Here is a 101204-nt window from a genome sequence, read left to right as displayed (position 1 = left end):
TCAGCATTCCAAGAACTCGGACAAAGAACGTCACCGGTCACTACAGTGGGTTCATTGTACCATACTCTTTGTGGGTGCACGGCAATAATGAAATGAACTCGTGGATAACTGTTGAGTTGTGGAGGCTGGTGCTGTGCGATGTGCCACGCCTTGCACGTCTTTTTCAGTACTGTGACAACTTATATTAATATTGCTTATTATTTTACATTAAGTTCTACATGAAAATCTTTTAAGGTTGTTTAAAAATCTTAATGACTTAACCAAGACGTTTCATATTTAAAAGGATATTTTAAAGGATATTAATTGAAAATGTAATAGAGCAAGCATGTGGTCATTGTCCGGGCATCAACTTGCTTTGTATAAGCATGTGGTCCTGGTCATGTGGTCTTGTTTCTGTTTTGTCCTTTTGCAGGTTTTTCAGGTTTTGAAATAAAGCCAAAGTTTGAATGACATGTGATATCCGCATGCTTGCAACAATCTATTTACACTTTACACATGATTTTTAGGTGTTGGGTTTTTTTTCCCAAGGTGCTTCTTTCTGGAGGTCAAGCTCATTCTTCTCCTTGGAGGGGATTTGAAGGCTTTTTACAGAGTCTAGTGTCGCCTAGTTGCTCAGAGATGACTAGAAGGTAGTGCTTTGGGATGGTTTGCTTTTTGTCTGCTTTAAAATCCCTTTCCCACATTGAAAGGAAGGAAGCAACATTAAGCACGAAATATGTGATTGTTGTCATATTCTCTCAAAAAGGCCAAATAGGGATAGATATAGTTTGTTGTAGTATGTGGCTAAAAAAAAAAAAAAAAGGACAAATGTCGTCGTTTCGCTCTGTTCCACTTAGGAGTGTACTCGCAATACGGTTCAATGATATATTTTGAAATTCAATACATGAGGGTTAATATAAATACCCTTTTATATAACCCTAATTTTGATATAGTGAAAGTTTTTTTCCTTCTTTTCATGAATGCAGGTATTCCGTCGAACCATATTAAATCTGTGTATTTTCTTTTATTTTTTTCAAATTTTTTCATTAAAAATTATTGTATGAATCACAACATAGTTTCTTCCCATTAGACTATAAACAAATATTACACTTTTATCATCTATATATAAATTATATTTAACTTGTCATTTGATTAGCATTTATTCACAAAACCTCTACAAATAAGGGTAAGGATGATCATTTGAATGGATCAGTTCTACAATTTTAAATTAATTTATTAATAATCAAAATTAATTATCAATTACTTCACCCTTAAGCCTATGCCTTCTTACTTTGGTCCTCTTTCCTTCAAATTATGACACATAAAAAAATGTAAGTAACAATCTAAAAAGTTGGAAAAAATGAAATTGAAACCATGGTAATTTTCATTTTATGCTTTTAATAGTTTATTAATTATTAGAGGATATTCATATTTAATTGGAGATACTAATTATTGGGACTTGTGAAAAGACATAAAGCCTAGGCAGACCCACTCTGCCCCGTGCCAAATGATGCCTAATTCACTTTTTATAATTTTTATTGATATACACACAATTGGCATGTGATCTTTACGCACATGTTGAATTAATTCACTTTCTTAAAACCTTGCTTGACTCCCACTTTAAGACGACACCTTTTATTTTGCTCATATCATAGCTTTTTCCCAAATGACAACAACGCCCTCATTAAAAGGTACTAAGATTAGAAAGTATTATTGTAATTTGACAGAAAACTAAGGGCATTTTAGAACCGAATCCTCTATATAACCCAGATGCCTCCCACCTCACCTCTCCACCAAGCCCACTTCAATTAACACTCGCAAAGCTTTTACCTTTACACTTACAAAGCTTCCGCATCGAAAACCTTTCAATCTTCTGTGAAACTATGGATGGTGCAGGAGGATCCATGATCAACCGTGGAAGCTTCTCACAGAGGCTCTCTGGCCGTCCGATCCCCAAGAGAGGTCAGGTGAAGATGGGGATCGTGGTGGGGTTCGCCCAATCTGTGGCGTCCATCTTCACACTCAGTGGCCGGCGGTCACATCCCAATCGGAGAACTCAATTTTGAGGCTTTCTTTTTTCCTTAGAGATTGAGAGGTTTTGCAGCGCTTGCAATGATCGCAGCCGCTTCATCTTTCAAGTTTCTAGTGACCACCAGATTGTAAAGAGAATAGACCCCCCTTTGTGTTTGTAACGTTTCAGGAATTTTGAATGAATTGATTTTGTTTTTGCTGTTGCAAATGTTTTCAATCATGGAAACGACGTCGTTTCATATTTCAATTTTGCCTTATCTCGCTGTGGCAAATCATTAGAATGAACGGCCATGATTCATTCCCAAAACAGTGCATTCCACACGTGTCTTATGAATGTCCGGTGATACATGCGAGAGGAAAATGCATTCCACGCGTTTGAAAGACAAACCCGCACGCGGTAGGGACGATGATGTCACTATGACGGAACCTAACTTTACTCGGCGGCCGCACACCATAAATAAACACGTGGGTAATTGCTCGGTTGCGGTGCTTTTACGCTGACTGTTTAAAAAAAAAAATTGACTTAAAGTGTGACCAATTGGAGTAATGAATTTATTCAATTGGAGTGACTTGGTTCAAAGTAACCAGAACAAAAAAACATAAAAATAAAAAAATAAAGTGGTTTGTACATAAAGGCAGCTGTGATAATGGCAATTTATTTTTCCTAGGGTATGGTTTCACCTTGCAGGCCAATAATAATTAATGTGTACCGACGACCCATATTTGTAGGACAAGAAGGCAAAGTCAAGGTTGAATTGGAATGCCTTCACTGAATCTAGAAAATGGGTGATGCGAGAGGCGTGTAACACATTAGGCTTAGGCCATAGGGTTCATGACAGTTCAACCGATGCGCGAGTTGTCTCTACCAAAGACCAGCGTGGTAGCCCAGTTGACAGCCACGTAAAAGCGGTTCCTCCAACTCACGACACGAGTCAAGTAGGCTGAGCGCCAGACGAGCCAGCTGATGAACCCTGCATGTGAAATGCCCCTGGCATCCTGCCAAACATAAGTCACAGAGTCAGAAATCATGACTCGTGAGTCATCCCATGTTCCCCCAAACGATTACAAAACGTGATGGAGTTGAATTGAATTGCAAGTGTGAACATAAGAACATGGAGTCAGCAACCAGCGTACCTTGGACTGTCGGAGATCAACCAGCGCCTTGTAACGCCCCACCGATGCCATGCTGCCAAGGTGCTTGTACACGAAAGGCTCTCCCATTGGGATGTCTTTCCCACTCAAAGCCTTGCCTCCATTTTCCTTACCTATCCTATTAAACAACTCTACCAGAAACTTTCCTTGCCTTTCTGCAACCTGTTCCCACAATGTCGTTTAACCTATTAGTTTCAAAATCAATGACAAAAATAAAATATGCTAGTGGAATAACATATCTGACCTGAGCCAGGGCTGGAAGCACTTGCTTTCCTGTCTGCTCAAGAAAACCTGCACAATCTCCCAGTGCAAACACATCTTCCACTGAAGGAATCCTGAACCATTCATCCACACCGATCCTATATACATCCATATGTTAAGTTAATATAGAGGAGAAGAACAAATACGAAAATAAAAAATATAGTGTAAATAACCATACCTTCCACCAGGGGACTTGGAAACGTTCAGTGATTTCACAAACTCTGAAGGACCCACGCCTGTAGACCATACCAAGAGGCCATATGGAACATCAGTTCCGTCGCTGAGGACTATCTTTTTTGCATGCACCTCTTTCACAACACCTCGCTTAAAGTGAACACCAGACTGATACAAAAGTTCAAGTGTCATACACAATACAAGAAACCGAGCAAGAGACTCTCCTCAAAAGATACAGGAATGCATCTCAATTACCTTAGTTAGGTGGTTTGTTGCATATTGCCTCAGCCCAACTTCGAATGATGACAAAATCTCATTTGCCTGTTCAAGGACAAAATTGGAACTTAGGGTTGGTATTAACATATTTGTACAAGATTTGGAAGAAGATATAGCAAAGAATTGTAGGGATACCTCGATTAGGGTGACTTGGATGTAATCCTTAACATGAGTACTGTACCTCTCACGGACATCTCTCATGATAAAATCACTCAGTTCGCCACTAAACTCCACCCCAGTAGGGCCTCCTCCAATAACAACACAGTGTAATAGGCGCTTCTTTTCTTCTTCTGATATACCTGCAACAATGGATTCAATCCCAACATTAAAACTCCATTTAGGAGCTTAAAATCCTGGCTTTAGTGAGGTGTTGATGATGGAAAAAGCTAAAGCAGTCAAGGGCGAAAACTTCAAACATTGCACTCCATATTCTGAAAATTTTGGATGGAATATGGCTCAGGATGAGAAAATGGATTGCAATGGACAAATTAAACTTAATGTCAAAACAGAGCAACTCCCATTAAAAGCTTCTCCGAAGTCCAAACTTGAGTAGAGTGGCTACTATGTTAACTATGGCAACTATCACAAGGACTGATTTGAATAATCAGTCAGTATGTTGAACACAACATTGACCTATTTAAGGGATTGATACTGAAATTTGGATAAAGACACACAGCTGCGTGTGTCCTTCTGTAGGATTATATCATGTAATATTTTGTAAAGCCTTTTATATACAAGAAGATAGCGAAGATTGAAGACAAGAAATCCACAGTTCAGGGCAAACAGGAACTCTACAAGTTTTCGCAAATTTTGTCAATCTGATATATAAAATCACAATGAATACAGGGGATTCTTCCTTTCCCCTTCCCCTGCTTTATGTCCTCCTTTCCCCATCTGTAGTCCATCATGTCCATCTATTGGTTCCATTAATTTTAATTCAAAATGATGTTTGCAGGTTTTGTAAGAGGTTAATGTACTTAACTCTTTACAACTAGGGAACCTAATGAAAGAAAAAACATCAGTTACCTGGACTTTCAGAGAGCATGAGGTTCAAGAGAAGCTTCTTCCTTATTTCTTGAGCATGGTTTACTTCACGAAGGAAAAATGCATGTTCGTTCACTCCCTTGATGCCAAAGGTCAATGGCTCTGCGCCAGAAGCAATAACAAGCTTGTCATATGCAACTCTAAACCGGTAAGGCTCATGGGGTAGTCCAACATTGCCAACCGTCTCACAGTATACCTGATCATGAAGAAATGATTTTAGGTTTTTAATTGACATGGTCTTCAACACAACATAGACTTTCATAAGTGGCACTCACGAAGCATAGTACAATAAAGATGTTCACTCACTTCGTGTTTGTTTGTGTCGATGCTTGTGCATGAGGCCAGATAGAAGTAGGAATTGGGCTCCGTTGCCAATGCAGACTGTATTCTACCAACAGGTTCAGTCACAGAGCGAAATTCCAGGGTTCCGACACAAGTGGAAGCAAGCAAGGGAGTGAAAACCATGTGGTTCCTAGGTGCTATGCAAACAACATCATAAATTTTGGTGTCAAGTCCTTTGAGGAATCGACAAGCAGCCCACCCAGTACCAAGGACAACAACCCTTGGCTTCTCCCCTGGCTTAGTTGCCTCCAGTCCTGGATAACTTGGGCTATCATTCTCTAAATCAGATTCCTCTGTGACCCTCTCTGCATAAGGAGATTGATATTGGGGGGTTGCCCTTATTCCCCGGCTCCCGAAACTTGTGATATCAACCTTCCTAACGCTGGAAAGTTGCGACAAATTGCCTCCTGATGTAATATTTTCAAAGGAAGGTAAAAACTTCTGCGTGTGCCCCGCATCAAAGAACACATCTTTCCCACAACTGTAACTGGGAATGGCGCCTCTTGACCTAAAGAAGCCACTCCTTGCAGCCCTTGCCAGTGCCATTGTAGACTGCTTCTTAATGCAAGACCAGTCTATATGCTTAGAAAGTTCTTATTCAGAACCCAATCCCACAAATGGACCTATTCAAATTTGCTGCAAGATGGAGAAGAGAGAGTCAGCCACACAAATTGCAAATATATGAAACAAGAACACCTTAAAGCAGTATTAAATAGAGGAAGCCTAATTAATTACTCTCTCAAAACATGTGTGGAAGAAAAGAAATAACTATTTGAGGTTGGAGCTCTCGTCCAAAAGGCATGGACAAGTTCACTAATGCATCAGAAACGATGCTTTCCAAGATTACTCCATGCCCACAAAACAAAAACCAACTTAGCTTTGCTCATCAGTTGATGACAGCAACAAAGACCAAACACTTGCACTATTATAGAAGATCCAAACGCATAGAAAATCTCTCACTCCTTCATTGCCAAACACATTTTTGTATACCAACTGGCACAATCAAATCCTGGAACAGCACAACATGGTGACCACTGACCAGTTCTTGAATATATCCAAGTTTACTTGACTTGATTCCCAAGTTTCCTAGATCTACTACCAGCCACCTTAACCTTACCTTTTACTACCAAACCTGAAGCAGCCTAAACTCAAAATGAATGAGCAAACCAAACCAAACCAATCAGAAGAAAAACTTAATATGCTAAACCCCTGTTCTATCTGAGTCTTGGGTTTCCCACAAGATACCATCTCAAACCAGAAGTACCAGAAAAACAAGATTTCACAACAAAGCAGCATCATTCAAAAAATCAAGGACTTCATCATTAATTCCACAAGTAATGCATAAAAATCTAAGAAAACAGAAGACAAGCCATATGAAATTGGAGTGTTAATATCAGAGCAATGAAGAATGGGGGAGAAACTCCATGAAAATTACTTTTCAGTTTTGAAGAATTCAGCTTTCTGGGTCAAGCTCAAAGGTTGGGCACGTCCAGAATCTCAGGAGAAGTTGTAGAAAAGAGTTACTGACTCTTCTTCGTAACCACATAACACAACAAAGCCCATATATATGGCCAGTTTTAACCTAGAATCATGTAAGTATAGAACATTGAAAATTCAAAAAAGGCGACTTGCAAAGCAAGAAACTCATTGGAGAATGGAAAGTTTCCATCTAAAGTCTTAGACATTAAAAAAACAGTTTCCATGTTCCTGAATTATGGGCTGGCGGTGGGAGAAAAATGTGAAAAGGAAACTACTAGGAAATTGGCAGTTTTCGTTTCCACAACTAAAACGACGTCGTTAGAGGAGTTCATTGAACCGACGTTGGAAATCGAGGTGAAAAGGACGATGCTGACTGGGATCGCTTCTCAGCTGATCTAGGAAAGGGTAATTTGGGGTTTTTGTCACGATCGGCCGCCAGCTGTACAGCAGCAGAAATCCGACGGTGAGTTTTTATGGGGGGTTTTGATCTCAAGTGGTGCAGCTCATATTACTGCGTGGCCCAACTCAGTTCTCCATGCTCATTGGTCGTTCTGAGTGGGACCCAAGCGGCCCGGTGAATGTTGCGAGAATCGTGGAAGTAAAGCAACGGTTGAGAGAGGTAGAGATTTCGTGTCAAATTCATTTGGAAGTCTTGTCTGTCGTGTTTCAAATGTAGAGGGTTGAAAGCTGAGTCTCCCAGGATCTTGGAGCCGTCTGTCGTCGAAGATTATTAAATTTTCGTTGTCTGTCATTCCCATAGATTGGACATTACATGAATAGTTCATCTGTCACTCTTCCAACTACCCCGCATTGAATTAAAACAAGAACAGATCTCGCTTCGTGAAGGTTCGTACATCCTATTTTTGACCATACCGTCTCTTTTGTTTCTCACCAACTAGAAGAAGTGACGATGAAATAGTAATTCATATTATATACGTATGGAAAATGAGGGGTTAAGATTTTTCGTGTGGCATGTTGTTGAATGGATGTAGTGCAAAACAACTTCTCTTTCTTTTGCCTTTTTTAGAGTATGTTTGATGAAAAATACTCAAGTATAAAAAATGTTTTTGAAGGAAAATGAAATATTTGATCAAATTTAGAAATTATTTTTAAAAATTAAAAAAAAAACTTTGTAGCATTTCTTGGAGAAACATTTAATAGGCAATTCTTCCAAACAATGTTTCTATAAGAAATATTTTAGCTAAAGACACTTTCAGATGTATTCTTATTAATGTTTCTTTTTCATTCATCTTCTCATTGCACTCTTTGCTGGAATTCTTACCCCTAAGATTTGTCCTCATACAAAGTTTTGTTAGCTCCGTCATCATCCAAAGCAAGCTATATTTATTGATCACCATGATGTGACAACAATATTCAATTTATGTTATAGTGATTTAAAAGGATAAAGAAAAAAAAAATCAAGAACCCTCTTTTGCAAAAGAGTGAGATAAGAGAGATTGAAAGAGCTAACGGACTATCATAATTTGTTGTACCCACATTTATAGATTGTTTTCGTGGACCCATAATTAAGAAATATAATTGGAGTTTTACAATTGTGTCAATGGAAACTCTGATATCATTTATTATATAAACGAAAAATTTAACACAAACACATTAATTAATAGAAAAATATAAAAATAAAATAATCCAAATGCAAAGATTTACAAAGTTTTAATATGGTTCGACCAATCATATTTATACCAACGGATGAGAGATATTATTTCACTATAACATAGGGTAAAAACAGATACAATTATTAGGTTCCATAATATCATATATTCCCCTCACTTTTTATATCTACACCATCTTTACTCCATGAGTGTTTGAGCCCTCTTACTTGTCTCTACTTTTTTTCACATCTTTATCTATCATATATAGTTTTCACAATTTTATCTTCATTTTATCTCATAATTGTTTCCCCTTATAAATAAAAATGTTTGTAGAGATATTTATACTAATTTTCCTTATTCTATAAGCACTTAATTATAATAATACATGAATTTAAGAAATATTTTATACAATATTTTTTTTTATATAGAAAGAAATTCATATTAATTAGGAACTTGAAATACTTCCTAATAATCTCCATGGTAGATCAAGTTTCATTAGGTTAATCTTCCATCTTTGTATGATACGGTCTTTTAAAAAATTTGTATAAACCAAATCCTTATTCCACACTTCGAGTTCATTGTGCATCATACTCTTCTTTGCTTCACGTTAACATTTTGATGAAAGAACAATTGACTTCATTTAAATTAAAATTCATTTTGTAATCCTCTTTTATTTTCTATTATTTTCTCTTCAAAAAATCTTCAACCGAAGGTTCTTGTACCACTTATTAGGATGAAGGATTTGGCCATCTTATCTAAAATCTAATTAGCTATTTCTTCTTAGGGCTTAACCATCCAAAGGTGTACAGTGATTACCCATTCCACACAACGCACCCATCTCAAGGCTTATAAAAATGGTTTAATGTTACAATCATCTACACTCATCTCACTCACAATTTAACCATTTGGAGGTACACAGTAGCTTTGATTTATCTCACACAACACACCCATATAGGGGCCTTGACTCATACTAAGGCTTATAATAGTGGTAACTAACCATCTCGGGTATTACATGCTCATCATTTTTCAATAACCATTTTTCTTAAGGAACAATATTATTGTATATCTAACAATTTATCCCTAACATGTAATTCAAACCCATGATTTAGCTATGATATAAATAGATTTGAACCCATTACATTCATAGTTTTATACCCTTGTTTTTGGGATTTTCTTTGAAGATAGGGTAGTAAGGATGATAATCGAGTGACTTTATTTTGATCTCGTCCTTATTATTTAAATATATTCTCATTTTTGTATTATATTAAAAAATATATAATTTATAAATAAATAAATATTACAAATTTTTATAATTTATTTTTTGGAGAAGTCAATTTTTGTAATAAAAAAATTTATTTTATTTTGTTGTATATAATAAGGGCAAATCGGATACCCGAGGTTTGGAAAAGAAAAAAAAAAATCTCAAATCCCCTCTTAACCCGGTTGTCCCACTTATACTCGAATGCCATCCTATATGGGCTAATTTGGGTCTGGGTCCAATTGGCTGGAGGTGCTCATCATGTCCCCAGACTCATAATGCACATGGCCGAAGGCTCAAGGCCCAAGGTTTGTTCATGTTAGGCCAGCTCAGCCCTTGCTTCATTGGTCCATGTCATGGCAGCCCCCCCTCAGGCTTTACCTGTCTTTAAAGTTAAAAATTGAGTTTTATATCTCACATTAAATTAGGATTAATAAAACTTAATGTTAAAATTAAACAATACAATTATCTTAGTAGAACCAAAGAATATTCTCTAGATTCCTATTTGAGGCTGAGGATATGCTTTATGCTCTATAAAACATATATATGTTTTTTTAAAACACTTGGTTTATTTAACCATTAAAATGTTAAGACATTGCACTTAATTACATTGACTATAGTTTCAGTCAAAATTAAGAAAATTTTACTTAAAAATGCAAATAAAAAAATCCCAAAAGAAAATGTCTAATATCTAACCACTATATAAGCAATTTGTTAATACCTAACCTAAACTCAATCCATTTATATGCCTAATTTTGGGCATAGAAATTATATGCCTAATTTTAGGCATAAGGGTATTCAGTGAACTTATTCAGCCAACCTTCTCAACATAAATTTGAGTCATACAGTACTTGCATCCTTTGTATGAATTAAGCATTCAAGAGAAGTTCAGGAAACTGTACATTCTTATATGGTTTTTTAAAGTCAAGTTAGATTATTTAATAAAACTTAATTTTGAAGTTAAAAAAGTATTATGATATTGGTAGAACCAAGAGAATATGCTTTACTTGTGATTGGGGTTGGGGATTGTATAATTTAATTTTGAGATGAAACAATTATGATAGTCTTGCAAGAATAAGCGAGCATGCCCTCTAATTCCATACTTTGTAGTTGGAGCAAGAGAATATACTTCAAATTGGTTGGATCATAGCCAAAAGTTGCTGACCCCCTTGTATGGCTATTCATACAAGAAAGGCAGCTGCTTGACTTGCAGACGTCTTGTTTGCTTCTAGCATGATTAAAAGTTAAATTGAAGGAACAGAAGAATGAGGACACCACAGAAGCCAATCCTCTTCTCCTTAAGACATGACCACCATCCCAATTTGGCAGGCCAAAATCTCCCTCTCACTTTGTGGCCAATTCCCCACTCATATTCCATTTGCTTCTGTTGTTTGTCAAGGTCCTCTATTTTAGCCATTTTTCTTTTGTTGCAAGTGAAAGTGACCTCTGGCTTAGTATTTTTCATTGGGGAGAAGCTTAACATAGAGCACATTTTATTAATTGAAGTCCATACATCAATTAAAGATGGTATACATTTGTGGGTGTTCTTGGACAGAACTGAAATGAATGAGCTTTTCTGATATGGTCAAGCTAATACATGAGAGGTGGTTAACTAAAGAATACAAGCAAACTTCCAGGATTTTGCATTGTTATGTGATTAAGTTGCTGCTGACATTTTTCCATGGGTGTGACCGAAGACCCGGTTCAAAATCATGGACAATCGAACTCCACCCTGAGCGATTCGTTTCATGGCTATTGGCATCCTTGAATTGAAGTACTCATCTGTTAAACACACAATTCTCAAAATAGTTACTAAACATCATCCTACAGTTAACAAGCTAATGAATGGTCTTTGGATTATAATAATGAACTGAAAAAATAGGTTCTCTTAGAACTCCATCTATGTGGAGAGCTGGATTGACTTACCTGCAAGAGTTGAACCAGGCTTAGCACCCTTATACCCCCATTTACAAGCTATGCTTATACTCTCAGAAGCATACCTGTGTATGTATAGAAAGAAGCATAGATGAGAACCAGAAGTAAGTAGCTAGGAGGAAACACATAGAGAATACAGAAAGGTGTTTCTTGGGGAGAGAAAATACTTGTTTGGACAAGTGAGGAGATCATTGCACTCTTTCCAGGATGAAACATCATCTGCCCAAACTCCCTGTGTTGTATAATAACCAAGAACATGAAACAAAAATTGATTATTTTTTCTTTGTTTTGGTGAATTTATCTTTCTGATAATTCAAAGAAAATAATTTCATATTTAGATGCAGGAAGGGTGTTTAGTTGGTCTTACATCAGTGAAGTTCCCTTTTATATCTTCCAGGAGGAGGTCCATGTCCTTTGTGTAGAAATCTGCAGCAGCTGTAAGAATGATCTCCCTATCCCATACCTATACACAGCAAAGAGTTGCTGATTATTTCTTTCAGGATATTAAGAAATGGGGCTATGCCCAATCATTTGCTTTCAAAATGTGTCCTTTCCAGTCTTGAAGCTGAAAAAAGAAGCCATAGTTGTTGTTGCTCACATGGTGCAGATTAGATTTGTGCCTAAACCAGTGTAATTCTATGGTGTTTCCACCTTCATCGCTTGTGAACCCAACATGCAATGGCTGAAAGAACAAGAAAGAAGTAAAATCTGATCAAGAAAAAGACGTGAAAACGCTGGATAAAATGGACATTCAAATTACATCACATACCTGATGGATGTCTCCCATGAAGTGTGATAAGAACAACAAGGCCTCAGTCAGATTATCTGCAAGGCAAAGAAACCAGGAAATTGAAGCAAACACCCACCACACCTAACATGTTTGAGATGAATGAAAAAACTCATAGAAGTTGGTATCCTTACATCTGCGATCAGAGGATCCTTCTCCATAATGAGAAAGCTGAGAGGTGAAATTTTTTATGGCACCAGCAACACACATGTCCTGCAATCCATGGGGATCATGACAGTCCCCTGTGCGACAAGAACAAGTTCACGTTACTAATGCATTGCCTTTGATAGCATCTCAGAGAATTTCCAAGAATTAAGCTTACTTGAATAATCAAAGGTGCAGGCTTCATCGGGTGTATCAATGAAGTGAAGTGAACTCGTCCACCGGTATTTGTACCAATGCCGGATTTGATCAGGCCATGTGCAGAGCGCCGACAAGTCTCCATTGACATAGTCAGGTAACAAATTTCTAACAGCTTCTGCCGCCTCTGGCTCCAGAAGAGCCTATTATTTGAATTTATAGCAATTGTTAATCACCATAATCTAATCTATGAATACTATGGAGGACAGTAGCGCCTGTTTTAGGCTCCAGATTCTATAAAATATTGGACAAATATTATGTATAAGTTGGCCAAGAAAACTGCTAAATAATAGCAAAAACGAAAGAAAAAAAAACCGATATTTCGAATACACAATTTTCCTCCCTGAGTCAGAGGGATATAAGAATCCAATAGTGAACTTTCACTCTTAATTATTCTAGGTTAAAATAGTCAACTTTCTTGATCTTGAAACCTAAAAATGAGATTATCTAATGCTCTTCAGCCAAGGCCTCCATGAGAGGAAGACCCACAACCTACAGGAACGAAATTGATGTTACCTGCGCGATTTGGCATGTCATGATATGACCCTCTTTGCTCCAGGCCAGAGCGCCAGGCGCCATAACAAAAGTGAATACCACCAACAAACCAAAGCCAGACCGAGACAACCGAAACAAACCTCCAAACTTCCCCATTCTCTCAAAAGATTTGTCTACTTAGGTCACCAGACAATTTAGTTATGTAAGATGAGAAAGCATGACCAATGAGTGGTTATATATATATACAATGCTCACATAAGGTCCTTTTTGAGTGCAAGTTTCACATTCCGCATTTTTGGGTGCCCCAAACCCCCAACGTCTAATACAAGCAAGAGAAGATGATGGGCAAAGCAACTGATAAAAAAGGAATAGTGTGACATAGTAAACACAATATACACTTGTTGGCTTGCCTTAAAGTTAACTAAATGGTAGATGAAGATTGCAGTATGACGAAGTTCAAGTTATGAAAATTGTTGCAGTGGGCTCCACTCTATATAATCCACTGGAGTTGTTTTCTCTACCCTTTTATCTTCATGCTTGAGAGAGATTTTTGGTTGAGAAGCAAAGATACGGTTAAGGGTGGCAGCCAGGCGGATCCCACCTTGGGCTAGCCTCTTCTCCACAATTGGTAGCCGAGACAGGAAGTAATCATCTATAGCACAACAGAACATGAAAACATAAGTAGGCTGCAGAAAAAGATATGCTCCAAGCAATAAATTCAACTAGCATATTGAATGCTTATAAGAAACATAGTTTGTCATTTATGGAAACATGATAAATTTTTTTCTGGCACATTTTCCATGCCTTATCCACAATTGTATTGTGTTCTGTAAATTCCCGGACTGAGTTGGCCATGTGCAGCATGTGTTAGACAATCCTACCATATCTGAACTCAACCTACATTATGATTATTAATTTTGCATAACCCAACTCCCCAACCAATCTTAAACTGATCCAGAACATGAGCTTAGGCTTAGCCAAGTTGGGCCAGGCTAGGAGTAGGGTGGGTTCCATGGTAATATATTTGGGCTTATGTTGACTCGTAACCCGTCCCGACCCGCCCAAGTTGCAGTGATGCTTCATGTGACAAGCTCTTAATGACATTATAAAAATTAGTTCTGTATATGAATTTAAATATTACTTAAGACAGGAAAAGTAAATCATATGACGGGCACCCATCCCTACCCACCCAAGATGTAGTGATGCTTCATGTGACAAGCTCTTAATGACATTATAAAAATCAGTTCTGTATATGAATTTCAATATTACTTAAGACAGGAAAAGTAAATCATATGACGGGCTCCATTCCCCTGCTTAGACATTTGAATTTGAACAAGGAAAAAGAAATTGCCATAGATCCCTTACTATCATATGAGCAAGGGAGATGACCATTATCTTTATCTTCTTAAACCACGTAGATTTTATTTACATACTGAATTTCAATAATCAGATTCCTCAGTTAATTTTAGCTATTAGATGATGCATAGATCACATTTATGCGTTAATGATCTGTAAAGCTAGAGTTGGTAGTTCAAATTAATGTGCCATCCCTATGGAAGTTCCATATGTGATATATTTTTTATGAGAAGCAATGTAACATGCATTGAAGAGACCAATATTTTATTTGAAAAGAGCACAAATAAATAAAATTAAAAATTAAAAATTAAAAAGTCATTTACCTCCTAGAGTGCTTCCTGGTGTGGCATTTCTGTAAGCAAACTTGCAAGCTAAACTAATGCTTTCAGAAGCATACCTGCAAAAGAAGAAGCACTCAAATCATGTCTAGCTACATCTTGTTCTCTATAACATGACAGACAATGAAGTGAAATCTTTTCCATCATATGTTTCCAAAACTTGTTAGTTTGTGAGAAAAAACAGTTTTTCCATATCAACCAAGTGCCAAAGGCACATGGGAATTTTTATGTTGTGAGAATCTACTGAATTTTTTCAGGAAACATCGATATGCATATTTCATCCAATTGTTTTAGTGAAGGTGAAACTTAGTAACAGAGTAAGCAATTCCCTAGCATTAAGCTATGCAAATGCCTGAGCATGCGCATCAACATTGGAAAAGGATGCTTAATAGTAAATATTTTCAGTACTCTAGTTCCCATGTTCAGTCTTCATTCAAATTATACCTCGTTGGTATCTGTTAATAAATCCACATAAAGGAATGGAATGAGAGTTGAGTTATCAAACATCAGGAATGGATCAAATCAAGCACAACAAAACCAATTTTCGAGATCACAACTTATCAATTCTCATTTTTCTTATCTTGTCTTAGTACTATATATTTTGGGAATGCATGTGCCAGGTATTTAATTAAACCAATCACCTAAAAACTATAGTGGCAGAAACCAAAATTCAAAGGATGCCAAATCAGCACATCCAAAAGGCACAAGAAGGAAGATGAACTTACAGGTTTGGACAAGCCGTATCATCAGATGCACAATTTTTCCATGATGAGATATCAAAGGACCAATCACCCTATTTACATTAAAAGGGAACCGAAAAGAAAAAAAAGGTAAATACTGTATATTTAACTCCAAAACAAGGTAAGGAAACAGCACTAAAAAAATGAATTTATCTTGGAGCACTTGATTTTCATTGTCAATTGAATAATACACTTGAAAAGGTTATTAGATGTAATAAAAGAAGCAGGGACTACCAAGGGAAAAAAATCAGGAATTCAGTCCCTAAATTAATAGAATTTTGTAAAATTCCTTTCTAGCTCTCATTAAATGAAAAACAAATGGAAAAACCAGAATATATACTACTTTGCCACTCAAATTATCAAAATTGTTCAGCTAGAATAAGAATCTTTGGTTCTGTTATGAGCCCCTGGGAAATCTTTCACCATTACTTGACATCTAAACACTTATCAACTTTGTGGGAGAACCAACCAAGAGTTTGAAGTGCCCCTCCAGTATATGCAACTGCTCGACCCAGAAACATAAATAGAAGGAAAAAGGAAAAGCGTACCGTAATATTTCTTTGAATGGCTTGTATCATGATTGCAAGATCTGAATTGTAATATGTCTTCAGGGCGGAATCAATGATCATGTTATCCCATATCTGGAACAAAACCAGTTTAATTGAATCTGATCACATAACAATAAGCATGATTGACACTTGCAACACCACAGATGAACATGAATTCCAGAATTAGCAACATTTGATTAACATCTTTTATGTTAGATCAACTAGTCTGGCCAGAAAGAGGAAGAAGAGCACTAAATCATTTTTCTTTATTCTAGCATTAGGTTGTTGATCATAAGTAGTTTCATAGATGCAAAGGTTTGTGATATGGATCATAGGGATAGGTTTTCTAGATTCAAAGTCAGTCCATTTCTTAATACCCGTCACACGGGTTGGAAGTCCTTGATTTCATATAGGATAGAACATTCAATGAAAAGCATAAATGTTTGTTCAATGGGAGTTCAATGCCACTGAAAAATAGTGAGCTATATCTTCTATGTAATTTTTAACTGAAAGACATTTACAAATATCTCATAACTCATGGTAACCACATTATTCAACCTGCTCCCAGGAAACCCTGCTTTTTCTTGTTAAATAATGGCTGAAATACCCTGCTCTTTCTTGTTAAATAAATGGCTGAAATGCCAAAACTTGTCAGATAAAAATCCACCTAACTCAAATTATTTGTCTGCAAATCAACCTTGAATAGCTTGAAATAGTTAAATCATTAATAATGTCAATAGGCAATGAAAAAAGAAACATAGTCTTCGATGGTGTTTGGTAAATCAACTTAATAACTTAATTTAAGTCATTAACTTATTCTTAATCCCAAATCTCTTTTGCCTTATTTGTCCATTTTTAGTGAGTATATTTTACAAACATGACTTCACATTCAAATCTCATCTTTTATAATAAATATTTTTGTAGTTATCTTATGCATTTACAATACTTTAAATATAGATGTTTAACAAATAAATTCACTGCTAAAGATAAGTGAAAGCATAAATATAAGTTAAAAATTACTTTAGGGTAAATATGCCAATTTGATGATTAGGAATAATTTTTAAGTTAACTTTACCAAATAACCTTAATACTTAAAGTAAAAATTAAGTAATAAGTTTTAAGTTAACTACTTAAGAATAATTTAACATGAAGTTAGGTATAAGTTTTATGAAAGACCCTCTTAGTCTCACGTAGAAATCCTCAAATTCCCTGTTTTTTGTTTTCCATCTCACAGGAGAAAAAAATGCCAAAGATAACAAAAAGAGAGTCAGCAACAGAGAAAGAAGAGATTTTCTGAAATCCTGCCAGCTCCAGTGTATATGCACACATGACATGTGCCTGCTTACAATCCAGCATTCCTATAATGCATCCCCATTTTTTTTTATACACATTACTATATTGCACCTTATCAGCACTCAAAATAACTTGTGTACTGTTTATGACATGTTACCCCAATTAATGAAGGGGGAAAAGAAAACAGAGAATGCGAGAGAACAAGGAGGGAAATTTCATATATTAAAAAGAACTATCCAACACTTACATGATGCAAATTAGTCTTCCTCCGGTACCAACGGACTATTATTGTGTTCCCACCTTCATCTCCAGTAAAACCAACATGTAGGGGCTATCATCAAGAAACAAGATGAAGTCTTTAATTAGTTTTGTTTTTCAATTTTTCCCCCTGGAATCTTTTGTATCAATTTAGTTTTGTGGGTAGACAAGCAAAAGTAGACTGATACAAAGTTAACCTTTGAATTAGGTAAATGATTAGTAAAGTAAATGGGTGATTATGGTGATCACCATGGCTCTGCAGCCATTCTTCTGATTCCTGGGTATTAATCACAACTATATTGATATGGTGTGTTATATGATATATATCATTGTACAGAACCAGGAGAAAAAACTAGAATTTCTATAAATATTAAATATAGTTGCAAGGAATTGTGTCCCATATAGACTACCCACTTTGCTACACTAAACAGGTGGCTCTCTACAAATGAATCCATCCTATGGAATATTGAATGGTATCTAAAGCAAAAGGCATGCAATCCTGGTAAATTTGTGATACATATTCTTTCAAACTGGATTTCATTCTATGAATGATCCTTTCCACATGAGGCTGCCACCCACTTATACATTCCAAAGAAATCTATGGTAAGATATATTTAGCAGGACCTTATAATTGAAAGAGAAAAAAGAAAAAAGAAAAGACTTATAAACAATCTGAGGTGCCAAAACGAGCAAACCTGATGGACATCCCCAATAAAATGTGATAAGAACATGAGTGCCTCTGTCAAATTGTCTGTATGTAACAGAGGAAGAGTCCTTATAATTAGAGCCATTAAAGTTACAGAAAAAAATCAGATTGAAGACCATGCAAGTATTAAATCGAGTAAAACATTGGTGCTTACATCTTATTTCTGAACCTGAATTGTGATAACCAGAAGTGAGTTGCTTTGTGTAATTGTAAATTGCTCCAGTTACACATATATCTTTGTGTCCTCTGAAGTCATGGCAGTCTCCTATAACAAAGTACATTATTTGAGAATAATGTTAAAGGAAACAAAAATTTCTTAGCTAGCCTGTCAAAAGGGGATGTAAATTTGAAAATAAAACCAAGAGGGCAGAATCAGCTAGTGATCAAATGCAACATAACTTCACCAGATTTAAGGTACATATTATGAATCGGATTTCAGTCCATTGAAAAAAAAAAAGACGCATGACGAAATGAAAACTGTAAACTAGAGTATTCCAACAAAAGTATGACATAGACTGACATTCTCCAATATAAAAGAAAAGGCAATGATTTTGCTTAATTTTGCAAGTTGCTTTTCTAGGTTAAGTTTTACTGCTAACTATACACACATTAATTAGCTTACTTTATGCACGATTTGAACTAGTAAGCCATCATTACCTGCATATCCCCAGATGCCTTTTCTAAAAAAATTGATACACTCCTAATGATTTGTTTTAGAAACAAATGAAACCAAAGAGAACTTAAACATGGTACTGCATGCTTGAAAAATAGAGGAATATCTGCAGATCCAAAAGAGCATGCCCTACAGCCTCCCTAGATCAGAGCATGTAATCTATCCTAGGCAACCTGCCCCAACACTGACAACAGTATTGAAGAAGTAGGAAGCAGCCCACTCAATTCAGACCTTAAAACTCTAGTTTCATCCATGAAGAAGTCAGACAAAATAGAACACGAGCTCAATCGTTTTGATCATCCAGCTTGCCCCCCAGATGTTATGGATGAGCAACAGTTACTTAACAGAGTAGCATAAAGGTTAATGCTTTTCTTTGTAACTCCAAAGTCCTTGGGAATAACTCAACATAGAAACAGCAGTAGAAGTGATTCAAAATGCAAAGAACACAATAGCAGAACCTGGGAAAATAACCACCACACCAAACTTACTGCAGTATTCATAGTTACACCTGTAATCTGGCGTATCTACATAATGTAAAGGGCCACTCCATCGCCAATGGAAGTTGTGACGAATCTCATCAGCCCAGGAGCAAACCGCAGCCAGATCACCTTCAGCATAATCTGGAAGCAATGCTTTCACTGCTCCTAATGCATCTTCAGAAAGGAACCCCTGAAATATCCAAAAAATTTCACATTATCCTTCCTGGTGAGGGGATGCATTGGGCTGAGTGCTAGCCTTTTTGGGACATACTGTAGCAGGATCAATGAATAGTACCTTGCTTCAGTGCAATAGTAGTGCACATAAAGGCCATTGAGACTGATTAACCCAACTTATAAATTGGACTTTTCCCAGATCCAGAAACTTATATGAGAGTTAATTAGAGTCAGATGATCGTAATTATGGTTGTCTAATCTGGTTTATTTTATCATCTGAGGCTCCCCTGAGTGAGATGCATTTAAATGATGAGTTCCAAAAACTGTTGCATGTGAGCTATGCAAAAAGCAGAACGGGATAAAAACTTCTTCCATTACTCCCTTTTGCTCAACTTGAACATGCTCATCCGGTTGTTTTTTCTTTTCCTCTTATTCATTCGATAGAATACTTGTTTACCATGAGAAGCGATTCTCTAACTCAACAGAGCACTTAGTCCTAGATAGAGTTGAATTGCAGACAAGTATCCATTTACAGTCACGCTTTTAATGTAAGCAATACCTTGAGATTGCAACATATATCATTTCCCTACTTAGATGTCATCTGATTCATAGAATGTACTCCAAAATTGAGTTTTCACTTTCAACAAGTAAATGAATACTAGTAGCAACCAAGGCTACAATTTAAGGCTCCATTTGGATTTAGACCAAGGAAATGTCAAGAGGACAAAAGAATTTTCTGAAAAATTAATTTAAAATGGATTTTTTTTTTCCTCAAGCCTTTTCGAGATCCAAAAGGAAGTTAGGCTTGGGCACATTTCTGGCATTGGTTCAGTAGAATGTTATTCCAAGATATTCATGTAAAATTTGAACTGTTGGAACTATAATAGAAAAAAGAATCACCTAATTCCCGAAACTCAATATCTGAAATTATGAAACTTTACCTCAGCTATTTTACAAACTGCATAGTGTCCTTCCTTTCCCCAACTCAGAATTCCAGGAATCAATTGCAGAAGAACAAGTGCCCTCACAATCAACAAGACCCCAGACCAAGCCATATCTGATAGATAGAAAGAGCTAATTTAGACACTGAACAAGGTCTTCAATCCAATTGCAATTGACAAATAATCCGTTGTATGGTGTTCGGTCGCAGAGAAAAAGGAGAAAAATAAAACAAAATCTCGAATCTTGCGTTTTAGATCTCTCCCTCCGATCCCAAAATAACCCAAAAGAAATCTTAATTGAAACTTAATTTCTACATTTCCTCAGCAACCAGCGGGATCATGTACTAATCAGGATCAACAGAGCACAAAACCTAGATGCCAGGATGAGTAGCTGCCGATAAACCTCTACTTGGGACAAAATTTTCTCACCAACCAAACCGAGAATCAGTTCGTCGTTTTCTTGAAACCGTGTGTCAACGCTAAAAGGAACCCAACTGATTATCAGCTGGTTCAGAAGTAAAACGTGAAGGGTAAATTAGTAATTTAATAGTAGAAGGTAGTGGCCAATCCGGTACCAGAAAAACACTTACCAATACCATCACTCGATATCCCCGTGGGTCCCGTTTTGTTACCCATTGGATTTCTGCATTTTAAATATGAGAAGTTTTTTTTCTACAATTTTGGAACAAACATTTTTTTTTAAATAATTTAAAATTACATAAAATTTTATTTTTTTTATATATTATTCATAATATAATCAAATATAAAAAATTACTTTGTGAACATTTTTTTTTCTTTTTAAAGCATTATTTTATAATAAACTCATATCATTGAATCAATGGTTTATTGACTTTGCTTCAAACTTACAACCAAATAAAAGGTATGCATCTTACACGTAGAAAGACCATTTTCTTGGAGTGGAAAACCAACATCAGTAGAGAAGGACCACCACAAGCCTTTCTAAATCCTTATTTCACACAGCAGTTTTACTGTCATAATCACCTTAAACGGAAATTCTTAAAAGCTATTTCAAACGAACATCACACAAAGGAAGAACCACATTTAGTCCTTCATTTCCTGCACACTATTCCATTGCCGCTCCCAACCCCACTGGTGCAGTCAAGTGCGGCATATTCCATAGATAGCAAGCCCTCTCCTGTCACATTGTTGCTGGGAGAGAACAGGCACGACTTGCAGTCTGCCGAGAGAAGGGAACTAGTCCTGTACTTCTCCGCCCCACCCACAATAGGCATTGCAACACCTGCCTTTGCTGTATTGTGGAAGTTAGGTTGGTAAGTCTGTCCAAGAACGCCCTCAACTTGAGCTGACAGATTAAAGAACCTGAATTGTACTTCCAAGTGGGCGAAACTGTCGTTGGAAGGTATCTGGTAATTGTGGATTCTGTTATCTTCCTCCGTCACTGGAATCACATTAACTGATATCTCTACAGCTTCTGAGAGGGTGACTGTGGCGCTGTTCTTGCTTGCAATCCTCTCCACTTTGAGATTGTTCTCTGGAGAGGTCCATTCCGAGTAAAGGCCTTCTGGAATGGATAAAGCTTCTCCATCGTAAGAGAACTGCAAGTGATCCTCCTCGTTGTCCCATTTTTCTGTTCTTGTGGCTTCAAGGGTAAAGGTGTGAGAGCCAAACATGAGACCCAAGGCCTGGATCCATGTATAGTCCCGGGTTCTTCCAGCAGGGCGGAGACCAATGAATCGGGAATTGATTTGGAGATTGATATCAGAGACTAGGCTGAAATGCTCATTGCCCTTGCCATGGAAGTAGAACACAATGCCATCTCCACCTATGAAGCGAGGGTCAAAGCAGGCAGCTCCCACGCCATTGCAATTTGGTTTACGTCCTGTTTCATCAATAATAATACAGATTACTTCCGTTTTCTTGATAATTCAAGGCAGTCATTGTAAACAGTTACTAAAATTTGCAAGCATAATTCATACCTCTGCAAACAGCCTCACATTTGGGGGAGTAACAATCAAGAAAGCATCCCTTAGATTTCCCATCTTTAGGTTGGACCTGGGGACACTGAGCTGGGCATGTTACATATTTCAAAAAGCATTTGCTACCATGGTTGTAGCATGTCACACGCTGTGGTTTGACAGGCCGTGTTGGATTGGCTCCCGGAGGTGTTTTGCCAGTACCTGCCCGTGTTTCCGTCACCCCCAATGAGACACATAATAGCAGAAGGATCACCATGGATTGAATGCTTGATGCCTTCATTTTTTTTTCCCTCTAATGGCAAAAAAGAAGACTCAAAGCAGTTAATAAGAGAAATGAAACTGATACTAAGTCGATCCATACTCTTGCTGTTTATATAGGTTTAGAAAGTGGATTAATGCTAAATTTTGAGGATTGGTTTTCCTTGAATCTACAGGAAAAATGAGTGGGAAATTAACAAACAAATTATAATTAAGATGGATTGAGTTTGGTTTTTGAAGACTTTATCTTGCCATGTGGTGGTGGTAAGTGGCCAAACAATTGCCTGAAATTGAATGAAGCAAAATTTGAGCACACCCTTTTGAAGTCAATGATGTCTAGTCGGAGAGATGAGAGACCCACAGTTGGGTATGGACTAATATGAATTAATATTCTAACATGTCTGCGGTGGGACATATACTTCTTTAAGCTTTTCAACCTTTGATAGAATTACAGTGTATATCCTAATCCTCAGGTCCAATACAATAATAAGAAACCCACATTTCCAGTGGACGTCGTCTTTGCTTTTTGACGTGGAACAACGTGATCTCCCAATGAAATATTGACTTTGAAGTATGTATTCAGTGAACGCCTCTGGTTTGGTTTGACAACTTGCTATGGTGCGAGTACGACTACCAAATTATTGTCAAATGATCAAATTAACCTCTTGCTACCATTAAAAAGACATACACTGTGAACCCCATGAGTTTTAATTAGTAATATTAATTTTGTGGGAGACCTCTCAGGCTCTCACTTGTGTGTTAATACATTAGGAGGTCCTTTCTTTTCTTGTTTTTCTTTTTCACATGTATGTTGGCTTTTGAAAATTTTTAGAAGTTTTAAAGCTAATTTTGGATAAATTAAAAGTTCAATGTTAGGCTTTTATGATATTATACCCTTTTTTTTTTTGGGTCTACATGCATGCACTCGGGTGCCTATGTGTGCCTTACCAAGTCAAACTTTCTTTAGCATCAAGACCCTTCATCATGTGTTGTGGGTATCATGTCCTTGTCAACCCAAGGTTCATGCATACGAGCATATCCCATCGTTAACATGCACCCCATGCACCAAGTTACCAATATCCCTTATTTACTTAGCCACACAACTCATATCCTATATTTGTCATGCCTCTTATCTCTATGTATGCGTCTTGGTTGAGCTACTTATCACGGACTTAGATTTTTTTTTTTTTTTTTTTTTTTTTTAAGCTCATGCAATACTTAGACAAGTCAAGACCCTTAATCTTGCTAAGTAAGTCTTACTCCCGATGCTTAATTTGTTAGGGTAAGACGCACCTATTTAGAAGCTTTAAAGGGCATAGTATACAACACTTAAAAGAATAGAAGTTTTATTGCTTTCAAAGGAAGTTATACAATGCTTAAAAGCTCACTTGTTTGGTTAGGAAATTATTTTTGGTGGTTTTGGACGATGTCTTGACCAAATGAAGCTCTCACCTATTTATAGGCACTAATAGAACTCTTTGAAACCCACAAAGGTTCCCTACTATCTTAGAATTATTTAGAAGACTCTATACAAAAGTTATGTACAAGTATTTACAAGACATGTTTGGAAGTTTTTAGAATTTCTCATAGGCTTCCCTTGTCTTCCACCCTTGATGTAGAAAAGTGTGGGTGCCTCTAGACTTTTCTAGAACATTCCACACTCTTCCCACCAATAACTAAGTGTAGATGGTTCTAAGAGTTCCAAAAGTTCCAGAAGTTTCCTCCCCTCTATATAAGCCCATGGGGAGGGTCATTTGAAGCATCTTGTGATATATTGCACACTTAAGTGTATGCAAGCCCTAATAGTATGCCCATACTAGGCCATAGTCATTCCCTTAGGTTACACCAAGTGAGATTATCACCCTCTTTAAAGAGAATTCTAAATCATTTTCAATTTGTTAGTAGGAGACATCAAAGATGCTTCAACAGACAATGAATTTTCTTTAATTATAAAAAACTTGAAAAATACTCCATTTGGATAATTCCTTTAGGCTATGTTTAGTTCTCAGAAAATTTGAGGGAAAATGCAAGGGAAAGAAAATACAAAGGAAAAATAGAAGGAAAGAAAAAGTGAAAGAAAATAAAAAATGGATTAAAAATTGATAAGTTATTTTTATTTTTTACTTCAAATTCATTTTATTTATTTTAACTCATCAATATAAAGATTAAATAATTTTAAAATACATAAATTTTTAATTAGTTTTAATTATATTTTATTTTCTTTTATATTTTTTATAGGACAACCAAACATGAAAAAATCATTTTTCTTTACATTTTTTTTCTTTCCTTAATATTTTCCGGGAACCAAACATAACTTTTAGGTCTCCAACAACTCACGGAACTTATCAAAGCGACAACATGCACCCAACACTCACTGTGTTGAACCCAAATGAATGTGCCATCAGGAGTTGTCATCACCATCTACACTATGCTCACGAGTCATGCAACGTGTGTTGGCATTGTTGTATGCCCTTAAATGCAACACACTACCTGCTACCCACCATGCACACCCTTTCTTTGATCAAGCCACTTAGTCTGCTTTGCTTTGATCCTTCAAGATTGCCTTAAACCTAGTTCCCATTAATACATGTCATTGGAAACCGCAACTTCCACCATCAATGTGTTCTCCAAGCACAACACCTTGTTTGAGTACTTTAGATATACCATCACTAATTGCAAGCCTTCAGTCATGTGGATTCAGGGTGTCGTCACACATGTCTATCAGGATGACCATAAATAAGCTATACTTTCTCTAATGCTTTATCAGAATTTTTGAGACCTGGAAGTTTATCATGTCTTATACTTAAGTTCAGGATGACGATAAATAAGAGGCTAAGAAAAAGATAACAAAGTTAATATAAGAAAATTACAGAAAATGTCATTTTAGGTATGCTGCAATGGTTTTGCACTTACCATGGAAGGTAGTCATCCTTCAAAAGTTTCAATAATATTGTCTGGCATTTCACAGGATTGGCACAAACTGATACAGATCAGATAGGTTTTGCCCAATGTCTTTGATTGAATTTTCCAACCAGAGACTAGAAGATAAAACCATCTTGTAGTGGAAAAGCAACATTTTAACTACATGCCTGGACCAAACTTGGAATAGTCCAAGCTTATTCTCCAAGGAAAATTCGTTACGGTCATTTCTAAACACTTATCCGTCACGGCAGTTTTATTGTGATAATTAGCTTCTACAGAAATCCCTAAAAACTATTTCTAACAAACATCACATGAGACTGAGAGCAGCAGAGCAGTCATTCATTTCCTGCACACAATTCCATTGCCGCTGCCAACCCCACTGGTGCAATCAAGTGCGGCATATTGCATAGATAGTAAGCCCTCTAGCGCCACGTTTGCAGCTGGCAGAGAACAGGCAAGACCTACGGTCTGCGGACAGAAGAGAACCGGTCCTGTACTTGTCCGCCCCACCAACCTTTGTAACACCTGGTTTTGCTGGATTGTGGAAGTTAGATAGGTTGGTAAGTCTGCCCAAGAACGCCCTCAACTTGAGCTGACAAACTGAAGAACCTGAACTGTACTTCCAACTGGGTGAAACTGTCATTGGAAGGTATCTGGTAGTTGTGGATTCTGTTATCTTCTTCCGTCACTGGAATCACATTAACTGATAACTCCACAGCTTCTGAGAGTGTGACAGTGGCTCTGTTCTTGCTTGAAATTCTCTCCACTTTGAGATTATTTCCTGGAGAGGTCCATTCCGAGTAAAGGCCTTCTGGAATGGATAAAGCTTCTCCATCATAAGAGAACTGCAAGTGATCCTCCTCGCTGTCCCATTTTTCTGTTCTTGTGACTTCAAGTGTAAAGGTGTGAGAACCAAACATTAGACCCAAGGCCTGGATCCATGCGTAATCCCGGGTTCTTCCAGCAGGGCGGAGACCAATGAATCGGGAATTGATTTGGAGATTGATATCTGAGACCAGGCTGAAATGCTCATCGCTCTTGCCATGGAAGTAGAACACAATGCCGTCACCACCTATGAAACGAGGATCAAAGCAAGCAGACCCCACACCATTGCAATTTGTTTTACGCCCTGTTTCATCAATAACAATATATATTACTTCTATTTTCCTGATTATTCAAGACTTTGTCGTGGTTCATGATCTGGAAAATAATGTCACAGGATGCTTCAAATGACCCTCCCCAATGGCTTATATAGGAGGAGAGAAGCTTCTGGAGACTCCTAGAGCCATCTACACTAAGCCATTGGTGGGAAGAGTGTGGAAGGTTCTAGAAATGCCTAGAGATGTCCACACATCTCTACACTATGGTAGGAGGCATGAGAAGGGTCCAAAGCTTTCTAGAGAAATCTAGAAGTCTCTTGAATATTCTAGAATAGTGTAGGACATTCTAGAATATTCATGAATTGTAAGGAACCCTCCAAGGTTCTAGAGAGTTCCATTGGTGCCTATAAATAGGTGAGGGCCTCATTTGGCCAAGGCACCAAGCAAGTGAGCATCCAAGCACTTGTAAAGGTTTCCTTGAGTTAGTGAAAGCTTCCATTCTTTCAAGAGTTGCCTACCAAGCTTCTTAAGCTTTTGAGTCACGAGTGTCTTAGCCGAGCAAGCTAAGCATTGGGGAGCAAGGCTGACTTAGCAAGATCAAGCGTCTTGGCTTGTCTAAGTGCCGCACGAGCTTAGTGAACGACTAAGTCCGTGACAAGTGGTATCAGAGCGCGGTTACGAGGTGGGCATAGCAAAGGAAGCATGTCGGGCTCTAACGTGGAAGAGACTAGTGAGCAAACCCGCGGAAGGGAGACCGAGCCTACTGCACGGGGCAGGGGTAGGAAGGATAAGTCTCGTGATGCCGTTGCCAACATGGAGGCAAGGTTAGCCAAGGTGGAGCTAGCCATGGCGGACACTCGGGAGGGGTTGGACTTGATCGAGCAAGGCATGGAGAAGAGCTTAGAAGATCTAAGGGAACAGATCCAAGACCTTCGCGAGGGGGTGCTAGTCTCACAGGTTCAACCAGTGTCGCACGAGGAGTTTGTGTCCTTCCAAGGAAAGGTCTTGAGCATGCTTGCTAGCATGGAGTCAAGGATAGAGGCCTTGGCTACTCGAATGGAGTCCCGAGACTAGGAAGTTAGGCAGGAGTTGGCCATCTACAAGGCTGTTGTGTCGGCACGGGTCATGGCCACACAGGAGGCATCTAGGGTGGAGGTGCCGAAGCCACATAGGTTTAGTGGCAATCGGGATGCCAAGGAGTTGGATAACTTCTTATGGCATATGGAGCGATACTTTGAGGCTATCGCATTGACGGATGAGGCGGCTAAGGTGAGAACTGCGACCCTCTACCTTACTGACACAGCTACTCTATGGTGGCGTCGAAGGTTTGCCGATATGGAGAAAGGCATTTGCACCATAGAGACGTGGGAGGACTTCAAGAGGGAGATCAAGAGGCAGTTCTACCCCGAGGACATGGCTTACCTGGCTAGGAAAAACATGAGGCGTCTCAAGCACACAGGTCCGATACGTGACTATGTCAAGGAATTCTCTTCGCTCATGCTTGAGATTCCTAACATGACTCAGGAGGAGTTGCTATTCAACTTCATGGATAACCTGCAAGGGTGGGCCGAGCAGGAATTAAGGCGCCGAGGCGTTCAAGACTTAGCCACTGTTATGGCAATAGCAGAATCTTTAACAGATTATAAAAGGGGAGACTCCTTCAAGGATGAGTCTTTGGAGGATAGCCACGCCATGGGTGGGGGAGACGAGGTTCCAAGGGACCACAATGCTCCTAAAAAGGGATCAGGCAAGACGTATACCGTCCGAGAAGGAAGGGATAAGGCGGAAAGGAAGGAGTTTACGCCTAAAATCAAATGCTTCCTATGTGACGGTCCACATTGGGCACGGGATTGTCCAAAGAGGAAGGCGCTCAGTGCCATGATCGAGGAGATGGAGCAGGAGGACGAAGCACATATGGGCTCAATGCAGCTACTAGGTGCCTTCCAATTCAACCCGAAAGCTAGTACGCCTGAGACCTCCTTACTAGCAGGGGTGCAAGTAAAGGAGGAAAAAGGGAAGCGAGCTGAGGTAGCCCGCACACACATGGAAGAGGTCACCAAGGGAAAGGTGAACTCAATGGGTAAGAGGAAGCAGCACTCTAAGCATCGAAAGCGCACGGGTCTGCATCCATCTGGAGCCTCACGGGAGAAGGAGGTGAAGAATATCCTGGCTGAACGGGTCACCAGGAGACAAGGGGTCCCTCCTGTGATAGAGTATCTAGTCCGATGGAAAGGACTACCTAAGAGGCAGGTAAGTTGGGAACATGCGGATGCCTTAAGAAAATTCTGGAAACACATCGAGAGGTTTCAGAATGAGGCAACGACGAGGACGTCGACGGCATCGGTGGGGGAGAGTGTCACAGGATGCTTCAAATGACCCTCCCCAAGGGCTTATATAGGAGGAGAGAAGCTTCTGGAGACTCCTAGAGACATCTACACTAAGCCATTGGTGGGAAGAGTGTGGAAGGTTCTAAAAATGCCTAGAGATGTCCACACATCTCTACACTATGGTAGAAGGCATGAGAAGGGTCCAAAGCTTTCTAGAGAAATCTAGAAGTCTCTTGAATATTCTAGAATAGTGTAGGACATTCTAGAATATTCATGAATTGTAAGGAACCCTCCAAGGTTCTAGAGAGTTCCATTGGTGCCTATAAATAGGTGAGGGCCTCATTTGGCCAAGGCACCAAGCAAGTGAGCATCCAAGCACTTGTAAAGGTTTCCTTGAGTTAGTGAAAGCTTCCATTCTTTCAAGAGTTGCCTACCAAGCTTCTTAAGCTTTTGAGTCGCGAGTGTCTTAGCCGAGCAAGCTAAGCATTGGGGAGCAAGGCTGACTTAGCAAGATCAAGCGTCTTGGCTTGTCTAAGTGCCGCACGAGCTTAGTGAACGACTAAGTTCGTGACAATAAGCTGTAGATCTACTAAAATAACAGTGACATTTATGAACTAATTAAACGTCAGTTATGAATTCATACCTCTGCAAACAGCCTCACATGTGAGGGAGTAACAATCAAGAAAGCATCCTTTGGATTTCCCATCTGCAGGTTGGACCTTAGGACACTCCACCGGGCATGTCGCATACTTCAAAAAGCATTTGCTACAGCGGTTGGAGCATGTCACACGCTCTGGTTTGACAGGTCATGTTGGCTTGGCATGCGGTGGTGGTTTGACAGGTGCCATGTTGGCACGGCATGCAATGGTAGTTTGACAGGTGCTGTTGGTTTGTGGATTTTTGGTAAATGTATGGACTTTTTAAAAATTATTTTCTAAAATAATGTAGATTGGAAAATAATTCCAAGCACTTTTGCCGGGAGAAGTGAAAAGAAAATATATTATATTTTAACTTTTATATCGGAACCTACTTCCATTTTTTTTTAATTTGATTTTATATTAAATGTGTTTTTTCAAGAGATATTTTCATAATTTTTAAATATACAATATACACTTAAAAGAATTAAATTTAAATTAAAGGGATCTTTTTAAGAGACAATTTCTATAATTTAAAAAATTGAATTTATAATAAAAGGTGTCTCTTGAAAAGATAATTTGCATAATTCCATAAAATTTAATATATATTTAAGGTGTCTCTTGAAAGGATATCTTTCACAATTTTATAAATTTTAATTTATACTATAAGTGTCTTCCGAATTTGATTTTATATAAAAAGTGTCTCTTTGAAGGTACACCTTTCATAATTTCAAAAAAATCTAATATATACTAAAGGTGTCTCTACACCTTCCACAATTTCATAAATTTTAATTTATATTATAATTGTTTCTTAATTTTGATTTTATATTGAAGGTAAACACTTTTTACAATTCCAAAAAAAATTGAATTTATACTAAAAGGTGTCTCTTAAAGAGACACCTTCTACAATTCCACAAAATCTAATATATATTAAAGGTATTTCTTCAAAAGACATCTTCTATATAAAATCAAATTTAAGAAACACTTGTAGTATAAATTAAAATTTATGAAATTATAGAAGGTGTCTCTTGAAGGGACACTTTTAGTATATATTGGATTTTACGAAATTATGAAAAATGTCTTTTCAAAAGATATTTTTAATATAAATCCAATATTTTGGAATTATAGAAAATGCCTACTAAATAGACATTTTTAGTTTAAATTCAATTCTTCTAAGCGAATATCATATATTTAAAAATGATGAAAGATGTTTCTTCAAAAACATTTTTCATGTGGTGAAAATTACGTAAATCTATCAATAATTTTTCAATTGCCATTTTTAAAGAATTATTTTATAAAGTTGTCGTATAAGTTTAAAAACCCCCCCTTGGTTTGTCACTAGCCGCAAGTGTTTCCATCACCACAATGACACACATAAAAGCAGAATGATGACCATAGATTGAAAGCATGATGCCCTCATTCCCCCCCTAATTGGCGAAAAAGAAAACTCAGAACAGTTAAGAAAGAAATGCAATTGATATGAATTTGATCCATACTCTTGATGCTTATACAGGATTTAGAAAATGGATTAATGCTAAATGTGGAGAACCGACTTTCTTTGAATCCGCCGGAAAAGGAGTGGGAAACTGGCAAACATATTAACCAAGATGGGCTGCGTTTGGTTTTTAAAACACTCTCTTGACCCGGTGGTAAGTAGCCAAACATTTGCCTGAAATTAAAGCAAAACTTGAGGGCTTCCTGTGAAGTCTTTGTTGCCTGGTCGTAGGCCCGCAGTCGGCGGTGACTATTAATGAACTATGCCTCTCGCTTTTCAACCTTTGTTAGAATAATTTGTATATATATCCTAATTTATGTGTAATTATCATATTTAGACACATTCCCACTACATATTGTCTTTGCTTTTGACATTGAATAATGTGGTCTCACAATCAAACATCGACTCGGAAGTAAGCGTTCAGCCGTTCAGTGAAGGGGTAGGGCATGGTTTGACAAAATTTCTAAATGCCCATTAATCTTTGGTCAATTGGTCAAATCAATTAACCTCGTACTGCACCCACTACTAAAAGACATATAGGTTTGCATTCAGTCAAATAAGAAAATGTAAATTAGTAAAGTATATTTCTCTTTAATTAATCTTAACCAAGAAGTTAAAAGCCTCCAAAACTTAATAAAAAGAAAATTAATTATCCTATAATCAAGGCCCATGGCTACTTACATGTCAAAAGCAAATTATTTTGGTTAAAGATTTAAAGATTGTGTTGCCTATAATATATATATTTTTTTCATATTTAGATCGGTCATAATTGATAAACAAACTAAATTTTCCAAATAATGAAAATTTTTATTTAATTATTTCTTATCTCTATAATCAATAATAAAGTATACACTAACTACACTACTATCATCGATGTGCTTCCGTTCATATCATATCATTTCAATAGAAATAAGTTAACATGGAAGAAATCCAAACAGCTTTGGCTTTAACAACATCAAGGGGATGATATTAGGATTAAGGGGAGAAAATGAATAAGGTGTCTCTTTTAACAAATCTTTATAACCCATGATACTCAACGGATGATATGTTAGGCCATCTTATATTAATTCACACCATTAAATTTTTTTTAGATGATATTTCATATTTTGTTTATGGGTTCCTATAGACATGGAGGAGATAACAAAGGTAAATAAGTCGTCCCATGTGTTTGATCGAATCTTGGAATGAGATGCTGCAAGAGGATTTTACTATCTTTCACCTAGAAATACAATTGATTCTGGTAGGAAAATCAACTACCCACATGCCTGGACTAAACTTCGAATAATCCAAGCTTATTGTCTCTAAAGAGAGACCATCACAAACCTTACTAAACCCTTATTTGACACAGCAGTTTTACTGTGAAAAATTTACCTTCAAAAGGACTCCATAAATACTATAGTACGTACTTCAAACAAACATCACATAAGAGAAGAACCGAAGGCATGCAGGTGTTCATTTCCTGCACACTATTCCATTGCCGCTGCCAACCCCACCAGTGCAGTCAAGTGTGGCATATTCCATTGATAGTAAGCCCTCTCCTGTCACGTTGTTGCTGGGAGAGAACAGGCATGACTTACAGTCTGCCGAGAGAATAGAACTAGTCCTGTACTTGTCCGCCCCACCAACAATAGGCATTGCAACACCCGCTTTTGCTGTATTGTGGAAGTTAGGTTGGTAAGTCTGCCCAAGAACTCCCTCTACTTGAGCTGACAGATTAAAGAACCTGAATTGTGCTTCCAAGTGGGCGAAACTGTCGTTGGAAGGTATCTGGTAATTGTGGATTCTGTTATCTTCCTCCGTCACTGGAATCACATTAACTAATATCTCTACAGCTTCTGAGAGGGTGACTGTGGCGCTGTTCTTGCTTGCAATTCTCTCCACTTTGAGATTATTTTCTGGAGATGTCCATTCCGAGTAGAGCCCTTCTGGAATGGACAAAGCTTCTCCATCATAAGAGAACTGCAAGTGATCTTCCTTGCCGTCCCATTTTTCAGTTCTTGTGGCTTCAAGTGTAAAGGTGTGAGAGCCAAACATGAGACCCAAGGCCTGGATCCATGTATAGTCTCGGGTTCGTCCAGCAGGGCGGAGACCAATGAATCGGGAATTGATTTGGAGGTTGATATCAGAGACCAAGCTGAAATGCTCATTGCTCCTGCCATGGAAGTAGAACATGATCCCGTCTCCACCTATGAAACGAGGATCAAAGCAGGCAGCTCCCACGCCATTGCAATTTGGTTTACGCCCTGTTTCATCAATAATAATACAGATTACTTCCATTTTCCTGATAATTCAAGACAGTCATTGTAAACAGTTACTAAAATTTGCAAGCATAATTCATACCTCTGCAAACAGCCTCACATTTGGGGGAGTAACAATCAAGAAAGCATCCCTTAGATTTCCCATCTTTCGGTTGGACCTTGGGACACTCAACTGGACAGGTTACATATTTCAAAAAGCATTTGCTACCACGGTTGTAGCATGTCACACGCTGTGGCTTGACAGGCGGTTGTGGTTTGCCTCCAGGACCTCTTGGTTTGCCTCCAGGACCTCTTGGTTTGCCTCCAGGACCTCTTGGTTTGCCTCCTGGACCTGATGGTTTTCCTCCTGGACCTGTTGGTTTGCCTCCTGGACCTGTTGGTTTGCCTCCTGGACCTGTTGGTTTGCCTCCTGGACCTGTTGGTTTGCCTCCTGGACCTGTTTTGGCAGTACCTGCCCCTGCTTCCATCACCCCCAATGAGACACATAATAGGAGAACTATCACCACGGATTGAATGCTTGATGCCTTCATTTTTTCCCCCCTCTAATAGCAAAAAAGTAGACTCAAAACATGCAGTTCATACGAGAAATGGAATTTGATATGAAGTTAATCCATAGTCTTGCTGCTTATATAGGATATAGAAAGTGGAATGATGCTAAATTTTGAGAATTGGTTTGCTTAGAATCCACAGAAAAAGGAGTGGGAAACTAACGAACATATTAATTAAGATGGGCTGAGTTTGGTTTCTGAAGACTTGCACAGTTCCACTCGGACTGTGGTAGTGGTGGTGGTGGTAAGCGGCCAAACAATTGGCTGAAAATAAAGTTGAATCAAAACTTGAAGGCATGTATTGAAGTCTGTGTTGTCTGGTCACTGATCCGCAGCTGGGTGTGGACTAGTGACTGCTGAGTAGTATTGTTCTATTAAACAAGAATTTAGATCTAAATTTCTACCATCATGAGAATAAACCATGACTTCAACCAACCAAACAATGACTTCGATAATAGATATATTTATTGTCTCTTAAAACACAATCAAAGATTAGTTCTTTTTAACATTTTTTTTTCTGTTATAATAAGCTAGTATGTTAAAATATATTAAAAAACAAAATATAAAAATAATCTTAATAAATAAATTATTTAAATTTTAGTAAACTAGCAAAAAAAACAAGTAACCAAATAAATCAATTATTTAAAAAATTTTGTGAAAAGAGTAATATATATATATTAAATAATAAAAAGAAATATGGAAGATTATTTTAAACAAAATTTGAGCACGCCGAGATGCATCCAGAGTCGGGGTATGGACTAATATGAATTAACATTCTAATATGTCTGCGGTGGGCCATATACTTCTTTAAGCTTTTCGATCAACCTTTGATAGAATTACAGTGTATATCCGAACTCGACGTCGGCTTCGCTTTTGACGTGGGATAACGTGATCTTCCAATGAAATATTGACTTTGAGGTTGGTATGCTTGGTTTGACGTACAACTTGCTATGGTGCGAGTGCAACTACCAAATTCTTGTCAGATGATCAAATTAATTAAGCTCGTGTTACCATTAAAAAGACATTACCATGTGAAGCCAATAATGACTCTGGAGTACCAAATGTTAGGTGTTTCAACAAGAAGTTAAAACTCAAAAGCATCCACATGGGCATGATCCAATGGTTGAACTATTTATTGGAACGCACCATAACATTAAGGTTATGTTTGGTTCTCGGAAAATACTAAGGAAAGAAAAAAAAATGTAAAGGAAAATGATTTTTTCATATTTGGTTGTCATATGAAAAATATAAAATAAAATCAAATATAATTAAAACTAATTAAAAGCTTATATATTTTTAAATTATTTAATATTTATATTAATGAGTTAAAATAAATAAAATGAGTTTGAAGTAACAAAAAAAATAATTTATCAATTTTTAATCTATTTTTTTATTTTCCTTCACTTTTTTTTTTCCTTCTACTTTTCCTTTATATTTTCTTTCCCTTGCATTTTCCTTCAAATTTTCTGGGAACCAAACATAGCCTAAGGATTTAGGGATTTACGGTTAAAAACAATATGTAAGTACGAATCCGAGTTACTTGGGAAATGTTTTTAGTTCAAAACTTGTTTTTGAAAAAAAAAAATGGAGCCAATTTGGTAACTATTGTCGAAAATAATTTTTTGTTCTCCACAAAAAATTGTATACTCTTTTAGTTTTTTTATTTTATTTTTACTTGTTTTCTAAAAGTTATTTTAAAAAATAATTATATAAACATGTAGAATGATTAAAAATAAAATACTAAATATAAAAATTATTTTTAAAACATATTTAAAAATTTTACAAACAAGTTAAAAAAAATTAAACTTCCAAACAAATTTTTATTCTATAAAACATCACATAACAATTTTTCAAAAACTGTTTTTCAAAATTATTTTAAAAAATAGTTACCAAACGTCTTTAGATGTTTGATAAAATTTAAAAAAAACTTCAAAATATATGAAAAATCACTTATGGTATTGAAGAATCAATTATAATATTTATAAAAGAAATATTTTAATGGATGATTTTCTAAAAAACATTTTTATTAAAAACGAATAAAAATATTACCAAAAGCATTTTAGTTCATTATTCTTAAAGTTCATTGCAATCTTAAAGAGTCTAGCTACAATAGCAGGATTTTCTCCTCCGCCACTTAATTTTTTTCACAATTGATTTATTTTAAAATTTATTAGGAAACCTTCCAAACCTTTTTTATAGTATGTATTTCGCCTTTCAAAAAATTTTAGAAGTTTTAGAGCTAATTTGGGATAAATTAAAAGTCCAATGGTAGACTTTTATAATATTATACACTGTCTTGGGTCTACATGCATGCATGCACCCTTGTGTGCCTTACCAAATCAATCCTTCTTTAGCATCAAGACCTTTCATCATATGTTACAGGGTTTCGTGACCTTCTCAACCAAGGTTCATGCATATCCCAATGCCAACATGCAGCTCATGCACCAAGTTACCAATATCCCTTATTGTCTTCGCCACACAACTCACATCCAATATTTGTCATGCTCCGCTCCTAGCTCCGTGCATGCACTCCTAGGTCTGACCCAAGCTATTGCACACTTAAGTGTGTGTAAACCCTAATGGTGTACCTACCCATACTAGGCCATAGTCATTGCAGCAACTCTGATACCATGTTTGATTGATGAACCATGATAAAAATTGTAGAGGGTTTTCTATGTATGAGTTTCAACAATTCTATTGACTTCTAATCTACTCGATTTTTATACATAGATAGATATGGATGAAACTAGAGAATTCTGAAAGCATAGAGAACTTTTCATAATAGAAAGTTGTTAGCTCTACTAACTAATTACAGAGTTTGCTAAAACTAATTAACAACTTGTTTTAAGTTTGACAGTAGCCGCAAGTGTTTCCATCAACCCTATGAGACACATAATAGCATAACGATGACCATAGATTGAAAGCAAGATGCCTTCATTTCCCCCCTAATTGGCGAAAAAGAAAACTCAGAACAGTTAATAAAGAAATGCAATTGATATGAATTTGATCCATACTCTTGATGCTTATACAGGATTTAGAAAGTGGATTAATGCTAAAAGTGGAGAACCGGCTTTCTTTGAGTCCGCCGGAAAAGGAGTGGGAAACTAACAAACATATAAACTAAGATGGGCTGAGTCTGGTTTTGAAGACACTCTCTTGACCTGGTGGTAAGTAGCCAACATTTGTTTGAGGGCTTCCTGTGGAGTCTTTGTTGCCTGGTCGTAGGTCCGCAGCCGGGCGATGACTATTAATGAACTACGACTCTCGCTTTTCAACCTTTGTTAGAATAATTTGTATGTATATCCTAATTTATGTGTAATTATCATATTTAGACACATTCCCACTACATATTTAGACACATGCCCACTACTTATTGCCTTTGCTTTTGACATGGATTAATAATGTGATCTCATCCATAATCAAACAGGGACTTGAAAGTAAACAAGCGTTCAGAGAAGAGGTAGGGCTTAGTTTGACAAAATTTCTAAATGCCTAATAATCTTTGTCGACTGATCAAATTAACCTCGCACTGCAGCCACTACTAAAAGAAATATAGGTGTGGATTTAGTCAAACAACTAAATGAAAATTAATTTAGTATATTTCTCTTTAACTAATCCTTACCACTAAGTTAAAAGCCTCCAAAACTTAATAAATGGTGGCTACTTGTGGCCCCACTAGAAAAGGTTAAAAAGCAAATTATTTTCACAAAAAATTATTATTTGTTTGCAAGTTAGAATTTAAAAATAAATGATATAGTTAATTTTGGTTAAATATTTAAAGATTTTGTTGTCTCTTTTTTTTTTTTTTCATATCTAGATCAGTCATTATGGATAAATAAATAAAAATAATAGGCTTTCCAAATAACGAAAAAAAATTATTTAATGATATAATTTAAAAGGTTTATTATCTTTATAATCACCTAATCTAATGACAAAGTATACAATAACTTGACACACAGTAATGATGGTCCTCCATCCATATCATATCATTTCATCGAAATTTGTTAACATATCGGTTGACTTTATACAAGAATTTCTGAACAATCCTTACTTTTAATATCAATATATTGTCCATGTTTAATTCCTAAAAAGTTTGAAAAAAAATACAAGAAAAAGAAAATAAAGAGAAAAAATATGAGAGAAAAAGCTAAGGAAAATAAATAAATAAATTTAAAATCCATTTCAAACTCGTTTGTTTGAATTTTTCAATATAAAGATTAAATAACTTAAAACTTAATGAGTTTCTAATTAGTTTTAATTATATTTGATTTTCTTTTATTTTTTTCATAATACAACCAAACATAAAAAAAATTATTTTCTTTAATAAATTTTTTCTTTTCATAGTACTTTCCAAGAATCAAACATAACCCTTAGGATGACAAGGAGAACCGAAGAAGATATATTTTTTTAACAAATCTTTATATCCCATAATATGTTAGGCCACCTTTATCCTAATTCATGACTATAAAAAGAAAAAAAAATTCCTTTTTTACAACATTTATTGGTTATTTACATGGTACTCATATTTTGATCAGAGTTTCTATAAGCATGAAGGAGAAAACAAAGGTAAATAAATAAAATTTCTAATAAATTTGGCTATTAAAAATATGATAGAATATTTCTTAATTGATGACAACAAGACTTGAGAATAGTTGAAGGAAAAAAAATTATTAAGGACAAGTACAAGTTCTTATACTAAAGATTTTATAGTAAAATTTGTCAACTCGGTATAAATTATAGGCTACTTATGAAAGAGCTTAAACCTTTTTTTAGTTAAATTAGTGGTTGAAAATGTAAAAACCTTTTACTTTTTCTATTGAAAGGCAAGATTTTTTCCTCCCTTGAGGGGGTGGCTTTCCCCCTTTTTATAGTTATTTTTGTTATTGCTATGGGCTTTTTCTCTACCCTAGGCTTGCTCTTAGTTTTTTTGTCAATCATGCTACGTTGCTTTTGGGCCAAGTTATTAGATCAGGTAGGTTATATTGATTGGTGGGAGGGTGGTGCATCTGATTGCCCAAGGTGAAGGTCGTCTGATTTTATGCATCTCTAGCTAGTGGCGTATCATAATATTTCTATATGATGGTTTTTTTTCTCTCTAGGTACAAGTATGAGGCTTGATTAAGCCCTAATATTAATAGGAAAGGTTATGAGATGCGACCTCATGATGATGCTAAATATAATATAATTAATCATGTTAATTCTAGAATAAGAAATTAGTGGAGTACTTTCCATTTAAGGCACAAAAAGAGATAGCCATGTAGGTGAAATAAGTTGTCCCTTGTGTTTGATTGAATCTTGGAATGAGACGCTGCAAGAGGATTTTACAATTGATTCTGGTAGGAAAATTAACCGACCAGATACTTGGACTAAACTTCGAATAATCCAAGCTTATTGTCCTTAAAGAGAGACCATCACAAACCTCACTAAACCCTTATTTGACACAGCGGTTTTACTGTGAAAAATTTACCTTCAAAAGGGCTCCATAAATACTATATATATAGTACGTACTTCAAACAAACATCACATAAAGGAAGAACCGAAGGCATGCAGGTGTTCATTTCCTGCACACTATTCCATTGCCGCTGCCAACCCCACCGGTGCAGTCAAGTGTGGCATATTCCATTGATAGTAAGCCCTCTCCTGTCACGTTGTTGCTGGGAGAGAACAGGCATGACTTACAGTCTGCCGAGAGAAGAGAACTAGTCCTGTACTTGTCCGCCCCACCAACAATAGGCATTGCAACACCCGCTTTTGCTGTATTGTGGAAGTTAGGTTGGTAAGTCTGCCCAAGAACTCCCTCTACTTGAGCTGACAGATTAAAGAACCTGAATTGTACTTCCAAGTGGGCGAAACTGTCGTTGGAAGGTATCTGGTAATTGTGGATTCTGTTATCTTCCTCCGTCACTGGAATCACATTAACTGATATCTCTACAGCTTCGGAGAGGGTGACTATGGCGCTGTTCTTGCTTGCAATTCTCTCCACTTTGAGATTATTTTCTGGAGAGGTCCATTCCGAGTAGAGCCTTTCGGGAATGGACAAAGCTTCTCCATCATAAGAGAACTGCAAGTGATCCTCCTCGTTGTCCCATTTTTCAGTTCTTGTGGCTTCAAGGGTAAAGGTGTGAGAGCCAAACATGAGACCCAAGGCCTGGATCCATGTATAGTCCCGGGTTCTTACAGCAGGGCGGAGACCAGTGAACCGGGAATTGATTTGGAGATTGATATCAGAGACCAGGCTGAAATGCTCATTGCCCTTGCCATGGAAGTAGAACACAATGCCATCTCCACCTATGAAGCGAGGGTCAAAGCAGGCAGCTCCCACGCCATTGCAATTTGGTTTACGTCCTGTTTCATCAATAATAATACAGATTACTTCCATTTTCCTGATAATTCAAGGCAGTCACTGTAAACAGTTACTAAAATTTGCAAGCATAATTCATACTGTTAGGAAGTGTCCCAAATTCCTAATTAGTATAGATTCCTTTTTTTTTGTAAACAATATTATATAGAATATTTCTAGGTTGATATATTATTGTAATATTAGACTTCCTTATAGAATAAGAAAGGTTATTGGAAATATCTCTATAAATATTCTACGTCATGAGGGGAAAAAGTTATGAGATGGAGATGGGCCTATAGGGACTATACGAGGTGGATAGAGATGTGAGGAAGAACGGGAGGTACCTGGTGGAGTGAGAGGGCTCGTAGTAAGGTATGGATACAAGGAGTGGGGAAACATGGGATGTTTCGGGAATCCAATAATTATATCTGGTTCTGTCCTCTGTAATATTCTCTATTGTATAGTGGAATCATTCTCTCTCATCCGTGGACGTAGGCATGGTTGGCCGAACCACGTTAAAACCTCGTGTACCGTATGTGATATTGTTTTATCTTTGTGTTCTTGAACTAACATTGTTGGCATCAAAGCTTTCGTTGGCACAACAATTGGTATCAGAGCTTGGGTTGAAGATTTCTGGAAGAGTAAAAGATCACAAAGCACACAAGATGAAAATAAAAGGAATTTTCACTGAAGGTGGAGTCGATTGCTCTTTTGTGGTGATATGATACAAAAAGGTTTGTTTCATGGAGAGATTGAAGATTAACTTCATGTAATTTGGTCCAAGGTGGAGATTGTTAGGAAGTGTCCCAAATTCCTAATTAGTATAGATTCCTTTTTTTTTTGTAAACAATATTATATAGAATATTTCTAGGTTGATATATTATTGTAATATTAGACTTTCTTATAGAATAATGAAGGTTGTTGGAAATATCTCTATAAATATTCTAAGTCATGAGGGGAAAAAGTTATGAGATGGAGATGGGCCTATAAGGACTATACGAGGTGGATAGAGATGTGAGGAAGAACGGGAGGTACCTGGTGGAGCGAGAGGGCTCGTAGTAAGGTATGGATACAAGGAGTGGGGAAACATGGGATGTTTCGGGAATCCAATAATTGTATCTGGTTCTGTCCTCTGTAATATTCTCTATTGTATAGTGGAATCATTCTCTCTCATCCATGGACGTAGGCATGGTTGGTCGAACCACGTTAAAACCTCGTGTACCGTATGTGATATTGTTTTATCTTTGTGTTCTTGAACTAACATTGTTGGCATCAAAGCTTTCGTTGGCACAACAAAGTCATGGTCTATTCTCATAAAGATTGAAATTTAGATCTAAATTCTTATTTAATAAAGCAATAGCACTCAGTACTGCAATGCCTAGACAACACAAATTTTGATTCAATTTCATTTTCAGCCAATTGTTTGGTCGCCTCCCACCACCACCACAGGCCGAGTGGAACTCTTCAAGTCTTCAGAAACCAAACTCTGCACATCTTAATTAATATGTTTGTTAGTTTCCCACTCCTTTTTCTGTAGATTCCAATCAAACCAATTCTCAAAATTTAGCATCATTCCACTTTCTATATCCTATAAAAGCAGCAAGACTATGGATCAACTTCATATCAAATTCCATTTCTCTTATGAACTGCATGCTTTGAGTCTTCTTTTTTGCTACTACAGGGGGGAAAAATGAAGGCATCAAGCATTCAATCCGTGGTGATCGTTCTCCTATTATGTGTCTCATTGGGGGTGATGGAAGCAGGGGCAGGTACGACCACGGTCCAGGAGGCAAACCACGACCACCTATCAAGCCACAGCGTGTGACATGCTACAACCGTGGTAGCAAATGCTTTTTGAAATATGTAACATGCCCAGTTCAGTGTCCCCAGGTCCAACCTAAAGATGGGAAATCTAAGGGATGCTTTCTTGATTGTTACTCCCCCAAATGTGAGGCTGTTTGCAGAGGTATGTATTGAGGCCTGTTGGGCTCGTTCAGCCCATTGTGGAACCACCTTTTGTAATTAGGGTTTTTTAGTGTGGTGGGGTTGTCGTGTTATATATATAGAGAGAATATTGTAGCCGCTAGGTTGTACTCTGTATTCTTCCCTGATAATAGTGATATTCCTACAACTCCGTGGACGTAGGCAAATTGCCGAACCACGTAAATACTGTCTTGTGCGTGTGATTGTTTTTCTTTGGCCTGTGTTTTCTCTAATTTTTGTTTCTCACGGGTTGGGAATTCGGTTTAATTCCCTACAACTGGTATCAGAGCTAGGGTTAGGTTTGAGTGGGAGCAATGGCAGAGGAAGCAGGAAAGGCGTTTGGAATAGAAAAGTTTGATGGCACAGACTTTGTGTATTGGAGGATGCAGATTGAAGATTATCTCTATGGGAGGAAATTACATCGGCCTCTTTTGGGGACAAAACCTGAGAGTATGAAGGCTGAGGAATGGACGCTTCTTGACAGACAGGTTCTAGGAGTTATTAGGTTAACTCTGTCTAGGTCTGTTGCACACAATGTTGTAAAGGAGAAGACCACAACAGATCTGATGAAGGCTTTGTCCGGTATGTATGAAAAGCCATCCGCAAACAATAAGGTGGATCTAATGAAGAAATTGTTCAATTTGAAGATGGCAGAGAATGCATCAGTAGCACAACATTTGAATGAATTTAATATAATCACAAATCAATTGTCGTTTGTAGAAATTGATTTTGATGATGAGATTCGTGCTCTGATCGTCTTGGCTTCTTTGCCAAATAGTTGGGAGGCAATGAGGATGGCAGTAAGCAATTCTACGGGAAAGGAAAAGTTCAAGTACAATGATATACGAGATTTAATTCTGGCTGAGGAGATTCACCGAAGAGATGCAGGTGAAACCTCAGGACCTGGTTCTGCCCTAAACCTTGAGACAAGAGGCAGAGGTAATAATAGAAATTCAAATCAGGGTAGATCAAATTCCAGAAATTCTAATCGGAACAAAAGCAAATCTAGATCAGGCCAACAAGTACAATGTTGGAATTGTGGGAAAACAGGTCACTTTAAAAGGCAATGCAAAAGCCTTAAGAAGAAGAATGAAGATGATTTTGCTAATGCTGTAATAGAAGAGGTATAGAATGCATTACTTCTTACAGTAGACAGTCCACTTGATGATTGGGTTTTGGATTCAGGAGCTTCGTTTCATACCACTCCACACCGAGAAATCATACAGAATTATGTTGCAGGTGATTTTGGTAAGGTGTATTTGGCTAATGGTTCAGCCTTGGATGTTGTGGGTCTGGGAGATATCTGGATATCGTTGCCCAATGGGTTTGTTTGGTTACTAGAGAAGGTTCGACATATTCCTGACCTGATGAGGAATCTGATTTCTATTGGATAACTTGATGATGAAGGACATGCAATACTATTTGTTGGTGGTACTTGGAAGGTTACAAAGGGAGCTAGGGTATTGGCTCGTGGAAAGAAGACTGGCACTCTGTATATGACCTCATGTCCAAGAGACACAATTGCAGTTGCTGATGCAAGTATTGATACAAGCCTATGGCACCGCAGACTTGGTCACATGAGTGAGAAAGGGATGAAGATGTTGCTGTCAAAAGGAAAACTACCAGAATTGAAGTCCATTCATTTTGACATGTGTGAAAGTTGCATCTTAGGAAAGCAAAAAAATGTGAGCTTCTTGAAAACTGGCAGGACACCGAAGGCTGAAAAATTGGAACTAGTACACACTGATTTGTGGGGGCCTTCTCCGGTTGCATCCCTAGGAGGTTCAAGGTACTACATCACCTTTATTGATGACTCAAGTAGAAAGGTATGGGTTTATTTTCTGAAAAATAAATCTGATGTATTTGCAACTTTTAAGAAGTGGAAGGTCATGGTTGAGACAGAAATAGGTTTGAAAGTAAAATGTTTGAGGTCAGATAATGGAGGAGAGTACATAGATGGAGGATTCAGTGAGTATTGTGTTGCACAGGGAATTAGGATGGAGAAGACCATTCCTGGGACACCACAGCAGAATGGTGTGGCTGAGCGCATGAATAGAACTCTCAATGAGCATGCTAGAAGTATGAGGTTGCATGCTGGACTACCAAAAACTTTTTGGGCGGATGCTGTTAGCACTACAGCTTACCTGATAAACCGAGGACCATCAGTTCCCATGGAGTTCAGACTTCCTAAGGAGATTTGGAGCGATAAAAAGGTGAAGTTTTCACATTTAAAAGTTTTTTGTTGTGTTTCTTATGTTCATATTGATTCTGATGCTCGTAGTAAACTTGATGCAAAGTCAAAAATATGTTTTTTCATTGGCTATGGTGATGAGAAATTTGGCTATAGGTTTTGAGATGAACAAAATAGGAAAATCATCAGAAGTAGAAATGTGATATTTAATGAACAGGTTATGTACAAGGATAGGTCAACTGTAACGTCAGATGTTACAGAGATAGATCAAAAGAAATCTGAGTTTGTCAACTTAGATGAATTGACTGAAAGTACTGTCCAAAAAGGGGGTGAAAAAGATAAGGAGAATGTAAATTCACAGGTAGATTTGAGTACACCTGTAGCTGAAGTTCGCAGATCTTCCAAGAACATTAGACCTCCGCAACGTTATTCACCTGTTTTAAATTATCTCCTGTTGACTGATGGTGGTGAGCCAGAGTGTTATGATGAAGCCTTGCAAGATGAGAATTCAAGCAAGTGGGAGTTAGCCATGAAGGATGAGATGGATTCCCTATTGGGGAATCAGACATGGGAACTGACTGAATTGCCAGTAGGAAAGAAGGCTTTGCACAACAAGTGGATTTTAAGATATCTGAAGGGTTCATTAGATACATGTCTTTGCTTCACAGGTGCAAGTTTGAAACTGCAAGGTTATGTAGATGCTGATTTTGCTGGTGATATTGATAGTAGAAAGAGTACTACTGGGTTTGTTTTTTACTCTAGGTGGTACAGCTATATCATGGACTTCAAATCTACAGAAGATTGTTACTTTGTCTACTACAAAAGCTGAGTATGTTGCAGCAACTGAAACTGGAAAGGAGATGATTTGGCTACATGGTTTCTTAGATGAATTGGGTAAGAAGCAGGAGATGGGCATTCTACACAGTGACAGTCAGAGTGCAATTTTTCTTGCCAAAAACTCGGCTTTTCATTCAAAGTCGAAACATATACAAACAAAATACCACTTTATCCGTTATCTTGATGAGGATAAACTGGTAATACTTGAGAAGATTTGTGGATCTAAGAACCCTGTAGACATGTTGACTAAGGGTGTCACTATTGAGAAGTTGAAGCTGTGTGCAGCTTCAATTGGTCTTCTAGCTTGAGGACATGAGGATGAGTTGTAGGGATGAAGGATTGTTTCTTGGAGGATAGCGGTTTGATGTTGGTGATTGGACTAGTCTCCAAGTGGGAGATTTGTTGGGCTTTGTGGAGCCTAGTTTTGTTTGATCCGATTTGACGACCCGACCTGAATAATATTGCATGGCTTTTTAATGGGAGATTTATTGAGGCCTGTTGGGCTCGTTTAGCCCATTGTGGAACCACCTTTTGTAATTAGGGTTTTTTAGTGTGGTGGGGTTGTCGTGTTATATATAGAGAGAGAATATTGTAGCCGCTAGGTTGTACTTTGTATTCTTCCCTGATAATAGTGATATCCCTACAACTCTGTGGACATAGACAAATTGCCGAACCACGTAAATACTATTTTGTGCGTGTGATTGTTTTTCTTTGGCCTGTGTTTTCTCTAATTTTTGTTTCTCACGGGTTGGGAATTCAGTTTAATTCCCTACAAACTTCAACCAAACAATGACTTCGGTGATAGACATATTTATTGTCTGTTAAAATATAATCAAATTAAATTAAATAAACATATATATTTTATCAAAAGATATGTGTGGTGTCTATTAAAAAACATATATTTTGATAAAAGAGTACATAATCGGTATCTTTTGGACTCCATTAATATCGTAGACCCTAATCTAGTAAAAAAAATATTATGTGCAACTTCAATGGTTTAAAAGATTTCTTTTGAAAAGTACAAAATAAAATAGTTACAATTAATTTATTTACTACAGTTTTAGTTTTAGTGTTCTCCTTGATATAAAATTTAAGGGGATATTTAGCACACGAGAATAAGGAATGAAAATGAATATTTTGTTTCCGTTTTTATTTTTTGTGAATAGAAATGAATTTGGTGATTTCATTTTTAGTGTTTGAATGAACTTAAAAATTTTATGTTGGAATGATTATTTATTTCTATTTTAATGTTCATTTAAAAAAAATTGAGAGTTTTTTTATTGCTAAATAATAAGACTAAAAAATAGACTTATTATGGGATGAAAATGCATCACAACTTGATAAATGAAATTTAATGACAAAATAATAATTTTAGATTATTTTATATTTTTTTTAGGAGATGAAAATCTTACTTATAAGTGAGATTTGATTTTTATTTGAATCAATGGGAATGAAGGAAGGAATAAATAAGGTGTTTATCCTCATTCATCTTTCCCGATTACCAAACACCCTCTTACATATAAAGTTTTACTTTTAGTATTTTGCATGGATATAAAATTAATATTTTGGGAATATATATATATATATATTATCAGCTTATATATCATGATCATCCCCAAATGCCAAGGTGGCCACGGGCAATGGGTTACCCATCGCTCGTTGAAGGCTAGGATTCAAAGCTAAACCATTCCTTCTTAATTTTGAGTTATTTATCGAGGAAATCACAATAAATTAGGAAAAATAATGGGTGAACGAAATTCCAGGCGTCAGTGACTCAGTAGTTTGTTTTGCAACGGAAAACATTACATATAAAAAAAAAAAAAAGTGTTTTAAAACATATTTAAAAATATAAAAAATTAATTAAAAACATTTTAGATTTTCAAATAATTTTTGTTTTATAAAACCATAGCATACTTTTAATTCTCAAATACTATTTTTCAAAATTGTTTTTTAAAATACTTTCTAAATCCAATCTAAATTTCACCAAAATTTTGTAAATAAAAATTTATTGAAATTAAATATTTTTTTAAAAAAATATTTTTAATATTTTATTTTTATTAAGCATTAAATTATTTTTATATTCTAAAAATCAGCATATAAATTCAATGCTAACTTAATATATTTATATTAAACAAAAGTAATATATATATATATATATATATATATATATATATATATATATATATATATAAAACATAATAAGAATATTTAATAAATAAATTATTTAAATTTTTTTATAAAAAGAAATAAAAATATATATTAAAGAATAAAGAAATATACAAAATAATTTTAATAAATAAATTATTCACAAATTTTTGTGAAAAGAGTAATTTATATTAAACAATAAAGGAATATGGAAAAAGAATATTATTTTAAAGAAAAAAAATCTATAAACACTAACTTAAATGGTAAATTATCTTTATTATATTTCAATACTTGAACAAAAAAAATCTAGGATGATTCATCACCAACACTTGCCAACATTTCAATGGAATTATTAATATATTAACAAATAATAATGATAATAAAACACGACTTAAAAAATATTTTATTAAAATTGATTAAATAATCCTCAAATCCTAAATTTAATATTTTTCATGTTTTTTCTTAATAAAGTAATTTATTTTTTTACATAAATATTTTTTATTATTTCAAATATTTATATATGGGTTTTAAAAATAAGGGTTATTTTTATAAATAATAATAATAATAAAAGTATTCTTGTCCAGACAAATAAATAAATAACGGAGGGTTAGATTTCAAAAAAAAATTTCAAATACCATTTAATCAAATAACCCATATTATGCATATTCTTACTGTCATTCATTTTATCCAAAAGTAGCTTCAACAGTCCGGCCTGCAGTCATGAAAGCCGTAGTGATCACCACTCCCGGCGATCCCCAAGTTCTCCAAGTGCAAGAAGTCGAAAACCCTGAAATCGGAGATAATGAAGTTCTAATTAGAGTGGAGGCCTCTGCTCTTAATCGAGCGGATACGCTTCAGAGGAAGGGCTTGCATCCTCCCCCCAAAGGCAGCAGTCCCTACCCCGGTCTCGAATGTTCTGGAATCATCGAAGCTGTTGGAAAGGCCGTCGTCCGATGGAAGGTTGGCGATCAGGTATTTCAATTACCTAATATTTTGATTTCGCTTCTGTTGCCGTATTTTCTCGGTTGTAATTTTTGTTCATGTTTGTGTTAAGGAGTATTTGTTGAGAATTTTGTGGGAAATTTATGATATGCTTGTGATTTTATGATTAATTTTGTGTATTGATATAGATTAAATTATTGAGCTTATTGGTTTCTCAAGTTTATGGTTCTGAGAAAAGTGGTCAGTGTATGGTTATGGGGTCATTACCAGTTTGCTTACTGAAATTTTTTCAAGATATTGTGGGCCGGTTTGGTAGCAGAAATAAGAAGTGTGTTTTTTTTTCCAGAACAGAAATGGATGCAGAAAATATGTTTGGTAGCCTACTTTCAGAACTCTTTTCTGATAACATTTCCTGAAAATGAATCATTTTGTAGAAGATGGTAAACATATTATTTTGTGTGTTTTAAAAAATGCAAGCACTGTAACAATTTAAAAGGTTGTGAAATGGACATCTTCATGGTCTTCATTTTTTAAAATGAAAGCTTTCTTGAAAAAACCATTTTCCCTTCTGCTAAACAAACAGGCTCTATGTTGCTATGGGTCGATTGGGAATCCCCTTTGTCATGTTTGGTGAATCATAGCACCACTGGAATGCAGTCCATTCCGATCTGTTAGTGATTAGGAGAGAAAGCACCAATTTTAATGCTATCATTATGGGATTTTGCTTCCTGGTACACGGTGAAGCTGTATGACAGTTTGTTGTATACAGGTGTGTGCTCTTCTTGCTGGAGGAGGGTATGCTGAAAAAGTGTCTGTTCCAGCTGGGCAAGTTCTTCCTGTCCCATCTGGTGTTTCCCTGAAGGATGCTGCTGCTATTCCTGAGGTTGCATGTACTGTTTGGTCAACTGTTTTTATGATGAGCCGGCTAACTGCAGGAGAAACATTTCTGGTGAATTTTCGGTCTCTTTTATCTTCTGGTGCATGATCTATTTACTGATACATAACTTAGCCTAATGGGGTTGTGCATATTCTAATGGTTTAAAAACATCCAATGCGCACAGATTTATTTGGTGTTTAATGTGTGTGCATCAATATTGGATTAGGGAGGAAGAAGAGCCATGGTTCTAATTAGAATATTACATCATCGTATTCTTATTTAGATACATCCTGTCTCACAATTTCATTTCATCCTAGGCCATGTCTTTTTTTTATTGCATGGTTTGTCATGGTAATTTCTCAACCCTTCTCTGGAAAATTACGTTGGATAGCAGATATTAATTGACCCCAAAAGAAGAAATTTTACATTGAAGTAAGATGAAGACTACAAAGAGTTATTTTGTGGTTGATTCTATCAACAAATGGGTGATTAATGCACAATCCAAACAATAAATTCTTGGTTTTTTTCCCTTTAACCAGATTGATTTTTTATGCATGGTTGAATTATGAAATGAGGACTGATAAAATTTCAGATTCATGGGGGGTCAAGTGGAATTGGTACCTTTGCTATTCAAATAGCCAAATACATAGGAGCAAGGGTATTTGTTACAGCATGTTTGCCATCACTATTCTACCTCATCTCATGGAATGCTTTGCTCATGACACCAATCCCTTGTCTTCACATGTTTTTGACAATTTTTTCCACCAGGAAATGAAGAAAAATTAGCTGTTTGCAAGGATCTTGGAGCAGATGTGTGCATCAATTACAAGACTGAAGACTTTGTTGCACGGGTGAAGGAGGAAACAGGAGGGAAAGGTATGTTCTATGGCATCTTAACTAAAATCTCAATTGAGGATGGAATTGCGTTTTTTGCACCAAATCCACTATTCTGGAATGTTTGGAAAGATAAATAATCATCTTCTATTTTATTCTGATTGTCAAAATCTAACCCCAAAAATGTTTAATGACAGGTGTTGATGTTATACTGGATAATATTGGAGGAGCCTACTTTCAGCGAAATATCGATAGTTTAAATGTTGATGGGAGGCTTTTTATTATTGGTTTTCAGGGTGGAACAGTTGCAGAAGTAAATCTTTCAGGTTTACTTGCAAGGCGCCTTACAGTGCAAGGTAACACTTTCTCTGTAGAAGATAATTTTGGAGTTGAATCAATATGATTAATCTCATCCAAGTTAAGAACTGAGGTGGATCCTGGCAAGCCAAGAAAAAACTATACTACTGTAAATTCTTTTTTTTTTTTCTGGGTTTTCTTACTTCCTCGAAATCCTATTTCACAATCTGGCCAGGTAGATGGAAAATTCCAGGAAAAATCCTTTGGCATTTTCCATAATTGGAAACACTCAAGAACTTAAAGTCTGTTTGACAATGATTCTAGGAAGCGCTTTTAATATTTATAATATTTGAAAATTTTTATCATTCAAGTGTTAGCAATATTAAAAACGTTTTCTAAAATCACCCTTAAACATTCTCTTAATATTTTCCTGCAAGAAACATTTCTGAAATTGCAATGGTTTTCTAGTTACAATATTTGTTTTTGCTTTAAATCATCTGAAAATATTTTCTAGATGTTTTTTCTCTCTTGACACAGCTTCTAATTGGGTCTCTCTTTCTTTTTGGTAGAATCTTGACAAGTTACTTTTATATCATACTCACTTTATTGTTTTTGGATCATGCACCTTGCTTCTGTCAGCCATGTTATTTCCACTACCCAAACTAGTAAATTTATGCACAAAGCTCCATGTTTCAGTAACAGTGGTTATTAGATTGTATTAATAATATGTATGACACTCGATTAGTTTGCACTAAATGGCAATTGTTTCTGCAGCGGCTGGTTTGCGAAACAGAAGTCTGGAAAATAAAGCTGCAATTGTGAGTGAGGTGGAGAAGAATGTTTGGCCTGCAATCGCGGCTGGAAAGGTTAAGCCTGTGGTGTACAAGTATTTTCCATTGACGGAGGCAGCAGAGGCTCACCAGCTCATGGAAAGCAGCAACCATGTTGGGAAGATACTGCTCATTCCATGATGTTATGGGTATGAATGGTCTTATGCCTTAAAGAGGATGACATGGTTTTATAACTCTTAGTGTGCATCTACACTATCTGATACAATGTGTGATTGGCAGGTGTAGATGGTCAATGCTTATTTTCTTATGTAGCCCTGTCATTTGAGAATAAAAACCAGCCTTCTCGTCCAAACATTTAGACTACTAGAATTCAAATCTTTGTCATTTACATAAAGGAACAATTCCGAAAAATTAATTTTGATTTAAGGGTTAGAGAATTAAATAAAAAATGGAGTACATCTCTAAACACACAGAGAGATAAGTATGCATCATGATCTAGATTAAAAATAAATATGTGTTAACTTTCATCATCTCCTATGGGTGTCCTTTTTCTTTTGGCATGTAAATGACCGTTAATTTGTACTTTCATACGTACAGGAAACAAAATGGCCTGAATAATACCATGTCATTGGTGACGGTTAAATAAAATTTAATTATTCTTAACTAATTTATATTTAGTTATTGAAAAAAAAAATCTAATTTTTTTTAATGAATTATTGAATTTTTCTGAAAGTTCTTACTTTTTTTTAAAAATTCGTTTTCCTTCACCCTGACATGGGATTCAAGGCGAATGAAAAATATGAAAAACTTTCATAGATGGAAGGTGTGCTGGTTCAGTGGATTATACTTTGAGCAAGAAAATTTGAAGATCCAGAACATCAAATGCAGAATATCTGTCAATCTGAGATCAACAGGAGTGCATGAATGGAGTGGCTATTTGCTGAATTTGTCCATGAAGAGGTTTCCATTAAATGGCTTAATGAATATACAAAATGGTAAAGGTAGAAGTGGAACTGCATGAGAAAGTAGCTTATTTACTAACACAACATTCTAAACAAAACCACAATGCTCCTGTCCTCCATTCGAGCAAAGCAAGGATAGGAATTTCAGTAACTGCAATGGGCTTCAATTGCCAAGCTTTTCAGCACCCCAGGGCAAAAGGGTCTCCATCACTCCATGCCTAGCTGTAGAGATGATGATAATAATAATAATAAAAAACACAAGACTTGATTATAAATATTGTATAGTCTTACTAGATTGATACATCCCAACAGTAGCTTTGACAGTCCGGCCTGCAGCCATGAAAGCCGTAGTGATCACCACTCCCGGCGATCCCCAAGTTCTCCAGGTGCAAGAAGTCGAAAACCCTGAAATTGGAGATGATGAAGTTCTAATTAGAGTGGAGGCCGCTGCCATTAATCAAGCAGATACGCTTCAGAGGAAGGGCTTACACCCTCCCCCCAAAGGCGGCAGTCCCTACCCCGGTCTCGAATGTTCTGGAATCATCGAAGCTGTTGGAAAGGCCGTCGTCCGATGGAAGGTTGGCGATCAGGTATTTCAATTACCTAATATTTTGATTTCGTTTCTGTTCCTGTATTTTCTCAGCTATAATTTTTGTTCATGTTTGTGTTAAGGAGTATTTGTTGAGAATCTTGTGGGAAATTTATGATTGATTTTGTGTATTAATATAGATTAAATTATTGAGCTTATTGGTTTCTCAAGTTTATGATTGTAAGAAAATTGGTCAATGTATGGTTATGGGGGGTCATTACCAGTTTGCTTACTGAAACTTTTTCAAGATATTGTGGGCCGGTTTGGTAGCAGAAATAAGAACTGTGTTTTGTTTTCCAAAACAGAAATGGATGCAGAAAACATGTTTGGTAGCCTACTTGCAGAACTTGTTTCCAAAAATGCTTCCTGAAAATGAATTATTTCTTGAATATGGTTAAAATAATGTTTTGTGTGCTTTAAAGAATGCAAGCACTTTATCAATTTAACAGGTTCTGAAATGGACATGTTCATGGTCTTCATTTTTTCAATGCTTTTATGAAAAAACCATTTTCCCTTCTGCTAAACTAACAGGCTTTATATTGCAATGGATCGATTGGCCATCTCCTTTGTCATGTTTTGTGAATCATGGCAACACTCCACAACATTCCTATCTGTTAGTGATTAGGAGAGAAAGCACTGATTTTAATGCTATCCTTTGTGTGATTTTGCTTCCTCCTGTGTACAAGTTCATAATATACATGGTGAATCTGTATGACAGTTAGTGGTATACAGGTGTGTGCTCTTCTTTCTGGTGGAGGGTATGCTGAAAAAGTGGCTGCTCCAGCTGGGCTAGTTCTTCCTGTTCCATCTGGTGTTTCCCTGAAGGATGCTGCTGGTATTCCTGAGGTTGCATGTACTGTTTGGTCAAGTGTTTTTATGATGAGCCAACTGTCTGCAGGAGAAACATTCCTGGTGAATTTTCAGTCTTTTTTATTTTCTGGTGCATGATACATTTACCAGTACATAACTTAGCCTAATGGGGTTGTGCATATTCTATTGGTTTAAAAACGTCCAATGCACCCAAATTTACCCTGTTGGTGTTTAATGTGTGTGAAGAGTCATGGTTCTAATTACAACATTACATCATCATATTCTTATTTAAATACATCCTGTCCCACGATTTCATTGCATCCAAGACCATGTTGTTTTTTATTGCATGGTTTGTCATGGCAATTTCTCAACCCTTCTCTGGAAAATTATGTTGGATGGTTGATATTAATTACCCCCAAAAGAAAAAATTTTATGTTGAAGTAAGATGATTACCACAAAGAGTTACTTTTGGTTGATCCTATCAACAAATGGGCGATTGATGGACAATCCGAATGGTATTTTTTTTTGTTTTTTTCCCTTTATCCAGATGGAATTTTTATGCATGGTTGAATTGTGAAAGAGGACTGATAATATTTCAGGTTCATGGGGGTTCAAGTGGAATTGGTATCTTTGCTATTCAAATAGCAAAACACATAGGAGCAAGGGTATTTGTTACAGCAGGTTTGCCATCACTAATCTACCTCATCTCATGGCACCAATTCCTTGTCTTCACATGTTTTCGACCATTTTTTCCACCAGGAAATGAGGAAAAATTAGCTGTTTGCAAGGATCTTGGAGCAGATGTGTGCATCAATTACAAGACTGAAGACTTTGTTGCACGGGTGAAGGAGGAAACAGGAGGGAAAGGTATGTTCTATGGCATCTTAACTAAAATCTCAATTGAGGATGGAATTGCGTTTTTTGCACCAAATCCACTATTCTGGAATGTTTGGAAAGATAAATAATCATCTTCTATTTTATTCTGATTGTCAAAATCTAACCCCAAAAATGTTTAATGACAGGTGTTGATGTTATACTGGATAATATTGGAGGAGCCTACTTTCAGCGAAATATCGATAGTTTAAATGTTGATGGGAGGCTTTTTATTATTGGTTTTCAGGGTGGAACAGTTGCAGAAGTAAATCTTTCAGGTTTACTTGCAAGGCGCCTTACAGTGCAAGGTACCACTTTCTCTATAGAAGATTTTTCTGTGGTTTTGGAGTTGAATCAACTTGATTAATCTCATCCAAGTTGAGTCCAGACGTGGATTCTGGCAAGCCGAAGGAAAAACCATATTACCATAGATCCTTTTTTTCTGGATTGTCTTACTTCTTGGAAATCCTGTTTCTCAATCTGGTCAGGTATATGGAAATTCCGGGGAAAATATCTTTTACATTTGCCATAATTGGAAACACTCGGGAATTTAATATTTTCCTCTGAAATAGCAAAGTTTTTCTAGTTACAACATTTGTTTTCCTTGTGTCATCCCAAAATATTTTCTAGATGTTTGTTCTCTCTTGACGCAGCCTTTAATGGGGTCTGTCTTTCTTTTTGATAGATCTCTTGACAAGTTGCTTTTATATCATACTTTCTCTATTGTTTTTGGATCATGCACCTTGCTTCTGTCAGCCATGTTATCACTACCCAAACTAGTAAATTTATGCACAAAACTCCATGTGTCAGTAACAATGGTTATTAGATTGTGTTAAAGAATTTGTAAATACACTGGATAAGTTTGTACTAAATGGCAATTGTTTCTGCAGCGGCTGGTTTGCGAAACAGAAGTCTGGAAAACAAAGCTGTAATTGTGAGTGAGGTGGAGAAGAATGTTTGGCCTGCAATCATGGCCGGAAAGGTTAAGACTGTGGTGTACAAGTATTTTCCATTGACGGATGCAGCAGAGGCTCACCTGCTCATGGAAAGCGGCAAGCATTTTGGGAAGATACTGCTCATTCCATGATGTTATGGTTATGAATTATCATATGCCTCAAAGGGGATGACATGATTTTAAAACTCTTTATGAGCATCTACTATCTGGTACAATGTGTGATGGGCAGGTGTAGATGGTCAATGCTTAGATTCTTATGTAGCCCTGTCATTGGAGAATAAAAACCAGCCTTCTCGTCCACGCATTTAGACTACTGGAATCTAAAGATGAGAAATTCAGAGATAGCGTCTCTTGGCTCTCTGATTCTGGTGTGTTTATTCAATCAGTAAGTCTTCAGAATGGTTCGTCTTGGTCGTCCTAGTTTTCATATTTAAATGTAAAGGATTGAGCTGGGAAGTAAATAATAAAGCCTCCCTTGGATCTCTGTTGAGCATGGGATACAAATGATTGCAGGTTCAGGTTTCAGCGTAGTATCTTACATCTTAATCACAATACCAACTTAGAAAGAAGTCGCATGAAGAGAATAATTTTCTAGCATGGACATGATAATGGCAGAACCAGCGGGCCCCTAAAGGTCAGGACAGGATTACCATTCCACCAAAGTTCAGCCTTGTATGCAGTCACCTAGTATTTTCTTTTATTCGAGTCTTCCCCTCTACCATGGCACTGGGATTGAAGGTGAATGAAAATCCTGCATAGATTGAATGTGTGCTGCTCGAGTTGATTATACTTTGAGCATGAAATTTTGAAGATTCAGAACATCAAATGCAGAATGCCTATCAATTTGAAACCAGCATGGCTGGATGAATGGAGGGGCTCTTCACTGAATTTGTCCATGAAGAGGTTTCCATTAAATGGCTTGATTTAAAAATTTAAAAAAAAAATTAAAAAAACATATATTGCTCATTTGAAGTTTGAATAAATATACAAAATGGCAAGGTAGAGGTAGAAGTAGAACTGCATGAGAAAATACTTTATTTACTAATTCAACATTCTTAACAAAACCACAATACTCGTTTCCTCCATTTGAGCAAGCCAGGATAGGAATTTCAGTAACTGCAAAGAGCTTCAATTGCCAAGCTTTTTAGCACTCCAGGGCAAGGGTCTCCAAGCCTAGCTGTTGAGACAGGGATTGCACATCCCTCCTGGCCAATGCAGGCCTGTAGTTCCATCCAAACAGTTAGGAATCCCTTGGAAATCATACTATGAACAGAGTGAAAAAAAATAAGAGGGAATGTGCCTAATTGTACTCCCATGAAATACTTAAAGAAAATAAAGAAATTAATTCTGGCTCCTAGGATGTTAAGGAAAATTAAGCCATGTGAATCTTGATATCCAAGAAACAAGAAACTGGAAATGAAAACTATACTAATAAAAGAAGGCAATGATAAAATTGTAGGACAAACAGAACCATACAAGCAGGTATGGTTCTCTACTCATCATGCTCCTGATTGGTTGTTGCATGCTTTATTGGTAGGTTATGACGGGAAGCGTGGAAGGCCATACTGCCTTCAAAAACCTTGACTCATGAGAGATAAAGTTGAGGATCTTCTCGAGTAAAGTATAAAAATTTCATATAATAATTTTTATGCAAATGCAGGAAAGACCAGAATGTAAGTTGCTAGTTTCAAATTGAATATGAGCAAGAAAGGTCTTTCTTACCTGTTGAACAACTGACAATACATTGGCATGACAATTCCCTGGATTGAATGTGCCACAATGCCCTCTTGGAGTTCCAAAGCTTGCAAAATTAATCATACTAATATGCCATCCTTGTTCACAGGTCAATCGAACTTGAGAGCTTTGAGACATGAACTCCAAGTTTGGTTGCCAAGAATCTGCAGGTGGAGGATCAGCTTCTGACACGTGTGCACACACCTCTTGGCCAGTTCGTGTCAACAAAGAAATCTTTGAAGGGTCCCCACCAAGTTCTTCATGAAGAACCAGTAAATTCTTGCCAGAATGTACCCAAGTGCGGGGGATATGATACCTAGACATGATTCATCTCTTCATGTTTAGTTGGAAAATATATACATGGGAAAAAAAAAAAAAAAAGACATTAATAATTATGGTAACGAATTAGAAGTAAGAAGATAACTGATTAACTAAGTTGTCATAATGGTTTTTTCTTATTGTGCTCATTTCAAATTATGAAACAAATTGGAAAACACAAAACGTACTTATATACCACAAAGAAATGAATAAATTCCATCTTGTAGCTCATAGCTTTTGAAGTGAGTCTATTTTGACTTGGCAAAAGTAAGGCTGAGTTTAGGAATTAGAGAAATAAATCAGTGAACTTTCATCATTTCAAAAAGGAATCTGTAATCTCAAGTCAGGAACCAAAATGGAGTGAATGTCATTGACTTGATGTATATTATTAAATGGTATAGGAAACAAAAAAATTTCACCACGTTTTTTTTTTTTTTTTTAAATCAGTAATATAACCTTACAGAAGTAATGAAGATTAATACGTTATGCATCATTGGGGAGACTAACAACACATATCACTCTTACAAGGTTTGTGCAGGTTGACCACAGTTCCTCAAGCATTTAGATGCATCATAGGCTCCTCTGTAATCGCAGTTTGTGGTGCAACCAGTTGATGGTGCCAGATAGGCAGGCCAATACCGCCCTATGCTCTGTCCATTTACCCATGCTTGACCCTTTCCCATGCTAGCAAGATCTAAAGATAAGGGACCCTTCCCTTCAGGAGCAAGGAATGTAGCCTGAGGACAAGAACATCAAACCCACATGGTTGGTTAAAGCAACCACTCCACAATGAACCAAAGGAATCAAGAAGCCCTGGTCTACAAAGCATATTGATCGTGGTCTCGTGCTTCATAAGATTAGCCTCATGCACTTTACCATATAACAGATGGAATGAAAGTATAAAATCAGTCCTACCTCAGGAAAATGAAGGGAGATGTTAAACATGCAAAGTTATCAATTTGCATACCAAGACCAACTTTGTTCTATTATGCAGTTCATAAATTTACTGAACCTACTTCCCAAGAGAAGTTATCAATTTGAAAATAAGCATGAGTCTACTTTGAATAGTAGAGTAAGAACTGCATTTTTTTTTTCACTTGGTAAAATGCAATATTCAATTTTCTAGTCTTACTCTCCGAGTAGAGGCATTGTTAAGTATTATGACTTATCGACTATGATCATTGATCTAACATTCAATTGCACAACTTTGTGATGTTAATCCTTGTTACTTATCAACTTTTCAACCCAAACATGAAATTCCAGGGAGCTTGCAGTCTGCACTCTAGTTTTCTATGATATAACAACACAAGCAATATTATAGCAGGAAAGGGTACACAAAAGCTGCCTTGATTGCTTCTGTTCTTATTAAAAGCAATTGGTTAGAGTAGGATATTTCAACTTGAAGCCTACAAGCAAGAATGAAGCAGACAAATAATGCTTCAGATATGCGCATGTGTGGGGGCATATTTATTTCAATGCAATGATAGGTCCTGATTCTAGATAAGACTTTTGGATTGGAGCAGTTCTTGCTACCTCAAGGGTTTACCGGAGTGGGCTACCTGCTAGGCTGCAAGGAACTTGATTGACTTTAGCCACATTTTTCCATTAGTTTATCTATATAATTCACTATTAGTTCACTCAGATTAGGAGAAAGTTGAAGGGTACAAGAACATGTCAAAAATGAGATTAGGTGCTTCCACATCCACTTCAAATTTTATAACTCAAGAATATAGTTTGGTTTTGATGGATATATTAATGCCTAATAAAGAGACAAAATTGAAGACCATAAATCAGGATTCAATAACCTTATGCTTTGACAATGAAAGAAAATTACATAAAACAAACAAGGAGAAAAGTACAAGGGTCAATCTCATTCTTAACTATCATTTACACTTCATATAGTCATCTATCACAAAAGTTATGTCCACTAAATTCCCTTAAAGATTTCAAGCATATACTTGCACCGAATTTTCAACATCTACATGTCAAGAACACTCCATCTTCTGAAAAGAGAAAAAGGAAAAAAAATTTGGTAGATCCAACCATATATTTCAAGGTAACATGAAAGTGGAATTTTCAGGGTTTTAGCCCCTTCAATTTGAACTGGCATGTGTAACAGAGACAAGGGTGCATTCTGGTGTTACAGGTCATCTGTGCTAGGTGTAAGCTGAGTGAGCCACAGAAAAGATTTGTGATCCTTTAGGACAAAATTTTATTGTACACAGAATAAATAATTTAACTTGATGGAACATGCATCCAATAAGAAACTAAATGCTTTTATTGGATTCTGATTCAAGTTTCCGAAGAATGAATTACCTACATCCACTTACCTTGTACCATATCAAACTCCGATTAACCGGTAAACGATTTCCCTGAATCCATAGTGAACTATTTGCAAGACTTATTTTATCAAGTCCAATGTACTCCCCTTCAACTCCCACCTGAAAAATAGGGTAACATGTCAAGAAGTAATACATACTGGTAGTTCAAGATACAAAAATGGAAATATACTAATGCTGAACTTGGCAAAGATAAGATATAATCCCACTATTTTATTGGCCAATATCTGTCTGCCTGGCACACTTGTCTTTTGGAAGGCCCACAAGCAATAAAAGGCAAATTAGGGAAACTACAGCCTGTTCTCAAACTTAGTTTATGAGGATTGAACCCATGACCTATCTAATGAGGAAAAATGAAACTGGTGTTTAACTTAGAGAGAGATTGGTCCAACCAATGCTGGATTGGGGAAATTCATTTATGCCAGCTCAGAAACTCATCATAAGCTACCTTTAAGAGCTATATGTGGGGTTCTTGGAATAAAAAATCGTAATTTTCAAGACACAGCATCTTTACAACAGCATGAATTTAATCTTCTTATCAACATTGAGAAATATTTTTTGCCTCATTACTAACCTATTTTCTTAGTAATACATCTTTGGTCCTCTCATTTACCAATGCAAGTACCATACTACCAGTACATCTACTCCTTTTTTCTTCAGAAAAATGCTACTTTCCTATTTGTTTCTGCATTATCAGAATTTAGTTATGTAACATCAAAAACTGCAACAAGCCATAATGGGTGTGATCGAATCTGCCTGTATTCTAGTAACGGTTCAACTTTTAGGCAACCAATGGATCACTATGAGATCAAGAACCATCTCCAGATTAGTTAACCTTTCATCATAAAAGAGTAATATCCATTATTCTTTTGCTTGAACAAAGAGAAATCTCACTGCTTCCACATAATCAGTCATTTAATACAAAAAAAAACATTATCAATTAAGGTAATTATATGAAGGAATTTAAACAGCCAAATAAATCTGGATCAACTTTGCCATAATGAAGAAAGATGTGATTTAGCTTTACTGTTTGGATTTATGTAATATATCTGATAGCAAGATTATTTGATTGAAGTATAAGATCAGAACCTGATAAGTCCACTGTCCAGAAGAAAGATCATCCTTGCTAGTTTTTTTTAAGTCAGCAAGAATGACAGAATAAATTCCTGCTCCTGCAATATCGAACCATGGCCCATAGTTCTGGAGAGTATACATAAAACACAGGGAAAGATTCAGTAACCTCATCATTGAAGTAAACAAGAGTCCTTGATGAATTTCTTGACAACATATTGAAATATTGTTTCTAAATGTTCTGGTAATGCAGTTTAAACAAGTACAGCATATTTACATTCATTGTTTTTCAGACAAGAAAATTTTCAGATTAGCCATAAAAAATAAGATCTTACTTGAATGTTTATAAAGAAAAGATGCTGGAAAATTTCAGCTAACATTTATGCCAAAAAAAGAAGGGAGTGGTTTCCTTTTCTTTTTAAATGGCATGAGATAAATCTCGCCTCTGTCCCTGGCATAGGTGACAGGAGGTCAGGATGGGAATGGGGAGATTCCAGGTTCTTTTCCATTTTATAATTAAAAATTATCAGAAATAAAGAAAAAAAATGGTATTGTATCTTAGATCATATAATAAAACTGTTTCAGTATATATGCTTATTTAATATCAACATGTTTCCTTCTTCTTAATATCACTTTCTAATGTAATGTTAATACTGCACCACAAGGGAATCATTTATCATCAACCGTGCAGGTAACTAGTCATAGTTACAAAGCTTGTGTTGATGTTTATAGCCATCAGGTTGCTGTTCTTAAAGCCAAGAGTGTGAATTTACAAATTTTCAATCATAACCTCCATCTCTGATATTAGATCAGAGCATCTGTTGAAATCCAGGATTCCTTTTGTCTTTTTCAGCAGTCTCAAGGAATGCTCCAATCCCTACAGCTCAGGGAGAAAGAGCTCATATGCTCTTTCACAACCCTCCTCCATGCCCTTTCATGGTTCATACCCATCAATTTTGTTCTTGCCAAAAAAGATAAGTGGCACTCTTGCTCTAGGGCGCATGCACTACGACACACTCCCTACAAACTGTATGTCATGATGCATAGTAACATCCCAGTTCCTAACCATTGAACCAGATCATGTGCAGCAAGCAAGCAACAACTTAAATATGCACTCAGTGGCTTAGAAAGAAAACACAATTCCTAATGTTATTAGGATGAGAGTTCACTAAGAGGAAGTTGGCAAACTACAAGACCTGTTTTTGCCAAAGTGCTTTGGATAACACCCAACTATGCTGTATCGTGAATATTTCTTATCTATATAAATACCATTATGAAGCAAAGGAATATTGTCTACCTGTGTGTATTATGAATTAAGATACCATGTGAAGTAAAAGAATTTTGCTTACCTGTAAACCAATCATCATACTCAAAATATCTAGTGTATTATCTCCTTGGTTAAGACTAATTTTCTCACTGAGATTGAAGCTTGCATCCTCATGATTACCAAATCCAAATCCTGTAATAAGTCCCACAAGACACACCTTAGTATTTGTAAAAACACAGATAGACAAAAGCACAGTGAAAAAGAGGTTTCTTATGAATTAATTAAACAAAAAGGGTTTCATAGGATAGCAGCCATGATTATTATGACAACCAATTAAAATATTTATGATATAATTCTTACCTACACTGACTAAAACAAAGAAATTTATATGCCCTTTTTTTTGGAGGGACCTACCACAGAACCCCCAAGCTAATTAGTATGAACTGAGATGCAAGGATGCCGCTGTTTGAGATAAAATCAAGTTCAAAAGCTCAGATCTAAAATTAGAACCTCCTAAAAACTCTAAGAAAGCTGATAACATGGTTTATCAGTGAAAAGTAGCCCTGCTAGGAATGCCAAAAAGGGAGAGACTAAAGGAGGAAAACCTCCTTTTGTAATTGTTAGGGAACACACCTACAAGCCTTTTGTTTACAAAAACAAGTGCAGCATGTCCCAGGCTTCCGATATGCAAAAAAGCTTCTTTCTCTTGACCAGGCACAATGCTCTCTTTCACATTAATGCTGCCAACATGATGAAGCACATTCAAAATAATGAAGAGAAAAGAAAAAATAAAATAAGATCTGCTAATGGTCAATAGAACACCTAAAAGAACTTATATTAATTTAATCACCTTGTTGTGTACCATAGATAATCACTGTTATCTTTTGTTGTGTTTATCTGCTCTAATAAACCGGGTTTTATGAATGAGTGGTTACTCGAAACACCCACTTCTTCTTTATACCAACTCCATGCTGATGAAGATAGTGAGAACTCATTCACACTGGTTGTCCCAGAAAATGAAACTCCATGAAGGTTTCTTTGTGAAACAACCTTCGATCATGACCAAAGGTGCAAGGAATAAATTTCAATAGAACAACAGCCCAAAAATTTATGTACTACACATGCATAGTTGCACACCCTTTATAGTAAATTAGTAACATAAAAAACTAACTAATAGAGATATACATTTAGAGTGACAACAAATTGAAAAGGAATAATTCAAGTAACTTTAATAAAGTAGTAAATTAACTTGTTGTTTGAATACACTTTCTGTTTTTTGTTTTAAAAAACAGAGGTTCGCCAAAAGATATAGGAACTTTGAAACAAAAAGTGAAGACTTATTTTATGTTCTTAAAAAATACTTCTCATAAATTTTAAAATTTGGGTGAGTAAAAAAATTTCATTGCATTTATTTTTAAAATTTTGAAAAGTGTTTTGAAGAATATATGTCCATGCTTCTTGTGTAACAGTTCCTACATTTTATATAGGAATTTTTATTTTTAAAAACAAGAAAAAAGAAGTGCATCCAAACACCATCTCAATAATTTCTAAATCTGGTAAGACATGAATGGTTATTTAGTCACTAAATGAATTAAATTCCATTCCATAGGTATAAGGTAGAGGACATAGCCAGTTCAGAAATTATAGGACATACTTAGGTCAAAACCATAATGTGCCATCAATATCTCTAACCTCAACTCACTCACTCACTTTTCAAGATACATGATCGAAAGTATACTTCTTTAGCACTCAAATATTGATTGAGTTTGAGGGACTTCACTTACTGAATCCATCTATAAACCTGGACCCTGACAACTTTCATAACTAAAGCGTCACAACAACATCCAAGGGGTGACCATTGGATTCTTAAGTAGGGAAGCAAGGAGGAGAATGTAGGAATCCTTTCTTTTTCTTTTACTCTCCTCTATGGAAAGAGGGGTTCATACATGGCATGATATACCAGATCAGCGAATCATTCAAATGGGATTCATTGCTCAAAGATGTTTGCATGCACATTGATCATATATATCATAACAATTGTGATAAGAGAACAATTTCGGCTCCAATCCCCTTGTGGAAGAGTAGAGTGCATAAGAAACACAAATGAGATTATGGGAGAGATCAAAGGAAAATTATAGGAAAGATTATTGGAGAGATTCAAGGAAAGATTGTAGGAGAAATTTTGGAAAAAAATTTCATTTATTTCTTTTTATTTTACTATTGTAGGCCTATAAATATAACTTCATTCAGAATATGTTAAAAAAAAGAGAGATGAATTTATTCTTTTCAACATGGTATTGGAGCATGGTTGTCCTAAAGCTATAATATCTCCTTGATACCTGACTGTCCACTTTCATTTCAAAGTATTCTTACCCTGCAGCCTTTTCTTTTTCAAAGTACCACTCAAATCTGGGAACTTGATTTCTTTTTCATACATCATGGGTGAGAATGTGCCAACCAAAAACTCACCTTTTTACAGCTTTATGACTAGAATCAAATCAAATGGGCTAAGTATCTTCCATGGTCTCAAGCAATAGAGGTTTTGGTGAAGGCAGGTAGTAAAATTTCTAATATTCAGTCACCAAAAACTACTGATGCAAAGTTAGTTGATACTTGGGAAGAAGCAAATGCACAAAGTCATGGCTTGGCTTCACAATAGTATGGAATTGGAGGTATATAATAGTGTCTCCTATCTCAATTTTGCTAGTGATATTTGGAATACATTCAAGATATATTCTTATGCCAAAAGTGTATCTAGTATTTATGAACTCTATCAAAATCTCTTCTCTTGCCAATAAGGAAATAGATCAGTTCAACAATATTACTCAAAATTAAAGGGCATGGAAGAAGAGTTAAATGTCCATTCTGTTGATTTCAGATTTAGAGATTGGTCTTTGACTGGAGCTTGAACATGTACTCTCATATATTCTTTCCAATCATAAAGTGTCCACTGCTAGAGAAGCATTTGCTCGTGTTCAGTGAGCAATCCCAAATCCACCTAACCTTGAAAAATCTGATACATCAGCCCTTGCTGCTTCTGTTAGTCACCCCATTCCTACATGTGGAGGTCATGGTGGAGTAGAGGTCACACAACCCACAATGGCTGAGAAGGCCATTGCACCAAACGATATACTCATTATGGTCAAAACAACCATATTGTTGACTTCCATTAGAAGCTTCATGGTATACCTACATGGACTAATCAGAATACCATTAAGAGGGAGATACCTGCCACTACTGTTGAGGAGCAGGTTACACTTTTAAAATAAGAATATGATTCTCTTGTCAAGCATTCTACTCTTCCATCTATCTTCATTGCCACTATACATAATTCAAGTAATACTTGTCTACATTCCTCAACCACTGCTCCTTGGATTATCAATTATGGTGCATCTAATCATATGACAAGTAATTTCTTACTTCTTTCCAATCTTTCTTATCCTCCATCTCCATCCTTTGTAACTATTGTGAACAGTTCTAAATCTCCTATTCATGGGATTGGAACAATTAATATATTTGCTTTTACACTTTCGTCTGTTTTATATATCCCTAACTTCACTTTCAACTTATTATACCTTCGTAAACTGATTTCTCACTTAAACTTTTTAGTTAGATTTTATCCTTTACATTGTATCTTTCAGGATCTAAACATAAAGAGGACATTTGGTAGGGGATTTAAAAAGGATGCATTCTACTATTTCCAACTACCGCACAAGTCCTCAGTTCTCCATACCAGTGACACTATTGTCTCGGTCTTCCTCTGCCTATCTCCATCGATTAACTCCCTACTTTACCTTCCTTTACTTTAATAGTGAGACTTGTGAGATCAGTAAACATCACAGAGCTACTTTTAAACTTCGCTCAAAGAAGCAATGTTTGCATCTTTTTTAGTTAGTCAGCTCTGATATTTGGGGTCAAGCTCGATCTATTAGCTTGTTGGGTTGTCATTATTTCATTTCATTTATAGTTTATTTTTTTCATATGACTTCATTGAAATGGTTGCATGTTCTCAAGGATAGAACTCAAGTAATTAATTTTGTTCAATCTTTGTATGCTAAATATACCAATCAATTCAACAATAAATTAAAAATTCTTAGAACTAACAATGCCCTTGAATATAAACATTCTCACTTTCAGCACTTCTTGAAGTCAAAGGGTATTATTCCCCAAACATCATGTGTTGATACATCTTAACAAAATGAAATTGCTGCAAGAAAGAATGGTCCTATTCTTATCATTGCTCACACCTTAATGCTTCAAATGAATATGCTAAAATTCTTGTGTGGAGATGTTCTTACAACAGCTTTTCCACTAAATAGAATGCCTTCTCAAGTTCTGAATGATAAGTTCCCTTTTCATATGTCATTTCATGACTAAGAACCTTTCCCCCTTCCCACAAAAGTTTTTGGGAGTGTTACACAATCTAAGCCTAAATCGTGATAAATTTAACCCTCGACCCAACAAATGCACGTTTCTTGATTATTCTTGAATTTAAAAAAAAAAAAGATATCGATGCTGAAGTTCTACTTTGCAAAAACACTTTGTTCATGCTTATCTAACCTTCTTTGAGGATGTACCTTGCTATTCTAAGGTAAGAAGCGAATTGTCTAAGCTTCTTATTCCAAAACCAGATCGTTTTACACCAGTTCTCAATATTCTTTCTCATAAGAAGTTTTGTGGTCGGAAATAATAGCAACATCCTCCTCTAGACGCAATAAAGTGCTCTTTATCACCTCCGCCAATCCCCTAATGTCTTCAAATCCTGCTTTTGATCTCCTTATTGTTATCCACAAATGCACATGCAGTTGTACTTTTTTTTTAACATCCTATTTCTAATTTTGTTTCTTATAATCACTTGTCCCCCTCCTACAAAGCCTTCTCTCCATCTCTTTCCTCTATTACTCTTTCTAGGTCTTACCATGAAGCTCTTTCTCATCTCCGTTGGAGGGGAGCATGGAAGAGCAAATACATGCTTTAGAGTGCAATCCTACCTGGGATCTTGTTCCTAAAAGCCTAAGATGCTCTAGTTGTTGGTTGTCTTAGAGTCTTTACCATAAAGCATAACACTGATGGTACAGTTGATAGATTGAAGGCTCATTAGTGACCACAGGATTCACTCAGACATACGACCTTGACTATACTAAGACCTTTTCTGTTGCGACCAAACTGAATTTTGTACAACTTATTAAATCTATGGCAGTAAATCTAAAATGTCCTCTTCACCAACTCGATATAAAAATGTCTTTCTTCATGGCAATTTGAATGAAACAATGTTTATGGTTCAGCCATCAAGGTTTGAGTCCAATAGGGAGTATGTTTGCCAACTCAAGAAGTCTATTTATGGACTCAAACAATCTCTTTGTGCATGGTTTGAAAAGTTCAGCAAAGAAATGGTATCACATGACATGACCAGAAATCAAGTTGATCATTCAATGTTTTTCAAATAGCATTGCAATCCTCATTGTATAATTAGATAATATTATTATTACTGGGAGTGACCAGAAGGTGATTAAGACTTTGATTCATCACCTTAGACCTTAGTACCAGTTTTCACACTAAAGATCTCAGTAAGCTTTGCTATTTTCTGGGTAGTAAAGTTACAAGAGCAAAAAAAGGCATTTACCAGTCTCAACAGATATACATTCTCAAGAGATACAAGTTATCTTGGTGCAAAACCTATTACTATGCATATGGAAATAAATTGAAAGTTGAGTGATGGTGAATTAGTGGACGATCATAGATTGTATAGGTGAGTAGTAAGAAAGTTGATTTATTTAACCATTATTTGGCCAGATATCTCTTGTGTAATCAGCATAGTCAAGTAATTTATGACCACTCCATGGGTTTCTCACTTGAAAGCAGCCAGACAAATTTTGAAATATCTCCAGGGAACTCCTAATCGTGGTCTTCTCTATCAATCCTCAAAACATCTTCACATTGCAGCATACAATGACTTTGGGCAGAATCTCCCCATGATAGAAAATCAATAACTGATTATTGCATTGTTCTTAGAGGTAACCTCATAACTTGGAGAAGCAAGAAACAATCCATTGTGGCTCATTCCAGTGCAGAGGTAGATCATAGGGCAATGGAAAATAAAGTATGTGAGTTGACTTGGTTGAAAGCCTTTTTGCAAGAAATTGGTATGTCAGTATTAGATTCAATTCCTCTCTATTGTGACAATCAAGCAGCCATTTATATTACTAACAATTCTGTTTTTCATGAAAGGACAAAACACATCGAGGTAGATTGTTACTCCATTCACTCAAAGGTGGAATTAAAAGAAATCATTACTCTATTTGTATCATCAAAGAGTCAACTGGTGGACACATTCACTAAACCCCTTAACTCTATTTCTGAAAAGCTGGGAATTTTTAATATGCACTCTCCCACTTAAGGGGAAGTGTCAAGATTATAGGAGAAATTATAGGAAAAATCATTGAAAAGATTCAAGGAAAGACTGTAGAAGACATTTTGGGAATATTTTTTTATTTATTTCATTTCTTCTATTGTTATAGGCTTATGAATACCCTTTTAATTTCATTCAGAATGTACAGAAAAATATCTTTTGTCCCCACTCTGTAATTTAGCACTTACTAAAAAGGATTATGGAATGAAATAATAAATAATTGAATTAAAATAAACAGTTTGTTGGCAGTCATAATTCCCTCCTAGTATGCATCCAGTTCACAATAAGATTAGATGCTTTCAGACCAGGATAATGCAGTTTCTCCATTCTGTTTTCTGATCCAGAGTCAACTTATTTTGACCATAACTAGTAATCAGAATACAGAACTAATTAGGACTGGTTTACATAATCGACAAATTCAGTCAGTAGAGACAATGAACTGAGATCTTCTACATCAATAAGAAGATAAACTTTTACAGGAAATTTAGAAGAGAACAGTGCTTTATAAAATTTTGTATACAAGAATTTATTCCCTAATTATACTATAATTTAAAGTCACCACAAGGAATAATTTGATAGGCAGATAAAAATATTATTACCAGCACAAGTCACACAGGGAAATCAAATTCATAAAATGAGCTGAATGGCCATTGTGCCACAAAATCACTTATATGTATATCAAAATGTAGTCAGTGTTGTACCTTTGCAGTGTTAAAGATGACATTCTTACAATCTGGAAGAATGCTCACAGACCAAGCAGGAAGGAAGTAAGAATTTCCATTAAATGTGACATTTGCATCCAAACTGCTGTCAAAATTAGCAAGAAAGGCTGCACACTCATTGGACGTTCTATAATAGATGTGTGCCTGATGAAAAAATGTGAATATGTCAAAACAAACACTAAACTAGGAGCAAGATCGGCCAATAATAGATTTTGAAGTCATACTATAAGTTTTATTAGTTAAAAAAAAAAAACAAAAAATTAAAATAAAATGGGGTCATTACAGATGATTTTGAGAAAAAAAAATGTTCCCATCCCGTAGCTCAAAAAGGAAATGCACTAAAATATTGGCATATAGCCATACGAAAGTGAAATTATTGTTGGCTAGGCAGAAAGAAACGTAAACCAATCAAAGTCAGATGCACAAAGAAATACACAAATGTCATTGTGGCACTTAATACACTGAGAAGGCTTAGCTACAAGATTCTATTTCAAACTTGAACAAAATCAGAAATTTAATTTCCCTTAGTATAACCATGAATAACAAAAAACCTCTGCACTGAATGCTAATAACTTAATTCTGTGATATTGGTAATCCATGGTTTTAGCCCAATCATATGGTATTAGGAAACTAGGAACAAGAAATGATAAACTAATCAAAATCAGATGCCCAAGGAAACATAGGAATGTTATTGAGGCGAAATAGCACTTCATGCATTCAGTAGCCTTTCCCAACTAGCCATTCAGCACAAGTACACACATTTATAGATGACTGGAATAATGTGGACTGCCAACAAAATCAAATCATTGGTCTCAAGAAGTGATTAGAATTTCCCCATAACAATGAAAGGTAAAGAAAGGAACAATATCACCGGGATCTGAATTGGGGGAAATTTTGGGGAAAAGGTGTATGGTAGAAGAATTTCTTCTTGTGTTTTAACATTAACCAAGCTCAAGATCTCAGAATAACTTAATTTCTTGCTACATTTTTCCCATTCATCGTGTAAAAACTGCTTTTTTCCATTAGTAAAATGTATCTTAGCTCAGAAATCCAATCAACATCTTAGATTTAGAGCAGGAAGAAAAATTACTGATCTTGTTCATCATTAATCATAACTAGATCTAGTAGATGCTTCACTAGAAGATTGACAAGGCACTGCAAGGAAGGTATACCTCTAAATTTTTGCCAAGTTTCAGGTAAGTTGGATCTGAGCTGATCAAGAATTCTTCACACTGTTTTATTGCCTTGTGTAAGCCACGTAGGTGGCCCCATTTTGGCTGCCTAATGAAACCTGCACGAAAATATATCTCATAAATGAAGATGATACTGGTAATTTGGAAGGCAATCTTGAAGGTGAAGCTGTTTATCAATTAAACTTCGCATCTCATTGGTCCAGGGCTTGGACTTTTTCCATGAATTAATTAATTATACCTTTTGATAAGGCAGCATATAGGGAAATCAAGTAGCAAATACAACATTGCTATATCTAGCTGACTCAGCAGTCTACTAGGTTGGTGGACGTGACAATACTCCCAATGGCTCAATTGATGGCATATGACTCAATTATCCAAAGCCCCAAATAATTGAGCCAGTTTATCCTATCTTCTGACTGCTGAACTACTGTATTGCAAGGTTCATCTGCTATAGTTTCGAAACATTTCATTGCTCAGAATTGAGCCAGTATATATGGAAATATACGCCTGTGCATGTGGGTGATGCATTTCATGGGGTCATAACACAAGAATTTTAATTTTTGCTTTGCTAATGGTATCACACATTTTATAACTTAAAACATGGTTTTAGGACATAATCATCTCTTAAATATTTACATACAAGCACATCCACATCTGATAGGACCAGTAAATACATACAAGCATATCTATCCATTTTCAAATTTTATCCTACATGAGAGAGTGAGTGTAAAATTTCAATTTGCATTATTTCATTTTCTGGGCTTATCTCTTCATCTGGACAATTTTTTAATGTTTCTCCACATTTGCCCAAAAAAGAAATCTAAAATCATCATTTCCATTTGGTTTTGAAACAGTTATGAAGCATTCCTATTTTTTGCTAAACTGAAACTACTTATACACAATTGAAACATCAAGTGGCACATTGTAGCACTACAAACAATTTTCTGCGTAGTAACAACATTTGCAGGCAGATGATCTACAGTATAGCAGACCAAGGCCCTATCTACAACTAATTATTATCTCTGCAATTTAAGATTAAAGATCTCAGGAATTGAAATACTTCCTTGGATATGAGATGCTGGTTGAAGAAGAATCTACTGAAATTATAAAATTATATTCTTGGTGCATAGAATTCTAATCGAATATGAGTGACTAAGACTAGAGTGTATGATTACAAAATGTTAGGAATTTACCATATTCATCTATTGGGGCATCATAATCATAGCTAGTTGCAACCAAAGGACCCCCAGCTGTTCGTTCAAAGTTGGTACCACCAAAATACTGTAAGGAGATATCAGCACAAAATCATAGTGATGATTTTGCACATTCATGTTGATCAAATTAAGTTAGAATAAAGAAAACAGAACTCTTTATGACTCACCATATAATAGTTTTGAAAAGTGCCACCTGTTTCAAAAAATCTCGCAACAGAAAAAGCAAGGTCCTCAACAGGGCGGTAAGGAATTGCATTGCCAAATGCAAGGAACCTGTAACATCAAATGAAATGTTACACTTCATATTTCTTTGAAGATCTGAAAATTCAACCCCCAATTATTTCTGCAGAATTACACAATTAGGACAATCAAAAGACATACTTACCATCCACTGTAGTTCTCTGTCCACATCTTCGGTTTGGAAGGAGAATTTGGGGTGAACTGATCACAGTAAAACCCATTGCATGTGTTTATCTGCATTACCAACATTTAACTCTTGATTAGAGAAGAAAAATAGAACCTCTCAAATCAAAACTCAAAAGCCAAAGTGTAAGAGATGGCACATCTTGATGCTTTATGACTTGAGATAAAAAAAGAGTTCTATTCTCTCTTGTTAAGTAATGATAAACTGTTTGCGAGTATGAGTACTAGAAAACAAGTGTCTAAGGTTGGGAAAATAGATAACTTGTGACCTTCCATGCTCAAGCAGAAATGTTAGAATTTTATCAAACAGGAAAATAAGTTTTCATTTGAAGGTAGCTTCTAGTACTGGGGAATGGGCTGGGTTGGTTCAGGTTCAGACTTGCCCAATCAAAAGCCTACCTCATTTCATATTACCAAATTAAGATTCAATGTGAAATTCATCTAAAAGACACTTAAACGTGACCACAAATTGGTATCAGAAATATGCTATAAACATTCATGTTCAAATATAGAGAACAGAAATGATTTAGTGATGTGATAAAAAGATTTACAATTGGATCAGGTGCATCTTCCTGTTGGCACATCACCCAAGGAACAGAAGTATTAAGACTAACAGCAGTTTCTGCAGCCCATTTGACATATAACTCTCCACCAACTCCATAGGCCCATTCAACATTTCCATATTCATTCTCTACCTATCATACAACAAATGAAATAGATCAGGAAGAAAATCAGTCTCATAAATAAAAAATTATATGACCTTGATGTTGAATGTCCTAGCAATGATTTCCTTAACGTTATGCAAGAAGGTTGACATGTAATGTATATGTAAGCTTACAAATTATAGGGTTTAAAGAAAGAGGCAGAGAAAGAGTTATGGTGAAGAGGACAAGACTTTGTTGTAAGAAATGCATCCACTATCTTGGTTTTGGTTATTTACTACATCACTCCTGATAAATACATGGTAAATATATGTGAGGTTACACCAATAAAAACATTCCATTTGTATAATAGCATAGATATGAATGTGTTTACTACTGCTAATATGTGAGCCGGAACAAAAAGTGAAGGAGCAAACAATAGGACAAGACAACATTTACAAACTTCGGTTAGTAGGAATGAAACTTTCTGTAGAAGGACAAAGTATGACTTTCTATAATTTCCCATATACTCAAATTAAGTTAATTATAAACCAATTAAATTGTAAAACATCTGTAATTAATTTAAATTCTGATCAATTAAAAGTTGTTACATGCTATAGATTTTTTTACAAAGAAAATAATGTCCTGTGCCACATAAGCTCCACACATGCAGACTTGTCTTCTATTTAAATATATGAAATATAGATTATAGCAATTAAAATTTAATTGTCAGAATAAATAAAAATAGTGAATTAGGTAATTCTCAATTTCAATTGATGAATCATTTGGAAATTATTGAAGACTAGTCAAATATGATCTTCCAAATTTTCTTAAATATTATTTAAATAAGAAATAATATTTTAAAAAATTAGAAAGCTATCCAAACTTAGTCTTGCAAATTTTTTTATGAATAGGGAAGACCCAAGCTCTCAAGGACAATTCATCAGACAGAAGTTGGAGAGGTGCTTATAGAAAAGAGATTCAAAGCTTCTTCATGTCTTCCAAAGAGGCTTCAAAGTGTCTTTGAATCTTCAAAGTTTCTTCAAGCCTTCAAAAAAGGCTTCCATGTCTTGTTTGATGTTGTTCAAGTCAAGGCCTAATTCGCGTCAAGACTCAAGTCAAACCAAAACCCAACTCAAGCCAAGACTCAAGTCAAGGCTAAGTCAAACTCAAATATGCGACATCAAATCTTTACCAAGCTTTTATATTCAAGATCAAGCTTCTTCAAGCCCTTGGTTGACATTTCTTAAAAAAAGAATTATAAGAATTTTAGAAATTGTACACTCATTCCATCCATAAATCAATAAAGTTATTAATTTTATCCACAATTTTCCATTAAGAGAAATTTTTATAGAAACTTCCATCTAGACATGCCACAAACCCAAAATTCTCAAAAGATCAATAATTCAAAACAAAGAATGCCCTAAATGATTAAAGCCATCCAACTTGATTTCAAAACTGGAAAAACCAATGCAAGTTGAAATTAAACCACGTTGAAGACAAGATTCACCATTGTACAACAAAAACTAGAAGCTGTATATTTTTAGCCTGGTATTTGAAAATGTGAATAAAAAAAAATCAAATATTAACCTAGAACATTTGTTAGTCACTTTTTTTAAACAATAAATTATTTAATCCAGACTGCTTAGCAGAATTGTGGGCAAGATCTCATACATTGTGAAGTTCAAAACACCAAGTAAAATATAGTTGATTGAAAAGCATGAAGGATACCCCTACATGAGATTTTCTTTAACTATGTAATGACAAGAAAAACATCAAGATATGCAAACCTTAAACACTAGAAGTTACTGCCCATAACTAATCAACTACAATTATCTTTCGCCTAAAGCTCTATAAGGCTTTATTAGTTTGCTTTCAGGAATCGTCCAACGCGATTTAAACAGAGTGCTGCAATCACTGAAATTTGTTCTCATGTTCCTTATTATTTTAACCATCTCCTATTGTGTGCCTCTTCAAGTGTCCATTGTCTCGTAATGTTCTATTTACTAGTTACAGGAAAAGACAAACATTAAACATGGACAAACAGTAAGTCAGCATTAATTAACCCTTCCAAAGAAACAAAAAAGAAACCCATATCTCAAAATTGGCAAATTCAGTTTCCATATCAAAGCATGCCAATAAGATAAGAAATGATCACCTGCGCAAGAATGATTGGCCCTCCTTGTGGTGCAAAGAGATTTGCCTCCTTCATTAAGCTAACAATTTTTGCAAGGAAACGCTTCATTTCATTCTGCACCAACAATAATATAATATCAAATGGGAAATGATAAAAGAAAATCTGCAGAACTGCACATTAATTGTTTTAAAAAAAAGAAGAGTAATAATAATAATAAACAGGGGAAGAAAAGAAAAAATGGACTGAAAAAAATCCTAACCAGCATCAAGATAAAAATGTACCTTGAAAAGGTCATTTGTCGTTCGAAACTGGATTCCAGGAATGAAGTGTAACCAAACAGGGAATCCCCTGTTATTTAAGATTAAAGAAAATGATTAAGAATTTAAGATTTGTGCTAAATTGGAGATAAATTTTTTTCAAAACTCAGCAACTTTAAAGCAAATTCTACATGGACATAGTCTCCATGATATCTTCTGCCAGTTGCCATGGTATAGACTATAGAGTACTACTTAGAATTTATTACTAAAGCGTTGAGTTGTCCACAGTATAATGGTCAACCACTTACTGTCGATTATATAGTATTTAAAAGAAGAAAAAAAAGAGAAGATAGAATTTCAGATTTTCAGATAATATAAGAAGTAAAATTCTATTCCAGAGGGAAAATTACAAAACCATGAAAGAGATAAACAAGTGAAATATGCTTCACAGGAATAAGAGAAAATGACAAGGAAACAAACCCATAGTTCCATTCAGCGCATGCATATGGGCCAATTCTCAAATGGACCAGAAGGCCAGCTTCTTGCACCGTCTTCACAAACCTCACCAGGTCAAACCTGCCCTCGAAGTAGTACTTCAAAATAAAAAATAAATAAAAATCAACAACAGCAAAAATAATAATAATAGTTACCAAACTAGCAAACATGCAATAACATTCATAGTCAACAATGCAATCACCTATACACATATATAGTCAATAATGCAATCACCCAACAAACACACACTACATACACATATACATATACATACATACATACATACATACATACATACATACATACATATATATATATATATATATATATACACACACACACATATATGCATATACACATATACATACATATACATATACATACATACATACATATATATACATATTCTTCTCCCCAATTAAAAATTCGATACTCCCATGTCCAGATGTGCACCCTTCAACACACAATATGAAGTGCATCATTTGAGAATTATTCTGCATTATGAATAACTATAAAGAGTATATAATTATTATAAAAATAATTAAGAGAACTTTCTAACAATAAATTCTATATCCAAAGATAGAGTGGCTTCTTTTAATACCTCACCCCTCACCGGCTCGTGATTGTTCCAGAAAACATAAGTCTCGATCACGTCCAATCCTCCTTCCTTGGACTTCCTAATAATCTCAGGCCACACCTGAAATTGCTCCACAATAACCACAATCCAAACTATCACCCAGTACAGCATTGTACATCATTACAGTGAATAGCACAAAAAGAACATGAAATTGAACTCACTTCAGGCATGCTTCGAGGATAATGAATAGAACCCGACTGAAGAACCCGCCTTTTTCCATCAATAACCAATGCTCTGTGGTCATATGTCACCGTTTTGCAATAACAACCTTCAAAAACACAGACAGCAATCAAAACCAGTAGTACCAAGTCTTTGTTTCCCATAATGGGGAAAAACCCAATTCCCAAATTGCAATAGTGTTGCAAGGATTGATAAAGTTTAATACCAGATAGAGTGTGAGTGGTGTGAGGAAGGTGTGGCGTGTAGTTTTGTTTGGTCTGTGTGTTGTGGACGAAACTGTGGAATCTGTTTGAAATTTTTAAAGGGAAAAAGGATGTTGAACGGATGTTTGCAAGACTTGGAATATGAGCAATGATTGTGGAACGGAGAGATGTGTTTGAGAAGGATGGAGGAAAAGGACAAACACAGAAGCAGAAGGGCTCCGGCTCTTTTCCCTGTTTGGCGCACCCGCTGTCCTGTCTGAAATTTAAATTTAAAGTATGCGATTTATCAATTAAATTTCGACCAGGCTCATTCTGTCATTCAGCTTCAATGGCAGCTAAATGGGCCAGCTCTCTGGTCACTTGATTTGGCTGCGTCCATGTGGCTAAACCTTTAAAACTGATTCGCATTAAATAACAGATTAAGGGCTACGCATTAAAAAAGGGGTCCTGACCCGAATTGCCACAAAAAGGGACCACCGAAGGTTCAATTTTCTCCGAGCGTGTTTCACGTGGCGGGAGAAACGACATGATTAGTAATCTCAAGGGTCCCTCTCAACCACCAAAAAAAGAAAAAGAAAAAGAAAAAAATAAATAAAGCCATTGAAAAAGACATCATAGTGGACCTGGGCCCAAACGGAGCCCATGATTAAATATTTCCAACAAAAAGCTCGGAGACAATGGGCTTCCATTGTAATTGACGGGTCAAACTTGAAAACCTCATCGCAAAATGAGATGGCGCGATCTATATTGGCCGTGACGCGTCGCTCTGTGATTGAAGTTGAACACAGCCAGACCAATTTAACTGGAGAGAGCAGCTGATGAGCGGAGTCTCCAGCATCTCTTCTTGAAGAAGCAAGCAATCTTCTGTTCGTCCGATCTCATATAGTCACCGATCCGCCCTTTGATTTCAGCGATCGGGTTTGTCTGCTCCCAAATGACTTCAGTTATACTCTAATTTTTTTTCTCAATAATTTGATTCGATTAATTAATTTTTCCGAGGGAAACGATAATCTCGATCAGAACAGCAGCTTTTTCAAGTTCATGAACTTATGAAATTTCAAGATTCATCAACGAAGTTCTATGAAATTTGAGTAAAGGCTGCATTTATCATTTTCTAGGTTATACACTCTCAGGAATATACAGGAACTTGATGTAGGAAACCATTTTGGAAATGAGAAAAAGGCGTTTGACTATTGTGAGGAAACGGTAGTCCCAGATTTATGTACGATGAACAATATTCTGACACTACAAGAATTAAGCGAAATGAAAGTTTAATAACTTTTAACAAGTAAATTCATCTTCGGGAAACAGATTGACAGAACAAGTAAATAAAAACCTGTCTTGAAATTGCTTACTGTGTATGTGAAAGCAGCACGAGTTAATTACTTCGGGAAAAATTGTTAACTATGATTTATATTGATGGCATAACATGTAGAATGTAGTAATAATTGATATGCTAGAATTTATTTTTATTTTTACTTTTTGGTTGGTAGATTTTTCAGACTTGGATGTCACTGAGATTTAGGCTGTCTATGGAGGTTACTGCAATTTCTTGAAAGGAGAGCATACATTTCTCACTCACCATTATTGGTTATTACAAATTGTAATAATTGTATTCATATACATGCACATATACATAAGCTAGTGTTGCCATGAGGCCTGATTGATTATTGAAAATTTCATATTTATATGATTAGATGCATTTTTTATTACACCCAATCTTTCATGTAATATTCTGTGATTTGTTGCATATAGTTTAATTAGTGTAAATGAATTATGTATTTCTTTGTTGAAGTAATATGAAATATTAGCGAACAAAAGCTTTAATCCTCACTTAGCATGCATAAGGACATTTCAGGACCTTTAGATGAGTGTTTCCCTTAATGGAAATGCATACCTCCGATAGATCCTGAATATTTATCCCATGCTGGCTTCTTGTTTTGCAGCCGATATGGATATATCTACAATGGACCGTGGACAACTTACTCTACTAGGATCTGCAGGTTGCGTAATGCTTTCAATGCATTTTACAGTCCAGCTCGTATCACAGCATCTGTTTTACTGGAAGAACCCAAAGGAACAAAAGGCCATAATCATTATCGTCCTTATGGCTCCAATATATGCTGTTGACTCATTTGTAGGGTTGTTAGATTTCCAGGGAAGTAAAGCATTCTTTATGCTTTTGGAGTCAATTAAGGAATGCTATGAGGCTCTGGTTAGTGTGTTTTACTAATGTATAATTTGGCTGTCATCGGGCTTCTTTCATGTTCACTCATCAGCTCACAGTTAACTCATCATTATGTTACTTGCAGGTGATTGCTAAGTTCCTGGCTTTATTGTATAGCTACTTGAACATATCCATCAGCAAAAACATAGTGCCAGATGGAATTAAAGGGAGAGAAATTCACCACTCATTCCCAATGACACTTTTCCAGGTGAGAAAGAAGTTATCCTCTCTTTATTTCCCCAGGGTCAATCTGAGAAGATTATCTTCAATAATGTGTTATGGTAAGAGCTATTTCAATTTCAATAGGGTTTGTGTCTATAACTAAGACTCAAGAAGGAGATGTTATTTCAAATCTAAATTCAAATATTAATCTTGGATAAACATAAGATTTCATTTCATATGTTAAACAAGTTGGCAGCAAAGACATAAATCATCTGTTTTCTTGCTTCTGTCTGTCTCAATCTTTGAAGATAATTTAGCTTTGGCTTGACAACAATTGAATCACATTCCACTGATCTGTTTTCAGTTTCTTCTGAGATCAGAATGCATTTATGTTTTACATGTTAGGTTTTTTTATGAGATAAGATTCATATGTATTCCAAAACACATATTTATAAGACAAGCTTTGTGAGTTCTCGATATGGCTAGAAGAATATCTGACACTTGTGGTTCTAAAAACTGCAGCCTCGAACCGTCCGTCTGGATCACCATACACTGAAGCTTCTCAAATATTGGACATGGCAGTTTGTTGTCATCCGTCCTGTATGCTCCATTTTGATGATAACACTACAGATTCTTGGGATATATCCCAATTGGTTGAGCTGGACATTCACCATCATTCTTAACATTTCAGTTTCACTGGCTCTTTATTCCCTTGTCTTGTTTTATCATGTGTTTGCAAAGGAGTTGAAACCACACAAGCCCCTGACAAAGTTCATGTGCGTCAAAGGGATTGTTTTCTTCTGCTTTTGGCAGGTACAACTTCACATCCCCTTCCTTCTTAATTGCTTTGTAAAAGTTGTTGAAGAGCATTGGATAACTTGAAAGTAAAATTTCTATGGTTGAACCCCTTCTAGACATTAGAAAATAAACTAAAACAAATGGGCAAACTACACTGGAATGTTTCCACCTAGAAAATTTATGGATTTTGAGTCATCATCTTAGTCAGATGGTTAAATCCATTTTGAATTTTTAATGGACCATTTAAAATGTTATGAATCAAACTAATCCTCATTCGACTGGAGAGTAGAACTTCCTAATTTTGGCACTTAGGCATTTCTACTCATTTTTCAAGTCCAGTTTGAGTTCTGCTGGACTTGATGACTTATGCATTTTTGCTTTGAATTACCAACAAATTGAATAATCCATGCATAGAAATTGGGTGGGGACTCAATATCGATTCAAGGAGCTGTTCAAATCATTGCTTTTGTTTAATTTACATTTCTAGGTGCAATAAAGTTGAATAAGCACCACATAGAAGTTGGTTAAGGACTCAATAATGACTCAAGCTGCTAGTTTGAGCCATTTCATCTGTTTAACTGACCTTTCATCATGTTTTCTGGTGGTTCACTGCAGCATTGGTTAAAAATAAAATGTCAAACATTTTAATAAGTTTAATTCTAGCATAGAATGACTATATAGCCTGGTTTTGGGCAGGAAAGAGGGAAAATTCATGTCTCACCTAGCATAGAATGACTCTACAGGTGGTTGTTGGGAGGTGAGCGGCTTTAGGATGAGAACTGGTGGTTCTTACAAATTACCCTTAGAGAAATGGCTTCATTGTTTTGCAAACTAATGGGGGGGCTTTGTAGAAAAGTATGGTGGTTTGGAGATTTTGCAAAAAAACAGATCCCGGTGGTTCAAACTTCAAAGGAGTTTGGGGGTGATTATGGGGGCTTAGGGTTTGGAGGGCTATTATGAATGGCTTTAACCATTTTATAAGAGAAGTTGCCTTCAAGGAGGAGATGTGCCCTTTATGATATTTTGAAAGGATTTTCATGCGGTGATGTAAATCCTAATTGCCATGGTTCTACTGCACCAAAAGTTTGCAAGAGAAGCTTCCAAATCTCCTTTTCTTTTTTTCTTTTTTCTTTTTTTTTTTTTTTTTTTTTTTTTTTTGATAAATGAGAAGTTTTCTCCATATGATTGAGTTGTTTAACAAGGCTTCGATTTGTGATGTTGTGAGGTGGGTGGATGAGGGTGTGAAGTGGAATGTGGTGTCCATAGAAAACCTCTATGCTTGAAAATTGGAAAGCATCAAGACCCTCTGTTTCTAGGTGCATAGAGGTGTGAGAGATAGTATGATGAGGCTTAATAGCACAAATTGAATTTTCTCATTAAAGATCCTAGTTTTAGAAGTTAGCTCCTTGAAGTGGGGGGCAACTTCCTTGTGCACAAAAGTGGCTTCGCTTGGGCATAGCTTAGACTCGGTGTTCAGGGTGGATCACTTAATCAACAGGACCCCAATCCATGCATCATGTGTCAACCTATCATGAGGCTGTAGAATCAGTGGACCACCTTTTCTTATATTTCATGTGGCACCAGATATTTTTGGTTTTCGACTATTTTCTTTTTGACATTTTATACATGATACCCTTAAGTTGGTTGGTATGCTTTCTATTGGAATCTTGCTGCTGGAAATAGGAGGTTAATGAGGGTTCAATGAATGATCCCCATGCATTGTTTTGGTGCTTGGCAAGGAGAGGAATGGGAGAAAATTTCAGGATTAATGATCATTTTTTGGTAAAGTTCGAAGTTACTTTAGCTAAGCCTCATTCTAGACATGGTGGATTTTCTTAGAGAGTGGACTCCCTTTGTTGGATTTGTTGCCACTCCTTAAATTGCAATTGGGTTTCCCTTTTCCTCTCTTTCTTCCAATTCCTCTAATTATATATCCTGCTTGTGCATGGGTGTTGCCTTTTCTGTTGCAATAAACTTCCATAGATCCCACTCATACAGCAGACATGGGTGTATATTGATTTCTGTCTTGATGTCCTTTTTTTCCTGCTAGAAGTTTTCCTTCAAAGGTTTTTTGAAATTTGAATATTGCTTGAATAAATTACTTGCTCACAGAGGCCATTTTTAACCACATGCAGGGCATAGTGCTCGAGATTCTAGTTGCACTGGGCGTCATTCGATCACACCATTTCTGGTTAGATGTGGAGCACATTCAAGAAGCTATTCAGAATGTCTTGGTTTGTGTCGAGATGGTTGTCTTCTCTGTTCTCCAGCAGTATGCATTCCATGTTGCACCCTATAGTGGAGATATGGAAGCAAAACTGAAACTAAGCAAGAAGCGTGAATAAACATTCAAGACCTGAAACGAAATGGAGAAATGCAATATAGAATATATGCTTAGAAATGCATTTCTGAGTATTGCACTTCTTAATTGCCTGTGGCACTGGAGAAGCGCTTTAGCAACATTTCATGGCATTATTCTAAAAGACAGAAAGATTATATATGATTACCATGCTGTTGTTACGGCTGCTGTGATGCATTACGTGAGTGTATGTTTTGTTTCTTCTGCTGTGACAGTTAGAAGTTTGGTGATGATATTATGGAAGGCTGATGCGAGCAACTACCATTTACCGGGCCTAATGTTTACTTCGTCAAAAAACATTTGTGTTGTTTTTGGTATGTTACTCGACATGTTCTTGTATGATTTTCATTTTTTCTATTTCTGGAAATTAGAAAATAATTCTTATATTTTTTGCTTCTTTAGAATATTTTACCTTCTTTATCAGTTTCATCTTTTGGAAATATTTTTTTTGATGGATATCATTCCATATAAGCATGTCATCTTTTAGAAATATGAAACATAACCTTTTTTGGTAAACATACATTTTGTCGAATTTCTTATCTTTATCTTATAAAATAAATTCAAATTATATAAAAATTATTACTATTTTCTGGTTTTAAAAATTAAAAACAAAAAGGTATCCAAACCACTACTAAATTTTTACTTTTTAATTTTTTTTTTTTATTATGAGTCACGCTTGTTCCCTTCTTCATCCATATAAATTTCAATAAGGAATGAAGCACCATTTTTAAAACAATTATTTTAATATTTTTTATTCAATTTGTTAACGGCCATTTTTGAAGACTCTTCTGCGTCTTCCCTTTAGGTTATATTTCGTTTCGGAAAATTTAAGGGAAAGTCAATGAAAAGAAAATAAAGAAGAAAAGGAGGAGGAAATAAAAAAAATTGATTTAAAATCATTGCATTATTTTTATATGTTGTTTTACATCCATTTCCTTTATTATTAACTATTTGATATAAAAATTAAATAATTTAAAAATATATAAATTTATAATTAGTTTTAATTACATGTGACTTTTTTTTGTATTTTTTTATAAGGCAATTAAACAAAAATAAAAATCATTTTCTACTCTTCTTTTTATTTATTTTTAACTAAACATAACATTAGAGTCCATAACCGCCATTATCCATTGTTATCAAGATGTAAGGGTCATTTTAGAATAATTCCAATGAAAAAAATGTTTTTGTTCTATACCAATTTTGTATCTAATAAAAATATTACTACAAAATTTATTTAATATTTGCATATAAAGAATAATATTTTTATATTAATATATATAATTAATAGTGTTATTATTATATATTATATTACTAAAAATGTGATTTTTTAAAAAATACTTATTAAATATGTGTTAAAATAAAACATTTTCTGCTTCGAACTATATAAATATTATTCGTTGTAAGCCTAAAAGGCCCTCATAATTTTAAAATATATTTTATATGATTAAAAAAACCTCACACTTATGCGATGAACTTTTTTTTAATATTTGATGTGAAGTATTACAAATATCCTTCGTATAAACATGACGTCCTCATTGTGTCGAATGAATTACATATCAAATAAACAAACGCCTCTCACAAAACCAAACAAGCTATATCATTCTAATACCATTTGTAATGACATGTTCTCGATCATATGAATACTATCAACCGTAAACTTAAAAGGATTTTACAATTTTAAAATGTATTGAAAAGTTAAAAATAACTCTTATACAATATAAAAAACTTTATTTATTATCTCGTGAGATATTACATTTTCAATCATTATACCTCTAAATTTATAAATTTCTAAAACATAATTTTTTATTTTCTTACAACTCTTTTATTTGAAATTTTTTTAAGATATTGATTTAATATCTATCAAACTCACAGTCTCGATTGTAAAATTCAAACCACTGAAATAAATATACAAATATATAAAATAAAGATATAAATAAATTAGCAAGTAAAAATAATCATGATCAAAACATAAAAAAATTAAGATTAAGATAAAAAATAATAGAAATACAAATTAGATACAAAGCTAAATTATACGCATAATGTGTTGTGGTTGGTGTAGGTAATCCAAAATTTCTAATCTCATCTTCTAATTCTTTTGTCCTCACGGCAGAGTCCAACCAATGATCCAACAAGTCAAGAATGCCGTTGTGAAGCAAAAGAATCCTGGTTATCTTCGTGCGTCACGCACTCAAGAATCAAGATACCATTATTTATAAGTATTTCTATTTTATGGAATAAAAAAAAGTATTACTCTCTCATATGTTTTTGTTTTTTTTTTCGATCTTTCTCCTTTTTATTAAATAATTAAAATTAATTCCGAAATACTCGTCCAAACAATATTCTTATTCTTGGACGGCAGTGACCAAAACTGGAGCAAGGAAATCCGGGCAAGCCACGGAAGAGGGCGGCTAAAGTACCAAGAAAGTATTGAAACGCGTGCAGACGGCGGCCTCCAAATAAGAGAAGAGTGAAAGCAAAAGGTCAAAGGATACCCTCACTTTCAAATTTCAATCTTCCTTTTCCTTCTTCTTCCTTCTTCTTCCTTCCTTTATCGTTCCTCAGATCATCGGAGGAGAGAGAGAGAGGCCGAGAAAGTGACGGCAGGCGCGAAAGTTGCGTCTCTGATCTTTGAAATATCTCGATTAGGCGCCGACGACATGAACGACAAGGCCAGTGTTTCCAAAGAGCTCAATGCCAGGCACAGAAAGGTTCCGTGTTTTACTTTTATTTGTATTTTTTATTGGTTGAGTTTTCGTTTGGTTGCCGAGAAAATTTAGGAAAAGCATGGAATGAGAGTTTGGATATTGCTTTTGGTCTGTTCATTGGTTTGCTAAATAAGAAGGCTCGCCTGAACTAAGTTGGCTGTATTGGATTCAGTCGAGTTGGAAGTTTTTATTTCGTTTCATTTCCTATGCTTTTCCGGGGACAAAACGGAACATTAACGATTTGTTTTGATTGATTTAGTTCAAGTTATTCTTTTTGTTCATTCTAGTCCATCTCTTCGTGTTTGTTGGATAATTGAGTGGGCATTTGTAAGTCACCAAGCTTGAATTTCTTCCCACAAGAATTTTATTAAGGCCTTTGAGTTTAAGCAAAGCTTGAATTAAAATTTTGTTTGTCTGTTTGAAGTGAAAAGGGTGGTTATTATACGATTCTGACAAGGAGTGGCCTTCATTTTTCGTTTTGAGATCTTACTTGTGTTCTACAACCAAATTTGGGGTTCCTTACAAATTGTTTTTCTTGGAGCTTGTTCCCCAATTCACTGATTGCATTGGAGGATTTAATATTTATTAGCATTGACTTGTATCTTGCCAAATAATTATTGTCTCAAATGTTTACTTCTTTGTTTTACTTGGCTAACTGATTTCTGCATGAAAAAAAAAAAGAAGTTTATGTACTTTTCCTTTTGTTTTCTCAATGACGCATTCTGTTCCTTTCTTCGCTGTCTAAGGTCTTTGCTGATGCCAGGATGTCCGAAATCAGGGCCCACTGGCCCACTTTATGAGTTGTAACTCATATGCTATCTACTACTAATAATATAGATATTATATGCATGCAGGTATACACAGCTGTGTATTACGTAAGGAGTATTATTTTAAGGGTAGTGTGTTTTACATATTTATTATTTAGAGTTACCTCATAGGCCTGGATTGAGTTCATGTGGAATGTACATTTCCTTTTTTTTCCTCTTTAAATTTATATATGATGCAACATGTTACTAGAAAACTACATTTAAGTGTGTCGTGAACTTTTTTTTTTTTCATACTTATATTATCCTATGCTATATGAGATATACGAGATTTGTTAATCTTTAAAACTGGATAGAATTTCTCACACCCTGAGGGAGGGAGGGAGGGGTCTAAGTAAAATTACCATAGTTCAGCAATGATTTAAAATCATGTGAATATTCAGTTCAATAATTTACCATCAATATATTCAATAGGGTAATTTCTTATTTCTACAAAACTAGGGGCTAGGTTTGAAAGAGATTATTTAGTATTCATTTGTGTAAAAACAAACCCAATAGATCTGAAACAAATATAAGTGATTTCCACCTCGTAACCAACACTATTTCCACAACCTGGTGAACATGTCTTAGGAAAAACAATTATAGAAAGGCATCATTGAAGAAATAGCAATAGATGTGTAGAGATGAAAAAAGTACAGAGAGATGACTGAGATAAATAAGTCACCTATTTAGGGTCCAAGTTCAGTTTTCTTAGCCTTCACCATGAGCCAGGGTCCAATATAGTGGATAGAGTGTTCTGAAAATAAGCTTCATCTACTGATTTATCAATTTCTTAGGATGGTTACATTGAAGGTGGATTGGTTCAGGGCATCCTCCTATAGGATAAGAGAAATACCAACCTGTGGGTTATCCCATGGGTTGCATTGCTATATATATATATGTTGAATATAATGAATTTATAGTGTACAATCTTTCCTTTTTAATATAGGTCACATGTATGGTAGTTAGGACTCCTAGCCTTGTATATATATATTTTCTTAATTGTAAGTAGACACAATGAATGAGAATCAAGGTTTTCTTCTCTCTCTCTCTTAACATGGTATCAGAGCCAAGGGAGAAAACCTAATTCTTTCCAATTTCCCCGTGTCATCAATTCCGAGAAATCTTCCTGTGACCGTGTTTCATTCCGGTCACCTTCCCCAGACCCCAAAGCTTTCCGGTCGGTCGAATCGTCTTCAGAAAACATTCACCGCTGGCGACTTTTCCGGCGAACTTTTCCGAAGACGTCTTTTTCCCACACCGCAAGGAGCGCCTGGAGGAGATCTCCAATTTTTCCCAAAGCACTGGAGCCAGAAAACCACCCACGCGCCGGCCACGCGCGTTTTTCCGGCGACGCGCTTCCTCCTCCAGCCTCGCCTGACGCCGACTAGCCACCCTTCATACCTGTTTCTGCCATCCGAGCCCTGCACGTGCCTCTTTTGGGGTTCTTTTGCCTCCGTCGGGCCTCCGAACAGTTTTTCCGGCGTCCTCCGGCTATTTTTTCTCAACCCCAATCCCTGCACGTGCCTTGGGAAGTGTTCTTCTACCTTTCCGGTGGTGCCACGGTTGTTTTTCTTTTCCATTTGGTCTCTCACACGGGCGATTCTTCGGTTTTTCCTTCTTCAGCCGCATCTGAAGCCATATTAGGGCTCTCTTCGATCCAAATATACTTCATTCTCCAGATAAGTGGATATGGCTACTAAAACTTCCATTTTTTCCTCTGTCATATCTGGATCTCCTATGATTACTTCGGAGAAATTGGTTGGCAGTGAAAATTATCTTTCTTGGTCTGCCTCTGTTGAACTTTGGTTTATGGGACAAGGATATGAGGATCACTTGGTTACACAGGAGGCAGATATCCCTGAGGTTGGGCGCGTACAGTGGAGAAAGATAGATGCCCAGTTATGTAGTGTATTATGACAATCCGTTGATTCCAAGATCCTTCTTCATCTTCGGGCCTACAAAACTTGTTTTAAATTTTGGATTCAGGCCAAAGGATTATATACGAATGATATTCAGCGTCTTTATAAGGTGGCTTCTGCTATTGTCCATATCAGCCAACAGGACTTGGATCTATCTACTTATATTGGCCAGATTGCCTCTCTTAAGAAGGAGTTCTTGACTGTGATGCCTCTTACTCCTGATGTTGGGGCTCAACAAACACAGCTTGATAAGTTCTTCATGGTCCTTACTCTTATTGGCCTCCGTCCGGATCTTGAGCCTGTCCGCGATCAAATTCTTGGTAGTTCATCAGTTCCGTCCTTGGATGATGTGTTTGCTCGCCTCCTTTGTATCTTGTCCACTCAGACTTTGTCATCTGATAGCATTTCAGATTCTTCTGTGTTAGTTTCTTCTCACACTACCTCTCGAGGAGGACGCAGTGGTAACCGAGGTAGAGGCCAACGTCCTCATTGCACCTATTACAATAAACTTGGCCACACTCGCGATCGTTGCTATCAGTTACATGGACGGCCTCCTCGTATTGCCCATGTGGCCTAGTCCTCTGATTCTCAGCTGCCTCAACCTCCGAGCTCCTCCGCATCTCAGGCATCTCAAGCTTCTGTTGCCTCTGTTGCCCAGCTTGGTAATGCTTCTGTCTGCCTTACCCACACATCTTCTCTTGGACCCTGGATTCTAGATTCTGGAGCTTCTGATCACCTATCTGGTAATAAGGATTTTTTCTCCTCTATTATTACTACCTCTGATTTACCTACTGTTACCTTAGCTAATGGTTCTCAAACTGTAGCTAAAGGTATTGGTTTGGCCCTTCCTTTGCCTTCTCTACCTCTCACTTCTGTCCTTTATACTCCTGAATGTCCTTTTAATCTTATTTCCATCAGCAAAATCACTCGTACTCTTAATTGCTTTATTATCTTTTCTGATAAATTTGTGACCTTGCAGGACCGGAGTACGGGGAAGACGATTGGCATAGGACGTGAGTCTCAAGGCCTCTATCACCTCACCTCGGATTCATCTCCTACAGTTTGCATTTCCACTGATGCTTCTCTCCTCATTCACAGTCGTTTGGGCCACCCTAGTCTCTCCAAGTTCCAGAAGATGGTCCCTCGTTTTTCCATTTTGTCGTCGCTTTCTTGTGAGTCATGTCAGCTTGGGAAACATACTCGTGTCTCGTTCCCAAAGCGTTTGAATAATCGGGCAAAGTCTCCTTTTGAGCTTGTCCACACTGATGTTTGGGGTCCTTGTCGGACTACGTCTACTTTAGGATTTCAGTATTTTGTCACTTTCATTGATGACTATTCTCGATGTACTTGGTTATTTTTAATGAAAAATCGAGCTGAGTTATTATCTATTTTCTAGAAATTTTATGCTGAAATCCAGACCCAGTTCAATATTTCTATTCGTGTGTTACATAGTGATAATGTCAGGGAATATTTTTCAGCCCCATTTACTTCATTTATGTCTCATAATGGGATTCTTCATCAGTCTTCTTGTACTCATACTCCTCAACAAAATGGGGTAGCTGAACGCAAGAATTGACATCTTGTTGAGACAGCTCGTACTATCCTCCTCCATAGTAATGTTCCTTTTTGTTTTTGGGGGGACGCTGTTCTTACCGCTTGTTATTTGATTAATCGTATGCCCTCCTCTGTTTTACATGATCAAATTCCTTATTTCCTTCTCTTCCCTGACCAACCACTTTATTTCCTTCCTCCTCGTGTCTTTGGTTGTACTTGTTTTGTTCATATTCTCACTCCTGGACAGGACAAGCTTTCCGCCAAAGCCATGAAGTGCCTCTTCTTGGGATATTCCAGACTTCAGAAGGGTTATCGCTGTTATTCCCTTAAGACTCATCGATACTTTATCTCCGCTGATGTCACTTTTTTTGAGGACTCACCATTCTTTTCCACCACTTCTGAGTCTCTTCCTATTTCTGAAGTCTTGCCCCTTCCCATTGTCTCCCCATCTGATGTTGTGCCTCTTCGACCACTTCAGGTTTATCATCATCGCCCTCGTGTCGCTGCTCCTCTCCCTTTTGCTGAGGCACCTGCTGACTCATTTCCTATCCCTTCGGCTTCTCCTACCCCGGCTCTACCTTCTCCTGATGATTTACCCATTTATATTCGGAAAGGTACTCACTCTACTCGTAATCTTCATCCTATTTACAATTTTTTGAGTTATCATCGATTATCTTCACCCTATTCTACTTTTGTTTCTGCTATATCCTCTATTTCTCTTCCAAAGAGCACCCATGAAGCTCTTTCCCATCCAGGCTGGCGACAGGCAATGGTGGATGAAATGGATGCTCTGCACTCTAATGGTACTTGGGATCTTGTTGTTTTACCCTCTGGTAAATCTACAGTTGACTGTCGTTGGGTCTATGCAGTTAAGGTTGGTCCTGATGGTCAGGTTGATCGCCTTAAGGCCCGCTTAGTTGCTAAAGGCTATACTCAGGTTTATGGTTCTGATTATGGTGACACATTCTCCCCTGTTGCCAAGATTGCTTCTGTCCGCTTGCTTCTCTCCATGGCTGCTATGTGTTATTGGCCTCTTTATCAGTTGGATATTAAAAATGTCTTCCTTCATGGTGATCTTGCTGAGGAAGTTTATATGGAGCAACCTCCTGGTTTTGTTGCTCAGGGGGAGTCTGGTTTAGTGTGCAGGTTACGCCGTTCTCTATATGGCTTGAAACAATCTCCTCGAGCATGGTTTGGCTGTTTTAGTTTTGTTGTTCAAGAGTTTGACATGTTTCGCAGTACAGCAGACCATTCAGTTTTCTATCATCATAACTCCTTGGGGCAGTGTATTTATCTGGTTGTTTATATGGACGACATCGTCATTACAGGCAGTGATCAGGATGGTATTCAGAAATTAAAGCAACATCTTTTTATCCACTTTCAGACCAAAGACTTGGGGAAACTCAAGTATTTCTTGGGAATTGAGATAGCTCAATCCAGTTCCGGTGTAGTCCTTTCCCAAAGGAAGTATGCTTTAGACATCTTGGAAGAAACTGGTATGTTAGACTGTAAACCGATAGACACACCTATGGATCCGAATGTCAAACTTATACTAGGACAGGGGGAGCCTTTAGGAGACCCTAGGAGATATCGACGGCTTGTAGGTAAATTGAACTATCTCACCATTACTTGTCTAGACATTTCTTTTCCTGTGAGTGTTGTTAGTCAATTCCTACAGTCACCATGTGATAGCCATTGGGATGTCGTAATCCGCATTCTTCGATATATCAAAAGTACACCAGGCCAAGGTGTGTTGTACGAGAACAGAGGTCATACTCAGGTTGTTGGTTACACAGATGCAGATTGGGCTGGCTCACCCACAGATAGACGTTCCACTTCAGGGTACTGTGTTTTTATTGGAGGTAATCTAATATCTTGGAAGAGTAAGAAACAAGATGTAGTGGTCAGATCTAGTGTTGAAGCTGAGTATCGAGCTATGGCTTTGGCAACATGTGAACTCGTATGGTTGAGACATCTTCTTCGAGAGTTGAGATTTGGAAAGGATGAACAGATGAAACTCATCTGTGATAATTAAGCCGCATTACATATTGCATCCAATCCAATCTTTCATGAAATGACCAAACATATTGAAGTTGACTGTCACTTCATTAGAGAGAAGATCGCATTAGGATGTGTTGCTACAAGTTTTGTTAATTCAAATGATCAACTAGCAGACATCTTCACTAAATCTCTCAGAGGTCCTAGGATTAAATACATTTGTAACAAGCTTGGTGCATATGACGTATATGCTCCAGCTTGAGGGGGAGTGTTGAATATAATGAATTTATAGTGTACAATCTTTCCTTTTTAATATAAGTCACATGTATGGTAGTTAGGACTCCTAGCCTTGTATATATATATTTTCTCAATTGTAAGTAGATACAAGATGAATGAGAATCAAGGTTTTCTTCTCTCTCTCTCTTAACAATATATATACCAACTCCCCCTCCACCCTGGTTTTTATTTTATTTGATGGAAATAACCTCTATTGAGAAAAAATAAAGAATATACAATGGAAGATTCTCCTCAAATGAAAAAGAAAGATGCGGTTTAAAATTAATGGTCAGCTAAAAACCAACTCACCAAAGACATGCTGTTGGGTTTATTCAAGAGTATCTGCTTCAGTTATGGAGGAACCTAACCATTGTTTGGGCATTCCTACATGTTTATTTACCATGGCTCTTCTCTCACGGCTTCCCTGTAAGTCTGATTTAATCTAATGGTTGAAAACCTCATAGAAGTAACCTTGATCTCTTCTTAGATTGCATAATGGAACCATAGTGAGATTATGGTTAATCTTCACCTGTGATCCACAGCAAACCTGCAATTCGTGTTAATCCTACTGACATTTCTTTCTGACTGGACATTTCTTTATTAGTTCTTTTTCTTTTTGTCGTTAGGTTTGTCCTTGTGAATAAATGGAATTGCTTATCCCTTGTCTCTATTTGCAGATTTTGGAGGGGCTTCTTAAATTACCAGAGAACAGGGAATGTGCTGACTGCAAAAGCAAGTAGGTATCTAAGAGCAATATGGATAGTGCTTTTGTTTAGAAGAAACAACATGGGTCTTTGGATAGTGAGGATCAGGGAAGGAAATATAGGCAACAATGTTGCATCTTTTGATAATAAAACTGAATTATGCTAGATTTTTATATGACTTTGTTTTTGCTGTTGTGTGTCAACATGTGTGGGGAAGGAATACAGACAACAATGTAGAATAAAAAAGAATATGCGTCAGAATTCCTATGTGGCGTGTGTGCATGAGGGTTTTGAACTCATAATATTAATTGTTTGCTATGCAGAGCTCCGCGATGGGCTAGTGTGAATCTAGGAATTTTTATATGCATGCAATGTTCAGGGATCCACAGAAGTCTTGGAGTACACATATCAAAGGTACATTTTTCTATGCAGTTAAAGTTTTTATGTGTTTTACATGCATAGATGAGTTGACAACACGATATACGGTTAGCCAGGAAGTGAGGTGAAGTTGTGAAATCCTTAGGTGCTCAGAATATGTCTACAGCATTTTTCACTAGTTTGTGGGTCATTTGTCATTTGGCATTCTTGTACTTGTGAGAGTTTAAGGAAACACTTTTCTTGATGAAGTTAAACTTGGTTTTCTTGGATGACTTGTCTGTTGTTAACTTAGCCCAGGGATAGCTTTGTTACATAACCTGTACTTGTCACTGCCAGTTCATGCATCAGGAATGTTACAAGTTTGGCTATTTTATTTTTCATTTTCTGCCCATATAGAGATGGGAACACCATAAGTTATTCTCCGAGTTGATTGTTTTTGCCTTGGGCTTATCTTTGCTACAGAAATGTACTAATCAAAATATGGGAGTTATAAGGAAATTTTGAATATATATTGATGATATCTAGTTTGAAGATGTATTTATATAAATGATGTATAGATTCTTTAAGTAATACTCTTTAGTGTGATAACTTTTGCTTTACTTCACCCAAAATCATGGTAATTTGTCATTCTATGTTTTATAATTCAGTCCTAGATTGTTGCAAACTGACTACTCAAGTCTAATGAGCCCTTGTTCCAACATCTAGTGTTTTAAATTGTACACCACCATGCCTTTTCTGACTCTACATGTCTTTTTGTCTTTGCTCATCTGTCTGTCACTCCTCACTAGCAGTCACTAGGCTTTACTGCACATAACCAAAGTATCTTAATCTATTCTCTCATCCTCTTGGAATTGCCAAAGTGACTTCTTGGCACAGTCACTTTCTTGATATTCTTATTGTTCAAGCTACCAGCTTTTTGTTGCACATAGCCAAAGTATTATATTCTATTCTCTCATGTTACTGGTACTTCTTTTATATTCTGATTGTTAAGCTACCAGTTTTTTGGGCCCTACCACCCTCCCTCACATGCAGCCAGACCTACATTTTTTTTCTTGATATTTTTATTGTTAATTCACATACTTCTAATGTGTGTATATATATATATATATATATTTTGATAAGTAAAAGAGAAAAAACTATATTGAAAAGAGACGCTAAAATAGCATCTTTTATGAAACCAACTAAAGTTGAAGGACCATCTTTTATGAACAATTTCGTCTCTAACCAAAGAAAATAAACAAAAAAACTCTTAAGTTTTTGGATGGACAACACATCATCTTTAAACACAATTTTGTTCCTTGCCTTCCAAACCACCCAAAAAATACATAAGGGGTCTGCTCTCCAAACTTCCTTTCTCTTTTTTCCCTCAAAGGACCAATCCCAGCCCAAGAGCTTCGCCTTAACTGAGGTTGACAGCACCCACTACACCCCAAAGAGAGTGAAAAACGTCCAAAGAGTCCTTGTCTTGGCACAGTGGAGGAGGATGTGATCTATTGATTCCTCATGCATTTGGCAAAGGTAGCATCTATTTGCTAAAGGCCATCCCCTTTTCTAAAGTTGGTCCAAAGTAAGAGCTTTTCCCCAAGTTGCTTCCCACCCAAAAAAACTCACTTTGGGCTGCACACATGATTTCCAAATGACATTTGATGGGAAAGAGACTGAAGGGCCTGATTCTAGGGCTTTGTAGAGAGACTTAACAGAGAACTTCCCACATTTAGTCTCTAAGCATACTTCTAATGCACATACTTCTAATGTATTATTGACATGATTACTCATCATGATACATATTCAGGTTCTAAGCATGTCAAATAAATGGCTTTGTTTTTTCTGTGGGTTTCTGATTCCTCGCATGAATTTCCCACCTGCCACTCTTTTCTTAACCACTTTGCATATAGATAATTATTAATGCCTTTTAGTATTCATATTTATGTATTCCTTATTTATTAAAGATACTATTGTTTCCTCACTTGAATGCCCAGCTTACCAGAAAATTTGCCTAAAGAAAACGTCTTTTTGTACAATATAAATATCCATGTCTCTTCAGAAGTCATCACTAGATATTAAATGTTCAAAATGTGCATTCCTTTCACACATTTATTGTCATGTATTTATTTTATTTTTATTTTGTTTTTCTATTTGTATTTTTTGTGAGGATTTCTTGGACTCTTTGTGCTTCTTTCACTAGTGGGTCCAACTCAATGAGTAATCCCTCTTTAGACCTCTAGTTTGTGTTGTTTGCATACCATGGTTCTACAAGGCGCTCTTTTCAGTTTTATTTAATTCTTCCCAGTAATTTATAGATTTCCATGGCCACACAAAATACCCCTTCTTTTGAGCAATGCAACTGTAGAGATTCTAAATGCTTTTGCTGCAGGTGAGATCTGCCACACTGGACACATGGCTTCCAGATCAGGTTGCATTTATTCAGTGTAAGAGCCTCTCTTACTTCTGTGTTTTGCTTTATTTTAATTGACATCAAGTTAAGCAGAATTGAAATATTGGGAACTGAAATAAGTTTGGTTTCTTGTTGTTTGCAGCAATGGGAAATGAGAAATCAAATAGCTACTGGGAAGCAGAGCTGCCTCCTAATTATGATAGAGTTGGAATTGAGAATTTTATTCGTGCAAAGTATGATTTTTGGAGTGACCAGTATCAAATTATGGAATTCTCCTATTCTTTTTATTTGTTTTTCTACCGCTGCTTACATTTAATAATGCTTATATATATATATATACATATCTGTTAGGTATGAAGAGAAAAGATGGGTTCCTAGGGATGGAAAAGCAATATCACACTCAAGGGAGAGTCAACAGAAGGCTTCTGCTTATAGACCTAGACCTGGGGGTAGTGGTGCACATAGATATACCAACAATGTTGAACATTCCTCTGACAAAAAAAATATTCATCCACCCAATACAAATAGCAGTATTCCTGCTTCAAAAAGTAGAATTCCTGCAGCTTCTGAAGTGTTAAAGCAGGTAGTAAGCTGTTCATTTGTCCTCTTTGTGCTGATTTTTCTTTCTTCTTTCTTCTTCTTCATTTTTCTTTTTTTTTTTCTTTTTTTTTTCCCTGCCTTTTGCTTCTTTTCATTCATTATAGATTCTTCTAACTTTCTGTTTATTGCATCTTATTCCATTCTATCAGTATTCTTCATAATGGGAAGAGATCAAATTCATGTTGCACAAAGAGAACTACACTACAATACGCTAAAGAACTGCTAGTGGTTAATTTTAATATGCCCTAACAATAAATTTGATTTTTTCAAATGTAGAGGTAGCACAGATTTGATTGCAAAGAAAATTAAAAGGGAAATAGTTATATTCCCAAAAATTATCATGATGAAGTTTCAAGTTAAAAAAAGAAAAATACTCACGTTGCTACCAGAGTGGACTCTGATTTATTTGGGCATTTTACCTTATATATGTTTATATATATGACAAAGACATCCTTCCACACCATGAGAATCTAACCAATATATATACAACCTAGACATCCTTCCACTCTACAAGAATCTAACCAAAACAAGAGAAGAAACTCCTTAAAAAGAAGCCAACAAGATAACCAAGGAAAATTAAAAAATTCTAAAAGCCTTTTACCTTTTAGCTTTTAAATTACCATTGCTGCTTAATAGAAAATCAATAATCGGAAAAACTAAGTCCCGGATTTATTTGATATTGCATTTTGTCTTATCCAGTTAGTATAGTAGGTTAGCTGCATAATGCAACTGCATTGAGTTTGTATCATCCTTATTCTTCTAATGGCATATAGCAATTTCAATGACATAAACACATGGCCTTAATTGATATTGACTGGTCTAACAGGGCTGTCATGCAATTTGGAATCATCATGCCAATACTATGTACATTCTGTTTGGTTGAACTGTGTTGAGCTTGTATCATCCCTATTCTTCTAACTGGATATGGAAATTTCAATGACATGAACACATGCCACTAATTGATGCCCATGGGTCTAACAGGGCTGTCATGAAATTTAGAATCATTATGCCATTGTTATGCATCTATTATTTTTATAGAGAATGTGATGCTATGGTTTCCCCATGTAAACCCAAAAAAGGGATATTGATGATACAACCAAGCTGACATCATACACGATGAACAGACCACCCCTGATCCACAACCACAGGAGAATGTACAGAAATCAGAGTCATCAATTTCAAAAGCTGAACCTGTAAAGCAGGCTGCTACTGCTACACCAATTGTGTCACCACCCAGAGTTGATTACGCCACTGATCTTTTCAGAATGCTCTCTGTGAAGGATTCTAGAGAAAATGATTCTGAGATATCTGCTGCTAATGGTGTGTCAACAGGGTTTCAATGTATGTTTCTTTCCTTGATATTTCTCCTAAGCAATTATTGCTACTTTTATGCCTTTCTTATTCCAAGTTTTTGGGGTAGATTTTTCATCATTTAATAAATATTAGTTAGAGCGGTGAAATGCATAATTTAACTCCATATCTATTACTTTTGACCTTCAACTTGCAGCTGCTGAAGCTTCATCAACAGTGGAGAAAAGTACTCCATCAAATCCAGTTGAAAGCAATATTCAGTCTAAAACTGGAATTGAGGATCTCTTTAAAGATTTGACATTGGTCACACCACCCATTTTAGAGAAACCCCAGAAAGATATGAAAAATGACATTATGAACCTCTTTGAAAAGGTGTGCCATTCAACCTTACTAATGGAATTTTCAGAAAGATTAAGTAAAGAGTGCTACTGTTGTGGCCGAACGGTATTCATTTTAGTGACCAAAATATGCAAAAGTGCTGAATCTTCACCAAATAACTTGGTGGAAGATCCCAATGCCCATTTTATAGTGCGATTATTAATATGTTGCCTTCTCTGTTGTAACCGGGTCAAGACCTTGGCTCAAGTTTCAAATCTAACACTCTGTTAAGATAAACTTGAAAGTGAAGGTTTAGCATCTGAAAATAACTATGGTATCATCTGATGAAAACAGAAAAACAATATATGGCTATAGTACTTTAATGGATTCATTTTGTGCTTTGTTTTTTGCTTAAGAAATGCGCCTTTGTCTTATCTTTTTATTTTTAACTTCATGCAGTCCAGCATGGTGTCTCCATTTTCTATCCATCAACAACAAGTTGCAATGCTAGCCCAACAACAGTCCTTTCTCATGGCCGCTGCAGCAAGGTCTAATGGGTCCCACACTTTTTCTGGCAGTATACATCAACCTGGAACCAATGGTGTTCACTTATCTACTCAGAACTGGGGAAATATTGGTCATCAAAGGCCTGGAGTGTTGACACCAGTCACTGAGCCACAGAAACATATGCAGGTTCGCCTCATAGAGAACTTGCATTAAGTCTTGGATCAAAATCCCATCTCTTATCTTTGTTATTGTCTTCTTGTGCCAGATGGGAAACATCCGACCAACACATTGGTCGGGAACTAATGTTCCTTTACCAACACATTCGTTGGGAACTAATGGTCCTTTACCAGCACATTCGTCGGGAACTAACGTTCCTTTACCAGCACGTTCGTTGGGAACTAATGTTCCTTGTCCAACGTCGAGGTAAGCACACTGTTAACATATTCATCATCCTAGTGTCAAGGTCTATATTTAGTAAGCATTTTGATAAAGCTGAACCTGATCAGATTGGGTCTAATTCTTGTAAATGAAGCCAATTTTCACTGGATCATAACAGTTGTATAATTCTAGGATGGGCTTTATGAAACTGTCTAAGGTGGATAGTTCTGTGGTTTGGTTGAATGTTGAGTGAAAACTAAGATAAATATTAACATTAAGAAGATGGTTATATAATTAAATTGATAACACATTGTATCATAAAACATCAAGATGTCATATATATTTGATGACACCTAAGTAACTGAAATTTAAAACCAATGTAAAGCTGGCAATTGCAATAACAAACTTGATCCATAGTGCTTGTGTGTGTCCATTGTCTATAATGCATGCACACAGACACAAAACAAGCATGGATATATATTTGTTATATGGTTCAATATCAACTCCAACAGGTATAGCTCAAAGATCCTCAAAACTGTTTTAGAAGTATTTAGTTGGTTTTGGATGGGTTACACTGGATAACTTTTCCCAATTCGTGAGAGTGGAGAGTAGGGAAGGATTAGCCTCCAGTCCTCGAATTTGATAACTAGGAGCCAAAGCAGCATATTGTTTAGAGGGATGTCATTATTAATGATTTGGTTAGCATTTTTTAAGTGCTTGGTTTCCGGCTGTGAAATGCAAAACTGCTCTGTTCATATCTATTATAAGCAAGAAAAATACTTCCCCAGCTAAATTTTGATACAAAATCAACCTATTCAATTACAAACTTTATGTGTTTTAAGACACTGGTGTATGCACACGTTTGTTCAATCACCATTCAAGTTCAGTAACTGGTTCAATTACTTAACCCTGTCTTACAAAAATTTCAGCTGGGAAAATGTAAGGGCATTCATTGGCTAAGATGTATACAATGTACACTAGCAAATTCTGATCAAGATGTGGGTAAGCTGATGGTATTCTCACCGTTTTCTTTTGCAGCATGTATAATATGAGCCCAGCTCATCCTATCAACGGTGTTACAATGACAGGAGCTGGCAGGCTGCCTTCGGCATTGCCAAATTCATCTGTCATTCTTCCTAAATCAGGAAATGATTACGATTTCTCATCGCTAACACAAGGGATGTTTACAAAACGGTGACCAATTCTCCAAGCTATGGGTGAAACAGATGTTGGCTTTGCTATATGTAGTGGAAAATATTAGAGTTACAGAAGATATAGCATTTGGTTGGGCTTGCTTTTTTAGTTTCATTGGGCCGGGGCAGAATCTGCTCTTAATACATGGACAGTGGCTTCATTTGTATTACTAGGTGTCTAGCAGTAATAAAATTCTTTAAAATTGCTTAATTGATTTTTTCTTTTCTTCTGGTATTCTTTTAAGGGGATGGAAGTTGGCTATTTCCGTTGCTCCAATCCAAGGCTTGGCCAACTGAATTGAGGTTAATTTCATTTGAATATTTTAGCAATAAATTGAAAAGGAAATTGTTTGATGTGGGAAATTGGATTGGGCTTCATTGAGCGAATGCACAGAGCTAAAATATTTTGGGTCTAGCCAGGCCTTGACCCATAAAAATGGAAATGGACCGGGCTAACTTGACTGACCATGGTAAGAATATTCTGTCGAACTTGGAATATCCTCCCATGCGTAGCTGATGTGACTATCATCCGAGGTATGGACGGTGCGGAGTGAGAGGCTTGCAGATGGACTTTGACTTGAAAAGTAGGGAATCATGCCCTGAATTTCCTGAATGCGTCTCTATGTACACGTCCATGAGTATCATAGGCCACCACTAAAAAAAGATTTGTTGACTTTCAGCTACACCACCGTCCCAAAATCGAGGGTAAAATTGTCAAAGGACTTGCAATTACTTGGTGGGAAAGTCAGTCCCTTCTCCTGTGACCGTCACTGTCAACTACAGTTAACCTAATCTCCCTGAAATTACTTCGTTCACACTTATAATAGGATATCTTATAAACTTTACAAGACCAAATTAAACACTTTGTTTAGATAACGCATGAAAAGAGAACGGTGGTTAGACGAACTGAAAAAAAGTACCAACTGTTGAGCCTCTTTGTAGGCCCTACCCCATTCTCCATTTCTTGGCAATTGCCATATGAACGCTTGATTTCGGTGGTTGGACTTCCATCTTTCTTGAGATTGAAGAGTAGGTTAGATTTGAGGACCTAATGCCCAAACAAAGATGTTCTAGTCTTTTTTATTTTTATTTTTTTATTTACCGTTATTTTAAGGCAAACAGGACTCACAAAATGGAGTACAAGGAACATAAAGTGAAGCCCTAGTCTTTGGTTGAGACAAATCTTACTATTTCTGCATTTAAAGAAGAAATTTAGAGACTTAGGATTTAAAATTAGAGTGTAGGAAAATTTGGACAAACTCAATTTCAGGGATGACATAACCTTACTAAAAATTTTGGACATGGCATTTGCCTCAACTACATTGGACAATTGGAATCCAAAACAATGACCTACCAACCAACAATCAAATGCTATGTTTTTGGGTGTGAGAAAAACCCGGATGATGTTTGCTTATTTCGATACCAAAAAAAAATTGATAAAACATGAAAAACAATAGCTTATAAAGTAAATCACAACCCAATATTATCCAACCGTCATTTATTTGCTTGTCCGTCACAAACGGGTGACTACCACATCAAGTTGCACCACACTAAATACACCCTCGTTGCCCACAAAACAAGTCGACGCTTTCACACGTGAAATTTCACTTTTTGCTTAATTCCATCAAAGGTGTCGCCCCTTTCTCATTTCAAAATCCGCCGATCATGACTTAGAAAATTAGGGATAATGTGTCATTATCCACATCTTATAGTGTCAACAAAACCTGAAGATTTTTCTTTACAAAATAATGTAAAGAATT

At 36.2% G+C, this 101204-nt stretch overlaps 11 protein-coding genes and 1 pseudogene across 15 annotated transcripts; 4 read left to right on the top strand and 8 right to left on the bottom strand.

The window, feature by feature from the left end:
* Positions 1-1773: 1773 nt before the first annotated feature.
* Positions 1774-6911, bottom strand: LOC100253444 (internal alternative NAD(P)H-ubiquinone oxidoreductase A1, mitochondrial). The gene is made up of 9 exons (XM_002262735.5): positions 6695-6911; positions 5224-5895; positions 4900-5113; positions 4009-4172; positions 3853-3918; positions 3602-3765; positions 3407-3521; positions 3145-3324; positions 1774-3006 (listed from the first exon to the last, which is right to left on the bottom strand). Exons 2-9 carry the CDS (start codon positions 5803-5805, stop codon positions 2851-2853), a joined length of 1641 nt encoding a protein of 546 aa, XP_002262771.2. The 5' UTR covers positions 5806-5895; positions 6695-6911; the 3' UTR covers positions 1774-2850.
* Positions 6912-11063: 4152 nt separating this feature from the next.
* LOC100243458 (endonuclease 1) lies at positions 11064-13341 on the bottom strand. Its single transcript, XM_002269169.4, has 9 exons — positions 13205-13341; positions 12651-12831; positions 12463-12570; positions 12311-12366; positions 12140-12223; positions 11909-12004; positions 11709-11773; positions 11533-11606; positions 11064-11388 (listed from the first exon to the last, which is right to left on the bottom strand). The coding sequence occupies exons 1-9, from the start codon at positions 13337-13339 to the stop codon at positions 11264-11266; spliced, it is 924 nt and encodes a 307-aa protein (XP_002269205.1). The 5' UTR covers positions 13340-13341; the 3' UTR covers positions 11064-11263.
* A 60-nt stretch (positions 13342-13401) lies between these two features.
* LOC100265776 (endonuclease 4) lies at positions 13402-21196 on the bottom strand. Of its 3 annotated transcripts, none has more exons than XM_010648478.3 (10): positions 21061-21196; positions 20690-20805; positions 19584-19764; positions 18577-18687; positions 18412-18467; positions 17706-17789; positions 16166-16258; positions 15603-15670; positions 14863-14936; positions 13402-13835 (listed from the first exon to the last, which is right to left on the bottom strand). In XM_010648478.3, exons 2-10 carry the CDS (start codon positions 20801-20803, stop codon positions 13645-13647), a joined length of 972 nt encoding a protein of 323 aa, XP_010646780.1. In that variant the 5' UTR covers positions 20804-20805; positions 21061-21196; the 3' UTR covers positions 13402-13644. The 3 variants fall into 3 exon arrangements, with proteins under 3 accessions (XP_010646780.1, XP_010646781.1, XP_010646779.1); XM_010648479.3 differs by having other exon boundaries at positions 21119-21195; XM_010648477.3 differs by having other exon boundaries at positions 21005-21183.
* Positions 21197-21540: 344 nt separating this feature from the next.
* Positions 21541-22962, bottom strand: LOC100241834 (uncharacterized). The gene is made up of 2 exons (XM_002267082.5): positions 22648-22962; positions 21541-22550 (listed from the first exon to the last, which is right to left on the bottom strand). The coding sequence occupies exons 1-2, from the start codon at positions 22925-22927 to the stop codon at positions 21760-21762; spliced, it is 1071 nt and encodes a 356-aa protein (XP_002267118.3). The 5' UTR covers positions 22928-22962; the 3' UTR covers positions 21541-21759.
* Positions 22963-26215: 3253 nt separating this feature from the next.
* LOC100264116 (uncharacterized) lies at positions 26216-30102 on the bottom strand (annotated as a pseudogene).
* Positions 30103-32582: 2480 nt separating this feature from the next.
* On the bottom strand, positions 32583-34260 carry LOC100258152 (uncharacterized). Its single transcript, XM_002265588.5, has 2 exons — positions 33725-34260; positions 32583-33627 (listed from the first exon to the last, which is right to left on the bottom strand). Exons 1-2 carry the CDS (start codon positions 34170-34172, stop codon positions 32837-32839), a joined length of 1239 nt encoding a protein of 412 aa, XP_002265624.2. The 5' UTR covers positions 34173-34260; the 3' UTR covers positions 32583-32836.
* Positions 34261-39690: 5430 nt separating this feature from the next.
* LOC100258948 (uncharacterized) lies at positions 39691-40569 on the bottom strand. The gene has a single exon (XM_002267179.5). The coding sequence runs from the start codon at positions 40567-40569 to the stop codon at positions 39745-39747; it is 825 nt and encodes a 274-aa protein (XP_002267215.2). The 3' UTR covers positions 39691-39744.
* Positions 40570-42264: 1695 nt separating this feature from the next.
* On the top strand, positions 42265-51607 carry LOC100257380 (uncharacterized). Its single transcript, XM_059740425.1, has 6 exons — positions 42265-42496; positions 48384-48658; positions 49398-49605; positions 50274-50381; positions 50537-50695; positions 51411-51607. The coding sequence occupies exons 1-6, from the start codon at positions 42265-42267 to the stop codon at positions 51605-51607; spliced, it is 1179 nt and encodes a 392-aa protein (XP_059596408.1).
* On the top strand, positions 48314-56120 carry LOC100262495 (uncharacterized). Of its 2 annotated transcripts, XM_059739922.1 has the most exons (11): positions 48314-48658; positions 49398-49577; positions 50098-50179; positions 50274-50381; positions 50537-50695; positions 51411-52979; positions 53711-53890; positions 54388-54469; positions 54548-54655; positions 54811-54969; positions 55552-56120. In XM_059739922.1, the coding sequence occupies exons 6-11, from the start codon at positions 52728-52730 to the stop codon at positions 55746-55748; spliced, it is 978 nt and encodes a 325-aa protein (XP_059595905.1). In that variant the 5' UTR covers positions 48314-48658; positions 49398-49577; positions 50098-50179; positions 50274-50381; positions 50537-50695; positions 51411-52727; the 3' UTR covers positions 55749-56120. The 2 variants fall into 2 exon arrangements, with proteins under 2 accessions (XP_059595905.1, XP_002267927.2); XM_002267891.5 differs by having other exon boundaries at positions 48339-48658; positions 50537-52979.
* Positions 56121-56555: 435 nt separating this feature from the next.
* LOC100249504 (beta-galactosidase 8) lies at positions 56556-76850 on the bottom strand. The gene is made up of 19 exons (XM_059739921.1): positions 76635-76850; positions 76438-76533; positions 75822-75934; positions 75366-75432; positions 75106-75198; positions 72858-73001; positions 72269-72357; positions 72051-72156; positions 71863-71950; positions 70649-70767; positions 69456-69620; positions 63196-63395; positions 62979-63085; positions 62428-62537; positions 61097-61207; positions 59999-60109; positions 58194-58405; positions 57339-57666; positions 56556-56836 (listed from the first exon to the last, which is right to left on the bottom strand). Exons 1-19 carry the CDS (start codon positions 76794-76796, stop codon positions 56726-56728), a joined length of 2532 nt encoding a protein of 843 aa, XP_059595904.1. The 5' UTR covers positions 76797-76850; the 3' UTR covers positions 56556-56725.
* Positions 76851-77537: 687 nt separating this feature from the next.
* On the top strand, positions 77538-82788 carry LOC100254613 (uncharacterized). The gene is made up of 5 exons (XM_002268918.5): positions 77538-77774; positions 78803-79071; positions 79169-79291; positions 79768-80058; positions 82179-82788. The coding sequence occupies exons 2-5, from the start codon at positions 78808-78810 to the stop codon at positions 82386-82388; spliced, it is 888 nt and encodes a 295-aa protein (XP_002268954.2). The 5' UTR covers positions 77538-77774; positions 78803-78807; the 3' UTR covers positions 82389-82788.
* A 1671-nt stretch (positions 82789-84459) lies between these two features.
* On the top strand, positions 84460-99655 carry LOC100854573 (ADP-ribosylation factor GTPase-activating protein AGD5). 2 transcript variants are annotated; one of them, XM_059740080.1, is made up of 12 exons: positions 84460-84618; positions 84762-85110; positions 92338-92396; positions 92688-92778; positions 95117-95171; positions 95280-95370; positions 95489-95720; positions 96862-97078; positions 97245-97420; positions 97826-98059; positions 98139-98296; positions 99290-99655. In XM_059740080.1, exons 2-12 carry the CDS (start codon positions 85060-85062, stop codon positions 99447-99449), a joined length of 1524 nt encoding a protein of 507 aa, XP_059596063.1. In that variant the 5' UTR covers positions 84460-84618; positions 84762-85059; the 3' UTR covers positions 99450-99655. The 2 variants fall into 2 exon arrangements, with proteins under 2 accessions (XP_059596063.1, XP_059596062.1); XM_059740079.1 differs by having other exon boundaries at positions 84505-84577.
* The last annotated feature ends 1549 nt before the right edge of the window (positions 99656-101204 follow it).

The sequence above is a fragment of the Vitis vinifera genome, chromosome 10, assembly GCF_030704535.1.
Source record: "Vitis vinifera cultivar Pinot Noir 40024 chromosome 10, ASM3070453v1".
NCBI classification, from domain to species: Eukaryota; Viridiplantae; Streptophyta; class Magnoliopsida; order Vitales; family Vitaceae; genus Vitis; species Vitis vinifera.
This window is presented reverse-complemented; position numbering and strand designations above follow the sequence as displayed.

What these genes read in the sequence shown, in the direction of transcription:
- LOC100253444 (XM_002262735.5), bottom strand. Translation starts at nt 5,805, where the DNA reads ATGGCACTGGCAAGGGCTGCAAGGAGTGGCTTCTTTAGGTCAAGAGGC. An exon ending in TCGACACAAACAAACACGAA is followed by an intron (nt 5,114 to 5,223) that starts GTGAGTGAACAT and finishes CTTCATGATCAG; the next exon opens with GTATACTGTGAGACGGTTGG. An exon ending in TCCAAGTCCCCTGGTGGAAG is followed by an intron (nt 3,522 to 3,601) that starts GTATGGTTATTT and finishes GGATGTATATAG; the next exon opens with GATCGGTGTGGATGAATGGT.
- LOC100243458 (XM_002269169.4), bottom strand. Translation starts at nt 13,339, where the DNA reads ATGGGGAAGTTTGGAGGTTTGTTTCGGTTGTCTCGGTCTGGCTTTGGT. An exon ending in TGACATGCCAAATCGCGCAG is followed by an intron (nt 12,832 to 13,204) that starts GTAACATCAATT and finishes TTCAAATAATAG; the next exon opens with GCTCTTCTGGAGCCAGAGGC. An exon ending in CTCCTCACTTGTCCAAACAA is followed by an intron (nt 11,607 to 11,708) that starts GTATTTTCTCTC and finishes ATACATACACAG; the next exon opens with GTATGCTTCTGAGAGTATAA.
- LOC100265776 (XM_010648478.3), bottom strand. Translation starts at nt 20,803, where the DNA reads ATGGCTTGGTCTGGGGTCTTGTTGATTGTGAGGGCACTTGTTCTTCTG. An exon ending in CAGTTTGTAAAATAGCTGAG is followed by an intron (nt 19,765 to 20,689) that starts GTAAAGTTTCAT and finishes TGGATATTTCAG; the next exon opens with GGGTTCCTTTCTGAAGATGC. An exon ending in TTCAGGTTCAGAAATAAGAT is followed by an intron (nt 18,468 to 18,576) that starts GTAAGCACCAAT and finishes TGTTACATACAG; the next exon opens with ACAATTTGACAGAGGCACTC.
- LOC100241834 (XM_002267082.5), bottom strand. Translation starts at nt 22,927, where the DNA reads ATGAAGGCATCAAGCATTCAATCCATGGTGATCCTTCTGCTATTATGT. An exon ending in ATGTGAGGCTGTTTGCAGAG is followed by an intron (nt 22,551 to 22,647) that starts GTATGAATTATG and finishes TTGATGAAACAG; the next exon opens with GACGTAAACCAAATTGCAAT.
- LOC100258152 (XM_002265588.5), bottom strand. Translation starts at nt 34,172, where the DNA reads ATGAAGGCATCAAGCATTCAATCCGTGGTGATAGTTCTCCTATTATGT. An exon ending in ATGTGAGGCTGTTTGCAGAG is followed by an intron (nt 33,628 to 33,724) that starts GTATGAATTATG and finishes TTGATGAAACAG; the next exon opens with GGCGTAAACCAAATTGCAAT.
- LOC100258948 (XM_002267179.5), bottom strand. Translation starts at nt 40,569, where the DNA reads ATGGAAGTAATCTGTATTATTATTGATGAAACAGGACGTAAACCAAAT.
- LOC100257380 (XM_059740425.1), top strand. Translation starts at nt 42,265, where the DNA reads ATGTGTCTCATTGGGGGTGATGGAAGCAGGGGCAGGTACGACCACGGT. An exon ending in GATGGAAGGTTGGCGATCAG is followed by an intron (nt 48,659 to 49,397) that starts GTATTTCAATTA and finishes TGTTGTATACAG; the next exon opens with GTGTGTGCTCTTCTTGCTGG. An exon ending in TCGGTCTCTTTTATCTTCTG is followed by an intron (nt 49,606 to 50,273) that starts GTGCATGATCTA and finishes TTTTTCCACCAG; the next exon opens with GAAATGAAGAAAAATTAGCT.
- LOC100262495 (XM_059739922.1), top strand. Translation starts at nt 52,728, where the DNA reads ATGAAAGCCGTAGTGATCACCACTCCCGGCGATCCCCAAGTTCTCCAG. An exon ending in CTGCAGGAGAAACATTCCTG is followed by an intron (nt 53,891 to 54,387) that starts GTGAATTTTCAG and finishes ATAATATTTCAG; the next exon opens with GTTCATGGGGGTTCAAGTGG. An exon ending in GGAGGAAACAGGAGGGAAAG is followed by an intron (nt 54,656 to 54,810) that starts GTATGTTCTATG and finishes GTTTAATGACAG; the next exon opens with GTGTTGATGTTATACTGGAT.
- LOC100249504 (XM_059739921.1), bottom strand. Translation starts at nt 76,796, where the DNA reads ATGGGAAACAAAGACTTGGTACTACTGGTTTTGATTGCTGTCTGTGTT. An exon ending in GGCCAATCATTCTTGCGCAG is followed by an intron (nt 73,002 to 75,105) that starts GTGATCATTTCT and finishes GTTGTATGATAG; the next exon opens with GTAGAGAATGAATATGGAAA. An exon ending in CTGGACAGTGGACTTATCAG is followed by an intron (nt 60,110 to 61,096) that starts GTTCTGATCTTA and finishes CCTATTTTTCAG; the next exon opens with GTGGGAGTTGAAGGGGAGTA.
- LOC100254613 (XM_002268918.5), top strand. Translation starts at nt 78,808, where the DNA reads ATGGATATATCTACAATGGACCGTGGACAACTTACTCTACTAGGATCT. An exon ending in AGGAATGCTATGAGGCTCTG is followed by an intron (nt 79,072 to 79,168) that starts GTTAGTGTGTTT and finishes TGTTACTTGCAG; the next exon opens with GTGATTGCTAAGTTCCTGGC. An exon ending in TTTTCTTCTGCTTTTGGCAG is followed by an intron (nt 80,059 to 82,178) that starts GTACAACTTCAC and finishes AACCACATGCAG; the next exon opens with GGCATAGTGCTCGAGATTCT.
- LOC100854573 (XM_059740080.1), top strand. Translation starts at nt 85,060, where the DNA reads ATGAACGACAAGGCCAGTGTTTCCAAAGAGCTCAATGCCAGGCACAGA. An exon ending in TCAATGCCAGGCACAGAAAG is followed by an intron (nt 85,111 to 92,337) that starts GTTCCGTGTTTT and finishes CTCTATTTGCAG; the next exon opens with ATTTTGGAGGGGCTTCTTAA. An exon ending in TCAGGTTGCATTTATTCAGT is followed by an intron (nt 95,172 to 95,279) that starts GTAAGAGCCTCT and finishes TGTTGTTTGCAG; the next exon opens with CAATGGGAAATGAGAAATCA.